Source organism: Cucurbita maxima, unplaced genomic scaffold, assembly GCF_002738345.1.
Source record: "Cucurbita maxima cultivar Rimu unplaced genomic scaffold, Cmax_1.0 Cma_Scf00030, whole genome shotgun sequence".
NCBI lineage: Eukaryota > Viridiplantae > Streptophyta > Magnoliopsida > Cucurbitales > Cucurbitaceae > Cucurbita > Cucurbita maxima.
This window is the reverse complement of record NW_019272046.1, coordinates 936090-1068523: the sequence shown is the minus strand read 5'-3', so window position 1 is coordinate 1068523 and position 132434 is coordinate 936090. Positions and strand designations below refer to the sequence as shown.

The 132434-nt window shown below is 35.6% G+C and overlaps 14 protein-coding genes, 3 long non-coding RNA genes and 2 pseudogenes across 21 annotated transcripts; 11 read left to right on the top strand and 8 right to left on the bottom strand.

Annotated features, from left to right (window-relative positions):
- The first annotated feature begins 445 nt into the window (after positions 1-445).
- Positions 446-10903, top strand: LOC111465904 (protein SCAR2-like). The gene is made up of 9 exons (XM_023110360.1): positions 446-796; positions 3559-3722; positions 4299-4422; positions 4508-4637; positions 5740-5801; positions 5906-9764; positions 9862-9948; positions 10196-10300; positions 10370-10903. The coding sequence occupies exons 1-9, from the start codon at positions 642-644 to the stop codon at positions 10421-10423; spliced, it is 4740 nt and encodes a 1579-aa protein (XP_022966128.1). The 5' UTR covers positions 446-641; the 3' UTR covers positions 10424-10903.
- Positions 10904-12189: 1286 nt separating this feature from the next.
- On the bottom strand, positions 12190-13455 carry LOC111466168 (CASP-like protein 4B1). Its single transcript, XM_023110748.1, has 3 exons — positions 13154-13455; positions 12512-12647; positions 12190-12405 (listed from the first exon to the last, which is right to left on the bottom strand). Exons 1-3 carry the CDS (start codon positions 13453-13455, stop codon positions 12202-12204), a joined length of 642 nt encoding a protein of 213 aa, XP_022966516.1. The 3' UTR covers positions 12190-12201.
- Positions 13456-16842: 3387 nt separating this feature from the next.
- LOC111465988 lies at positions 16843-19153 on the top strand. Its single transcript, XM_023110509.1, has one exon. It carries the CDS (start codon positions 17254-17256, stop codon positions 18796-18798), a length of 1545 nt encoding a protein of 514 aa, XP_022966277.1. The 5' UTR covers positions 16843-17253; the 3' UTR covers positions 18799-19153.
- A 1285-nt stretch (positions 19154-20438) lies between these two features.
- Positions 20439-21580, top strand: LOC111466167 (probable protein phosphatase 2C 73). Its single transcript, XM_023110747.1, has 3 exons — positions 20439-20663; positions 20750-21082; positions 21185-21580. The coding sequence occupies exons 1-3, from the start codon at positions 20439-20441 to the stop codon at positions 21578-21580; spliced, it is 954 nt and encodes a 317-aa protein (XP_022966515.1).
- Positions 21581-21832: 252 nt separating this feature from the next.
- On the bottom strand, positions 21833-23024 carry LOC111466147. Its single transcript, XR_002714324.1, has 3 exons — positions 22877-23024; positions 22484-22744; positions 21833-22352 (listed from the first exon to the last, which is right to left on the bottom strand). It is a non-coding gene; the product is annotated as an uncharacterized LOC111466147 (long non-coding RNA).
- LOC111466128 (macrophage migration inhibitory factor homolog) lies at positions 22767-41023 on the top strand. 2 transcript variants are annotated; one of them, XM_023110721.1, is made up of 5 exons: positions 22767-22788; positions 38594-38746; positions 40285-40485; positions 40580-40640; positions 40810-41023. In XM_023110721.1, exons 2-4 carry the CDS (start codon positions 38636-38638, stop codon positions 40631-40633), a joined length of 366 nt encoding a protein of 121 aa, XP_022966489.1. In that variant the 5' UTR covers positions 22767-22788; positions 38594-38635; the 3' UTR covers positions 40634-40640; positions 40810-41023. The 2 variants fall into 2 exon arrangements, with proteins under 2 accessions (XP_022966489.1, XP_022966490.1); XM_023110722.1 differs by lacking the exon at positions 40580-40640.
- Positions 24518-26340, bottom strand: LOC111466016 (patellin-6-like). Its single transcript, XM_023110559.1, has 4 exons — positions 25484-26340; positions 25260-25384; positions 25036-25177; positions 24518-24967 (listed from the first exon to the last, which is right to left on the bottom strand). Exons 1-4 carry the CDS (start codon positions 26240-26242, stop codon positions 24707-24709), a joined length of 1287 nt encoding a protein of 428 aa, XP_022966327.1. The 5' UTR covers positions 26243-26340; the 3' UTR covers positions 24518-24706.
- LOC111466131 lies at positions 34978-35459 on the top strand (annotated as a pseudogene).
- Positions 38753-39333, top strand: LOC111466151. The gene is made up of 2 exons (XR_002714330.1): positions 38753-38904; positions 39199-39333. It is a non-coding gene; the product is annotated as an uncharacterized LOC111466151 (long non-coding RNA).
- Positions 41024-42027: 1004 nt separating the features above from the next.
- Positions 42028-43364, top strand: LOC111466113 (late embryogenesis abundant protein 46). Its single transcript, XM_023110699.1, has 2 exons — positions 42028-42154; positions 42713-43364. Exons 1-2 carry the CDS (start codon positions 42047-42049, stop codon positions 43115-43117), a joined length of 513 nt encoding a protein of 170 aa, XP_022966467.1. The 5' UTR covers positions 42028-42046; the 3' UTR covers positions 43118-43364.
- Positions 43365-51220: 7856 nt separating this feature from the next.
- Positions 51221-54119, bottom strand: LOC111466036 (myb family transcription factor PHL5-like). Its single transcript, XM_023110596.1, has 7 exons — positions 53235-54119; positions 52950-53148; positions 52791-52867; positions 52652-52691; positions 52377-52431; positions 52215-52284; positions 51221-51718 (listed from the first exon to the last, which is right to left on the bottom strand). Exons 1-7 carry the CDS (start codon positions 53763-53765, stop codon positions 51524-51526), a joined length of 1167 nt encoding a protein of 388 aa, XP_022966364.1. The 5' UTR covers positions 53766-54119; the 3' UTR covers positions 51221-51523.
- Positions 54120-55331: 1212 nt separating this feature from the next.
- LOC111466117 lies at positions 55332-60973 on the bottom strand. Its single transcript, XM_023110704.1, has 7 exons — positions 60700-60973; positions 58971-59072; positions 58831-58881; positions 58663-58714; positions 58495-58553; positions 55959-56004; positions 55332-55643 (listed from the first exon to the last, which is right to left on the bottom strand). The coding sequence occupies exons 1-7, from the start codon at positions 60736-60738 to the stop codon at positions 55534-55536; spliced, it is 459 nt and encodes a 152-aa protein (XP_022966472.1). The 5' UTR covers positions 60739-60973; the 3' UTR covers positions 55332-55533.
- A 1893-nt stretch (positions 60974-62866) lies between these two features.
- On the top strand, positions 62867-67005 carry LOC111465960 (F-box protein At5g39450). 3 transcript variants are annotated; one of them, XM_023110468.1, is made up of 3 exons: positions 62867-63117; positions 63356-65484; positions 66643-67005. In XM_023110468.1, the coding sequence occupies exons 2-3, from the start codon at positions 63623-63625 to the stop codon at positions 66656-66658; spliced, it is 1878 nt and encodes a 625-aa protein (XP_022966236.1). In that variant the 5' UTR covers positions 62867-63117; positions 63356-63622; the 3' UTR covers positions 66659-67005. The 3 variants fall into 3 exon arrangements, with proteins under 3 accessions (XP_022966236.1, XP_022966238.1, XP_022966237.1); XM_023110470.1 differs by having other exon boundaries at positions 63323-65484; XM_023110469.1 differs by having other exon boundaries at positions 62867-63122.
- A 1257-nt stretch (positions 67006-68262) lies between these two features.
- LOC111465932 (cell division control protein 48 homolog C-like) lies at positions 68263-73458 on the top strand. The gene is made up of 10 exons (XM_023110408.1): positions 68263-69258; positions 69560-70176; positions 70270-70422; positions 70570-70686; positions 71173-71277; positions 71704-71769; positions 71880-71944; positions 72020-72221; positions 72914-73051; positions 73133-73458. The coding sequence occupies exons 1-10, from the start codon at positions 68352-68354 to the stop codon at positions 73178-73180; spliced, it is 2418 nt and encodes an 805-aa protein (XP_022966176.1). The 5' UTR covers positions 68263-68351; the 3' UTR covers positions 73181-73458.
- A 3641-nt stretch (positions 73459-77099) lies between these two features.
- Positions 77100-80909, top strand: LOC111466166 (annotated as a pseudogene).
- A 916-nt stretch (positions 80910-81825) lies between these two features.
- Positions 81826-84622, bottom strand: LOC111465965 (transcription termination factor MTEF18, mitochondrial-like). 2 transcript variants are annotated; one of them, XM_023110478.1, is made up of 2 exons: positions 82360-84622; positions 81826-82287 (listed from the first exon to the last, which is right to left on the bottom strand). In XM_023110478.1, exon 1 carries the CDS (start codon positions 84362-84364, stop codon positions 82592-82594), a length of 1773 nt encoding a protein of 590 aa, XP_022966246.1. In that variant the 5' UTR covers positions 84365-84622; the 3' UTR covers positions 81826-82287; positions 82360-82591. The 2 variants fall into 2 exon arrangements, with proteins under 2 accessions (XP_022966246.1, XP_022966247.1); XM_023110479.1 differs by having other exon boundaries at positions 82394-84622.
- Positions 84623-86844: 2222 nt separating this feature from the next.
- LOC111466068 (zinc finger CCCH domain-containing protein 31-like) lies at positions 86845-92211 on the top strand. The gene is made up of 3 exons (XM_023110640.1): positions 86845-87120; positions 89984-90041; positions 91284-92211. Exons 1-3 carry the CDS (start codon positions 87051-87053, stop codon positions 92038-92040), a joined length of 885 nt encoding a protein of 294 aa, XP_022966408.1. The 5' UTR covers positions 86845-87050; the 3' UTR covers positions 92041-92211.
- A 373-nt stretch (positions 92212-92584) lies between these two features.
- On the bottom strand, positions 92585-100743 carry LOC111465972 (TBCC domain-containing protein 1-like). The gene is made up of 9 exons (XM_023110487.1): positions 100176-100743; positions 99093-99233; positions 97719-98090; positions 96623-96727; positions 95499-95639; positions 95211-95414; positions 94350-94442; positions 94123-94234; positions 92585-92935 (listed from the first exon to the last, which is right to left on the bottom strand). Exons 1-9 carry the CDS (start codon positions 100671-100673, stop codon positions 92892-92894), a joined length of 1710 nt encoding a protein of 569 aa, XP_022966255.1. The 5' UTR covers positions 100674-100743; the 3' UTR covers positions 92585-92891.
- Positions 100744-123001: 22258 nt separating this feature from the next.
- LOC111466152 lies at positions 123002-123519 on the bottom strand. The gene is made up of 2 exons (XR_002714331.1): positions 123275-123519; positions 123002-123048 (listed from the first exon to the last, which is right to left on the bottom strand). It is a non-coding gene; the product is annotated as an uncharacterized LOC111466152 (long non-coding RNA).
- Between the last annotated feature and the right edge of the window lie 8915 nt (positions 123520-132434).

The following is a 132434-nucleotide window of genomic DNA, read 5'->3' as shown; positions in this document are numbered from 1 at the left end:
CTGGCTTTGATACTATTTGTAACAAGCCAAGCTCAACGCTAGCATATGTTATCCGTTTTGACTCGTTATATGTCGCCATCAGTCTCATGATTTTAAAACGCGTCTACAAAGTAGATGTTTCCCGTCCCGTAAATATATATTTTTTGCAATTTTGATAACTAAAAAGAAAAAATATATATTTTTTTATAAGTAAAAAATAAGTATCATATTGACTTTCCGTTAGTAATTAATGGAAATTGGACGGAGAGATTAAAAAAGAAAGCTTAGGAGACAGAAGAGCTAAAATGCAAATGAAGCGAACTTGAAGGACCAAAGTGTAAAATTCTAAAAAATATATTATAATAATTAATAAAATATATTTAAGTGTAAAAATGATGCATATAATTGAGAAGAGAGCTGAGTTGGAACATTAAATATACTCTTTTCAAACGGTGGCCAAACAACCGTATATTAATTCATCCCTTCACATCTTTAATCGATTCCCAAATTAACTCACCTCTCTCTCTCTCTCTCTTTCTCTCTCTTCGGTGCTTTTCCGGTGAGAAATGTAGTGGCGAGCACCATCTGAGCCCGGCGGTGAATTTCAGAATCAGTTGGATTGCAGTGTCGAGCTCGGGGACGAGTACGAGGAGGAAGAAGAAATGCCGCTGAGTAGGTACCAAATTAGGAACGAGTACGGCTTGGCGGATCCTGAGCTGTACAAGGCCGCCGATAAAGATGATCCCGAAGCTCTTCTTGAAGGAGTTGCCATGGCTGGCCTCGTTGGAGTCTTGCGCCAACTCGGTGACCTTGCCGAGTGAGATTTTCTTTCTTTTCTTTTTGGTTTTCTTTTACTACTACTGTTTTTCTTTTCTTTTTTAGTGGATTGTTCTGATTCTTCTCAATTGTGGATGTTTGATAATGAATGCGTGTTTCTTCTTGGAATTGGGGATGGTTTGTGAGTTGAATGATTGGAATGAGCGTTGAATTGAGAGGTTTGTGTTGAATCAGAGTTTTAGGAGTAAATTGTAGAATCAGTTGACCTTGCCTTAATTAGGTTTTGGATTTAAATTAATGTGATGATGAAATGCTGAACGCGAGAGATTTTTGGTTTGTTTCTAGAATTATCGGCTTGAATTCTCCTTCTTTCAATCCATTTGCTCTTTCTGATAATTTAGTTTCCAAGTTATGTTCTTAAGACTATTTGATAACGACTAGCAACTCGTATACGACTTGATTAATAGCTGATTAACTACTCGATAATTCCTAAAACTTTATACTAATCTTTGGTTTGCCGTTTGCATATGGGTAAAATATCTGCATAGATTCTAATCTTTACCTTCTCAAATTTTCTGTAGTTTTAATTGTAATTTTGTAATGTTGATTAACTTCAGCAGCTGAGCTTCTTAATATTTCTGTTGAGGAGTCTGAAAAATAATTGGCAAAGTTAATAAGCTTGACTTAACCAGCGATTTTAGGATAAAGACTTTAGGAGATCAAAGATTTATAATTAGAAAGACTGAGTAGTTATTGATTTGAAAGTTTAGGAGATTGATTATGAAATCTCCACTATAAATACTCAGAAGAGGTAGGTTATTTACTCCAAAAAAATTAACAAAGCATAAGTGCTTAAGGTTCCTCTATTCAAAAGTTCTTTCCCATGCTTAAGGTTCCTCTATTCAAAAGCTCTTTCCCCTCAAGTTGTTCTTCAGATTCAGTTATTTGTTTCGACATATTTCGATTGTGGGCAATTTCCAACATTTGGTATCAGAGCTCGGATGTCGAAACAAATATTGTCACTACACGAAGTTGTTGGAGGAGATGTGACAATGATAAGGAGCGGAAGGGAGGGGAGTGTAACGCTCTAGTACCCTTTACTCACGAGAGTAATTATGGAGCATGGTTGATAAAGATGTGTGTTAACTTACAAGCTAGGGCGTATGGGACGCCGTCGAGCATGTTATATATGTTTGAACAAGAGCTTAAAGAGTCTAAACTTCATGAAGTGCTCACAAGAACAAGAAGTGTATATAAGAAACGATGGGGTTGAAACACTCATCGTTGGCGTGTACGTTGACCTGATCGTCACTGACACAAGTGTGGAAGGCGTCAAAGAGTTCAAGCAGCAAATGATGAAAGAATTTGAGATGAATGATCTCGGGTTACTCACGTACTACCTCGGTATGGAAGTGGACCTAAGGAAAGATTGCATCACCCTAAAGCAATCGGCCTATGCTAAAAAGTTGTTACAGCAATTTAAGATGGCAGAATGCAACCCGACCAAGTATCCTATGGAAGCAAAGTTACAACTCGGGAAAGATGCTGAAGGAAGCTTGGTGAATCCGCTGAGTTTAGGCGTCATCGGAAGTCTAAGGTGCTTGACTTATACTTGTCCGGACCTTTCATACGCTGTTGGAATAATGAGTGGCTACATGGAAAAGGCCACTATGATGCATCATCAAGCAGTTAAGCACATTCTCCACTATGTGAAGGAAACCACGAGCTATATGTTGAAGTATCAAAGAGGACGAGGTCTTGAAGAACTAGTCGGTTTTACTGATAGTGATTTAGCTGGAGACATTGATGATAGAAAAACACTGCACAAATGATGTTTTATCTCAATGAAAATTTGATCTCTTGGCAATCTAAGAAGCAGCGAATTGTGACATTATCTTCCTGTGAGGCCGAGTTCATGGCAGCAACTGCAGCATCGTGCCAAGCATTATGGCTAAGAAATTTGTTGAGCGAAGTGACTAGAAATGAACTAAAGCCAGTATCTCTACATCGATAACAAATCCGCGATTGCACTGATGAAGAATCCAATATTTCACGGATGCAACAAACACATTGACACTCACTTCCACTTCATCAGTGAGTGTAATGAGAAGAGACAAATCCTTGTGGAGTTCGTATGCACTAGAGAGCAACGTATAGATATTCTAACCGAGACCCTAGCAAGGGTTAAATATGTAGAGATGCGGAAATTGCTGGGAGTAAAAAATCTCGAACAAAGTCAAGCTTACGGAGTAGAATGTGAGTTAATAAGCTTGACTTAGCAAAAGAAATTATTAACCTAGAGTGATTTTAGGATAAAGATCTAGTAGCTATTAATTTGAAAGTTTAGGAGATCAATTAGGAAAATTTAGTAGGTATTGATTTGAAAGTTTAGGAGATCGATTAAGAAAGATTTGGAAGTTTAGGAGATCGATTAGGAAGATTTAGTAGGTATTGATTTGAAAGTTTAGGAGATTGATTATGCAATCTCTCCTATAAATACTTATGAGATGTATTTTTATTTAAAATAAATAAATAAATAAATAAAAAAAATAAATAAAAAAGCATAACTGGTTAAGGTTTCTGTATTCCCCTCAAGTTGTTCTTCCTTTTCATTATTTGTTTCGACATATTTCGATCCTTGACAATTTCCAACAGGGACATGGAAAGATTGTGACAAATTGAAAGGATTTGTTTCAAATATTTTACTAGCGCTCTAGGTCTCTTTTTCACCTCTATAGTAATTAAAGAGATTTCCCCCCTTGAGATATGCCTTCATCTTTGTTTCTGTTTATTTGATAAAAGGTTTGCTGCTGAGGTATTCCATGACTTACATGAAGAGGTCATTTCTACGGCAGCACGAGGCCATGGTCTTATGATTCGTGTGCAGCAACTTGAGGCAGAAGTTCCTTCAATTGAGAAAGCATTTCTGTCCCAAACAAATCATACATCTTTCTTCACTAGTGCAGGTTAGTCTACCGTTTGTAATGTTATACTTTTACCAACAATCATGTCAATGTTGTAAATTTCGTTCTATATTTTCTATTATTTTAAAGAATGTGATGTAGGGACTTGGAAATTATTCCTCTGATTTCAAACTACTGCTACAAACAAACAAACTCATGCTCACAGTCACTGCATCACTTCATGCAAAGATTTTCTGAAAATGAGATATTGATTTATCACAGTTTGGTAGGAAGGTTGGAGTGATTATTGCAAGATCTAATTAACCTTTGTACTTAATGTTGGCTTTTTATGCATAGAAGGTTGCATGCATCTAGGCATGTTGAATGTGATTATTTATCCTATCGAATCTTTGTCATATTCAACCATTTTGATCTCACATTGGAATGACTCAAATTCTATTGTTTTTTTAGATAAGGGCTAGTATCATTAGATGAAACCATCCAACAAAATCTATTTTATGCTTATCTTGTTTGTTTGAAATGACTTCAATTCATCTAAAATGAAATGAAGTTTGTATTTTGAGGGTTCTAACATCTTAAGGATAAACTCTTAAATCACAATCATGAATTATATTGCAGGACTTGACTGGCATCCTAATTTCCAGTCTGCACAAAGTCTTGTTGCTCGTGGAGACTTGCCTCGGTTTGTCATGGATTCATATGAAGAATGCAGGGGCCCCCCACGTTTATTTCTTTTAGACAAGTATGTTAAACTTTTGTATAAATGTAAAAGAAATATGCCTCCAGGATTTAAAAATAAATTCTTTGACTGCCTGCCTTTGGAATAGGTTTGATGTTGCAGGGGCTGGGGCATGTTTGAAGCGATACACTGACCCGTCAGTATTTAAAGTGGAATCCACGGCTTCTGAGAGATCAAATATTGTGCCTCAAAGGGAGAAGAAAATTCGTAAAGTGAAGGTATATTCAATATTGTAGTTAATTTAATGCAGCTCATCCATTGTCTCTCTCTTTCTCTTGCTCTTACTAATTTGATTGGTTGGGCACCTTTTTTTAGGCTAATTTATTTGTTTATCTATTTGGTGACTGATGGTTTATTTAACAGATCAGTATAGTCAACACGATACATTGTAATTTTGACAAATTATCCACGATTCATTATTTTGTATCTGTCTTCTCTAAAGATTGCTTTAATTGAATAATTATTAGTCACCTACAGAATATTTTCAATGAAAACTAAATTTGCATCAGGGAGGCTTATGTTTTTGCCTCTGCATGTGCAAGTTGCTTATGTTGGATCTCTTAGAGAAGTCATGAAGTGTGAGTTAATAAGCTTAACTTAGCAAAAGAAGTTATTAACCTAGAGCGATTTTAGGATAAAGATTTAGTAGTTATTAATTTGAAAGTTTAGGAGAACAATTAGGAAGATTTAGTAGTTATTGCTTTGAAAGTTTAGGAGATCGATTAGAAAGATTTAGTAGTTATTGATTTGAAATTTTAGGAGATTGATTAGGAAGATTTATTAGTTATTGATTTGAAAGTTTAGGAGATTGATTATGCAATCTCCATTATAAATACTCATATTGATTTGAAATTTTAGGAGATTGATTAGGAAGATTTATTAGTTATTGATTTGAAAGTTTAGGAGATTGATTATGCAATCTCCATTATAAATACTCATGAAATGTACATTATTTACACAAAAACAAAAAAGAGAATTAATAAAGCATACACAAAAACAAAAAAGAGAATTAATAAAGCATACGTGTTTAAGGTTCCTCCGTTCAAAAGCTTTCTCCCCTCAAGTTGTTCTTTCGCTTCAGTTATTTGTTTCGACATATTTCGATCGTGGACAATTTCCAACATGAAGTTTATTTACCCATAACATTAATGGGGTTCTTAAATTCTTAGAGAAAATATGTTCATTTGGGCTCATCTTACCTATCAATTCTTGGACTGTCATTTATAGATGGTACATACACCCTTCCTGCTTAGTGAAACTTATCCATGCATGACAGTAATCTTTTTAGTTTTAAAATATGGCTGCTTTGCCTCCTAGCAGAAGAAAGGACCACGCTGGAGGAATGGAGGAACGCCAGAAATTGGACCAACATCCCATGCCAAGTAGGGTGTCTAATTCTTTGTTTCTTCTGGAAATTTTATCAACTTGTTCAACTACATATGCTCACTTATAGATATTTGATTCCTAACGTCAAATCTTTCCATAGACTACATCAGTTGTTTTTGGAGGAGCGCATTGAAAGCTGTTTTAATGATCCTTCACGACTTGTAAAATTGAAGAAAAGGCAATTTAATGGATGGATTGACTCCAAAAATGGCAAAAGCTACATGGAGAAACTTTTGGAGACTCCTTCTCCAGAGCATAAGATGATTTATGAAGCATCTGTTGCTGCACCAACCTTGCATTCAATTTCAGATAATACCAATGAACTGGGGCTTAGAATACTTGATATCACTACGGTGAGTCCTGCAAGCAAGTCTCCCGGAAGAGTAAATACATGCTCATCATGTATAGCCCAAGAAGAAGAATTGAAAAGACCAATCAACGGTGATGTTTCTGGTGAGGAGATTTTGAAGATGCCTGAATCAACTGCAGATGTTGAGATTGAGACAACTCCCAATCTTCAAATGGTGGTGGTCGAAAACCATTTAGAATATGGAGAAGGAAAAATAGGGAGCAGTATAGATGGGTATCGTTCTGATGAGATAATCAGTGAAGTAGACAATTATGTAGATGCTCTTGCTACTATGGAGTCAGAAATGGAGACAGATAATGAACCTAGATCTAAAAATGTTAACCTTGAAAAACGGAGAAGTGAATCTGATGCAAATGCCGAACACCTAGAAACCCGAGCTCAAGTATCTGATTCACGATCCTTGATAAACTCATCAAGATCAGATGATGGTAACAGTTCATTCAAGAGAGAGAAATCCAGTTTTTCATGCTCTGATACAGTAAGTAGTTTGGCCGATAACACTCAGTATGATTCTGAAGGAACAGCTAAAGCATTACCTTCAATTTCTAAAGCATGTATGGTGGATGTTAAAAATATGCCATCTAATCGGGATTATACCTCTCATCCTTATGAAAGCAATGCTGATGAACTTGGAGTGCTTGATAACACCAGTGTTGATGAGAGAATCTCAAAATCTGAAGAAGTACTTGATGATTCATGTTGGGATCCAATTCCTCCTCAACCGCTGATAGACTCAGAATCGTGCCCATCTCCATCCTTATTGGTGGAACCAAAGTTGTATAAAAAATCATCTACCAACCTTTTTGATGTTGATTCACAGACATCAAGTACGGAGACCGACCTAGGTTGTCATAAAGATAATCACCTTGATGTTTCCTCTGAGACTGTTAGTCGTGCTAACAACACAATGCTATCTGAAGATTATCATATCCGAGACAGGGAGGGCGTAGAAGAAGAGGCCACATCTGAAAATTCATTGCATCTTTCAAATGTCTTGGGGGAAGCTGTTGAGATTGAACCGGTAGGAAAGGTCAAGGATACAATGCTGCAAAAAGAATACCAGGATGATAGAGCTATTGACAAGCAAGCCTTGCCAGAAATTGGATCGTCTCCTAGGTCTTTATTGCCCTCTGAGACTTTATATGTTTCTTCTACAAATGATTCTTCAGATGACAAATATAATGATGTTGTCCTGAAAGGCGATGATACCGTAGTGGTAGCTGAAGGAAAATATGATAACTTACCAGCAGATTTATCGCAGGATGACAACATTGAAGTAGCTGAAGCAAAACATGAAGACTTACAAACACGGGATTTGAAGGGTCAAGTGGAAAATTTAGCAGATGATGTTCTTCAAGTTGAACATGGTTTGACAGAAACTGATGTAACATATTCTGTGAGAGACGCAAATAGCCTAGATGTAACAAGGGCAGCTGATGATACCTCGGATGAACCGCAACTTCATTATCCAAATGATACAGTCCATGAGATGCATTTGGACGCACGAGGTTTTGTGACTGAAACAGTTCGTTCAGAAGGTGTAACTTTGCCTACCAGTTCTGTTTCCTCCCATTATGAACTTTCTTCGCCAGGTGATCTGGATCATGAGGATTCCATTGAGTATAGTAACTTTGCAACTGGAAACGTTCAATCAGAGGAGTTGGTCAATTCGGTTAACTGTAGTGACGTTGTGACTGAAAAGGTTCTAGCAGATGCGGTGGTTAATACTGTAAACTGTGGCGACGCTGCTGAAATGGTACGAGAACATGAGGTGATTGACTCTGTAAATTGTAGTGATTTTGTTACTGAAAAGGATCGAGCAAAGGAGGTGGTCGATTTTGTTAACTGTAGTGACATTACAACTGAAAAGATTCGAGCAGATGAGGTGGTTGATTCTGTAAACTGTAGTGATGTTGCTACTGTTTGTGTTCAAGGGGATGGTGTGGTTTTGTCTACTTCAACTGTAGCTAAGACTGCTACTATAACTGAAGTCACACCCAAGAATTTAAATCATTTCAACCATGAAGAAAATGCAAGCATAGATAAACTTCCATCCGGAACATTTCAAGCAGATGAATTTGCGACTGTTAATGATGTGAATGAAGTTGTTAGCACGTCCTCGAATGGTCGTATATCTGTATCAGAGTATGTGAAGAATGATTTACCAGAAAATCATCCTGGCTTAGAGAATCCATCTGCAAATCAACTTGAATTTAAAGATGCTTCAGATTGTTCTTTGGGATCATTAACTGGAAAGAAAGTAAATCCCTTAGAAGATGAATTGGTTTCTGGCTATCCAGGTTCAGGGATGAATGATGGCATTCATAATTTACCCGTGCCTACGCAAACCCGATGCACTTCAGTTATTAATGATCGTTCTTCTGGCCAAAACTCTTTGGAACTACAAAATTTGGAATCAGAATCCAATTCTTTCCATCAGGATGATCTTAAAGAGGGCAATGAATTTACATCACCAGATTTGCAAGCTAGACACAAGGAAACGGAACTTGTACAGGCAGATGTTGATGTTTCCAATTCTTCACACCTTGAACAACGATCTTCAGGTCAATTAGATGAAGAAAAACTAGAACTGGTAAAGTCTTCAAATCCTGTCCAACTGGTACAGCCTAAATGCAAACCTAATGAAGCAACAAATCAAGCTGCACATTCTTTATCAGAGTTATATATACAACATCCTATTAGCGATTGCGATACGACTGATTCTACAATCGATACAATACCGCCTGTCTTACCTAGCTACGTCCTGCTGCCTGTGGTACCTCAAGTCGATTTGAACGAGATGCCACCACTGCCCCCTCTACCTCCAATGCAGTGGAGGTTAGGGAAGCTTCAACAAGCTTTTTCTGCCCCACCTACAACTGAGGATCCATTTCAGTTGATATTATCATCAAAAGCTGAAGAGATGGGTACATGTTTAGGATCGTCAAGTGCAGCAACTTTACAACCCGATAGCCCTTTTCATGATAATAAGCTCACACATGAATCTGGTCATGTGGTACATACCGCAACACAACCTTCTCCATTCTCATTGCCCATGAGTAGGCAAGAAAACCTTGAATATAGTTCTGCCACCATGGTGAAACAGTGTAATAATCCGTTTTTATCATTACCGCCAATGTCCACGGAAATTACAGAGCATGATTCTCTCAAGTCTGATGGAGAAAAAGTACAGTCTGATTTGAAACTGCCTTCGGTAGGACAAACAAATGACGATTTAAATTGTAAAAGCGATGGTGGATCTTCAAATGGGCAGTCAGTCCGACCGTTTTGTTACTCAGCATCAGAAACCGGATTAAGGCCTGATATATCTCATTATTTATCACAGGATTTTGAAGGGGAACAAAGAAACTCCCATGCTATGATGGCGCCGATGTCATTCGTGAAGAACGAACAATCTCAGCACGATTTGCCAACTACAGAGGAAGAGCTAGCTTCATCTTCTAATACACCTCTTATGCCATCAGCCTCTGGGGTCGATATGCCGAATGGAAATCGACGTATTTCTAGTAAGCTACTTCGTCCACGAAGCCCTCTTATTGATGCTGTTGCTGCCCACGATAAAAGCAAGGTTCGATAATATTTCATTACGTATTTTGCGAACTTTTTTGGTGATGATGAGCTTGCTTGTAAAATACTTAGAATTAACTATCTTAACCAATTTGCAGTTGAGAAAAGTTTCTGATCGGATACTTCCTGAAATTGGACCCAAGGTTGATGAAAGAGATTCACTGCTAGCACAGATTCGAACGAAGGTTGAAGCTGAACTTTTCTCTTGTTAACTTTGGCTTGTATTACTAGTACTGATGTGAAATCCCACGTCAGTTGGGGAGGAGAACGAAACATCCTTTATAAAGGTGTGGAAACCTCTCCCTAACAGACACATTTTAAGAATCTTGAGGGGAAGCCCGAAAGGAAAAGCTCAAAGAGGACAATATTTGTTAGTGGTGGACTTGGGCTATTATGACTTAGCTAACAAAATATTCTGATTGTACTTTTCAGTCCTTCAGCTTGAAGCCCGCAGCCGTAACAAGACCGAGCGTGCAGGGTCCGAAAACCAATTTGAGGATGTCTGCTATTTTGGAGAAAGCAAACGCAATTCGCCAGGTATCTCTTTACCCCCGACCCCAACCGTCTCTCTCTTTAAAATAGAACTTATTTGGAATTATTAAACAGGCATTGGCTGGAAGTGATGAAGACGATAGTGATAGTTGGAGTGATTCTGAATAAACTTAAGCTTCAATCCATAAATACTCCATCGCTGCTCTACCATGAACTGGGTTGAGATTTCTCTCATCAATGGTAATTTCAGTAGTTTAGTGTTCATCTTCTCTAAGCTTCATGCATGTAAAGCAGCCGTCACATGTCCTCACATGTTCATCGACAAAGCATTACACAACCCACCGCACGAACGGTATACGATGACGAGAATGAGATACGATACAAGGTAGGATCAACAAGAGCTGGACCAAGCAGTTTTTCATGGTATTTAGTAAAATCTTGGCAAATGTAAATGGTGTTGGAATGGCTTAGATTTTGGTTATGTTACATACTTTTTGTAGTAGAGCGTCTCATGCATATTTCTTTTCTGTCTCACCTTATACTTGTGTTGTGGCCCCATATATTATAATGGCCCTCCTTTCTTAGTACGGTGAAATTCTTTGGTTCTGGGACATTTATACCAGTATATATATATTAATGTTATACAGACATGGTTTTTTTTTTTTTTTTTTTAGCATGGTGACTCAAGTTACTCTCTCGAACTAGATAAACTGTCATGTAAAGCTAAGCTAACACAACATTATTCAACGTGAAAAGAAACTACCTAGAAGTAAACGTTGTCTCATGGCCTCCACAATAGAAGTCGTCGTCCAATTAGTGGTTCCTTGCTTTTATCTGAAGATGTTAGGAAAAGAATGAGTGTTTAAAATTACTCAGAAGTAACCTCTTAGCTAGAATCGAAAAATACAAATACATGTAACATATATTATGATAGTAGAGGCTTATGATTGTCTTTAGAGTTGAATGCGTAGTACTTCTCTTTACATTACAAGATATTTACTATATAATAACTTTTGATAACAGCATTTTAAAAAATATGCTAGAAATATGTAATAGAAAAAAGAGTAGAAGTCGAAAATATTTGGTATGAAAGGCGGAAGAGTTTTATTTAAAAGAGAGAAAAAAAAAGGAAAAAAATGTGGAATGGTTCATGTACTTGCACATAGACCAATTAGGTGTGTTCATTAACATTCACCCTAGACCTGCCTATGAGCTAGTGCACGCTCACACTGTCAAAAGGGGAGGAAAGGAAGGAACACCAATAATATTATGGATGTACGTGCATAATACATAATTGGAGAAGTAATTCATGACTACAGGAGCATATAACATGCATGAGGTTTTGTAATTTAAACCATAAGCTTAGTGATATGATGCACGCTAGTGTTTTTATATATTTCATGACTCTATTCTTTCACAAGCGTACATTCATAATCATGGTATTTCCATCATATGGTATAAACATTTATAGCTCATGGTGTCTCGAATAACTATACATAATTGTATTGATGGTGTCTTGTATGGCATACACATGTTCATATCGATAGTACCTCGTATAACGTTTACATATTCATACAAAATCATAACTGATCAGACATATAGGAACACATTATATAAATCATAAACAATGATTCAATTCAATAACACATAAATTTAATTCACATGCTACAGGTTATCCATCCATCAAATAATCCAATTTTTTCTACTATTATTACATTCATAAACTAATTGAATAATAAAGTTCATAAAAAAAACTTCTTTTTTATTCTAAAAGATACACAAAGAAATTACGAGAAAAGCAACCACAACTTTTGAAAACAAAAAACTACAATGAAAAACATCATCAAACAATGTCTAAATAAATACAATCGAAGATCGAACGAAAACGAACAAATACTCAACGGAACAAGAAAATTTAGAGTATGGTTGATGAAACGATACAAAAATCAAATGAAAAAGTGAGCAAAGAGTTGATATCCAGAAATAAGAACAGATAGAGCTAATGTGAAGAAGGCCAAGAAAGCCATGCTAATGGAAGCTGAGGCCATGTCTACAAACTTCATCAACATGGAGTTGTTAGAATTGTGTCTAGCATAGTTCGTCCTTGGAACTGCCGCTGATGCCGCCGATATCAACAGATATGCCAAAATCTGTCACCACCACCAACATAAAAACAATACCCATTTGAACTCGTTTGGTTGATTCATGTGCACGTTAAAATGAGGTATTTAACGATTTAAAACCGTGATCAAATACCTGATCGCCGATAAAGTCAATAATAACAAATACGGGTCGAGAAAATGTAGGTTTTCTATTAACAAGTTGGATAACTTCTCGAATTCCTTGGTAGACCGAATATACGCTTGAGATTATCGCAATTGCCAGCAAATAGCTGCCATTTAGTGAGAATCAAGATCAACTAGTCAGTTAACTATATATTTATTTTTTTTTAAATATCCTTGATATTTCAATTTGTGGTTGATACCTAAATTTTTTTTAACCAATTAAAAAATACTCCTAAACTTGTTTAAAAAGTTTAAAAATACGCTTATCATTAGTAATATGAACGGAATCGTATGTACCACATTTTTAAAATACTCATGACTTTTAAAAGTAGCATCAATACTCTTAAATTATTAGAAATATTTACAAGTTCTTACGGTTAGTATACGGATATAAACGGTTTATCAACGCTCCATCATCTTTATTTGATATATTCTATCTTATTAGCTTCAATTTACAACTCAACCATTCTTCCGTTCTCGTATTTTTTCTCTCTTTTAATACCCTATTAATTCAAGGGATGGTTCATTACTAGATTGTGTGTTCTAATATCTTTTTAAATTATTGTTCGACCCAAAAACTTGATAGAAATAAAAGTATCCACACGATCGATACCTGTATTCTTCATAGTCTTCAAAATTAAGACCTCTTCCATGTCTGTTGGAGGCCATGAGAACAAAAGCGAGAAACGAAAATATAAAACATAGCCATCTCAAAACCAAATAGCTTTTCTTCAACGTGTCTTCTCTCTTCTTCCTCTTTATAATTGCAGCGGTTTCGACTCCAATTGTTGATGTACTCTTCTTTTCGACGTCGGGAGACGTACTCTTCTTTTCAACGTCAGGAGGAGGAGGAGGAGGAGTTGAGGAGATCGTTTCAAGAATTTCGGTGAATGATTTTTCATTAGGGTTTGACATTGTTTACAAGAGAACGGAAAGTGTCCGAACACTACGATATACTTAAAAAAGACACCAAACCTACAAACATATATAATGTCTAGTGAGTGGTACTAAGTAATCAAGAGACAAAGAAAGTCAACGAGGAATTTGAAGTCAACGGGAGAGGGAATCACGATGAGAAAGAGCAACAACTGTTTGACAGCTAATCCTTAATTTGGTCAACTCAAATTCGTGGCATCCAAATCACTTAGGTCAACAAATTGTTGGGCCCAAAGTTTCGAGCTAGCCATGTAAAGGCCCAGCCCAAGGTCAATGCAAAGGCCCATTTCAGAAAAATCAAAATTCTAAAATATTATTGATTTAATCTCTAGAATTTGATCCTTGTGTGTATTTAATTATTATTTTTAAAAAATCAATTATATTTAAAAAATAATTGTATATATTTAGTATTTTTTAAAAAAAAATTGATTTCTCGACTTTGATGGTCGAATCTTCCACAATGACACTGTATTTTCGATTGTCTCTATTCGCAGTCCAAAAAGTTGTCTTTGTCAACACAACATTAGAGTCGTCCTTTTCATTCTATGTTAACTCCGACCTCGGGTAGGCTTTTTGGCCATTTCGAATTGTTTGTTGAGATAGACAAAGTCAAAAAAAGTCCGGGACAAGTAAAGCCCTGCGAAGCAGTAGGGGACACTAAGCCTCGAGGCAAGTGGAACTTGTATGAACGAGTCAAATGCTTCTTCTATTTTTTTTCGCATGACTTTATGTTGCGAGTGTCTCGGTTCACCACGGTCAATAGAACTTGAAGAACTGGTCTCCATAAAATAAAAATAGTCTCTACTATACATATTACTTTTTAGAATTTTATCAAACCATAGAGACTTAATCTAATTTTCTCAGATTTTTGTATGACTTAAGCTCGGGTATGCTAATCCAACTTTGTATCATTCGTCCCATACCTGACTTATAATCAAAATCATAGCGAATTCGTAGGTTAAATTACACAAAATATCCCTAAACTTTGGGTAAATTTCAATTATATCGCTCTCCCTTGAAAAGTTTTATTTTAATTCTTTAACTTTGACTCGTTACGTATTGTCGTTAACCTCACGATTTTAAAATGCATTGGTAGGGAGAGGTTTTCACACCTTTACAAGGAATGTTTTGTTCCTGTCTCCAACCGATGTGGGATCTCACATCATCTTATTCTCAAATTGCCCTCATTCAGATGTGGTTCCAATTCATTTATATACTCTTATTTTGTTTAGATATCCCGAGAGAGAGCCGGGAATGATGGGGTGATAGGCTTTGGTCCATTTGGGAGAGGAAATGAGTATCATGAGTGGCAAGGGAGGGCCGTTTTTTGGTTATGGTTTGAGACAAAAGCACTCTAAATTCTCTTATCAAATCATTTCAACATTTATGGGGATTGAGCTGTGGCTTCTTCTAACGGCTTCAATGTTTTTTTTTGGGAAATGAAAAATTTTTAACTTTTTTAAAAAATTAGAAAGGTATTTTTGAAACAATATTGAAAGTTCGAGAGTATCTTAAATTTTATTACAAAAATTAGAAGGGTAGTTTTGGAACACTATTGAAAGTTCGAGAGTATTTTAAATTTTTTTAAAAAAATTAGAAGGATATTTTTGGAACACTATTTAGAATCGAAGAGTATTTTTGAAATAAATGACTATCCTTTACATCTAAAACGGATGATAAGGATGTTTTTAAAATTTTAAAAGTATTATTAAAAATTTTAAAATTTTATAGATACTTTTATTAATTTAGCCTTAAAAACTTAGTATTCGTTTAAAATACCTTTAAAATTTTAATAATATTATTAAACTTTAAAATGGCTATTTAAAAATAACTATTTATATTTTTCTTATTTGGTGTACTTTCATAATAACAATAATAATAATAATAATAATAATAATAAATAAATAAATAATAATAACAAATAATAATAATAATAAATACAATTATTGGAGGTTATACCAAGAATTTTGTAAAAGTAAGGGCAAATATGTAATTTAATTCATGGATGACATTAGCAAAGAAATTATTATACTATTTTATTGGTTGGGGTAAGCTAGTTATTTAAGATAGGGACTAAAAAGGAATTCAATTTTAATTAATGGGACAAATAAATGCCTAACTAATCAATACCTAAACTTTATTTGGAGTTATTAATTTCATCTTTTTTATGATTTAAATCCTAACGACTCTAATATTTATTTCATTTTAGGTCATCAACTTTTTAATTATTTTGTTTTAAGTCCTTCGATTATTTGCAAAAAAAACGCCCATTTTAGCCTTTACACTTATTTAACTTTTAACAATAATTTTTTGTAATACCCGAGTAAATGAGAGGTATATGAATGAACAAAAACCACGTGAAAGTTACTACCTATATAAGCAATATAACAGCCCAAGCACACCGCTAGTAGATATTGGATGCTTTAGTCGTTATGTATCGTTGTCAGCCTCAGTTTTAAAATGTGTCTGCTAGGAAGAGGGTTCCACGTCCTTAAAAGGTCTGCTAGGAAGAGGTTTTCACACCCTTATAAGAGATGTTTCGTTCCCCTCTCTATAATCCCCTTGGGGGCTCAGTATTCTCGCTGGCACACCTCCTAGTGTCTGGCTCTGATACCATTTGTAACAGCTCAAGCCTACCACTAACAAATATTGTCTACTTTAGCCCGTTACGTATCGTCGTTAGCCTCATGATTTTAAAATGCAACTACTACGGAGAGGTTTTCACACCCTTATAAGGAATGTTTTGTTCTTTTCTCCAACCGATGTGAGATCTCACAAACAAGGCGCACCTTTCTTTTTGGTGGCTCAATCACAAGAACTCCGAAGTTAAGTGTCTTGCTTGGAGCACTTTTACATTGGGTAGCCTCCTAGAAAATTTTCGAGGAATCATGTTATAGGGATAGTCTTCACTCTTAGAAGCAAGAAGTAGTAACGTGACCCTACTGTAGGGGAATGTTGGGACCATCAATGTTGAATTTGGATTATGAATCCTGATTTGAATCGTGGGTATGGAGCAGTAACCAGAAAAGAAGAATCTAAAACCCTAAAAATTTCGAGAACAATGTAAGTCGAGTTTCTTAGGCTTGGCTTTGCAGGGATGTATGAAAGAACGAGGCATCTACGATGCCGAGACCCAATTGTGCTTGCTGCCTATCTACCTGGCATAGATCATGCTTAGAAATTCAACCGTGTAGGTAGGTGTTGCAGCTCGGGCTCGAGAAATTTAGGGACTAATACGTCGCCCTTGAACCCTAATTTGTAATGATTTTAGGGCTAAATCTTTTTAAATTATAATCTAACATTTTTATAATTGGAAGTTTGAAATTTGGAATTTTGCATTATTAAAAGACAAAGGCATCTTCACTTTCGTGTTCCATTCTCATTCCATCAGCTTCCTATCCGTATGGTGGCCGGCTGAACCGGTTGCTCACTTCCCTTTTATCTCCACCGTCGACTCTCTGATTCCATTTTCATCTCCACTTTCCCACAGCAAAGAGAAGAATCAGTGTATCATCAGCACACCCTCTTTCTTGCTGTAATTCCTTCAAATTTCTTCCCGCCGGCCATGATTTCCCCTTTCGCCCATTTCTTCTTCCTCCATTTTTCAATCGCCGCCGCCGCCGGAGCTTCAGCCAGAGCCCTTATTGGAGCTAACCACACCTCCTCCCGATTCTGCTCACGCTAAACCTTCAATTTCATTCCGACTTCCTTATCTTCTCCAATCCTTTTGTTTTCATGTTCTGTTTATTCTGTACAGGAAGAGATTAAAGCAGATTTATGGGATCAATGTCCGGGAACTTCGCCTCTCTTAGGTTCCTTCTGGTTCGAGTGCTTCTGTTCTCTATTCTTGTGATTCTTGGTCGATTCGCCTATGTTGTGACCATTGCAGGAGAATCCTGTAGCATCGGTGACTTCTGTTTCTTCTCTTTGCCGGAAAATTTCAATTTCATGATCGCTGGCGGCGGCCGAACCGGAAGTTCCGCTTTGTTAACGGACAACGCAGATCCTCTCGTCATTGGATCTTCTCGTGCGGATCTGTATACGAGTGAAGATTGGATCAAGACCGTCCAGTTTTACTCCTCCGTTTTCCAAGATCTGATTACCGAGGGCTACGTATCGGCAAATTCGAAATCCTTGTGCATTGATACCCTAACAGGAGCGGACGTGTCGGCGTTAAAGGAGATCGGGGTTTCGGACTCGATCGGGATTTTCAAGAAGGCGTTGAAGCCTCTTGTGATTAAGGGCGAGGCTCATCGGATTCCGTTCGAGGATAAGACCTTCGACTTAGTGTTCTCCGGCGGTGGCCGATTGGATATTTCGCGTCGGGCGTATGATTTTGCTTCGGAGATTGCTCGGATACTGAAACCCGAAGGGTTTGCGGTGGTCCATGTGAGTTCTAAAGATACGTATAGTTTCAATTCATTCGTTGATTTATTCAATTGCTGCAAGATAGTTAGATCAAAAGATATAGATGTTCTTCTTCCATCAATGCCTTTAATTCGTGAATATGTATTGAAAAAAGAGAACAAGATTCTTGAAAAGGGATTAGTGGATGCAGATTCTTACAAGAGGAATTGCTCTGTTCCTGGGTTTAAGCTATCTCTGGTTCGAAATGCTGAGCCTCTGATTCTAGAGGAGCCATTGAAGCCATGGTTAACCTTAAAGAGAAATATACAGAACATTAAGTATTTGCCTTCCATGGCTGAAATAAGCTTCAAACATAGGTATGTCTATGTGGATGTTGGAGCTAGAAGCTATGGCTCCAGTATTGGGAGTTGGTTCAAGAAGCAATATCCAAAGCAGAACAAAACCTTTGAAGTTTATGCCATTGAAGCTGATCAAACATTTCATGAACAGTATAGTTCAAAGAAAGGGGTGACATTGTTGCCTTATGCTGCTTGGGTAAGGAATGAGACATTATCCTTTGAGATCAACAAAGACCCAGGTAAGGAAAAGGAAGAGAAGGGGACCAGAGGTATGGGCAGGATTCAACCCGTCCGATCTTTGGGTCGTTTTGATGGAGAGGTTAATCAGATTCAAGGGTTTGATTTCGCCAACTGGTTGAAGAACACAGTATCAGATAAGGATTTCGTGGTGTTGAAGATGGACGTGGAAGGAACCGAGTTCGAATTGATTCCAAAACTCTTCGAGACGGGAGCGATCTGTTTGATAGATGAGATGTTTCTTGAGTGCCATTACAATAGATGGCAGAGGTGTTGCCCAGGGCAAAGGAGTACAAAGTATGAGAAAACATATTCTCAATGCATAGAGTTGGTTTCTTCTCTCAGACAAAGTGGAGTTCTGGTTCATCAATGGTGGTAACAACAAACACAATACATTCTTTCTTTTTGAATAACATTCTTTTGAAACCATATCTCATTAACATGATTATTTCCTAGAATCACATTGTTTAAGCTCTGCAAATCTAAAAGTTGTGCTGATTTTACGCATCTCCCTGTTGGTGTATAAACATTCTGTGTGTTCTATGAAACTGAAAATCACGTCTTCTTCTTCTTCTTCAGCTGTAGCCATTGAAATGGAGCTTGTTTGAAACAGGATACGTTTCATAGATTATAGAATTGTTTTAATTTTGAGTTGGAAAGTCTGGCTGAGTCTGAATGCTTGGATTAGTCCAATTCCAGCCAGGAATGATGATATCTCAAGTGCTTGGCCTGCATCTGTTGCCCATTATCTATTTTATATTTCGAATGAAAAATTGGTTGTTTGGATATTTTTTTGACTTATCAACTGATAAAACTAACATTACAACAGGTAAGTATTGTTAAAGATAAAGCAGGAATTGAAGTTTGAAGGGAAACAAAGAAGGCGAGGTTACCCGATGCTAACTAAACTTAAGACTAAGTAGCAGACGCAAAATCAGCACTCGATCGACCTAATTCAGAATAAAGAGAAAGTTCAGGAGCAAACTACTCAATCGTTCATAGACCTAGGTCACGTCCTTAAACTTTATGCAAAAATGAACCCGTTAACATTTTTAATTTCATAAACTCATAGGATATAAAATTAATAATTTAGAAGACTATTTGATTTTTTTTTTTTTTTTTTAATTTCATAAACTTAGTTTTTGTTTTTTGTTTTTTTGTTATTTTTTACTACAGAAAAGGTTGCATATTTGGTATCAGGAAAGTCTAATTGTAACAACTTGATTTTTAAAATGCTTTCATTAAGTGATGTTTCTACACTTTTGTAAAGAATGATTCATTTTCATCCGCAACCGATGTAGAATCTCACAAATAATAGTGACTAAGTTAAAGGAATCCACCGTTGCAGTAGAAAGTATAATTTTCATGAGGAATATTGTCCCGACTTATAGACTTGAACCTAAGTGGTCTATCATGGAAAAATTGTTACGGCTTATAAACTTGAAGTATGACCAAGGAGTTTGTGTGAAACTAATTACAAGTCAAAACGGACTTAAAAATCATAATTACCAAACTGTCACGCTAAAAATACCTATTAATTACCGCTAAACTAAGACCTTTTAATTCCTGTGGTAGTGGTGGGATGATAATGAGAAACACCATAATTTAAAATAATCCCATTATAACGAAGGAACCCATAATATTATTTAAGCAACCATTAACCTTAAACTTGAACAATTAAACATAGATAATCAAGTTAATAAGGTCAAGAATTGGAAGAAGAGCGAACCCACTAAACACAAATGTCAACAAGACACCATCATCCATGATTTTCTAAATATAATTCTGTTGGTGAATTTCATTCCACATTCTTATCTTAACAACAGTTTCCACTTCATTATCTCTCTATCTCCTCTCCTCTCCTCTCTGTTTCTGCTCCCTTTGGGTTCAGATTCAGAGAACCCTCCGATCTTTCCATGCTCTAATACAGATTCTTCCCCAGAAAATTTGTGGGTATTTGATCTCTTCTGGTGGCTCAAATTCCTTTTTGAGATTCCCCTGGTGGAGGGTGTCTCAGAAATGGGAGCCTGCTGCACAAAAGATTCAATCAATGGAGTAGGAGGAGGAGAGAATATGACCCATGATAAGGATGAGAGGGATTCCAACCGAGGAGATGATGGAGCAGAGATTCGTCGGGGTGACGACGGAGCCATCGTTCGACTCCATGGATCCTCTGCGTTCATATCAATGTATTCTCAACGAGGAAGAAAAGGAATCAATCAAGATGCAATGACGGTTTGGGAGGTAAAGCAAAATTTTGGAATGATCTTGTTTGGGATATGATTTTTGTGTTGAATTTATTCAAAGAGAGTTGAATCAGAAACTTACAGGATTTCTCAGGGGAGAAAGGTTTGGTGTTTTCTGGAGTTTTTGATGGCCATGGTCCGTTTGGTCATAGGGTTGCTCGCCATGCACGAGACATGCTGCCCTCCAATCTCTCCAAGGCTATCAAAAAGCAGCAGCGGCCATCACATGTCCAAAATGGGGTTTCTAAAGCTTCTGTTCAACCAAACAACAATGAAGGAAATCAACGAAATCCATTGGTTTCAAGATGGGAAGCTGCTTTTGAAGAAGCTTACTCAGATTTTGATCGAGACCTCGGCTTTGATTCATCCATTGATTGTTTCTGCAGTGGAACAACAGCCATGTCCATTATCAAACAGGTGATTACTTCAAAACTTTCCCGGAAAATAACATCCTCTGTCTCAAATTTTCTAGGAAAATGAAAAGCCATTCTTCATTATCTTGACCTTTTTGATCATCAGGGAGAGCATTTGGTGGTTGCAAATGTGGGCGACTCCCGGGCGGTTCTATGCACCAGAGGAGACAACCATCAACATATTCCCATCCAATTAACAGCTGACCAGAAACCAAATGTTCCAAGTGGGTATTGTTTATGCAATAAGAACTCTATCTTATCAAATTTGAGACAAATTTTTGAGATAAGACAAATGATGGCAAATAATTCATTCAGAAGATCACAAAGGAATGAACAATATAGCAAATTTTTATGTTGTTATCCAAGCTATTTGAATCTGCTGTTAGGAATCATGGACCTCTACAATGGTATAATATTGTCTACTTTGAGCTCTCATGACTTTGCTTTTGGTTTTACCAAGAAACTTCATACCAAGATATATTCCTTACTTATAAACCTATGATCATTTCCTTAACTAGCTCCCAAAAATTTTCAACCATCCTTCCCTTGAAGGGAGTACACCATAGAATCTCCCCTGAGGTCTATGGAGCCCTCGAATAGCCTCCTCTTAATCGAGGCTCGACTGCTCTCTGGAGCCCTCGAATAGCCTCCTCTTAATCGAGGCTCGACTGCTCTCTAGAGCCCTCGAACAAAGTACACCTTTTTTGTTCTGACACTTGAGGATTCTATTGACATTGCTAAGTTAAGGGCATGGTTCTGATACCATGTTAGAAACTATGAACCTCTACAATAGTATGATATTGTCTACTTTGAACATAAGCTCTCATGGCTGTGCGCTTTTTGGTGAGATATATTCCTTAATTAGCCAATGCAGGACTTTCTCTCAACAATCCTCAACATCTACAAACTTTTAGTTGAAGATATAACTTGATAACCAATTGAATTATACTCGATCCATTGGGCATCAATCAATTTCTTTTTGGTTCTAATGAAGTGTGAAAACTTGAAACTATGATCTTTTGATTAGGAGTTATAATGTGTAGCTCAACTCTTTTGGTATCTATCAATTAATCTTGAGTACTATGTTTTGAATGTGAAACAGGCGAAGCAGAAAGAATAAAGAAATGCCAGGGGAGAATCACAGCAGATAAAGAAGAACCAGATATTTACAGAGTATGGGTACCAGATGCAGATTATCCTGGCCTCGCCATGTCAAGATCCTTTGGAGATTTTTGCCTCAAGGATTACGGCCTCATCCCAACCCCTGAAGTCGCCTACAGAAAACTCACAAGAAAAGACGAGTTCATCGTTCTAGCAACAGACGGAGTGAGTCAAAATTTAAAGACAAAATCAAAAGAAACCTATTCGCCATTGTTAAAGATAACGCTAATTTTTCAACTCTTACCACGAACTCGCAGATCTGGGATGTACTGACGAACAAGCAAGTAATCAACATAGTTGCTTCAGCCAAGAACCGATCCATGGCGGCGAAATTAGTAGTGAAACTAGCAGCCCGAGAATGGAAACGCAGATTTATAGGGTTGACGATCGATGACTGTACAGTGATTTGCTTGTTCTTCAAGAATCCACCATTGCTGAGCAAATCAATGACGAACGTAGGGCGGCGGAGCATGAGAAGCCATCCGGAACTTTCATTTTCAAGAAGCTGTAGATCCATGGGGATCGACAGAAAAATAGGAGAAGAAGAAGGTGAATCAGTGAATAGAGAATCAAAGGAAGATCGGAAGGGTGTAAAAGGATTAAACAGATCGAATTCAGTGATGGGGATTTCACGAACCACTAGGAGTTTGAGCCACAATCACAAAGCGCCCAAGTTTTTTCATGAAGTTGAAGCTCGCGAAAGCGGCCCTGCAATGGCTTAGGGCGAGAAGAAGAACTAAGGATCTCATGTTCTTTTGTTGGTTTGTTTGTTTCAATTTTTTTTTTTAGAAAAATGTTGGTAAATACCTTTAATATCATTCTTTTTATATATTTTAAATGTCATAATATAAGGACAAATAATTTAAGAGTTTTTGAGCGGTATGGAACCGATTACTTTGATGACCAAGATCCAAAGTTTAAACTCGTTTCTAAACTATGATTTGAATCACTCAAATCACTCCACAAGAGAATTTGATTAATATCACTTGAATCACTTACGTATCATGCAAGCTATAAACACAAGAATTTGTAGATTAGAAACTTAGCTCTAACTGATGTACGGGGTTATCATATAACCTTAACTTCGGTATTAAATACTAGTTTAAATATGATAAATAAATATTTTAATTATAATTAAATAATGCATAAATGAAATGTGCTTATTAGACTAGTTTCATAAATTCAATCTTTGTAAATTAAAGTACACTTAATGCAACTTTGCATAAAATATGAGTAAGGTCTCTAAGTTCTTTTAAAATTTTCTTTGACGAGCTGGGTCATAGGTTTATATCGTCCATTTATTACTCTTTTTATTTTTTATTTTTATTTTTTTTGTAATCTATTTGATCTTATTTAATTATGTAAATAATTATAAATAAAGAACTTTCACCGTTTTAGCAAATATTCTCAATTATTATCTAACTCAATCCTACTCTACTAAAAATATTTAACATTTAGTAAACTATATTCGAGTTGCATAGCTCACCAACCCCACCAACCGAATTAACCCCACCAACTCGAAATTCGGGTTAGTCCAAAAGATATCTCCAATTTAATCAATATACCTCCCTACCTTTTGGTGAATGGTTCGAATTTAGACATTTATGTGTTTTACTTTTATCTTTTTGATAAAATTTATAATTTTTTTCCTCATTTAAATTCCTTAGCCTAAGAAATTTCAACCCCAGTCCTTTGGTGTGGGTGGATTCAAACTTCCCACAGCCGAAGGCATTCTACCCAGTAACGCGGATACTTTGGATCCCGCTTGAACGAAACGGAAGATATTGTCGATAAATAGAAGCACGTCTTGTTCATTAACATCTCGGAAATATTCCGCCATAGTTAGGGCAATTAAACCAACTCTCATACGAGCTCCCGGCCGTTCATTCATCTAAACGTAGACTAGAGCCAGGACCCAAATTATCAATAGGAGAGTCGCTCCGCCAACTGGAACACTTAGAAGAGCTCTCGTGTTAACCATAAAATATTCGACCCGAGATCCGGTCGTCAGGTGTAGAGAAACTAAACTCTCTCCCGCTCTCTGTTCTCTCTGCATCTCTCTCTCTCTCTCTCTCTCTCTCTCCCCTTCAAACAGAACGCCCATTTCTAGACGCTTTCCATTCTGACACTTACAAAAGCACTTCCCCACGCACCCCACCGCTATCGTCCCCACTGCCATATACCCTTTTTCTTTTCACCATCATTTGCTTCTTTCAAGAACAAACGAAACCCAACCATTTCTGTACAAAAACAACAACAAATCTGCAACAACTCCACATATGAAGAACAACCTTTCCCTTTTACTCATATATTAACAAACAACTAAACTTCACCTCAGTTCCCAGTTCTCAAAATCAGCACAAAACCCAACTAATAATTATAATTAACTCATTCATTTCAATCTCACCTAAAACAAAAACCCAATTCAGAGATAAACCATTACAGAATCAAATTACCCTTTCGCTGTTTAGATGGCTGTTGATTTCCGGACTACGTAACGGTAGGCGGCGACCTTTTTCCTCCGGGAGGCGGTGTTGTCGACGGAGATCACCATCTTTCCGGGTTCTTTTGTGGTGAATGAGTTGTGAATTGCTTCTTCATTGGCTGAAATTCTCCTTGGCTTCTCCACGGCGATGGTGTAGCTGCCGTCGGCGATTGGGATGAACTCGGCGCTGTATTCTAATTCCCAGCCTCCAACGACGATGTCCCACGTGATTGTGGCGCCTCCCTGTTGAATTTGAGTTTTAAGGGGTGAAATGGAAAGGGGGTTTTGAGTGATTATGATGGGAAACAAACCTCAATCCCTTCTATTTGAATGTTCACTTTCTCTCCTCCTTTCACGGCGAACTCCGACGCCGGTTTTGGGGGTCCATTTTGGAAGTCGCTTGGGCGATTCAGGCCGCCGTATTGCACCGGAACGTCCTCCGGTCTGATGAACCTGTTTCGAAAATTGAAACGAAACCCATTTTTTATTGCAAGAATTGGAAGAACATAGGAGAGAATTTGATGAACGGACTAACTTGTAGAGGGTTTCGGCAACGTTGCCTTCTTTAGCGATGACGAATTTGCTCTTGGTTCGTTGAGTTAAAAAGGGGCTAAACATTGAGTACAAAATACTGAAGTACCAAGGCACATTGATGAAAATCTAAACGCCCAGATCAACAAAATGGGGAAAAATCGGTTCAGATTTCTAATCATAACTCAAGAATCCAAATGGGTCAGAGAAATCAAGAGCTAAAAGTACCTTACGAGCAACCAATTCAGGGTAATTGTCTTGAAACAGCGAGAGAATCGAATTGGACGCTACTCGCAGCTCTCGTTTGGGCATGTTCTTAAGATCAGTGACTTGAATCAACGAATTAATCCCACCAGGCTTGAAATCGAGGAGATTAATCCCTCGTTCCAAAACCTGAACTCTCCATTTAAGAAATTTCTTAAGCTTTTCATCATCGCCGAAGATCTTTTCGTATATTTCCTTGTCCTTGAAAACCCCATAAGCGTTGTAACAAACGGGGTGTCCTTCTCTATCGTAGCCCTGCATATACGCGACGACCCCTTCAAGCTCCTTAAACCCTAGGTCTTCATCGAGAATACCGTCGGCGCCAAATTCCGATCGCCATTGGAGGGATTTCTGGAGCATGGTAAGTGAATCGGGGACTTTGAAGTCTCTGGCACGGAGGAACTTGAGGAGAATAACGTCGGCGCGTTCGTCGTCGGATAAGAGGGGAATGCCCCACATGGAGGGAGAATCGGTGGTGGTGGTAATGGTTGTGGCGGCGGAGAGGTTGTTTTTTAGGTCTTGGAGGGCTTTTCGTTCGGAGGATTTGAGATGGGAAATGAAATATGTGTCTTCTTTGAAGGAGGGAGAGCGGAGAGTGGCGACCTCCATTAGAGAAGAGACGAAGCTTTTCTTTGATGGAAATGGGGGTTTGGGAGTGGAAATGGGGGAGGCTGCTGCTGCCGCTGCTGGTGGTGGTGGCGGCGGAGGTTGTTCGGATTCCATGGCGGCGGTGGTTGAAGGAGAGCCAGAGATGGTGGGGCTGCTGGGTTTGGTTCAGTGTAGAGAATTGGGAAGAAGAAGAAGAGGGAGGCAAATGGGAGAGAGATTTTGGTTTGAAGTTTGAAAATGGAGAAGGTTAAAAATGGAGGAGGAGGCGGGAGAAAGAATAAAATCACGCGCCTGTGACATATATCCTGTGACTGTAAGATTCCTTTTGAAAATGAATGAACGTTTAGGGCTAGCTTCTTAGCCGCTGACTCCAAGCCGACCTGTGAGCCTCGACCTTGTACGGAAGGGATATGTTTATATATTTTTTTAATTAATTTATATTTAATATTCTATGAATGTTAAAAGAATTTTAAATTTAAAAAATTTTAAAATTTCACTCTAACCCCTTACTTAATTTATTTGTAGTCTCATAATTTTAAAATATAATTTGTTAGTGAGACGTTTTTACACTCTTATAAAAAAATATTTTATTCTTCTCTTCAATCGATGTGAGATCTCACAATCCACTTTTTCAGATCCAAGTGTCCTCGTCGACCTTTGTTCCCCTCTCCAATCAATACGTGATTTCACAATTCACTCCCTTCGAGGCACCGATGTGAGATCTCATATCTATCATTTTAGTTATTAATTTGAGTAGAATAAAATCAAGTTATTTATTTTTATTTTATCTAATTTCATAATTTTTTTATTATTTATTTTTAAACAAGATTAAAATCCATTGTGAATTTAATTTAATATTTGAAAATAAACAAATACATGATTTATTTATTAATATTTTACTTTTATTAAAAATAAAAATGTAAATGATTAATTTTTATACATCAACAAATACGAGAATAATGTTATTATCACATTTAGCTTACAATATTTACTCAATTTTCATATTTTTTTTAATGAAATAATTAAAATCTATTTCAAATTTGAATATTTTCTATATTTTAATCTAGTAAATAATGAAATTCATTAATCGATTTATATATATATATTTTTTTTAATTTCTACTTTTATGAATTGATTTGATTTAGAGCGTAGAGGTAGGAGAGGGGCGATCGGCGATAATAATTGAAGCGGCGAGAAGAAAATTTAGTGGACTGGGCCACGGCCCACGGGTTTGAAAATTTTTCTGTGGGACCCACCATCTCCCAACAAACAAACTACCTATATATACATATATATATATATATATATATATAGGATTTGTGGATCCCCAAGCTCGACCTAATTTAGTTCTCGATTAAAAAATTTGAGATTCAAATAGTCTTATTCATTTAAATTAATAAACAAAGTTACCGATCACATTCTAGCGGTAGAAGGAAGAGGGTGAAAGGTCGAGCTCGAACTAGGAAGAGGGTGGAAGGCTGCCTAGGCTCGACCAATCAAGAATGTTCGACAAATATGCATCTACCTTTGTTCAAATAGAAAAGCAAATCATGGTAGCATATATCAAATAGGAATTAAAATAGAAAACGAGATCTTAAGGTCTACGTAAAAATTTTCTAGGAAGCATACGAGTGAGAGTAAAACATATTAAAAACACCCGTGTTGGTTTGTGGATAGTTTTCGCTCTTAAAAGCACGTGAAGAAAAATAGATAATATGATCATGGTACAGGATATGAATCAAATTAAAATCAAGATAATTAACCGACTATAACATGCTTTCATTAATGATCGGGCCACTTTTAGGACCAAAGTTGGAAACATTATGTTTATATATATATAAATTAAATGGGCAAGTCACGGGGTGAACGAAGCGTCTTTATAAGAATGTAGAAATCTCTCCTTAACAAACTAATTCAAGTAACAATTAAGTATACAAATTTTAATTTATAATAATTTACTCGCTTTACTTCTTATCATAAAAATTTGGATGAAATTATAATTGTTATAATATAAAGTTTGGTGTAACATGTTACATTGGTATTCGGAAAAAGGTTAAAATTGTAAAAATTTACATTTCCAAAAAGTATTTATTTTTTTATTAAATTATTTCTTTTGCTTTTTTTGGTTTGAATAAAAATCTTTTCTTTTGACTTTACTTCATTAGTTTTCCACTTTAATCATCACACATTTAAAAAAGTGTTTTATTTTAATTTGTTTATTTGATATATTATGAAAAAAAAAAAAAGTTTATTTAAATATATTTGTCTAAATAAAAATAAAAATATTTTTTTTTTTTAATTTTCTAAAAAAATTTATGTCATTTATTTACAATTGAGACCACTAAATTAATGTTCTTTTTTTAATTATTAAAAAAAATTCAACTATCCATAATACATATTATATTAATAACTAAAATCTTATAAAATTCAAATATTAAACATTTATTGTCACAACATATAACTAACATCGGTTACAAATGTTAAATATTCTTAATATATGTAAAAGTAGGGTAGGGTAGGTTCGGGTTGAGTTGGGTTGTGACCCTATCTTCAGGTTGGTCTGGTTGACTCCACAAACGGAATCAATTTTTTTAGTTTTAAAAAAATTCAACTCAATCTTAATCGGAAAAAAAACTTGTCCAACCCAACATTTATGATTTGGGTTTAAGTAATAGTCTAGCTTGATCGAGTTATAGGATCATATAACTCGATCAACGTCTAGTATAAACGTACTTTGAACAAAATTTGATAGTCTCTGAAGTGAGGTTTTCTTATTGATGATAGTGACAATATTTATGATAGATGACCCTTATGGATTGGGTCACACGTGCTATAATGACAAGTACAATGGGAAGAAAGGTTGTAAGGCGAAGTGAATCCGAAAAGACTGCCTCAGCCCGAATTGTTCTCTACAACTCGAGAACATGAAGTTGGAATCGCTAGTAATTACTGATGAGCATGTTGTGGTGAATATGTATCCGGGCCTTGTATACACCGCCAGTCATACAATAAAAGATAAAAGTGGGTTAATCTCAATAGGTAACCTTAAAAAAGACATTTAAAGTATCAAACAAACAAAGATGATCACAACCAAACGTTAGTTGTTTCTTGCTTTTTGACGAGCTGAAATGAAGGCTCATGTCCTCCCTTTTCTATCAAATTAAAAATTATTTACTAGAGAGAATGGCTTGACCACCCACACACATATTGATATGTCGTTCTCGCTTTAACTTATCTGTCGTGTAACGGCCCAGATCCACCGCTAACGACATTGTTCTTTTTGGGCTTCCCCTTAAGGTTTTAAAATACGTATGCTAGAAGAAGGTTTCCACAGCCTTATAAATGGTGGTTTGTTCTCCTCCCCACCAATGTGAGACATCACAATCCACCCCTCTTCGGGGTCAGCGTTCTCGTGGCACTCGTTCCTTTCTCCAATCGATGTGGGACCGCTACTAAAATTCACCCCCTTTGGGGCCTAGTGTCCTTACTGACACACCTCTCGTGTCTATCCCCCTTCGGGGAATAGTGAGAAGGCTGGCACATCGTCCGGTGTCTGGCTCTGATACCATTTGTAACGACCCAGGCCCACCGCTAGCAGATATTGTCCTCTTTGGGCTTTAAAACCTATATGTTAGGGGAAGGTTTCCATACCCTTATAAATGATGTTTTGTTCTCCTCCCAACCAATGTAGGACATTACAAATACGTCAGAAATATCATGATTATGTATGTTAGCCTCGTAGAGAATATATGTCATGATCACATGGAAGTATTATATGCATCATCCAATGTAACCATGATTTTTATGCAGAATCTCATGCATGTTGTATGTCCATAGACCATGGATTAAATATTCTCATATGTCAGTATAAATGTGTATTGACTGAACTAGAGGCTCACTTTAAAACCGCTACTACATACATGACCTAACATTTATTTAATTTTTTTTTGGAGTTTTTAAGACCGTTGATAGAGAATTAAATCAAATTATCCAACTATTTCGTTCGGGATCACGAATATCACAAAAAATACTATGCATTCAAATCCACTCACGAATGATACTTGAACCCTAAACACAAAATCATTATTGTATGTGCTTGAATTTCCGGCAATGGGGTCACTTATTGAATAGTTCATCATATTATTATTATACACTTTCGAGGCCATGGAACAAAGCCATAAATAGAGGGTATCATTTTGGATGTCGGGTCATACTAAGGTGAGGTCGACTTGTTCTCAACTCCTTATTGGCTAAATCCTCGTTGTTAGACACTTCTCTCGCTACGGAGAGCCACGTGGCCGTAAACAAACCGAGAACATTAAATATAAAAAATTCAAGGGGTGGCCCTTGTTCTTGAGATGACATGAGACAGCCAAAGAAGTGATAATAAATGTTGGAGGTCAGCCCTAGATTTTAGGACAAATTTGAATGAGTTCCCTCAGGTTGAAGCAATTATTTGTTGACCATGACTTACACAGTCTAATCTAATGTGTGTCTAAAAGGACATCTGCACATACTTACATTTTCATTAATTTTGTTCAAAGTTGTGTGAATTCGACCTCGTTTGAATGAAGAAAAGTTGGAGTTCTTATAGTGTCGGGTGAATTGATGATGAATTATTTAATGTATCTGATTCAAATGTGATGGTCACTTAAATATTGTTAGGTATCTGATTCAAAACGAGGAAAAATTCTCAACTCTCGTGAATTCCCTGCAAGGATAGAGACGGAGGAGGTGTCCCGACCCTGTAGACATAAATAAATGAAAATTTTAGTAAATATGATAATTGAAATAGGAGGTAGGGACGGGGACACGGAAGACATTCTCACCCTCTAGACAAATCCCCAGTCTAATCCGAGCAAAAATAAATGAGAATTTTTGTAGAAATATAATTGAAATAGGAGGCAAGGATGGGACGGGGAAGAGAGTCCTTTCCTTGTGGACATAATTCCCGCTCCAATCCGTATAAAAATAAATAAAAATTTTAGTGAAAATGATAATTGAAATAGGAGGCTGAGATGTGGAGATGTGGACGGGAAACATTCCTGCCTTGTAAACATAATCTCTCCATTTCGATCCTTGCAAAAAGAAATAAAAAATTTCGTGAAAATGATAATTAAAATAGGAGGTAAATATGGGGACGGAAAAAACGAGTCATCTCGAGTAAAGACAAAAATCATATTCTCCATTCCCGACCGTGCCGTTGTACGTCTTCATCTCCTACAACCTTTGGAGGAACATCAATGAGCAGAGTCGTCTTGTTCGTAAGGCTCCAATGCACATTTCTCCACACTTCTGAGCTTGCAGCCGCCTTTAATGGCGTTCTGTCTTAATCACCATTCTATTTCTTCATGAATTTGGACTGTTCCCTCCTTTACCCAATATTGTTCGATTAAGAGATTATAAGTTTGAAAATTCGATAAACAAAAAAGTAATTTATTAATATTGAATCGGAAATAAAAAAATTTTAAAATTTTGGTTGACTTTCACGAGGTAGAAGTAAAAAACCGAACAATTATTCCATTTCTAGAGATATATATGATATACATCCCGTTCTCTGCCATTCAGACATCGAGATTGAGTTGTCGGTGTTGAGATTTATGCCCTAAAGCCTCGTAATTAATTATTTAGTTTTTAACAATAATTTTTATTATTTTATTTGTAATTTAATTGTTATTTATTATATGAAAATCCAAGGTTATTAATATAATTTTGAACAATATGTGGTTGACATACAAGAGAATCGTGTTCAAGTAATAACCTAAAGAGTCTATAGTATATGGATAAGGTTGGGTGTCTTATCCTGGTAACACTGTTGATAAGACCCACTTTGTAATCGTTGCAAATGATTTGATCCAAATCGTTCATGTGGAGACATGTAAGCGGGGTATCTATACAATGAGTTTGTATAAGAATGAACCAATAAATATTTAATCTCTTTTTGTAAATCCGTTAATTGAGAAGATTAATATTTCACATGATGATCATATGCGACTCGATCTTAATCTTGAATGAGTTATGAACTCCAGCTTGTGAGAGCTTGTTCTTTAATTTACATGGGAGAGAATGACTTTTTAGCCGATTCAATATGCCTACCATTTTGGGGACTTGAGTTGGGAAAATAATATCATGGGATGAAATTCATAACTTTCCATATAATGAAAGTAGATGAGTTGTTCTCTTAAGTACTGATTTCGGGATTTGAACCATGAGGCTCCACCCTTTCATTGGCCCGAGATGGACTTGGTTTATGATTGAATCATAAACAAATTGCTCATTAGACAATCAGTGGTATAAGGTGAAATATGTAATTACAGGGGTAAAATGGACTTTTGATCCAACTATAATTATGAACAACTCATGAAGGATCGACTTGCTTGTAATGATTATATTAATGGACATAACCTGTCCTACAGTGCATAAGAGTGCAACTCTAGGTCTATAGTGGAGTAACTTATAGTTAATGAACGAAAATTGATTAATTAAAGAGTTTAATTAATTAATTTTGTATGGTTGGAGCTTATAATCTAGAGGTCTATAAGATTCCCTATTTAAAGGAAAATTTGGAGGGTTCAAATTCATATTTAATATATTAAATATATTAAATATATAGGAGAAAATAAATTTAATTTGAAATTAGATATATCAAATGTATTAAATAAATAGAGAAAAATATATTAATGGAAGGATTCAAATTAATATTTAATATATTAGATATATTAAAGAAAAAATATATTTATTGTATTTCATATAATTAAATATTAAATCAATTAATATATTTTGATACATTAAATAAAAATATATTTGAAATAATAGCAAAATATGATTTGTATAAGATATAATATTCTAATATATTACCTATGCAAATATATTATTTGACAAATATTCTCCGAGAATCCCTATAAATAGAACTTTTAGGTTGAGCCAAAAACACGTCAATCTCTCCCACTTTCTTTAGAAAATGAAATTAATCTCTAGGTAATTCTCGAAACTATTTCTTCTTCTTCAATCCCTTTGAAATTTTCTTTCAAGAGGCTCCCACAAGCTTTGGCCTTGTGTTCGAGTCATAGCAAGGAAGATCTTGTGGAATGTTGAAGAACTTCTGCATGGTTGGAATACTTCGAATAGTCTTGCAAGTTAGGGTTTCTACAGAGTTAGAGTTCTTACTCTTCTATTTATTGCTTTGTTTTAATTCTTAATAAATTTCAAAACGATTCCCAATGCTTCCGCTACGTGGATGAAGAGTTCATTCCCTTGAAGTGAAGTTTTTATAGTGTTTGAAGAGAGAAAAGAGAGTTCAGTGTTTATAACATTAAAACCTTAAAGAACGGAAGTAAGGTTTCTTCACAAAGTTGAAAGCAAGCTCAAAGAAAATAATATCTGGTATAAGTGGGCTTCTATATTACATCTTCAAAGACTAGTCGTAGCTGTCGGGATTGCACCTCTTAAGAGTTTAAGATATTAAAGCTTGTCAATCGTTATCACCAATTCAAGCGGGTTCTGATATTTGATATAATTTGCATTGAATAATTTTTTTGTCTCGTATATCTTGAATGTCTATTTTGGCAGTTATAAAGGCCCGTAATGCTCTAGAAATGGTAAATTGTTGAATATCACAACATGCATTTCTTGAAATCCCTCTCGGGTTGTTATTCTTTTCAAGTTTTGCTTTAAGTTTGAAGTTTAATTGATTTATTGGATTAGTCTCGAACAAGCTAATTTTGGAGAGATCCGTTTTAAGATCTAAGAGTGATCATCATAGATTCAAAATCATTTATTACGCTAACTTTATTTGTGAAAGTTTACAAATATCGTACAAAAATCTCTAACTTGGTAAATCCAACACTGTTAGCTGTGATCCCCGTTCTTCATCCCCATCCGTTTCTCTCTTTTTAAAGAAAAATAAAAAATAAAAAAATTATTTTATTATTATTATTATTATTATTATGTTACAATTATATATACATATATTTATTTTATTAGGTTAAATTTAATAATTATTATTTATTTTACCACCCTTCTAAAAATAATTTTTAACTACATTTTTTAATATATATTTTTAAATTAGGTAACTAATATTTTACTTATATTAAAAACTAAATTTAAATAAATTAACCAAACGTTCCAAAAAAAAAAAAAAAAAATTAAAGTTAGATGGGAATGGATTTATTAAATTCATAAATGTCTTTTATATTTTTAAAATTTTCAATAATATTCCAATAATATTCGTAAATGATATTAAGGCTATGTTTAAAATTTTATGGTAAAATTATTTTTTAGAATTGTTTTTTTTAAAGTTGGTATTTTTAAGATTTTTGAAAGTTTACTAATATTTCTTTTAGACAAACTATAAAATTTAGAAGTATTTTTATTAAATTAATATTTAATGAACCATAATTGAGTTGAACCAATTTAAACGAGTTACCTTGTGGCATATACGTGCGTCATAACGTAGTGAGCATCTTAGAAGGATAGAACTAGACATCACGGGTGTGTCGGTATTGCACCTCAGTTGGATGTTAGATTATGCACTTGCTATCTGAAACATACATCGTAAATGGTTTAGTATGGACACGGAAGTGTCTAATGCTCGAGAGAATCCAGATCGATGAATGTTCAGAATGTCCCGATGAGATGATGGGCACAAAAGTAAATTCCGAACGAATATGTCCAAACAAAATATACAAAATGTCCTTTCAATGAATTGTAGCATCGAAAACGTGAATTTACAATTTAACAAACAAACAAACAAACAAAAAAAAAAAAAAAAAAAAAAAAAAAAAAAAAAAAAAAAAAAAAAACCCACTTTCTCAATTGATTATCATTTTCAAATTAAACCTTCCTCCGCCATGCCTTGCCTTTACATCACTACCAATGTCAACTTGGCCGGATCGACACCGCAGCCATCTTCGCCGCCGCCGCCACCACCGCCGTCTCCACCATTATCGGCAAACCCGAAAACGTAAATCTTGTAATATTTTAAGATAAATCAGGAAAAAGAAATTAGAATATTTATTTATTATTATTTGGGCAGTTTGTGATGGTGTTGCTAAAAGGGTCGGTGGCGATATCGTTTGGGGGCAGCGGAGAACCGGCGGCGTTCGCGGAGGTAGTGTCGATGGGAGGAATAAACTCCGGCGTGAAGAAGAAGCTAATCTACTCCATTGGAAGCATTTTAAATGAAAAGCTTTCGGTTCCGCCGGCGAGATTCTTTCTTAAAGTCCACGACACGACGGCCGGCCGCCCCGTTTCATCAAAACTATGACTCTCCGGCTCGACGGAGGCCCATCCATGGCGGCTGCCTTCTTTACCGCTTCCCAATTTCGTTGTTTCTTAAATGGTCTCATTTTCTGTGTCTGTTCACAGATAATTTAATAATTTAAATAATCCTTTTACATTTTTTGATTTAGAAAAATAATAATCAATCAATAACTTTATATTATATTATCGTATAAATTAGGCACAGTGGAGGAAGAGTTGTTTCTCGTAAAATTCTTCATTTATTTTTTAATCGATAATTTTCATTTTATAATATATTTTCTATTAAAAAAATGTTAAACGACATAATATTCGGTATAGTTTTTTAAAAATTTAAATTCAATATTATAGTAAAGTTTTAAAAATAATAATTAATATGTATTATAATATATTATTTGCAACCAAGTCTTTAATATTTTATTTATTATCTTTCAATATATGGAATTTATATAAAGTTTAATACATTAAATTCTGTAGCGGTCCAATTTAAATCATAAAAATTAGACTAATTTATGGTTGAATTAAAATTTTAAAAACTAAAAAATTATGTTCGATTAGGGTTTACTTTAGAATAATAATATTTAATATTTGTAATTTAAGTCATAGGTCATAAGTAGGTTGCGACTGGTAAATATTTGAAATTTGAATTATACTATAGATAAATATATTTTTTAAAGATAATTAAAAAACAACCTAACTCGAAAATAGAGGATTGGATTATGAATTTTGGGTTACTCGGGTCACCGATTAAACCAATCTAAAATTTAGAGTAGGTCGAAAAGATTTTGATAATTATATTTAAAGAAAATAAAGTTACAAATATATATTTGATTATTTTTAAAAGTTTCTTTTGTAGTAATAATAACATTGTAGAAAATAAATAAAGTAATTTAGCCTAATATTAGTTGTCTCTAGACATGTCCGAAAAATTTGTCTTTATTTTTTACTTGAACAACTCGAGTTTTGATTAGTTTTTATCGTATCCAAGATTTTCTGAAATCTTGATATGTTTATCTAGAGGGAATCCTCCATAGGATTCGTGAGGAAACCTAGCAGTAATTCTGGTCCGAAGACAGAGATATAAGAGTCATTCCAAGAACGGTAAGGATGCTAACGGATCTTCTGTTGGCGCTTATAACTTGGTCTTTCATGGGGTTTAAATTTCAAGGAAAATAGTAAGATGTAGATGGAACTATGATCTAAAACTTTGCTGAAGAGAACGATTTGATCGGAGCTAAAATCTAAAGATATGAAAAATTGAAAACGGAAAGAAATATGATCGAAAATCGTTATTCATTTGTTCAGGAGAGAGAAATGGCTCCAACGAGTGGTATTGTGCGCACCACCCGGTGGAGGACACACGATAGGCATCTAGTGGAGCCAAGCGTCAAACACTGCGTGGAGCATCGCGACTCCACTCGATTTGTGACATGCAACCTCTAGGTTTGATCCGACCCGCAAACCCACGTACCTACCTGCGACCTGCCGGCTCAACCAACCCACCGTCTAACCTAAGTGAATTGAACTAGTTGACTGAGAATCAAACTGACTCAAACTAGAGTGTCTGACCCGCGACTGCAGATAAACGACTCGCACGTGGGACTTGCGACTAGCCTCCTTCCCAGCACGTGTAAGTCTGATTCTAGCCCGTTCGTTTTCTATTTGCCTCATTTTCATCCTGATTTCAATTCTAACCATTTTTTTAAACGTGAAATAGGACCTAATTGAAGAAAATCAATATTCTTGGGCACCCTAATTGTATAGAAACGCTAAACGAATGACACGCATCAACCAAGTAAGTGGTTTCACTATCGAATAGGTTAGACAACTTGTTTAATGTATAACGACACATGCCTAATAGCCCATACATGTATCATTTATGCTTTGTATTTATAATGTATAACGTATGATGATAATGTAATGATGTATGATGTATGATGCATGATGCATGACGAATAAAGATGTGAGTGAGTTACATAATGATGTCATACATATTGTTGTGATGATGTCACCCCTTCCAAAAATTTGGTTGTTTCTTAAATGGTCTCACTTGCATGTTGACAGATAGAAAGAGCTTTTTATTTATTTATTTTTAATTAATTAATTTAATAATAGTTTGATTTTAAGTTTTCTCATGGAAAATAATAATCAATTAATAATTTTTTTTAATAATTTTTGTGTTATATTATCGTGTAATAAAGCGGTAAATTGTTACATTTATCAAATTATTGAAATTAAAAAAATAATTAAGATGTATTATAATATATTATTTGTAACCAAGTCTTTAATATTCCATTTATTATCTTTCTTATATGGAATTTATAAAGAGTTTAATACATTAAATTCTACTTAACCTACCATTTAAATCATAAAAATTAGGCTAATTTTAGTAATTGAGTTAAATTTTAAAAAATAAAAAATTACATTTTTTTATTGGATCCCTATAAATAAGATTACAACCCAACTCAACCGTATCTTACTTTATCTTGGAATAAAAATATGTCCTGACCGTAAATGTTATTGATCTTCATAATATTGAATTGTAACTCTATTTTTAGGTTGATTGGTTTGACCTGATAAAAAAATGGCAACCCATATACGCACCTAAATTTTCGATTTCCCAAAAATTCAATCAAACCTTAACCTTTTCACAATTATAATGTACTGGGCTCTTCCCGTGCTTCTCAAGGAGCTACTTGTGACTTAGCATGGGAGGAGACAAAAATGTCTACTCGAAACCAGTCGATTTCTGAGCCATTCGTTCTCCCCTCTCAGGTTTAAAAGAAGGCACCAATTGCTTGGACGAAGGTTTTTGAATAAAAGTGTGCAGTAGGGAAAAAAATTTGTGAAGATCGATTTGACTTAACCCAATTTAACCTTTATAATTGGGTTAGGTCGCCCAAATTAGTCAGATTATTGAGTCACTAACACAACTTTTTAATTTTTAAAAATTTGGGTACGATGATGAAAATCTTTTAATTAAAAATTTTTAGGATGTGGATCGAATATGGTACATCTTGAAATTTTCCGGGTTAGGCCCATATAGAAATGAACGTGGCCCAATTGATTGTACGAAATTATGGCCCATAACAGAAAGCTTCACGTTTGGGCCCAATGATGAATGGAGGCCCAAAGAGTCTTCGAGTAGCAGAGATAAAAGATGGAAAATGAGGGCAAATGATTCTGCAGATAAGAATCTTGGATCAGAAGAAGAAGAAGAAGAAGAAGAAGAAGAAGAAGAAGAAGAAGATGCCTTGCCTCAACGTTTCTACGAATGTCAACCTGGAAGGTATCGATACCTCCTCTGTTCTCTCTGAGGCTTCATCCACCGTTGCCAAGATCATCGGCAAGCCAGAGGCCGTAGGGTTCTAATTCTCATATCTCTTCAGATAATGTCTTTGTTGTTATCGTGTTGTCGTTAGCTTTGCGATCGGTTCTTTTCCTTGATTTCTTTATTGTTGCTTAATTTCTCTGATTTCAGATTGTTCATTTCTCTGTGCTGAATGCATGTGTACTGAGTAAGGCTGATTGATTTATTTACTTATTGGCTTAGCCTTTACTTTTCTGTTTGATGCCGATCGATGAAGTTTTTATCAACTTGTTGATTTCACTGGCATTTTAGATTGGTCATGGAATGGAATGAGGCATTTTGATTTTTTTGGTTTTAAGATGGTGCTTTTAGTGTTTCGCAATATTTTGTATGATGGATCTTAGAATGTTGCTATTACTTATAGTGTGATCTATAGCTTTGCAGTTCAATGTTGATCTTATTGAATCATGCAGCTTATCAAATCGGTTATTTATCTTTTTAGTTGCATAACTCCTGCATGACGCTGATAATGAAACCTTACTGACGCAAATCCTGGTCTGACTAGTTCAAGCACATTGAGATAACAATGGAAGAATACAAAGAAGACCAGCAAGCCAATTATACCCAAAAAAAAAAATAATAATAAATATATATATATATATATATATATATATATATATATATATATATATATATATATATTAGCCTTCAAAGGACGCAGACTGAACTGAGAAAGGGCAATAATCTACTAAGATAGGAGCGAATGAACAATTGCAATAATCGTTAGATACAAACATCCAAAGTGAGACATTAAACCTAGTTTTGGATCAAATCCCCTACCTGAATCTCTCTGTCGGATCCTGTTATTTTCTTTGTAGCTAGATACCCCGTAAAAGCAGCCCTCCAAAGGGTGCTCCCCTCCTTCCTAAAGGGTGAATGGACCAGCACCTCCCTCCATAATATGACAATAGTCTCCGTTATGAGCCAAGCTGATCCCTAAAATCCTCAATTCCAAATTAGACTATAAAATTAGCATTGCCACAACAGATGACCTAGGTCCTTAGATGTCTAGTTGCAGGGGATATGGCACTGTGGTCTTGGGGCAAAGGATGTAGGTCTTCGAACCCAATCCAGAGTATTAACACCCTATGAAGCACCTGCCAAGTAAAGACTTTGATGTTTGCCTTGTATAACAAGGAGAGGAGAAAGGAGGGAAGCGAGGGCTGCAGAAACAAGCAACCTTATCTTAAATCCATTGGAGTTTGATTTCCTTGTCTTAAGAAACACCATTTCTTTTTAGTCTCTGAATCGAGGAATGAAATAGTGTTTTTTCCCCCTTTGATTGCAGTGAAGGTCTCAGCTTTTTCTGTGACGGTAAATTTTAAGTTAGTACATTAGAGTACTTTCCTCTCTTTATTCATCCCAGACATTGTATTCTTAGCCAATTCAGCCTGTTATTAAGTTCTGCGTGAGTCTGGTTATGAGATTCATTGCCGATGTTTACGGAAATTGTGTGCTTATTTGCCAATAGATTGGATTTTGTCAAGTTCTTACCTATGTGTTAACTTGATCATCTTGCTGGAAGCAGTATGTGATGGTTGTGCTGAAGGGATCAGTACCCATGTCATTTGGTGGTAGCGAGCAGCCAGCAGCATATGGCGAGTTGGTGTCCATCGGGGGTCTGAATCCTGATGTCAACAAAAAACTGAGTGCTGCAGTTTCTGCAATTCTTGAGACAAAGTTATCTGTGCCCAAGTCGAGATTCTTCCTCAAATTTTACGACACCAAGGCAAGCTATTCCAACTTTTTAAGCTGTCCAAAAATTGGATGGGTTATTTGCATGCATGTAGTCACTTCTCATTGCATTTCTTATTTTTGTTTAGGCCCATCAGAGTCAAGAATATGCACAGTGTTTACATGCTTTACACCAGAACTAGAGATCATGTAACTATTATCTTTTTCTATTTGAAACAAATAAGCCCAACTCCTATTGGTTTTTTAGCAGGCATTTGTATCACTCATAGACACTATTTTCACGGTGGCTTCGTCTAATGTCTTATGCTAAAACCCGGGAATTGTCCTGATATTTGCCTCTTTCTATTGGCTGCTGCAGGGGTCGAACTTCGGATGGAATGGCTCCACTTTCTAAATGTCTACTATGAGCTGCATCTGTAGTATGTCTTAGAACTTCTCAACTTTTATGTGCCGAGACATATGAGAACTTGGTATTGCAAACACTTCGTACTTTATCGACTATTATCTGGATTGACTTGTGGTTATGAATCATGATCATGGGAAGATTTTAATGCATACAGCTCTTGCTATGATCTTGTTGGTGGGCTTGCTAGGAATACCGCCAGATTATTCATTGATATCTTGTTTAAGGGTGATAAGTTGAAGTGTTTGTTTTGTAAGCACTTGAAAAAGTTTCGTCCTGCAGGTGAATTATGCTTCCATTGACATTTTTATATGTTAATGGGGTTCAACATCGATATTTTCACGATATTTAGATCTCGACCTTTTTGTCGATATTTGAGTAGGTACAGGGGTAACTAATGTGCATGTTATTTCATTTCAATGCATGAGCCGAAGTTACTTCATTATCATTGAAATATAGGACCCACAAACATTGTGTTATGAACTTTCCAAACATTGATTTGAGACGAGTTTGGTCCAATTTTGGTTAAAATCTCAGGATGAACTCTGAGTTTCTTCTTCCAAATCTTATACTCCTGAAACTGAAACAAGGAACAAATTGTTCGAGGTTTCGTCAAAGCATTGTAACAAACTCTTCAAGAGAAAAACTTTATGCTGAGGACTTTTTAAACCTTGAACGAAAACTAGTTGATCCAATTTTGGTCCGAATGTCGTGAACAAGGGAGTTCGAGATGATATAAATAGAGACAAGTTTGGTCTGATATATCGTCGTACTTTGCTCCAAACATCCTCAAGATCTTGGTCGAGGATAGATTTCTACCTCTCTAAAGCTTATAATTAGGCCTGATTTCAAAACCTCTAAGAAAGACAAGTTTGGAGCAAATTTGTGCACACATTTACTAAAATGATAACTCATATCTACACCGACATCAATACTTTAATAAATGTTTGAGACAAACAAAAGAATCCAATGGTAGGCAAAGACAGGTACGCTTCTTAAACCTTCCAAAACTGCCTCATCACATCCCTCAAATCCTGACACGTAGCACCACGTGTCACACAGTAACCCAACAGCCTCCATTCCACTGCCACGTGTAATCCCAATACCACGTGTCACTTCCATACTTCACATAAGAATTCATTATAAGATACGAGATTGAGCAGCTTTGAACATTCAGAGAAGAACTTCAAAAATGCAATCAGGAAAGAACGCAATGGAATCCATGAAGGAATCGGCCGCCAATGTTGCAGCCTCCGCGAAGGCTGGCATGGATAAGACCAAAGCCACCGTGCAAGAGAAGGTTTATTTTGATCTTCTCCCTTCTAAATTTTATCTATTTATCTTTACATCTACTAGGAATATTTTCTCTATGGGTAAGAGGTATTTTACGAGAGATTATATTCAACGTGGACAACATTTTTGATTGTGGAGAGTCGTTATTCATGTTTAGATCCATGTTTCATGCCTTATACCCGTATCAATAGAATCTTCAAGTGTTGAATAAAGTAATTGCTAGCCTCAAAGGTATAGCTAAAAGTGACTCGTGTCGAACAAATTGTCTATTTTTTTCGAGGGCTCCAAGAAAACGAGTCGAGCCTTGATTAAAGAAGGTTGTTTGAGGGCTACGTGGGAGGTTTTATGTGTATTTGAATTTATAAGGGAGAAATGTTTTGTTGGTACGAAGTCTTTTGGGAAACTTCAAATAAGCTCAAATGAACTATATCCATGAAAATGAACCATATCTATTGGGCTAAAAGTACACAATATCCATACTGCCTCAAAAGAGTCGTATTTCCAATCTTTTTTTTTTAAATAGATAAAACTTATTGAATAATGCATTTTTTTACTGATTATATAGATGGAGAAGGTGACGGCGCGTGACCCTTTAGCCAAAGAGATCGCAGAAGAGAAGAAACAGGCGAAAATCCACGAGGCAGAGCTCCACAAACAGGAGGCGCGTCAACACAACGCCGCCATGAAACAGGCTACTACCGCGACGGCCACTCACGGGATGCACCCGACAACTCATGGGACGGCAACGTACTCAACCACCGGAGCTCAGGGCTACACCACCGGGACCCAGCAGATGTCAGCCGTGCCTGGACACGGAACTGGGCAACCGACCGACCGAGTAACGGAGGGTGTCGTGGGGACACATCCGATCGGACACCAGACTGGCACTGGGAGGACAACGACAGCCCACAACCCCAATGTCGGCGGCGGCGATGCAACTCGTTACAGCACCGGCGGCGGGTATAGTTAAGATGGAAGTTTGTTGGGTTTAATACAATAATAAGTGGGCTTCGTGTTGTTTTAAGGTTGAAGTCCAATGAGTTTGTGTTTGGTTTTAGGGTTTTTATGTTTTGTATGGTTGTTTATGGTTTGGATTGTTTTGTGTTGTTTTGTTTGTAATTTGTATGGTTTTATGGTGTCCACTCTTTTAAGTGATTTATAGAGAGATGAATAAACTTAATATGTATGCAATTAGGGTATGGTTTGGATGTTTGGTTGATTCTTCCTATAATCATTTGAGCTTGGTTGACTCAATTTGAGCAATTTTCTTTTCTTGAGCAAGCCCGAAAGCATTGTGGATTTTATTGTGGGCGTTTCGACACTTTTGACACTCCTTATTAAGGGAAAGGATAGTCCCTATCGGGGGTGTATCGACTTTCTTAGTGAGACAATGTATTTACTCGATACTTTTCTCGAGAGACAATGTCCTTATTAAGTGTATCGGTAGGTACCGAGACGATGTCTTTATTAAGGGCGTCACCAGGTAGACAATATCCTTATTAAGGGTTAAGGGTATTTTGACATTTCTTACTAAGGGAGATGATGCCCTTATAAACGGCATCTCGAGTTTATATAATAAGAGAGACGTTGTCCTTATCATAGAGTTTCGAGGTAGACAATGATCTTATTAAGGGCGTCTCAACACTCCTTACAAAGGGAGACAATGTTGTCTTTATCAAGGGCGTCTCGAGGTAAAAAATGATCTAATTAAGGGCATCTCAACCCTCCTTACTAAGGGAGACGACGTGTCCTTACCAAGGGTGTCTTGAGGTAAGCAATGTCCTTATTAAGAGCATCTCGACACTCCTTACTAAGGGAGACGATGCCCTTATTAAGGGCATTTCGACACTTTCTTTAGTAAGAGAGACAATGCCCTTATTAAGGGCGTCTCGACACTCTCCTTAGTAAGGGGGACGATGTCCTTATTAAAGACGAGACGAGATAGGGTAACAAAGAAGCTTATTCTTTGGTTCTACGATTCGACTTGGTTCCATTGTTTTTACAAGTTATAGCGGGGTACCTGACTCCACTATTCGACTTGGTTTCAAATAGCTCGTATCATCCACTTCTTTGCTTTGCCTCAAGTAACCTCAACTATTACCCTTTAAATCATTAAAAAAGAGAGTAAAAGATAAAAAAGACATATTCCAATCTTATTGAGAAAGATTTGTTGTTGTATTATTTTCTAACCTTAGAATAGGGGAGGTCTCTTTATTCTTTTCAATCCTAAATAAACCCATTTTATTAATAAAGGAACATAGAAGAACAAAATAAAGAATGGTTATGGTTTAAATTTGGCCTTTTTCTGGTAGGTTGAATATGAGAGAGATACATGAATGAATCGACCCCACATTTGATAGATCATATAAACTTAAACGATAAATAGTTTGTTGCACAATCATAAGAGCTAAAAATTTAAGTACGGTTGATTTGAAATTATATGACACCCGAGTAAAGGAGGGTACCTGAATGAACTAATGCAATATTCGAATGAGAGCAATTTTGAGTATAGGATGGATAAGAAAAACTTAAAAGAATTGAAAGTTACTATCTATACCAATAAGATGTGTGCATCTTTCTTTTCGGTGATTCAATCCGGAGTAAGTAATGTGGGTCTTTGTTTTTTGTGTGCCGCTATAAAGTTGGTGTCTTGAACAACACGAATAAATTTCACAATTTAATTTGAAAAAATGACTTAAATAACCCTTTTCCATGATCATTCCCTAAATTTGGCCATGTGGGACTCCCTTCGCCTATGGAGCCCTCGAACAGCCTCTCCTTAATCGAGGCTCAACTCCTTCTTTAGAGTTCTCAAACAAAGTACACTCTTTATTTGACACTTGAGTCACTTTTGACTACACTTTCGAGGCTCAAACTTAACTTCTTTGTTCGGCTTTGACATAACTAAGTTAAGGGCATGACTCGATACCATGTTAGGAATCACGACTCTCCACAATGGTATGATATTGTCGACTTTGAGCATAAACTCTCATCACTTTGTTTTGGGCTTCCCCAAAAGGCTTCATACCAACCAAGATTGTGTTCCTTAGTTATAAATCCATGATCATTCCCTAAATTAACCAATGGGACTCCTTCCCAACAATCCTCTAATAGTTTCAAGTCTTTTGATTAAATAAATTAAGCCATAGAGCATAGAGACATATATGCATTAATAAGCACATTGAACTATTCATGTCGTTGAGAGCCCTCACAACCTCAACGATCATCCTACAACTCGTCTCGTCTATATTAGGATCCGAAGGTATATCCAAATTCAACTTTGAGCTCTTGCTCTGCACACCTGCTGACATCTTTTGAAGCACGAGTATGATAAAAGTTATATTGTTATGCTGAGCCGCCATGAACGTTTGATAACTTCATTGAACTTTCTCTTGTCTAGAGGAGGAGTTTTTCGAGTTGGAGTGTAACAATCTAGGTTCACCTCTAACAAATATTGTCCGCGTTGGACTTTCCCTTCTAAGCGTCCCCTTAAGGTTTTAAAACATGTCTGCTAGTGGGAGAGGTTTCCACACCCATATAAGAGATGCTTCGTTTCCCTCTCTAACTGATGTGAGATTTCACAATCCACCTTGAGATCAAAACATGGGTGTTGCTTATGAGAAAAAATGTCGTCACCGCCACTAAGGCCCATGGCTTGCCCCCGTCTTTAGAACTGAGTTCTTGGTATATTGTCGAGATGCATTCATCAGGATAGAGACATCATGTGTGGGTCTATGAATAGATATTCATTGCAGAGGTTCGTGATTCCTAATGAACTAACGTGTATTTGCTCAAGTTGGCATAGAATCCTGAACAGTCAAACTGTTACTCGTCAGATACAACAAATGGATGTCACCAGTGATGTGTGTTGTAGTCACGTCGCTGGGAATGAGTGAGTATCAATGACTCATTGAGAACCAAACTCGATATGATTCATTGAAATGTGTGTATGCTATGCAAGAAAACCCTTTTTGAAATGAAGTTTTGTTTAGTGAAAGCACACTCTCAACCGATATTAATACAGAAAATTTGAAGTGTCGAAACTCGAAAGACTAGTGATAAGAATTCAAATTGAAAGATAAAATCTCTCGAGTAACATATATAGTCGGCCTTTACATTAAAGCACACTTGAAGATTCAAATAAATATGTATATCTAAGGCTAATGTTGTCGCAGCACCTGTAGTAGGACATAAGACTAATTGTAATACCCGCAAACCAATTTATAATGTCTCCGCAATGCTAGCAAGGATTTTCTTCGACTAATGATATCTCGATCTTGAAGCCTTCAGAGTATCTATTTTATATGCGCCTCGAGATCTATGAAAAATTTGCTACTAATATATCGTGCCCAATTTTAACTGTAATCTTATATGAATAGTAGATTCAATAAACTCACTTAGAAATTGGGATAAGAACCATGTTCATGTCTAATACCTAAGCTTTGTCTTTTCAATTGTCTGTTTCTTTACCACTTGCTAGAGATATACACGTCTCGGGATAGGAACTGGAAATCTTCTTCGTCCTCATCCCTGCCACCTATTTTTTTTCCATTTCTGTGCAATTTTTCATTTATTTTTACGGGATTATAGAAGAGATTCTTCATAGGTAATTTTTACCGATTTATTAATCTTTTAAAAAATAATTATTTTAAAGTTTTCATTTTTTTCGATATAATCTTTATTAAAAATTTGTACAAAATTCTAATATAAAAATTTAAATTTTAATATTACAACTTCTTTACTAAATTAAAAAATCTTATTTTAAATATTATCATCCTACCCTCACAATTAACTAATTCATTTTTTTAATATAACCAAAATGCATGTACGTGTTGACAATATATTTATATTTAAGTGGGGTGGAGAATTTGGCGGAAACATAGATGGGGAATATAATTCCGTCTCGGGCCCCAATTACTTGACGACCCGTCTAAATGAGAAATCCTCTCTCTGTTCGAGACAATTCTCCACGAAACCCTAGTCCCTGTTAGACGAACACGACTCTCCACAATGGTATGATATTGTCCACTTTGAGCATAAGCTCTCATGGCTTTGCTTTGGGCTTCCCCAAAAGGCCTCATTCCAATGGAGAGTGTATTCTTAGATTATAAACCCTCAATTAACCGATGTGGGACTTTCATTATCCAATAGTCCCGTGGGTAAAACGGACACATCTTAGTCACTTCCTTAAATTAATACAAATCTATATCACTCACATATGAAATTTTGTAGCTATCTTTAATATCTCGAATATTAAAACGATTTCTTTTTTAGTAATTTGAAACATATATATTCAAAAAAAGTTGTCTTATCTAAACTTTTTTTTAATCTAGTTTATAAAATGATACATTGTTTAAGAACACGATCCAAGAAAATGATCCGAGGCGGCCAAAATGATGTAAACAATCTAGAGAAGAACCTAGATCCTTACTAAATTCGTCTCATTTTCTTTATAATTTTCCAATTTGGTTCTTCAATGTTCCAAAGCTCTACTATAATTAAATATTCAAGTATTATTCTTAATTATTCATCTAATTCTTAGCTTGCTATCAAATTTTGTTAAACAAATAGATCGGGAAAGGCTATACTCCGACATATGGTCGACGCATTGGAAATACCTATTGATAGTAAATGGGCTCTAAACGAACAAGAATAATGTCTTCAAGATGTGTATTAATGATGTGAAGATCCATTGCAATCCCATAGGTTGATTGCAATCCTTCCTCCGAACACTTTACCAATCTCTCACTTTTGATATCACATCAACTACTTGATACTTTGCTATTCCGAGCCGTTCCGTAACAAACCATACCGTGTAGGGTGGAGTCCTCTCTCATTGAAGAAGGAGATGATGGGCTCTTACTCAACTTCTAAAGATGTTCAAACATCCGCTATTAGTGATATAATTTCTACTCTGATAAGCAACATGTGATCAGTAAACCGGTAAGAGGTAGTAGAATCGGCTCTATCAAGGAAGAGAGAGCTCTTATCTTTTGCTCGATTGACCTTTTTGAAGTTAATACCAAAGGCGTCATCTTGTAATTCATGATTTACTTTGAGCCTAAGCTCTCATGGCTTTACGTCATAAAGTATGTAGGTCGTGAATTTATGGAATTACTATATCATCATTCTACCCTTTTTTTTTTTTCCGTTGGATCTCATGCATGTTATGTGTACATTGATCATGAATTACTACTTCAACTATGTTGTACGATGAATACTTATTTATAATTTGGATTCTATTTCTTTTCGTGGGTTGTTTGCATGAGAGTGCGCAAGCCCATATGCAGGGTTTACGAAAAATGATATCCATCCAAACCCACTTGAGAATGGAATTAGTTTAAAAAGCTATATACACGATTTAGGTCGTGCGTAGAGAAGTATGCATCCATACCCACTCGAGAGTGAAAGTAGTTTCTCAGCCCTAATAGTAAGGTCTAACGGGGTATTTTTAAACACTAATCTTATTATTAATCATTTTTTAGATAAAGGTAAGAGACTCAGCCTTCTCTCGTGAAGGCCAGGAAATGAAGTTCTAGATACTTTATTTTATACACCATAGTAATGCTTTCATGTTCGTTTTTAAATTCTACTTAGAAAGTTACTAAAGTATGATCATTACGTTGATACAATTTCATAATACGTTTGTTTTTAGTTTCTTTCACATATATTCAACGAACATAAAGATTATTTACATTGTGTGGCTTCCCGCCAATTTTTTTTAATCTAACACGGAATGAATATTAAAATCTCGAGCTCTTTAATTTTTGTCTTTTTCACCTGCGAAATCTTTGATGTTTTATCAATTTGGTGTCGAATCCTTCAAATTTTAAAATATGAATTTTCAATAGAAAGTTCAAAAAATTTGATCAATCCAACCTAATTTTCGTACGATTTTAGTTGGGTGGAGCGGGTCGAGTCCGTATCGCCGCGGAGCACCGCGTCCGGATCTGATCTATTTACTCGGCAATTCATCCGGTGACTTCACGATCGCCAAAGAAGCCTCAAGAAGCATCAAACATTTCCGATGAGATCCATGGAGCAATTCTTAGATAGCAAGCACTAGCTCCCAGTGCGACTTCATAAAAAGCAAGAAAAGATAAGATCGAAGACAATGAAATGCACGTAGTGGTGATTATAGCAGTTCCTTCTGATCCTAGAAAACGTCCGAAAAAACCAGCTAGGTTTAAATAAATGAAAAGTTTATAAGTTTGTTCATGAATTCCTCAAAAACTAGATTGAGTTAAACGGAAATAATCCAAATTTATTATTAATTTTAAAACAATATATATTTTTTTTTGCTTACTATAAAATTATATATACATATATTTATTTTATATTTATTTATTTATTTATATAATTTTTTTAAAACAATTTTTAACCGCGAGTTTTTCAAAATATAAATTCAAACTTAAATTAATTTTTTAAAATATATTCGAGTGGATGGTAAATCTTAATTAAATATTTAAAAATAATAATTAATATTTTACTTTTATTAAAAATAAAAAATTTATGACCCGATTTGATAACAATAACAATTGGATTTAAACCGAGCTCATGAACATCCCTAATTTTAAATTCATTGACTAATTATAAATAATGTTTGAGTTTATCCATATTTTTCAAGTTAATGAATAGGTTATATTTTAAGGACTTTTTCAATTCTTATAACCATGAAATTATTATAAAATTATCAAAACTTAAAAAAAAGAAAAAAAAAACTCGAGGTCAGATCAACTTCGAGATCAAAACAACAAGAATCAAAAACTGGTGAGAAAATACTATGGACCAGTCGAAGTTATTCACAAGATCAGAAAGGCGTCGTATAGGATCCATTTGCTTCCATGGGTGCAGACTAGCCCTGTTGTCCACGTCAGTAATATGAAACGCTACTCTTCCGAAGTAAAAGACGTCAAGCACAAAGAGGTGACACGACCTCGCACAAAGAAGAAGAATCACGAAGCAAAAGATGTAGGAGAAACTTTGACGAAGGAGACGCCAAGAGCCAACGAACCAAGAAACATTCCAAATTAATGATACGTTAATACTTTAATTAGTTAATATTCATTAAATCGGAATCTATACCAAATTAGAAAAGCCAAAGAGGTAAAGGTCAAGAATCTTTGCCACTCATAATGCTTCTAAAAAGTGTTTGTTGGGTTGGAACTCTTATCCCTTTGGGACAAATTTAAATAAAAATAATAATTAAAATTGTTGATAAGAGATAGATGGCAAAGATTTGGTTATAATAATATCAAATTCCCAAGAACATAGCATAACACCTCTTCTAAAAATGCATATTCTATTTGGAATTTTGGGTTCTATATCACTTTGTTTGTTTCTTTTGATCCATATATTTGCTAGCTGTATGTTGCCGTTTTGTTGTTCTTGGCTCTTCGATTCTTCAAAAGACCAAGTGTTGCCTATTCATTTGACTCCGTGCAAAATGTAAACGATTTTAACTCAAACCCACCCACCGCTAGCAGATATTGTCCTCTTTGTGTGCTTTCTCTCTATGGAGAGGTTTCCATATCCTTGTAAAGAATGTTTCGTTCTCTTCTTCAACAATGTGAGATCTTACAATCCACCCTCATTCGTCGTTCTCTTCTCCAACAATGTGAGATCTTACAATCCACCCTCATTCGGGACTCAACGTCCACACTGACATTTGTTTCTCTCTCCAATAGATGTGGGATCTCACAAGAAACCTTTAAAATTAGTTTGTTGTCTATTTTGAAAAAGGTTAAGTATTAGAAATATCTAGTGAGTGCATTTAGAGTTGAAAAATGTGTCTATTTTGAAAAAGGTTAAGTATTAGAAATATCTAGTGAGTGCATTTAGAGTTGAAAAATGAAACCATGATAGATTTTCAGACCTGTCTTTCGTAAACACAGGAGTCGTGTCATCATTGTCCTCTTCCAAATCACTCTCTTTTAAATATGTTCTCGACTCCAACCTACTCATTGTCCAGAGTCATCGACTTGGTTTCGGCGTCACAATTAACTTATTCTATAGCTAATTTGTACATAGTCAACTTTTAAAATCTTAGACAACATTAAAAGAAGAGAAGAAATTTCAAGCATGAAATAGGGGGAAGGACATCATATATGATAAACATCATTTCTGTTGGTACAATACTTTTCACAACTTGGAACTGACAATTAACATAAACAAAAACCATTGCTGGTTTCTTGAATTCAACTTCTCAAAAGCTTTCTATATCCCACAGGACTCTGTAATTTCTTTACCCTTTTATGTTCTGGTTTCAACAGGACTCGATCTGCAGTGTTTCATCGTATGATGTTCGAAGGAAGAAGATGGTGAACCCAAAATGAGTGGTTATATACTGGAAGTGTTGGTGGCTGGTTCTTAGGAGCTAACTTATCTTCGATGGGAACTGAGCGTTTTGGATGCTTTCGGGTGTCGGGAACGACGGGTTGTCGAGATTTCCTGACAAGTTGTTGAAGCCATTGGTTCTGAAGAAGCATTTGTTTGTTTCCTGTTGTTGGTCAAACATCATCTTGAGCTGCTTCCCTTGTTCTTCAATTTGCAGCTGTAGCTTCCTCTGAATCTGTAAGAACAACAAAATAAGGCACACAGAAAATTTACAGCCAGGAATTCTTGTTTTCGTGTGTCGTGTCGATTTCAAAGCGAATTCAAATTTCGATCAAATTATTAACTAAAAAATTCTTAATCTAAATTGAAAGTTATGAATCATTAGACAATAATCGAAGATTTAAAGACCTAAGACAAGGTCTATAGTTCAAAGCTTATCATTTAAAAGTTTAGAGACTAAACTTGTAATTCATCCATTTTATTTGATTCTTTCAACATGCACTCGCCGGAGGTACAAATGTATATATTACCTCGAGTTGATCATGGAACACAAAATTGAAAGTTTCGAATCATCAGACAATAATAAAGAATTTAAAGACCTAAGACAATGTCTATAGTTCATAGGTTATTAGACATGAATTTAAAAGTTTAGAGACTAAACTTGTAAATTTAGCCATTTTATTTGAATCTTTCAACGTGCACTCCGAAGGAGGAAAAAAAGTGTATATTACCTCGAGTTGATCATGAAGACGCCTCTGAACATCAAGCTGCAGTTGGAGAGCATCTTTAATTTGCAAGGCACTGTTACACAACATCATTCACTTCCATTAGCACTTGCCAACATACATTTCAACATCTTAATATAATTTCCATATGGGTTACAAGAAGCTAACGTTTTCATATCCAGTTGGGCAACTTCAATCATGCTGTTCCTTCTATCAGATTTCCCTGCATTTCAAAACATTATTGTTGAAATGATCTTCATTCAAAAACTGGCTACATTTTTTTTAAGAAAAACTAAAATTTGGCTTCTTCTGGACATGCCAACAACACAAAATGGGAGTTTTTCCAGGAAAGAATTCATTGTTGATGAGTCCAGATTCAAAGCTTCAAGAACAAACAGAACAGGGTATTGAAATTAATGGTTTTTCACTATGGAAATCTATACTTTCTGCAGATTCTGGCATGTATTTTGCTATCCGATATTTCTACAAAGCAAAAATATGAACACAGAAATCAGTACTTATGGGGCAAAAACCAAGTTCAAATCATTCAAAACTGTTCTACAGATTTCTTCATTTTAGTACCTGCAAATGGCTCTTCACATGGAATATGGTCAATCCCTCTGAATCCATCAGCTTCAAAATTGCTTTTGGCGTTGCCTCTGTAACACTAACAACAAATCAGCTCTGAAAATGACAATTCAAGAAAGCTCCATGAAAATCAGCTTTAATGTAGTTGCTTACTCTCAGCACCACCAAGACGATTAACGCAGTCAACAAATTTCTCATGGAGATCTTGCGTCCATCTGATTCTTGTTTTGGTGGTGAATCCATTTCCATTGAAGGAAGAAGAAGAGCTTCCAGAGCCCATAGAAGCTCCCAAGCAGGAGAATCTTGGAGAGATCTTCTCTTGTGAAGAACAGAAACTTGGATTATAACATTCCTGAATTATCAAACAAGAGAAATAGATTCATAAAAGATGACAGAGAATGAAAAATTATCATCAGATGGAGAGTAGAAATTGCGTACTCCTTGGTCTTTGAAAGGAACTGAATAGTGCTTCTCAACTGAGTGAGAACAATCATCAAACAACTTGTGATCACTGGAAAAACTCTTCGGAAAGCCATCGAATCTCCTCTTACAGAGTTGAGATTTCACAACCGATTGCAAGGTGTTTCTGAATTCAGAATCTGCGCCACTCTTCTCCGTCAAGTCGAGAGAGAGATTCTCGCCGGAGGATTGAAAAATGGCTGAAATCGAATCGGAAGGCCGATCGAAAGACGACGAACCAGTCCGAAACTCAATCGGAGGTATCCCCATGCATTGCTCCGTCGCGAAGAACGCCGAAGCAGGAGATTCGAACAGATTGATGATAGTCGAACTCGATTTAGACGAACCAAAATCTTGCTGTTCTAACGATTCAACCTCGTCCATGGCTGGTAACGGAACACAAGTTCCCATCCTCCATGGCTGCTGTGCCCTGAAATTCTGAAAACAATCAGCAACCATTCCATGGTTTTGTCGAATTTCTTGCATCGAATCGATTCCGTAATCGTTCATTTACAAGATTTCCGATGAAACAACCTCAAAATCGCCGTTTCTGCTCAACAATCCGGGCTTCCAAACAGAGAATCAAGAGGGGGAAAAAAGGAGATACAGATAAAGAGCATAAATAACATCAACGCATGGCATATAATTCCTTATTCGCGAAGACTTGATGCGTAAGATATGATGAATAACAGCGAATGGGAACAGAGACTATTCGAGGAATTTGGGATGGGAGCGAAGAAGGAGGAATCAATAAATCCGCACAAACAAAAACGAAAGAGAGCTAGAACACAGAATTGAAGAACAAATTGGAATGAATCGTCGCTTAGATACGGAAGCTATTTTCATGTTGCTTCATACCACTTTCATGGAAATTTGTAATAAAAAATAGTCTTCGCTTCTTTTTTTTTTTTTTTTTTTTTTTTTTTTTTTTTTTTTTTTTTTTTTTTTTTTTTTTTTTTTTTTTTGTCAACCCCATTTAAATTATTATTCTTATTTTTTTAAAATATGAGTAATTTAGAAAGACTTTGTTTGCATTTAATATGGTTTTTTTTTTCTACCAATTTTTTTTAATCTCTCAAATATATAAACTTGTTTGGTTCTTAGTTGGAGTTTGAACTAAATTTTACTTTGATTTAATTTTGGAAACATGATAGGAAATGTTATGTATATAATTTGGAGGACTTCGATTATAATTTTATATTTAACGATAAGAGTTTGAAGAAGGCAGAATCTCGAGCTAGGGATACTTGAGTTTTAAGTATGACCTAATAAGAGGCTGTTTTGTATTGGGAGAATGAGGAGACAACTCGTGATCTTCGTAATGGGATTTGGGTAAAAGCGAAGAAGCATGTTTGAAGAAGATATAATCTCGAGCTAGGAATACCTGAGTTTTGGTATGACCTAATAAAAAACTATTCTGTACTCAGAGAGTTGGGAGACAACGGATGATGATCTTCATAATGGGGTTTGAGTAAAATCAAAGAAGCATATTTGAAGAAGACAGGATCTCGAGCTAGGGACACTTGAGTTTTAAATATGACCTAGTAAGGGACTATTTTGTATCAAGAGAATAAGGAGACAACTCATGATTTTCATAATGGGGTTTGAGTAAAATCGAAGTATCATATTTGAAGAAGACAGAATCTATAAAAATATATTTTGTATCGGGAGAGTGAGGAAACAACTCATAACTAAACTACTTGGTCGGAATTGTGTCAATTCACTAATAGCTAAACTCAAAGAGATGTTTTTAAGTAACGTCTCTGTTGATTAGTGCTAAAAAAGTCAGAAAGTTAAAAATGCTATTTGATATCTAATATACTTGAAATATTTTACCTAAAATGAACATTGATTAACATGATATAATGCTAAAATGATACATGTAACGACCGAGTCCCACCGATAACAAATATTGTCCTCTTTAAGCTTTCCCTTCTGAGCTTCCCTTCAATGTTTTAAAACGAGTCAGATAGGGAGAGGTTTTCATACGCTTATAAACAATATTTCATTTCCCTCTCCAACCGAAATGGAATATCACAATACTCTTGTGCTTTATCTCAAATTAATATAAGGATATACCGAACTTCATATATCGTTGATATACCTGAAGTTTCATCTCTTATAAAATAAGTGTTTGTCTTCTATATACTTTAATGGTTGATATACGAACGACATATCACTAATATACATACTTTGATATGATATTGATATATTCTAGAAGGGTAAGATTGAAAAGACATGGCTGAATGATACGATGAAGAAAAAAGTTGATATTGAATTACATGGTAGAAGATGATCTTGAATCGTGAGTCTTGTCATCTTTTGAAGGAGACATGGCTGAATGATAAGATGATGAAAAAAGTTGGGCCAAAGCTGGAACAGCACCACCTGTAAAGCATTCATTTAATATCAACTCAACTTTTGTACCTAAAACCATCTTTCACAGACCCGTTTGACGACTAAATTTGGACATGTGAAAGTTCGTTCGATGCGTTCGATGCTCGAAGTACAAAGATAAATATGGTATTTTAACCCAATTTCAGTGCAGTAGTTGATACTCAAAATGTCTAACAAAATGGCATTGCATATCATTGCTACTCATCCTAACCAGGTAAAGCAATTGTGTTTGCTTTTCTATCAAGCATTTTTGCAGAAAGAAGAACAGAACAGCTCCAGTTATTAAACAAGGATAAAAGAACTAACCTGCCATTCCTGCACAAGCTGAAGAAAACACAATCACAGGAGGAGCCTGCAAGTGAGACAAAATTTGCAGTAATCATTAACTCTAATGAGGTATAATGTTTCCACTCAAGGAGAACTAGAACATTAGATTTTCGTCTTAAGACCCATTCATCACTGTTTAATTTTCTCGAGCAAAATTGGTTTTGTCGTTAGCTATCTAGTGAGAGCATTATTCTATATCAAATATCAAGTTGCAATGGATTGACTCTTTCTAGAACTGTAACAGCCAAAGCCCACCACGAATAGATATTGCCTGTTTTGGCCCTACCGTCAACCTCACGAATTTAAAACGCATCCGCTAGGGAGGGGTTTCCACACCCTTACAAGGAATGCTTCGTTACCCTCTCCAACCAATGTGAGATCTCACAGTACCATTTAGAAGTGTGAGTCTACTGCATCTGGAAAGAAATATTCTTCGAATTGGCTTTCTTTCCTAGATGGCTTTGGAGAGTTTTCAAAGATCGTGAACTCGTTAGGCGAAAAAACATAGCTGGCAAATATGTGTATGGGACGATGCAAGAGAGTTCGAAGGTTTCTTTGAACATCATGTATTTTCCTCCTAGATGAAAAGTGACAATCATGTTCAGGATAAAAAAAATGCTTCCTAAGAGGCAACCCAATGATAGAGAAATATGAACATTCTATTTAAAACACTCCTCCAAGAATAGGCTTCACATCACAACAGCTAATGGAAAAATGCAAGAACAACACTGATCACTGAAAGTTTTGTCGTTTATCTTGATCTAAAATAACCAGAGCAATGCGCACATTCCTTCATGAATCTTAATAGAGTTTGTTAGATGTTTTTCTAGCTTGGCTAAGGAGCCATTAGGACATCAGGAAACTAATTAACAAGGGAAGGGTCAGGAAGGCCATGGATCCACACCAAAGACCCTCCTTTTCACCAAGAACATTTTTGTGAGATCCCACACCGGCTGAAGAGGGGAATGAAACATTTCTTATAAGGGTATGGAAACTTCTCCCTAGTGGACGCATTTTAAAACCTTGAGGGGAAGCTCGAAAAAGAAAGCCCAAAGAGGCCAATATTTGCTAGCGGTGGGCTTGGGCTGTTACAAATGATATCAGAGTCAAACACCAAGCAGTGTGCCAGCAAGAACGTTGGGCCTCCAGAGGGAGGTGGATTGTGAAATCTCACATCAATTGAAGAGGGGAACGAAGCATTCCTCATAAAAGTATAGAAACCTCTCCCTAGTGGACGCGTTTCAAAACCGTGAAGGGAAGCCCAGAAGGAAAAACTCAAAGAGGACAATATCGGTAGCCCGACTTGGACTATTACAATCTTCCAGCTTTAAATATATAGACCAAGCCCTTCAATGATGTCCATCAATCTCTCATCAAAACCAAGCCAAAGCAACTCCCATCAAAAGGAATGATCACGCAACTCCCTTTTCTAACTATAATTAGACCTCCATGTTTTGGGCCACTTTTGGTCCTTTCTTTCTTTAGTGCGTGTAAACTTGATCGGTGGCCTATCAAAATTTTGCAAAACCATCCGGAACAATTGTATTCGACAAAGATTTCACTCAAGAACCTAACAATGTTGTAGTCTCTGGTGACCACCATGGTTGTAGAAGCAGTTACACGTTCCCTTTAGATGCTTTTAAGGTATTTATTTTCCACAGCAGATATTGTCTGATATTGTCTGTTTTAGCCCATTACGTATTGCCGTCAGCCTCACAATTTTAAAACGCGTCTACTAGGGAGAGGTTTCACACCCTTGTAAAAAATGTTTCGTTCCCTCTCCAACCAATATGAGATCTCACAATCCACCCCCATTGAGGGCCCAACGTCCTCGCTGACACAGCACCCGGTGCCTGGCTCTGATACCATTTTTGTAACAGCCCAAGCCCACTGCTAGCAGATATTGTCTTTTTTGGGCTTTCCCTTCTAGGCTTCCCCCTCAAGGTTTTTTACACGTCTACTAGGGAGAGGTTTCACACCCTTGTAAGAAATGTTTCATTCCCTCTCCAACCAATATGAGATCTCACAATCTACCCCCCTTGAGGGCCCAGCGTCCTAGATGACACAGCGCCCAGATATTTGGCTCTGATACCATTGTGACAGCTTAAGCCCACCGCTAGCAGATATTGTCCTTTTTGGACTTTCCCTTCTAGGCTTCCCCTCAAGTTTTTAACACGTCTACTAGGGAGAGGTTTCACACCCTTATAAGAAATGTTTCGTTCCCCTCTCCAACTGACGTGGGATCACACAAATAGGTTTATGCTAATGGACAACAAAAGTATAAGATTTTTGGTGAATAGCATGATTGACAATCTTAATTTTCAGAATGTGTTCCTAAGACCTTTCAGAAATTTGGAAGAAACCTCAGCAATGTTGCTATTAGCTAATATTGTACAAACTACGAAATCTTCTATCACATCAAAAGAAAGACTAGAAATCAAAGAATCAGAAATCCCTGGAAACAGATTTTGGAACAGTTCATAATTATAACAAGGGAAAGCAATAAGGCACTTACACCAATAAGAAAGTGCAACCACATAGGCCCTTTCACTGATCTCTGGACAACCGGCATCACTGCAATGGCATTAAAAAAATATGAGCTATCACTTGATACAAGAAAACGACGAACATAACAACTCGTATTGTATTTGTTGGAATTGTCGAAAGGCGAGGGGTATATTACCATGATTAAATCCATAAAAAGCACTGGCAGTACCACCAACAGCAGAGCCAATCTAAGAGATGTACAAAACATTCCAACAGGAAAGCAAACAAGATTACGACAAAGTTACAATTTTCTAAATGATAGAAAACGATGAGTTCGTGGTGATGTTTGAAAAAAGAATAATACCATAGAGAAACTATCCCTAATAAGAGGAGGAATTGTCCAAGCACTGGTTTCCTGCAATATGCATACAGAAATACAGATTAAAGCGAGACTCGTGTGCAGTTCAAGAAAATATAAGTAAATTTAGAATGAAGGCACAAGACCATATCCTTCGAGAGAGGACCCGCACAGTGTTGACATCTTATATTACTCTTATTAATGAGGTTGCTATCGCCTTTTCCTTGTTGCTTGCTTTCACTATCTCCCTGATAACACAGTTATTCCATATTATAAATTATGAGAAAGAAGTTAACCTGAGCTTATCTCATTTAGTTAAGGTATTATGTATCTATTCAGGAAATTGAAAATAACGAAGTATAGTCAAGGTCAAATTCTTACTTCTCATCTACTATGCATTAATTTTCATTCCAGTTTTATATTCATCAATAATTAATGGCTCAATGTTACTTCACTAATCCACCTATCTACATTCTTTTCTCCCCAACACTAGATTTCTTTTATAGAACAACAGTTAAAAGCATCTTTGCTTCTATATATGAAGTTGTAAGTTTGAATCTCCATTTTCACATGTAATGTAATACTCTAAAAGAAAACTTGAAAATTGAATTACTTTTATTTGGCAATGATCATAGTATGTAACAGCCCAAGCCCACCGTTAGTAGATATTATCCGCTTTGGCCCGTTACGTATCGCCGTTAGCCTCACAGTTTTAAAACGCGTCTGCTAGGGAGAGGTTTCACACCCTTATAAAGAATTCTTTGTTCCCCTCTCCAACTAATGTGGGATCTCACAATCTACCCCCCTTCGAGGCCTAGTGTCATCGCTGGCACGCCGCCCGATGTCTAGCTCTGATACCATTTGGTAATAGCCCAAGCTCACCGCTAGCAGATATTTTCTGCTTTTGCTCGTTACGTATCGCCGTCGGCCTCATGGTTTTAAAAAGCGTCTGTTAGGGAGAGGTTTCCACACCCTTATAAAGAACGTTTCATTCCTCTCTCCAACCGATGTGAGATCTCGTATAGTATCTCTCCACAATATTATGTTTAACATCTAACATCGGAAAGAACGAGTACAAATTTTTTAAGACTTTCAACACCTTATTTGGCTTCATAATCACACACTCTCTCTATCTCATTTGCCCACCATTTATACCTAAGGGCTCAACATTAATCTCTAATGTTCCAACACATAGCTCTTCACCTCCCAACACATTGGCCCTTAATTATTTATACCAAGTGTAACGGCCCAAGCCCACCGCTAGCAGATATTGTCCTCTTTGAGCTTTTTCTTCAGACTTCCCCTCAAGGTTTTTAAAACGCGTCTACTAAGAAGAGGTTTCCACACCTTATAAAGAATGTTTCGTTCTCCTCCCCAACCGATATGGAATCCCACAATTCAAACCTTTCCAAATTAGCCCTTGCCCTTTTCTACCAAAAACCATGACATTTAGCTCAATACCTCACTCACAACGCACTGACCCTTGACCATTTATACTCAAAACCCTAATACTCACCCTTATAGATTCAAACATGTCAATCCCCAATCCTGTTTACCAGGCGCCCTACTACCTACCTTAACAAGTCTTACTTCCTTAGCCTTTAATACATTAACAACACTATCACAGTTTTCTCGTAAACAGAAATGAAGCATGAGCGTACATGGCATGAACTTTTACAAACATTCGAAGCACCATGCTTTTAACTCAATCTCACAAATCTTTAGCATGCTAACGCATCAAGTCTATATTCAAATTAGTATAAGGGGTCAATAAATCATATAAAAACATATCACAAACATGATATTCCAAGATTAAAACTCATTAATAATAGTTTAATAACGAATCTTTACCACCTGAATCGCTTAGATTCTTACCAAAAACATTGCCACCAACTTGGGATCTTGGTGGTTCATGACACAAGGGGAGCTAGCGCACCAGGTAGTCACTGTAGGTCTCAATCACCGCATAAAGGTCTTGCAGTTACAGATCTTGCCGATGCAGCGAAGTCGCAACCCAGAAGTTGTCGTCGTGAGTGTGTCACCGTCGAGCGGTGCTGGCTGCCGCGGGCGGTGTCGCGAGGGAGATATATAGCCGCCGCAAGGTGTCGCTCAATATTTCTAGAAGCGTATTAAAAAAATATATTAAAATAGAAATAAGACTTTTTCTGGTTTTAGTTTTTTATTTATTTTATTTGAAGATAATGCAAATTGCAATATATACATACATACATATACATACATATATATATATATATATATATTTTTTTTTAATTTTTTTTTTTAATAATAACACCAGTATAAATAAAATATCATTGAGAATTATAATTAAATTGATCTAAAAAATTCTAAAAATTCTGTTAAACTCAATATAGCATTATAGTTATTATAGGGATGAAATAATTATTACCAATTTTAAAATATATCCATCAACTTTTTTTTTTTAAATATTGTTTTAAAATTTTTGTAGATATTTTTATATAATCCAGCTTGGAATGATTTAATACAATTTTTAAAATTATTAAAGTGTAAATTTGCAACACTAGTTCTAAGTTACTGTGATGTTTATCGATATTTTAAAATGCAATTTTATAAAATTGAAATTGTAACAAAAAAGTCAACGGGTCGAGTTTGACCCATTTGTCGACCTGCTACATAACTTAGTTTTGGTCAAAATATTTGTTGTCACATGTCGTAATATATGGATGGCTAAAATAACTGGAAGTGAGTATGATGCACGTTATGATCATGAGATTATATATTAGAACTGTGATGTTTTATGATGCATGTATGTATGTAAACCATGTCATGATACGATGACGAGATACTAGTCAAATGATCGATATTGATTATATGCTATCAATAAGAGTAACAATAATATTTTTATGAAGAAAATGGTTAAAACGATTACATCATGAGTTATACTGCACATCGTTATCAGATAAAAACTTCATGCATATGTATGTTCACGAGAAATATTTTTTAGAAAACTTGATGTATGGTCATGAGGGAGAGTAGCGATATGGCTTCTCGGTATTTTCACGCGATATGGTCACAACTATAATTTTGAAAACTTGGCTATACTACCATGAGGGAGAGTGACAATATGTACTGTGAGATCCTACCTCAGTTGTAGAGAAGAATGAAGTATTCCTTATCAGGGTGTGGAAATCTCTCCCTAATAGACACGTTTTAAAACCTTAAGAGAAAGCTCAAAGAGGACAATATTTATTAACGTGGGTTTGGGCTGTTACATATGGTATCAAAGCGGGACACCGAGTAATGTGTCAGTGTGAGGACGTTGGCCCCCAAGGTGGTGGATTGTAAGATCCCACATCGGTTAGAGAGGGAACGAAACATTCCTTGTATGGGTGTGAAAATCTCTTCCTAATAGACGCAAAAGATAGATTGTGAAATCCCACATCGGTTGGAGAGGATAACAAACCATTGAGTGTGAAAATATGTCTGTGGTAGACATATTTTAAAACCTTTTTGGCTCTATATTTAGAGCATCTTTTAGGCACCCTTCGATGTTTTTGTGGCGATATAAGGGGAAATGACGAAATGACCCCTTATACTTTAGTGACTACATGGTTATAATTTGACGGTATGACTAATAGATGAGAGTTACGAACGGAAAGTCTCAACAAATAACATTCTTATCTGTGTTTGCATTTTTTCAACTACAATCGTAAGATCACTTACTCATATTTTATAGTAATCCACAATTTTTAAGAATAAAAGCAAACAAGATTGTCAGTGGCATTAGTCGTAAAGCCATAGGATTCGATTATGTTTAGCTATCATCGGTTCTTCTCTCCATTATATACTTTTTTTTTTTTTTTTTTTTTTTTTTTTTTTTTTTGGCTAAAGAATGTGTTTATTAACGGTTGTAAGTGTCGTTTTTTTCGAGATCTAGAATCAAATGTTTGAATGATATAATGTCGCCTGTAAAAAAATCATTTTGAAAATTATCTTTACCTTTTTCGAACAAAGGTCATATCATGCACATAGTAGGTCGAAGTGAGCTCAATATGGGGTTTAGAATCATTAGACTACCAGCAGTCAAATGGATTTGGACTTTTCTTCCTCTCTTTAGCTCTACTTATCTCTGTCTCTCTCTCAATTTTATGCCGTTCTTCCAGCACTTCTCCTTCAATTTTGGTTGCTAGATGATGCAATTCACGAAATCGCAAAGCACGACCGTTGAAATCGCCGATCCCAAGCTTAGAGACTTGAATTCCATGTTTTTCCTCCTTCGGTGTGCCCTCTTCGACCACTATACATGCAAATCAGGTTAGGTTTGTACTGATTCTTTTCATTTTGTTTCCGATTATTTCTTCACCAAATGAACTGGGTGTGATTAATTGCGAATCAGCGATAAACCCCATCTTCGTTTTGGGAATTTAGGGCAAATCAGTTGGGTTTTTTTTTCTTTTTTTTCTTTGGATGTTTGTTCGAACATTTTTGGATTTTGTGTTTCATTTCTGTACGGATTCAGGAAATTGAGATGTCGTAAGTTAATATTGTACAGTTTGAAGATTGGGCTGATCTGTTCGTTGGTTTTGATTTGCGAAAGAACATCATCTTGATAGAGAAACGAACCGGCTTCAGCATTCGTTGGCTACTATCAATTTGCTCAATTTGTGGTGTTTTCTGCTGGACTTAGAATTCTCTGTTTATTTTGAACTGTGTGCCTGTGTTGTAACGATCATCGTTTTGATAGAGAAGCAGGGCGGCTTCAGAATTTTCTCAATTTTTGCTACTACGCATTTGTGGTTTAAAGTTTGATAGAGTTCATATGTCGACTGAAGTTTGTGGATCGAGCTTGCTCCTTTCTCTGCCAGATGATGTACTTTCTACCGTGTCGTGGTCCCTTTCTCCAAGGGACTTGTGTAATTTAAGCCTATGCTGTCGGGATCTGCATGATTCAGTAGCATCTGAAAAGATCTGGCTCACGCAATGTGAGATGGTTGGAATTTTGTCTGCCAAAGACCTTATGGATTGGCGAACAGGTATGGCGTCCTATAAGGCGCTTTGCCGATTTCTCAGCAGCATTGAGCCGTTGATGGGAATATGGGTTCATCAGAATCCAGAGCTTGGTAATGTAGTCTATGTGATGCCAGGTTTTGTTTCGGTTGTTGGTTGTCGAATTATCCCTCAAGAACTTGGTCCATTAGGCATTGAAGATGGGCCAATTCTTTGGGCACCCGTTTTTGAAATCCTGGGTGATGCTGATGGCACCCCATCGTTTTTTCTACATGGAAAGAAGGAGGGAATTGACTATTTTTATCCGGGTTTGGTGAAGGCTGTTGACAAGAGTTGCAATGTGCTTCTTCTCGAGGTTGAGACTAAATCGCATAAGAATGGGTATAATAATTTGTCGCATAGTAAGAGCTTCGTCAACCATTCAGATCAGGAGGCTAGAAAGGTTTGTAAGTCTAACAGTGACCTTTCTAGATCCCGGAAGGTTTTTGGAGAGCCTGAGGCGAAAGTGTCATTTGACCAGTTGGCTTTTTGTGATAGAAGACAGTTGCTTGAAACCGTAATGAATCAAGTTCGTGTCAAGGTGTCCAGTCGAGTTGCTGGGCCACTATTTCCCAGGTTAAGAGATGAAGTGAACTTCGAGGAAGATATGGCGGTGTTGTCAGAAAGGAGATCAGTACTTATGCAGCATTGTAAAGTTGGTGGAAGTCAATTGTCTGGGACAGGTAGTTCTGAACTGTTACCAGATCCTACTCAGTTGGAACTAAGTAAGCTCAAAAAGTCTGTTGATGGTTCAAGTAGTCTTCAAAAGTCAATTAATAGGGACGATGATCAGGTAAAATGTGGGAAGAAGAAAACTCTTGGCAGGTATTTGAGGCAAAGCCTAAATCAAATACTGGAAAAGTCTGGCTTTATCAATGATAGCAAGGGAATGTTGAAAAATAACTGTTCATGTAGTGTGATGAATAAATATGTGAAACTTGAAGAGTTTCTTCAATCGAGCGATACAATTGGGTTGGCATTGCATGCATCAACCAAGAAGCTATCTTCTTACCGGGGATGGCCTAATATGCATGAGAATCGGTTTGCACTGTATAAATTGCCAATGCGAGTGCCAACTGCTGAGCAAGAGTATGCTGGTTTATGGGGAGGGACATTCGGCTGGCCCCCGGGGAAGCCTACAGAAGACAAGCCTGGAAAAGCCCTTTTCTTCCTTTTGCTTTCGTATGAGAAATCCCAGGGACAAGTGTTTCTCATTGCGACAAAAATATTGGAAGGCACTCACTATGTTTTACATCCTAATGGTTCTGCAATGTTCAGAGTGAATATTAATGAACCTTCGGCAGATCCGTTTCCTTGGGAGTCCGATGGGGATCTATTTCCTGTGAATATTCAGCATACATTTTCGGGAGAGGGGATTGCCAATGGGTATGGCTTTAGATACCCTGGTTCGAAGCCCGGTTCTCTCTATGTATTTCAGAATGGTCAACTGGCCTTCATTTGGAAGGAGTCTAAATCTGTCCTAACCTTGCAGAGATTGAACTTACAAGAGCTTCTGAAAAAAGGTGAAAGAGTACCTCCTCTACAACCAACTGACAACTTCTCCTATCTAACCAAGTCATACTCGAATGTCTTCAATGGCTTCCCGAACACTTCGACTAGTTTCTCCTTGCCAAGGTTTGCATTGTTATGGCTTCATTTAATTTGTTTCATTCTTTCCATCTGCAACCCAGTTACCCTACTAATAGCCTGATGTTATAAACATTTTTTTTTTACATTTTAACTGCATGTAGTTCATAGGGTCAAAAACTTGCTTCTCTGTTCTCCAGATTTTCGTATCAGCCACTTGTTAAACTGGTAGTTGATAAAGTTGAGTAAGCTGAAACCAATTGCTGGGTTAGTTCGACAAATATGAAGGAAATTGAAGTTTCAGGACAAACATGTTCTAGTTCAGTTTTGTGCTGGTGTTGCTGTTACGGCCGGCCCAAGTCCACCACTAGCAGATATTACCCTCTTTGGACTTTACCTTTTGGGCTTCCCCTCAAGGTTTTTAAAATGTGTCTACTAGGGAGATGTTTCCATATACTTGTAAATGGTGTTTCGTTCTCATTCCCAACCGATGTGAGATCTCATAATCTACCCCACCTTTGAGGCCCAACGTCCTCGCTGGCACCCGTTCCCATCTTCAATCAATGTGGGACCCCCCAATCCACTCCCCTTCGAGGACTAGCGTCCTTGCTGGCACACTGCCTCGTGTCCACCCCCCTTCAGGGCTCAACCTCCTCGCTGGCACATCGCCTGGTGTCTGGCTCTGACCATTTGTAACGGCTCAAGTCTACCGCTAGTAGATATTGTCCTCTTTGGGCCTTCCCTTTCTGGCTTCTCCTCAAGGTTTTTAAAATGCATCTGATAGAGAGAGGTTTCCATACCGTTATAAAGGGTGTTTCGTTTTCCTCCCCAACCGTTGTGGGATCTCAAAGCCGCATATCAAAGTTTTACCTTGGACATGAATAGGAAAATGTCAAGTTAATATGTCAGAATATACTTGATGCGATGCTAGCAAATGTCTTGTTATATTATGACTCCTGTTTGCTTCCGATATTTCTTTCGAACTCAAGTACAATAGTTGCTCTATTGGTTCAACTGCACAGCCAGACGAGCTCAACCAAATTTTATGTCAATTGCGTTCTGAATCTTTACATAGGAGAGGGCATGGAGGATGATCTCTTATATATCCTGCTGTCTGAATAGTGCATCATTGTTGATTGTTGAAACTCTTGCCGTATCAATTATACATTTGTTGTAAAACTAAAGCCTCTTGTTTGTATTGCACAGAGAAACGTGTTCATAGAAAATTCATGGGGTAAAACATTTGTAGAAGAATATTTTTATGGTTGTTGCAAATGAAGGTTCGAGCTCCATATTCGTTGCATCGGGAGCGGTTCACGATGCTTACAACTTCAGAGATCCTTCAACTCAGGGGAGGAGGTATTTTATTGTACTACTATTACTATGCCAATTTTACAGAACTTTGATTCTGAAATCTTGCTTGTGGTATCTTATTTCTGGTTAAAACAAGAAAAAGAAAAATATTGTGTATTCATATATGGATTGCTATGCTTTTTTTCTTCTTCTTATACTTGGGAAAAGGCAGATGCATTGAATCCAAATAAAGTTTTACATATCCATTTTTCCTTTTAAAACTTTTTTGATTCTCTTTGACCTGCCTTTGTTTAGAGAGAAAGAGAGAGAGTCAGAGGTCTGTTCAATGATCAAGTTTGAAATGCATCACTGTCAATTGTGCTGTTCTTAGATGCTGAAATCTTTCTTTAAATTTTTACTTGATGAGTTTTATAGAGGTGTGCTAATAACCGATAAAACTAAGGAACTGATTCTAACTGGGTCGTTCTGTTCGATTATTTTCGACCATTCTGTTTCTTTTCATGGTTAATTTTTTTTCTTAAAGCGGTTCGGTTTGGTTCACGGTTGAATAGATAATAACTAAAAAGTATTTAGAAGCCCCATCCCACCTTTAAAAGTTAAAATGTGACAATTCACTCGGGTATAAAATGAAAATCAACCCCAATATGCTAAAAACTCGTCTTCCACAGATGTTTGAAGCGTATTAGGGTTGATTTTCATTTTATACGTGAGTGAATTGTTATAAATATAACACCGGACTTTTATACGTAACATAAGTGAGTTGTGTGCTTTAGTTTTGATATGTATAGATATATTTATACTTATACATAAAAGTGAGGCAACTCGAGGATGAAGAGTGAGAATGTAATCCCTGTGCTTGCTTCGTTTAGCTAACGAGAAGATATCTATTCCAACTTAACCTTTATGAAATCTAGTCTCATTAAGCGGTGAACTAGATTCTAGGCTAAGTTGAATTTTAATAGTTTCATTATTGTTTGTCACATTACCATTCATATTCTCTTATTCTCTAAATTCTTCTCAACCTCTCGAGAGATTGATACTTGGAATACTTCAACGAATTATTTAAAGGTGAAAGAGTCTATTCATATCGTTACCCGATGACCGGCTTCTCCATCCCGCTCGTCGCTCGTCACTATCATATCACAACTTTGCTGTTACTTTAAAATCATTTAAAAAATGGTTAAGATTTAAAACTCAACAAAATACTATTTTATTGAGGATATATATGCAAATATTTATATGATTAATAGAAAAAAGAACGTGTAATCTTTGTTTAATGAGACATCATAACGGAATCAAAAAGTCGTACCTAACAATTTAGAAAACGAAAGAAATTATATATCTAACGTAGTCTTTGTTCAATGAGACATCATAACGGAATCAAAAAGCCGTACAAGTGCATGCATATCTAACAATTTAGAAAACGAAAGAATTTATATCATTCTCTCACTTAAAATGATAATCACCTAATAAAAATTAAATTAAATCACCTAATTATACTAACATCGCCGCCGCTCGTGGTTTACAGGCACCTCCCCAATCCCGTCGTTCTTACGGTTTTGGTTAAAACCTCTCTTCCACAACCAAGCGAAGCCGCGGAGATGGCGGGTGGCAGGTCGCCGTCCGTTGTGAACCGTGGTTTCCTTCTTCAACGAATTAAGTCTTGCCGCCACAAGTGTCCCACCGTCGACGACATGGTCGACCATCTCCAGTCCACTTACAGGGACTACCGAGGACTCAAGAAGTCACCTTTCACTTCAATCGTCCAACAAACCCTCGTTTCGCAGCTCAAAAAGAATCCTAAATCCACTCCTTCTACTTCTACGCCCAGCAAAATCAAACGCCAATTTCAAGATTCTGAAGACGAAGATGCCGATTGCAGTACCATTGAAAAGAAGCGGTACAAGAGAGTTGACCTCGGCGAACAGAGGTTGCAGAATGAATTGCCTTCGTCTTCGACTTCTTCTGATTCTGGTAATAGTGGCGATGGAGCGGTGGCGACGTCGGAGGATGCTATATATGGGGAAAAAGTAGAGCCAGCGTTCGAATTGATGAAGTCGATGCTCCAAACATCTTATGCGGAGTCGAATAAGTCGAAGAATGAGCATTTGGAGAAGAGTGTAGAGCTGGAAGTTGCCGTAGATAACAAGGTTGCTGAAAAAATTGGTGTGGAGAATGAAGGGAATGCAAGCAAGGGGATATTGAGAAAGGAGGGGCAGGGTTCTCATGGTGGGGCCGAAACGGAAACAGGGGAAGGGAAGGAGGAAGGGCCTAGGTTTAAGGATTTGGGAGGGATGAAGAGAGTGCTAGAGGAATTGAAGATGGAGGTGATTGTTCCGCTCTACCATCCGCAGCTGCCGATGTGGTTGGGCGTTCGGCCGATGGCCGGAATTTTACTTCATGGTCCCCCTGGTTGTGGGAAGACTAAATTGGCTCATGCCATAGCCAATGAAACTGGTGTGCCTTTCTATAAGATTTCGGCTCCCGAGATTGTTTCGGGCGTATCAGGTACATGTTCATATTGTAGAATACTCGAAACCGTGTGTTGAGTGGTAAAACCGTATGGCTATATAGAAATAAGGATTTGAATTTTGGTTATGAGATTGTATATGTATGCTTGCAATAGCAATATGTCATGCTATGGTTACTGTTAGAGTTGGCTGAGCTTCTCGTATGGTATTATCAATATAATAGTTGTTGGTGAATTGCTAGAATTGAAATCTATACCTCTTTTCCTATTTTTCAATGCTCCTAGGAAGAAGCTATTCTTATATTCGATTATTTCGAAACTTTCGTGTGGAACTTTTAGGTGCGTCTGAAGAAAATATCCGAGAGCTATTTTCGAAAGCCTATAGAACAGCACCATCAATTGTTTTTATTGACGAAATTGATGCAATTGCATCGAAGAGAGAAAATCTACAAAGGGAGATGGAGAGAAGGATTGTAACACAATTAATGACTTGCATGGATGGGTTCCACAAGCTTGTAGATTCTACTGATGCAAGTTCAAAGAAAGATAGTTCCAATGATAGACCAGGTTATGTTCTTGTAATTGGTGCAACCAATAGGCCAGATGCTGTTGATCCTGCATTAAGGAGGCCTGGTCGTTTTGATCGTGAGATCGTATTAGGTGTTCCAGATGAAAATGCGAGGGCTGAAATTCTCTCTGTTCTAACCAGCACCTTGAGACTCAAAGGTTCTTTCAATCTTCTGAAAATAGCTAGGGCAACTCCAGGTTTCGTTGGCGCTGATTTGACAGCATTGGCCAATAAGGCTGGTAATCTTGCCATGAAGAGAATAATTGATCAAAGAAAATTTGAGTTGTCTACTGATTTTGTTGATAAGGAACATATAGAAGATTGGTGGAAGCAACCTTGGTTGCCTGAAGAGATGGAAAAATTGGCTATAACTATGACCGACTTTGAGGTGATTAAATAGCATGCATTTTTATTAATTTTTTCAGATGAATGATATTGGCTAGTTTTGTTATTTACTCTTCTTTCTTGTGATATTCTAAAGGAAGCAATTCAAATGATACAACCTTCACTGAAAAGAGAAGGGTTTTCTGCAATTCCCAGTGTGAAGTGGGAAGATGTTGGAGGCTTAGAACAACTAAGAGCAGAGTTCGATCGCTATGTAGTTAGGCGTATAAAATATCCAGATGATTATGAGGTATCACTTTGGTTTAGGTTTTTCAAGCTTCATGTTCATTAGTTTTGTAAGCTTCATGGTTGAGAATTTCCATGGCTTGTTCTTACAGCATTTTATCATTTTTTTTTAAACCCAAATTCAATTTCTCTTAATTGTTCTTGATTCTAGGGCTTTGGTGTGGATCTAGAGACTGGATTTTTGTTATATGGTCCTCCAGGCTGTGGTAAAACACTAATTGCTAAAGCTGTTGCAAATGAGGCTGGAGCCAATTTCATTCACATTAAGGTTCGGTATTTAAGTGACTTAAAGCTTAAAAGTAGCTTATCCTATAGCATATGATTGGAAAAATCATAGGTTTTATGAAACCTTGTTATGGCTTGGATCTGAGCCAATTTCACTCACATTAAGGTTCGGTATTTAAGTGACTTAAAGCTTAAAAAGTAGCTTATCCTATAACATATTATTGGAAAAATCGTACGGTTTTATGCAACCGTGTGCTATGGCTCGAATCCGAGCCAATTCCATTCACATTAAGGCTCAGTCTTTAAGTGACCCAAAGCTTAAAAAGTAGCTTATCCTATAACATATGATCAGGAAAAGTCGTACGGTTTTATTAAACTGTGTGCTATGGCCCGAATCTGAGTCAATTTCATTCACATTAAGGTTTGGTATTTAAGTGGCTTAAAGCTTAAAAAGTAGCTTGTACTATAACATATTTTTCGATAATTTCATTGCTTTTTTTAAATTACCCTGGATTTATTTGTTGCACAGGGGCCTGAGTTACTAAATAAATATGTTGGAGAAAGTGAACTTGCAGTTCGGACACTATTTAGTCGGGCAAGGACGTGCTCGCCCTGCATTCTTTTCTTTGATGAAGTATGTGACTCGTGCATTACTATTCGCTAGTTATTGTTTTGGATGAATGATGATCATTTTTGTATTTATAACATGAGAGTTTGTACAAGGATTATATAATCTATGGTAGTAATTACTTTAGTTCATACTTCATTTTCAGCTATTCTTTTCTCTTCAAAGAAGGGAAAACAAAAAGATTTTATCAAATGCAAAGCATCAAGTACAAAATAGGTAACAAATAATAAACATCATAAACCGTGGGGATCATAAGTTTTTCTCGACTCGACACTGTGAAATTTACAAAAGCAACCCCAAAACATAGAAGCTCATAAACAGATTATCTCCAGGATCATTCTCTTTCTCTTGAATGGAGATGAATGAGTGGCTGGTTGATAGAAGAAGGTTGATTTGATATTATATGTACATTTTGTTTTGAATTGTTTGTAGGTGGATGCTTTAACAACAAAACGCGGTAAAGAAGGAGGATGGGTCGTGGAGCGACTATTGAACCAGGTTCGATAAAGTGCCATGAAATGAGTTGATTTTCTTGCGCTGTACCCTTTCTTTCCTTGTCATTTTTATTGATCACTGAGGTTAAATGGATCGACTTTTCATTTCTGCAGTTACTCATAGAGTTGGATGGAGCGGAACAACGACGCGGTGTCTTTGTTATTGGTGCTACAAATAGGTAGATCTTGTTTTTTTATATGCTTTCAAGTTCGTCGTTGTAATCTTGATACTCATAATAAGTTTATTCTGATAGACCTGAAGTCATGGATCCTGCTGTACTGCGACCAGGTAGATTTGGCAAACTTCTTTATGTTCCTCTTCCTGGTCCAACTGAGCGAGGGTTAGTCTTAAAAGCTCTTGGAAGGAAGAAGCCTATTGATATCAGTGTAGATCTACTAGCGGTGGGACAAATGGAGGCTTGTGAAAATTTCAGTGGTGCTGATCTTTCTGCATTGGTTAGTTTTCTATCTTCTTGTGTCTGCAATATTTATATAATGGAATGCCTTATAGTTTCTTCTTGTAACTGCCCAAGCGCACCGCTAGTAGATATTGTCTGTCTTGGTCTGTTATGTGTCGCCGTTAGTCTCACGGTTTTAAAACGCATCTACTAGGGACAGGTTTCCACACCCTTATAAGGAATGTTTTGTTCCCCTCACCCACCAACGTGGGATCTCACAATCCACCCCCTTGGGGGCCCAACGTTCTCGCTAACACACCCTCCAGTGTCTGGCTCTGATATCATTTGTAACAACCCAAGCCCACTGCTAATAGATACTGTCCGCTTTGGCATGTTATATATCACCGTCAGTCTCATGGTTTTAAAATGCATTTACTAGGAGAGGTTTTCACAATCTGTTTCGTTCCTCTCTCTAAACAACGTGGGATCTCACAGCTTCTTTGGAACTTTGACAATTCGTTTATACTAAACACCATCCTCATTGACACATGGATAGCTAATTAATCACGTACTCAATCTATTTATTAGTGGTTTCTAATGGTAGCAACTAGTGAGGTTTTATGAGACCCACAAGGACGAAATTCTTATTTTCAAACCATAGGAAACAAATTTTAGCTTCAAACCATGGGACCTAATTTATAATTGAATCGTTTTTCTATGGTCAAGCTCATGTGATTTTTATCATGACAGATGAACGAAGCTGCAATGGCTGCCTTGGAAGAAAAATTGACATCAGTCAGGAATAATATGGAATCAGCATCATGTACCATCAAGATGACCCATTTTGAGAGTGGGCTAACTAAGATTTCTCCTTCTGTGTCAGAAAAGGTCTTATTTACTTATCATTTTCAAAACAAAATACTGTGTTGTATCAGTTTCTGACTGTCTTTTTTTCTCTTTTTGTAACAGCAAAAACATTTTTACGAGATTTTGTCTAAGAGCTTAAAACCCGCTTAATGGATACGAGATAGTCAATTCTCAACAGTATACGAAATCATAACAGGTGCAGTTGCTTGCTGGCAAGTTTCTATCCCTGAAGAGTTCTAAATTTCCAGTTTATTTAGGACTGAATGTCCCAAAATTTTGTTTAATACCATTGAAATTTTGAGCGGAGGCGTAGTTGAGGTTATAATGGTGATTTATGTATGTTCTTACAAGGAAAAAAGGACACTTTTTGTTGTAGGAATTTGAAATGAATGGAAATGTTCCTTGAAGTAGTATTTTCGTTAGTTAAATTTGACACAGCTGATTGAGGAAACTAAATGGTTGCTTGTTGTTACAATAATTATCTATATACATATATTTGATATCGAACTCTCATCGAATATCGAAGCGTTCAAAGTCTTCTTCGTTGTTCTTTTTAAAATGTAGAGGTATAATTAAAACCTACCCAATATTTATTTGGTATTTGTATAATTCTCACCTGTAAGGTTCGTCCATCGAAGGTGAGTCAGGGCCTAAGATTAAGCTGAAAGGCATGGTAGATGGACAACAGGTGTGCAAGGTACCCCTAGCCAATGTTTGTGTACCAGGTGCTACGACACTGAAGTAACCCATGCTATAATGCAACTCGACCTTGAGATAATCATTATGCGACAAGTCCAATTATTAGAGCTAAAATACTACAAAAAGCAATAAATTATCACCTCTGAGCTAAGACGTCTACCCATTGTGAAGAGTTGAATATTTTCAAGCACTAAAAATCAAGATTCATTCCCATATGTGGTGCGTTATATACTCATTACAATCTAGTTTGTATTCTTTGTATTCTTGTCTATCTAAACATGTTTCACAAATATGCTAACACACTTGTGTGTGGAACTCGAGTTATACTCTTTATAATCTAGATAACTTATTCGAAGGTAGGTTTCTATTGTCATTACATCAGGTTTTTCCTCTCCCTAGCCAATGAAGGTGTGACCATAGCTTGACCTTTTTCTGTTGCCCTCGATTTCAAGGTTCACTAGTCTACCTTGACAGTTCCACAACCTTATCCTGGTAACCATGCTTGTCCATTCCTAAGGATGACTTAGGACGTGGTCACATAATTCTAATACCACATGTTGCTACTTGACTTAGGACCTCCCCTTTGAAATCCAAAGCAAATTGGCATCTCTTTGGCTATCCTTCACCTCCTAACGACATAACTGCACTTTGCGCTCTTAGAAATCCATAAACTTAGAACTTAGTCTTTGAAGACTCCAACCAAAAACCATGCAACCATGAATTCCATAGCTTCTCGTAAAGTTGATGAATCTTATTTCTCAAAATGTTAAACTTTTTCTACACTCCCTTGGAGTAATGGTTTATTTGAGAGATCTTCTAATTCCTCTAGTAGTCGCCATTATCTGGGTGAAGTCTACTGTCTGAGCCTACCACATGATCGGTATGGAGACATACTTGACATCTAAAGTTATAGTTACGCGAGGCTGGGTCAAAGGCACCTAATCTTGTATTGGGCCTTAAGGTATCTCGTACCCAAATCCATGGGTTGAACGTCACGCACTTTGCAGCTGTTGGATCGGTATGACAACCCTAGAGGGGGGGGGGGGGGNCGGCACTCACTTTCCAACGACAAGTGAGCTGAGCCAATTTGTACTTGCGTCGCCTACGGCCAAGCGACGTATGATCGAGCCTCTAGCCTCGGTTTTAAAAGAAGGTTTTGGAAAACGAGGGTAGAGAGAGATTTTAGAAAGAGAGATTTTTGAAAGAGACGTTATATAAGCAAGTAAGAGAGAGATAACAACGGCTTAGCATATATAACCTTGGGTAGGGGGATATGACTTTACTCCACTCCTCAAGCGCCTCTTGGAAATTTGAATAAAAAACTTTCTCGACTCTTTCCACGGATCAGAGCCAAACCGCTATACCGCTCTTTTTACAAGTTCAAGAGCAAACTCAATCCTTTCCACGGTGTAGGATCAAACCGATACAAGTATTTGAGTTTGATAATAACACACCACAACTCTCTCAAAGAGTAAATTTACAATTTGGGACACTCACAACTGTTTCCTCACAGTACGATAATAATCCTTCTCAAGAATAAGATGAAGAGAAATAAACTTGTAAGCTTGGAGAGAGCAACAAACAATGGAGACTTTGAACAAATGAATATTGGAGAATTTATGGAAGTTGTGTGTAAGATGTGGGGAAGTTGATGAGTTTATATAGAGAAGAAAAGTGGCAAAATGTAGGAATAAATATTGACCATTGGATTGTGTGGAGAAGGATTGAAGGTGGAGATTAAAAAGGTAAATAAATAAGAAATTTTTCTAAATTTATTTATTTAAAAATTTTAATATAATAATGAAAATTCAAAATTTATTATAAATATAATAATATATTAATAATAAAAGTGATGTCACTAACTACCAAAATTTTAAAATATAATAATATAATAATATAATATAGTAATAATAAAAATCGATGGGAGTAACGATTAGATTCAAATTTATATTTTGTAAAAATAATTTTATTTAGAAATATAATAATAAGAAAAACTCCACCATTTGTTATTCTTTCAACCTTATAAATGTCTTTGATATATTTTGATTTGTCTTTGATTTTGCTGCCACATCATCACGTCGGGTATGTTGTCTCGAATCTAATTTCTTCGTTTTAGCTCTGATTTGAGTAATTGGAAAGTCGTTGTAATCGTTATTCCCGACCTTATATTGTGGACAGTTCAAAATACTTAAAAGTAATTAATAATTAAAAGTAGGTTTGTTATCATCAAAACATTAATCAATTAATTAAAGTGAGATCAAGGGCCAAAAAGCCAACAGCAGCGTCAGCTCTTTGTCTTCAACTTAGTCGGTCTGCTATCACATGACCCCTCTCGAGCTCCTAATCGTCTACTCAAATCAAACATTCTCTCATAGGGTTAACGTTAACTTCTTAATGTCTTAGGGTGTTATCATATCTACCACGAAACCCAGAACATAAAACAAGTTCATAGAGGTCTTACAACATATCATATACTACTAAACAGGGTTAGATGACATACTTGGTCGCGTCGAGACATGTCGTCAAGTTGAGTCATAGAGGTGTATGACTCTCGGGCCCTAAAACCTAACTGCTTTAATACCAATTTATCAACCCAATTTTGAAAGTAGACTTTATAAAGCTTAATTTTTTAAAAAAGGTACCATTGACGGTTTTTCTTGGATTGAGTTACTTAACAGCTGAAATCTACGGTAAGTAGATGTTATTTGTTTCGGTGTCTTACCTATCACTCAATCTCAAAATTTTAAAACGCATCTGTTAGGGATAGGTTTCTACACTCTTATAAAAAATGTTTCTTTTTGCTCTCCGTGAGATCACATAGTTACGATCAACATGGAATGTTAAAGTTTATTGAATTTGAAACGTTTTTCAATAAGAAATTAGTCCAAAAAAGTTTTATGACCCAATCAAGAAAAACAATTAACTATGAAAGCTATGAAAATCAACCCATTGAAATTAACATTGAAGAACAAAACACCTATTTTAATGCAATATTTCATAAGTATCCATTCTTAATTGAAAGCTATTAATGTTCGTAGAGTTGCATTTTAACTGTTACCAATTTGAAGTATATATAAACTGTGTTCCTTCCATTTGTTTTCATCACTCTTAGCTTTTCTTGTTCGGTTTCAAGGTCGGGAAATCCTTTTCTTGTTCGGTTAATCTTAAAGTTTCGAGACTCGAAACTAGGTAACACCATTTCCATATTTCTATCTTCTTCCCCTTAAATGAATTGTAGAACTCAATTATCTCGACCGGTGGAGACAACCCATCAAAAATTTGATGAAGATCTTTTGATATATTTATGATTTATCAACAAAATTCCTCATTTTATCTCATTTCAATTGTTGAACAGGTGTTCGATTCAAAAATGGGATACCGAATCCTTTTAATTTCGGTTCTTGCTTTCATCCCAACCATTTTGGGTCATAATGCTGTAACGGGTAGAATTGTGGTCAACGAAACCACACCAATAGCAGAAACATATGAGAATTTCGTTTGCTTAACTTTGGACATTTGGCCTCACGATGAATGTCGTTGGCCCAAGCTTTGTGTTTGGGACGGTCATGCATCTATGCTCAATGAAAACCGATGAAATAAAAAAAAAAATTAAGAAAAAGAATACAACTAGTATTTTATTAATAGATTCTTTCTTTTTTTTTTTTTTTTTTTGTTTCAAGATTTAACTCTTCCATCCTTAACAAAGCAGTTCAAGGTTTGAGTATTTGCAGTGTATTATAGCATACTGTTTCTTGGTAAATATCTGCCCTAATTTTCGCACTATCAATAGCTTTCAAGTCGGTAAGGATTAGAGTAGGAGGTACTTTGCAAGACAAATTGATTTATAACGTTGGGGCCGGTTTCAAGGGAACCTGTCATCCATTTCAAGCAGTTGAAGGTTCGTTATTTGACTTCTCAGTGGGATGTTTGTACATGGAAAGGTGGGACGATTTGAACAACTTTTTCAACAATACAGGGTATGCTCTCTTTCGTTTATGTTTTTCTTGCTTCTTTTTTTTTTTTGTTTCGAATACTAAAATTTCTTGTCGTCTTGTAACCAACAGGGCGATTGTGACTTTTGGCTTAAACGCTCTCTTGGGTAAGTACAAGACAAAAGGAATTCAATGGGAAGGAAAATGGAATTATAGCAATGTCGAGGCTCTTATTAAATATACCGTAAAGAAGAAGTATCAAATAAATTCATGGGAGTTTGGTAAGCTAAATAATACTCGGAGTCGATTATCCTGCGTTGATTTAATGACTATAATTCATGCTCACTGAGACATACGTCATTGCTACTACATAGGCAATGAATTAGCTGGAGTTAATAGTATTGGTGCAAGTGTTACTGCAGCACAATACGCAGAAGACCTTATCAAGCTTTGAGAAATCATAGATCGTTTGTACGATAACTCCCAACAAAAACCTTTGATTGTAGCTCCTGGTGCATTCTTTGATGAGAAATGGTACGATGAATTTGTTAGAAGAACTGGACTAGAAGTTGTCAATGTTCTCACTCATCATATATATAACATTGGTGCAGGTTCGACTACTGTTCTTGCTACCATTCTCATTATATATATATCTAAATTGTAGCATGAGTATTGAGAAAGTATATTTGGTTTGTAGGTGACAACCCCAAATTGATATACAGATTAATTAATTCTACGTATCTTTCTCAAGTATCAAACACATTTAAACAACTCGAGAATGTAATTCAAAAGAACGCTCCTTGGATTGCTGCTTGGGTTGGAGAAGCCGATGGAGCGTATCAGGGTGGCCGTCCTCATATTTCTGATAAATTTATCAATAGTTTTTAGTAATCAAATCTATTTCAATTTTTTTCCCACGTGATTGGAGACAATACTCGAGTACTTACAGAATGAATTGAATGCATTAGGTATCTGGATCAGCTCGGGATGGCTTCTTTGTACAATACGAAAGTATATTGTAGGAATACTTTGATTGGTGGGTTCTATGCCGTCCTCAAATCCTCAACTTTACTTCCTACACCGGATTACTATGGGTAACCATATCTCTTCTTCTTATATATTTTAATAATCATATTTATACAAATCTCACTTAGTTTCGTTTTTTTATATCATTAGTGCACTTTTGTTCCACCGACTTATGGGACCGAAAGTTCTCAAAATTGACAATAATGTCTCTTCTGACCTTCGTAGCTATGCTCATTGTTCGAGAGGAAGGGTAAGAAGTCCATTTTATATTTAAATAACTAAAATTTTATTTGTGATCCTAATTTGTCATTGTCTTGTAGTCCGGTGTGACATTGCTTTTCATCAATTTGAGCACTACAACTCACTTTATAATCGACATTAAAAACCCCGTAAACATGAGTTTGCATAAAAGGAATTCTCGAACAAAGGGTTCTCATTCAAAGCATAGACGAAAGAAAACAGCTTCAAGAGAGGAATATCATTTAACTCCAAAAGTGGTCTAGTTAGAAGCTCTATCGTACTTTTAAATGCCAAATCTTATATCTGTCTACCGTCATAGTAACTCTTCTATACATATTGCTAGGTGGTCCATTACTTTCATTGTCATTCACGACTTACAAGTGATTCTGTTGCGGCTTGTTTCATTTAAATCCATTCCTTTTGTGCTCATAGAGTTATGTAATGTCAAAATAATAATAGTAAAATAAATTATGAAATGGATTTTGTATTTATTCAATAAATTTTTATGCTTTGTTTTCGATTAAGTTTTGAGAATTTCAAGCATAATTTAAAGGATATGGTACTCAATATATCTATAAATATCAATGGTTAAATCTTCTTGTGTGATAGTTGAGTGAAGGAAAGGTAAATGAATGTGGGTTCTCTAGGTTAAATCTTCAAAGTATAGTATTTCTCTACTTACAATCCACGAACATGCATGTGGGTTCTCTAGGCGAGCTTTTCAATACACATTCTAGACCTATTCTAGACCTAACTATGGGCTACCACATGCTCCCGCTATTGAATCTAGAGAGTACACGTAACAAACTTAATTAGAACGTTCCATAGATGACGAGCTAACCTCCCATGGATGACGAGCAGGCTAGTAAACGTCATAATGTTTCCACTAAAGAGAGTTTTACATGGTAGCACCTCAATGCAAGACACTGGTAACCACTACATAGGCTAATAACGAACTTGCAAAATGAATCTATTTATCATAAAGAGATTCTTGTTCTTGATCCTGCTTCACCTTAGTTGTCATTTGAACAAAAGTTATGTCGTGGGGATATGGGGATAGTACTTCTCTTCTACCGATAGAGGTAGGAATTTATCGAACCCGCACTCCTTCGTATACGTTAGGGCTCCATTGATGAGAAGGGGTTGGGGAAAGCTTGAACCCACTACTTTGTTGTTAGTCGAGGCAAAAGAGTGCTCACGAGCTCTACCGCTATAAAGGGGTGTTAACGTGACATCTACTGCGTTTACATGTTATAAGTTTCTCATTGCTTTCATGTATTTTCTAACGATCTATAAAACCCATCCATCGTGATTAAAATTGCATCAGATAAAAATAGTATATGGAAAATATGACATTGAGTCAATTGAATTGAAGAGATAATAATCGACAGAAGTACAAAATGTTGAGTTTCTTTCCCTCTTTTCTTAACAAAAAGGCAAATTATTTCGGATCGGACTCGGGGAAGACCATCTAACGGGTCCTTTGGGCTTGCAACTTCGAACGGCGGATTCGGGCATGGGTGGCATTGCTTTCGTTCCCGTAGGAAGTAAAAGAGTGTTGAAATCATTAGAGGTTGGAGGCTTATCCATGGGGGGTTGAGGTGGTGAGTCCTTAGTATCCAAATCAAGAATGTGTCTTGACGTTGCGATGATCGTCGAGGGAGAAGAGATGGCAATGAGAAGGAAGAAGATGATGGTAAGGAAAGCACCACCTCGTGGACCCATTGATCCAAACAAGTTTAATAGTTGGCAACAAATGGATGGATTGTTGAGTCCAGTTCTCGTGTTTATATATAAATTTGTTTTCTATTTTTGTGCATTTTCTTCCTTAAAAATTTCAACCAATTCTCTCCATTTATTTTTGTTGGGGAGATTTTAACGAGTGGAGATTTGAACGAGCATTGATTTTCATTTTTTTAATAGGGTGGGACATGGATCTCGATCTGCCTCCACGGGAAGAAGTAGAAGTTACCGTTGATTGAGGAGGCGAACCCGATATGGATGTGTACGGGGAAAGGGATCCAATAATATTTAGTAATATGAACGCGTCGGTCTAGACTTTATAATTTTTTTTTGGACATTTTGTATGGTTTATATTAGTATCTTGATTCCTAGTCCTTGTTTTGTAAATATTTACCGTGTTTTTATATTTACTTAATTTAAATCGATGATACTTTCAAATATGGTACTAATAGTTTCATCTATATAATAACAATAATTATATGAAAACTTTTAAAAGTTTAGAATTGTTTTTAAAAGATTTTTGAAAGTTTAAGAGTATCTTTAAAACGGCAGCGTATTATTAACCATTTTTATCTAAAACAGCCAGATTCACGATGAAACAACATATAAGTAAATTTTACGAGATAGTTACCCATATATTAAACAGAAAAACTAGCAATTTTACCTCTTAGATATACGAGAGAGAGAACCTACATGATATTTTGAATCTATATCCACCCGTTATCAGAGATATGCAGATCTCGAGACGTAAATTCTACTCCGAAGATTTTTCAACCTCAGTGGCTAAAATAAATAGATATGAATCAGCACGGCATAGAAACAAACGGTACTAGTAATGCAAACAAAGAAATTCTACTTCTACCAACAGTAAGGGTTTAAAGGTCAGCCATTTCTCTGTCTCATATTTAGTTATATGGATCACAAGCTATAATAGTATATTCCGAAAACTCCAATTTTTTCTTAGGTTGGATAAACAGAACCGTCACAAAGTTGCTCTGTCGTGTTAAAGAGAAGAGAAGAGAGACGCTCTAACACGATAGAGCGTGTTTGCGGAAATTTACACATGTATTTAGAAATGGTTCATCTTAAACACAAGCTAGTCACTAGATACCGATATGTCTGATACTACGATCAATATGTAACAACAGAAATAACGACCATAAATACTAATGATTTGGTCATAGAATTCGCTGAAAACTCCAAATTCTTCTTATGTTAAATAAACTGAACAGTCACAAAGTTGCAAATGAAGAGAGAAGATAGATCCTCTAACACGACCTAGCGTGTTTGCGGAAATTTAGACATGTATTTAGAAATGGTTCACCTCAAACACAAGCTAGGCACTGGATACCAATAGGTCCAATACTATGATCGATATGTAACAACAGAAAAATGACCATAAATACTAATGATTTGATCATAGAATTGATTGTTGATAGAATGAGAGATATAAATGCTTTGCCACAAAAGCGTACAAGGTATACCTTTAAAGGATTTCTGAACGAGTTAAGAATGTCTCGAATTGCTTGATTGGTAAGTCTTGTGTTAAAAGAAGCTGGAATCCCGAGTAACGACAAAACAATGTCGTGTTACAAAACCCCAAGAGACCACCAAAATCTGCAAATGTTAACCTACTTTAGTATAACTTACTAAAGAAGGCAACAAACAGTTGAGTATATGTTAACTTACTTTGTGAAAATGATACAGTTCTTCAAAGTTCAACCTCGTTTCTCTGATCATGGATAAGTAGCTCGAGTAAAATGGATTATATCAAACTTTTCCATGATAAAAGTACAAATTTTGCTCATCCTTACAGAACATTAGCCCTCAATTCCATGAATTGTGGAAAGAACTGTAGTAAAACAGCTATGAAGCAATTGGTTATCAATTGGTACAAAGAATATGTTCAAATAATATTACTCTACTGAGCAGGAGAAGCCAAAGAATCTGAATATATTTCTCTCTTCAAATTCTCCCAAACTTCCATGCCTTTGGGATGATGATTCACATACTGTTTTAGGAATGTATTTTCCGAACATGCGACAATAGTTCTCAATGCTAACGTTGGGTCGGCTGCTCCTTGTTCCTTAAGCCAACTATACATTGACAACCTAAGAGTGACCCTCTGAGCGGAATACGAAAGATATGAAGAGAAATTTACTAGAGATGAAACAGGATACCCAAAAGTATTCACAAGGAAATCAATCTTTATTTCTATTATGTCCTTTGATTGGTTAAGGATTTGCGGAGAAACTTTAATCATTCTGTAAACATCCTTCTCCTCGATGCCAGCTTCCACAATACAATCGAACCGCTCTTGGAGCTCTTCTCCCTTCCCTCGAAACACCTTGAACGCTTTTTTCATCTTACTGGAGTTTTCTTTTAGTCCTAATTTCAACAAGAACTGAGTTTTCTGTTGCTTTGATCTTACATCTTCCCCATTGTCTGGAAGTGGCAGAACTCTTGTCCTAAGCTTCCAGTTCTTCAATTCTTCTGGATTCTCTAAGATAAATTGACAAAGCCGTTTCTTTCCGACATTCAAGATAGAGAGCAAGCTGTTAGTCTTTTTCAGAGTACACGATCCTAATAACAAGGGATGAGAGCGGAAAAGGTATCCTATCTGTTGCACACACATGTCGATTTCATTGAAGAACAAAAGGCATCGCCTTATATTTGAAACGAACTTACCAACTCGCATTTGAGGGAATTGCAGGAACACAGAATATATCTGCATCATCGGGGATCCCATTTTTAGTAACAATCCAATTAAGGAAAGTGATTTACTTCCTGAATCCTCAAATAGAAAATCTGGATGTAATCTGATTAAATCAGCCAACTTCTCATCACTGCAACCCATGTGTTTAAACCAGAAAAGAAGCCCAAGAATTTGCTTCCAGTAATAGGAATTACCATCCAATAGTTGTTCTTCAACCCAGCTTGGTTCAAATCCAATGTTCTTCAATTTGTCTAATACCTTGACAAACCCATTATTAACACCCCCAACCAATAGATAGGGGTTACAAACAACAAATTTGACAACAGTAGCTTGGTCAAGACCGAGCTCTTCATACGCTTTTAACTTCGATAGCAAAACACCGTAGTCGTACCGAAATATCTGAGTTGCCTCCTTATAAATCTTCCCTATCTTACTTCGTTCAATACCATAGTTACACAACACATGACAGTTCTCAAGCAACAAATCATCATCACTCAAGAACATCACCTCTCGCGGAAGAAATTCATTATACTCTGCAGGTTGCAACCCCACACTCTCAAAGAAAGGTTCGAATTCATTAATAGGATGGTACCGCAAAAACCGAGTAATCGACCGTCCAATCTTGCCCTCATTTTCAACTCTTCCCAGAAGTTTTGCAAGAAAGATCGGCGAATTTTTACTCATATTCTCAGCATCCATAAACTGAATCCCTCTAGTAGAATGCAAATACTCCAACAAAGCATCCTGAGCCTCCTTTCTAATGGCTCGAGAAATCCGATGCCCGTTTCCACTACCCGTAGTCGAATTTCCACATTCTCCCGATTGGGGAGCCTTTTTAGTTCGATAAAATCTAGGGTTCGAGAAAACAGGGGAAAATCCAATTCGCCAATACAATACTCGAACTAAGTTGAACTTGTTATCAGCAATAATCGAAGAAGCAACCAAGGAAAATGTTTTGAACTTTTGCAAGTAGGACATGACAGAATACACAATGTACGCAGTTCAATATCATTACATATATCAAAACTGAAATTTCAAAAGGTACCTCTTCCAACTGTTGGATTGAAAAGTCCGATGGTTTCAGAGAAATTTGAAGTAGAGAGCTTCTCTGAAATTTTGTTTGCTAATAATGATTAGCCTGAAGGAGTCGATTGAGAGTCCGAGATGATTTGAGAAGGGCGGCTGTGCAACCATTTCAAATTTAGGGCTTCGAATCATTTTGATTTTGTAGCGAGAACAATCAGCCAATGGAAAGAAACACGCTGATACATACATACATACATACATATATATATGCACACACAAATCAATAGTTCACGAGTTGCTCCTAATTTGATTGAGGTCAAAAGTCTATTTTATCCCTTCACGAGTTGCTCGTAATTTTAGTTAAGTCAAAAGTCCATTTTACCCCTTATATTTGTTCACGGTCACTAATTATCTAATTAATAGTTCGTTTATGATCTAATTTCCTTCTCGGGCCAATAAGAAGGTGAGATTCAATTATTCAAGTCCCAAAATCAACCCTAAACCCTATACAAGAAAAAGTGAATTCTAGCTCATGAAATTACGTTTCCAGCCCCATATTTTGTCAAGCTTTTCAGAATAGTAGACTTATTGAATTGACTACAAAAGTCATTTTCACTCGTACAAATGAAAAGATAAATCCTCGTAAGTAGCAGTTTTTAACTCACTCAGGGTTAATATCGAGTCGTTTATAATCATCGTGTTATTAGTCTGCTCATTTAACGAATTTATAAAGAGATTAACTTTTTTCGTGATATAGTCTTAAACAAACTCATGGTATATGATAACCTCACTCGCATGTCTCTACATGAACAATTGGATTAAATCATTTGTAACAATTACAAAATGAGTTATAAAGAGTGTATCATTGTAACACACTCGATCTTATTCATATACTATAGACTCTTTTGGTTATATTCTTAAACATGATCCTCTCGTATGTCAACCACATGTTGTTCAAAATTACATTAATAGCCTTGAATTACAAATAAAAATAATTCTAAATATTCATTGGACATATCTCGATAATACTTATAGACTCTAGAATGACAAGCAAGTGAAAAGGAATACTAACCGTCGACTTTTTCCCATTAAATTTAACCCTTTGTCTCTCGTTTTACTTTGAAGATCTATATTACTCTGTGAGTTGAACTGCATCGAGAGGATCTACGAGTTCATATAAGATGGAGTACATAGACTCTATCTCGATATTAATGACTTTGACCTATTTATTTTTGTCGTCGTTCTTCGTTACTACTTTGAGGGTAACAAAGCAACTCACATCCCAATCATGTAAAATTGATAGAATAAGAAAAAGAGTAGAGATTAGAGAGTTCTCGAGATTTGTTCTGTTCTTCAACGTAAGTTCCCTTCCTTTGAGATCTCACATCCACCTTCTTGCCTTAATCTATTATTTTTTGTCTTCTCTTCCTTCTGATGTCAACCACAACTAATTTAGGGTTCTTCTTATTCCTTTCAGGTTTCACAGCAACCGAATCAATATCAGGGTCAGCAATTTGTTTCCAAATTTGCCAGTAGGGTTGTTTCTAGATTCTGAATCGAGGGTCCCCCTATATCTGGAGCGAACTCCAGGCAAATATCAAGCGATCCTCCTTTCATCACAGAGGGGCAGGTGGCTCGAGAATGACGATAGGTCCCTTTTCCCGACAACAGATCAAGACAAAAGGTAGAAGGAGCTCTCGATTCCACAAGCAAGATTGATCATGTCAAGCTTGAATGATTCTAAACATGCAATCCAAACTACATATAATTGCAAAAAAACTTAGCAATTAACTAGAAGAAACCATAAATTCGAGTCTCTTTTACAAATACAACATACATGACTTTATGTAGTCTCAAAAGGAAACTCTTGACATTACACGACGCTTACCTCCCTTCACCACCCCATGGAGATGGTCCTACAGGGTTCATAACTACTCCTCTTACTACAGGACGCTTACCTAAACTTTTATGGTTTACCCTAGCATTCCCCACTTGTATGACTGCTGCTGAGCAATTTTTGGATATCAAACGAACCTCCCCAAAAGGTAATTTTAACGTGGCCGATTTCCCTTCTTTTGCAATCAGTTTCGCTACAGCACCTGCGGCTCTAGCTAATTGTCCCCCTCCCCAAGTGTGATTCGATGTGACCGTAATTAACCACCATGTAAATGTAACCTAAAATAAATAACAAATTCTAAAATGAAATTATGATCCACCCAAAATTTATGAGAATGCTCGATTCTTATTCATGTGACATGAACTGAAACATGTTTTGATAATTTTAACAGCATTTTCTTCGCATTTTTTTTTGTTGAAGTTTATATTACATGATTGATGTATTGGTTCATATTACAGATCGAACCGAACCAAATTCATGGCCCCAAAAAANAAAAAAAAAAAAAAAACCTTAGGGTTATTTTGTAGGACAACACCAAATATTCCTTCACCACCAGAAGTATAACCCTTGGCTTCTAGGGTTAGGGTTTTCACTTCTTCTTCTTCTTCTACTTCACCTTTTTCCCTTTTCAATTTCTTTTCTCCATTTCCCGCTTCTCTTTCTAATTACTGCAACTGCTGTTCCACTTCGTTGCTTTATTTTTCGATTTAATTTCTGGATCTCGATCTCTGTTTCTCTTCAATGGACATGCGTAAGCGGAGGCCTGAGCCTGCCTTCAATTCTAATGGTACCTTCAAGAAGCATAAGCAAGGTTCGTTTTTTTTTTCTTTTTTTTTTTTCTCTCTCTTTTTTCCGGGTTATTATACTTTTTTTTGAAGTGGATGTTCGATGCTCTGCCTCTTTCCTTTGTACAACTAGTTTGAATCTTCGTCTGGTTGCTTATGAGAGGGAGGAATTGAAGGGGAAATTTTGTGCTTAGTCAGTGTTTTATTTTATTCAATGTAGATGGAGTGGAAGGAATTTCACTTTCCTGATTTAATTCGTTTCTTTTCTGAAGCTAGAAATGTCGCTTTTGCTGTCTTTGTTGTTTTTCTTTGGATTTTTGAGTTGATTCAGAAGAGTTAGTGGCTATGTGTTCGAGACCCCTGATCTGATGGCTGGAATACTCTTTTAATAACTGCAATCTGCTCTTTGAAGATGGTTAGATTTGAATTCAAGTGAAATTGGAAAGGGGGTAATTGGAGGGCTTGTAGAACGGTGGCTGTTGGTGGTGAGATTTGGGACCATGTGAGGGGCTTGGTTTCCATTGTCATCCTTACAAAGTGTCCAGAATTGTATTATTATGGCTAGCTGTAGAGCCCTTTTCTTGATCTCCTGAACGGGCTTGGGATGATCATCATCCATCTTCTTGTCTGTTTCATCTTGTGCCATATGAAATGAACAATCTTTTTTTTTTTTTTTTTAATAAAAAAAATCGAAAACAATATCCTTAGTCTAAAGCTACAGAAGTTCACGAAAAAGAAACCAAATGGAATTAATGAAGTATTGCTGGAATTATGTGAGACATGCCCCCAAGGGAAAACTTTAATTTGGGTAATTGGAAGAAAATATCCTCAATTGTTCCAAAATTAATCTTTTTATGCTCATCTTTTCTGGTGATTAGGTAGTTCTACAATGCATGTTCTTCAATGGGAATCAAGCAACCAATGAAGCCATTTAATTTTAGATCATTCTCTCTCTGTCTTTTTTAAATGTTCCTGAATTCTGGAAGAATGCCAGTTTATCTTTCTTTTTGTGCTTTGAAGGATTAGTTCCTCTGATTGTGCCCCCATGGAAGTTTTCAAGTCTGAGATCAACTCAAGGAATTTGGCCATCTAGCTGACATCTTGATGGGAACTAATTATACTGAAGTTAACTGAACCCTTTTGGACTATTCACAGCTTTTTTAGTTTATAACCTTCAACTCTCTCAATAACATTGTTTTAGAATTCTTTGCTTTAGATACTCGTGAAGGGGTAAGCACAAGTAACTATGTCGAGATTTAGCTGCACAGCCTAACGTTGAGTAGCTTGACCATACTGTGGTTCTCCATCACTTCTAATTTAAGCTATGCTGATGTGGTTAATTGTTACTGCATAAACCCACCACTAGCAGATATTGTCCTCTTTGGACTTTCCTTTCAAGGTTTTAAAATGCGTTTGTTAGGGAGAGGTTTCCACACCCTTATAAAGAATGCTTTGTTCCCCTCTCCAATCGATGTGGGATCTCACAATCCACCCTTTTTGGGGCCAGCGTCCTTGCTGGCACACCGCCAGGTGTCTGGCTATGATACCATTTGTAATAGCCCAAATCCACTACCAGCAGATATTGTCCACTTTGGGCTTTCCCTTCCAGACTTCCCCTCAAGGTTTTAAAACGCGTCTGCTAGGGAGAGATTTCCACACCCTTGTAAAGAATGTTTCATTTCCCTCTCCAACCGATGTGGGATCTCACATTAACAACATTTAGGTCCAAAACTAACTAATCTGTCTCAGTAATGACAGCTATTTTATTTAGATTTCCCCTTTTTGGGCAAGAAATGGTAATGACATTAACGTAATTGTAAGTTGCTATCAGCGGTTTGATCTCTCTCCACTTTTAATACCTCTTAATAAACCTTTACTGAATTATCCAGTAGTTTGTTGAGAATGTTGATGATAAACAAAGAATTAGAAAGGGAAACCCTTGCCGAACACCTCTTGATGCAACTATTCTCCTCCTTGGACTAGAATCTAGAATTGCTAATGTAGCCTTGAATCCAATTTCTCCATTAATTGTGAATTTGAAATCGTCGTAAAAAATGTCCAATCAATTTAACTCCTGTAGTTTTATTTTATGTTCTGCTGAAATTCATATTCTCTATTTTGGGCTTTTAAGTTCAGTGATACGTTATTTTATCCTTTATTCTTGAGTTCAACATTCAAGCCTTTTATTATGAAATAGCACGTAGTTTTTAAAGCTCTGGGCTTGTTGTAACTTAGAAATACCGGTTGCCATTCATCAAGGTCGATCGTCAGTTACTTTGTCATTCGGTGACTAGCTCCTCAGCCTTCCGGCATATTTGAGTGGTATACACTTTTTTGGAATATGAGCTGAATATCTGTTTGAAGAATTATGACTTAAATAACAATTCCTCAATATCTTGAGTTTATTTAACAATTCCTCAATATCTTGAGTTTATTTACTGCGTTTTTCTTTCTTTAAGCAGTGAGTGATGGAAACAATTATTTTTTTTTATATTAATATATCTATGTGCAAGGTACACATTAGATCATAAGAAAAGTTAAAATTGTTCTGGCAATAGGTTTATTGTATCCTTAGGTCATTTATCAGGGCTATAATGAAGGCTTGGAGGCTCAAATATTATCCTTCCATTGATGAGATTCGGTTCTAGGAAGGGGTTTATTTTTAAATTACTTTTTTGGGTCTTGGGATTTCATCACGATTCAACAAGAAACTGTTGAAGTGACCAAATTCATATATTAAGAAATTACTCTACAGTAACAGAAAGCTACAAACTATTTAGTAATATTTTAGTTGCCTAAATAATTCTAGTGTGAAGATATATTGAAGTATTAGAGTAAAAAATCTTAACAATTTGTAACTGAGAAAGAATAATTAATGTTTTGCAACAGAACTGGAGCCCTTATCAACTGTAGGGAGCAAATCGAAGCCATGCACCAAGTTTTTCAGGTTCACATCTTACCTACCTAAATAAATATTTGAACTGCATATTATCTCTCCTAATGATTTAAACCTCCTGTAAGAATTTAATTGATCGTGAATTACAAAATAAAGGCGAGTAATTGCGCTTCTGAAAACTGGGAATACAGGTATAAATTATTACTCTAAGCCTTCAACGAAGTAAATAATTGATTTAAAAACTGAACATATTATGAGTTTAGAAGTTTAGAAATTTAAACTTTGCTCAATTGCTACCGAACTCAGAGTCTCTCTCTCTGTTATTTTGCACTGCACATGACAAACAATCGCATTCTCATTGGTTAAAACTTAGTTAGTTTGATCCATTTTATGATCTGAGTTCAATTTGGCTACGTTGTATCCTATTGATGTTGAGTCATTCTATGGATCACGTAGATGTCAATTTCTTGTCTTGGTATTTGTTTGTTGGCAATTCATTTCCTTCAATCCTTCGATTCTCCTCTATAAATTATTGTAACCATGCATCTTTATACTTCTAAAAAGGTGATCAACCACAACTTTATCTTGTCTCAGAAAGTTATTTTGTAATTGTTCGTGACGATATTTTAAGTGCCTAAAGGTTTGAATTCTTTGATGGGTTAGTTCACTTGTTTGGCAGGGTAAATTTTCTACAGAATAGAAAAGGGGAGAAAATAGAAATTGTATTTTATTGTTTTTATGTTTTGTTACTGTTTGTATGATCATTAGTCATCGTATGAGATATCTTAATTAAATATGTCCTATAATTAAATTACCTCAAGAGAAGAAATGAATGAAAATACAAAAACGAATATATTTCTCTGAAACATTTTTTAAATGAAAAAGAAGAGAGCGGTTTTATATTATTGATTTAGAGAACAATTTCTATAATAGTTTTGTAGAATATTCACCTGAAAGGGCCCTTGGGGGAGATTGATTGGAGAGGGGATTGATATATTTGCAAGTTCGTTCTTGTGGGGCTGCTGTTTTTATAGTTTCCTTCTTTGTTTTGTCTTTTTTTCTTGAAAAGAAAGCTAATTTTCAAAGTAACCCAAATATCTAATAGATTTTCAATTTTGATTGACAATTTCCCTTATTTGTATGCTGTATGTACTGTCTACAGAATAGTCTGTGTTTAGATTTATGATTTTCCGAGGAAGGACTGTATTTGTTCTTGTTTTGCTTGTGTTTTGCTCGTGTTTTGTGTCTTGGTTTGGTTGATCTTATAGGTGTGTTTATCTTCCTGGATTTCAGTACTGCTGGGTGTCCGTTTGGTGAAAGCTGCCATTTCTTGCATCACGTTCCTGGTGGTTATAATGTTGTGGCTCAAATGATGAATCTCCCACCTGTTGGTTCTCACCCGTCCAGAAATATGGCTGCCCCGCCTTTGGTCACCAACGGCGGGTCCTCTGCTCCGTCCCAAGTCAAAACTCGCATGTGCAATAAGTACAACACTGCCGAAGGCTGCAAGTTTGGCGATAAATGCAACTTTGCTCATGGAGAGTGGGAACTTGGGAGGCCTCCATCTCACGATAATCCCCATTCTATGGGAGGACATATGGTTGGTCGAATGGGTGGCCGAATGGACCTGCCACAACCAGGTCCTGCTGCAAGCTTTGGTGCTTCAGCTACAGCGAAAATCAGTATAGATGCCTCCCTTGCAGGAGCAATCATCGGCAAGGGTGGGATTAACTCGAAACAGATTTGTCGCCAAACGGGTGCCAAACTCTCCATCAGGGACCACGAATCAGACACAAATCTCAGAAACATAGAACTGGAGGGTACTTTTGAGCAAATTAACGAAGCAAGTGCAATGGTGAGAGAGCTTATTATCACAGTATCGATGGCAGGACCCGGCAAAGCCCCCGGCGCGATGGGAGGAGGTCCTGCTCCTTCAGGTAGCAACTATAAAACAAAGATGTGTGATAATTTTGCAAAAGGTTCTTGTACTTTTGGTGAGAGATGCCATTTTGCACACGGGGCGGCCGAGTTACGCAAGTCTGGAGTATGATCATGTGCCTGATTTTGTGTAGTTTTAATTAAAAGAAAGTTTTTGTTTCAAAGCATGTGATCAACACGAGTGCGATATTGAAGTCGGGTAGGGTTCTTGTTCTTTATGTTGTAGCTTTATGAGCATCTCTTGTTATTCCTTGATTAGAAGATAACTGAAGATAATTAAGTTCTCGAGTTTTTTATCCAAGAGTTTTTTTTTTTTTTGTTAAGTCTTGAAACACAACTACATCTTTCATAAGCACTCAGCATCTTGTCACTTCGTCTAAACACTTGGTTGAATGAATTAATTTATGCATATGATGAAGGGAATGATACATTATCACGCAAGAAATATTAAGAATCAAGCTAAGGAATTAGAAAGAGAGAACAAACACTACCTTACATTCGAGAGCTAAATGCTTTCTACATTAAATTTTTGGTTCCATCAAAACCCACAATTACAACTCAAAATTTCATTGGATTTTGAGAGGGGAAAAAACTGACATGGAAGGAGAACTCGATCATTCCACAAAACAAAACTCAACTGTTAGCTTTAAAAATCAACAAGGCCCTGAAGGAAGCATGGGATAAATAAAAATATTACAGAGACATTATTCGTTTCTTTTCCGCCACAAGAATTACAATGAGATTAGCTAATACTCTTTTTTTGTTTTCCTTTTCTGATTCTACCGCCACGTGCAGAGGGTTACCTCTCAGCTACTCATAGCAAGTAGAGTACCAAAACGGAATTGGCGAAAACTACTAGTTGACAATTGAATTAAGAAACAAGAAAAAAAAAAAAAAAAATGCTTTTCCTGCTTTACCATCATATTTGACTGTAAGACCCACCACCTTTTTGGTCTTAATTAATCATTCACCTTGCAAGCAGTAAAGCTGACGAATGTTTCCTGAAGCTGCAACCAAAATAATCCATTTAAACATCATGTTGAACTAACAAACATGCAAAACACATTACAGGTTAAGGAGAGAAGTCTGATTCGTATCTAAATTTATACAAAAGAACCTTGGATTTGATAAACGTCTGTAGTGCTAGTAAGCTAAGCTATACAAGAAACCTTGGATTCGATAAGATCTGTTTGATACTGAGTTCCAACTAAAAGGGAAATGGAAACTACGCTTTTGTACATGGCACCACGGACCATCAAAGCTAGAAGAAATGAAGATATTACTGATTCTAGAGGACCACAAGGAGCAAAGTCATTGCGGGTAACATGCCAAAGAAGGATCAATGCATGTGAATGTCCCAACCGTAGGGGTATCCCCCCTTGCTTGGAAGAATGAAATTCAGGACCCATATAGAGAAATGTTGGTCAATTAAATTGTTCAATCTAGACAAAGGTATTTTTCTAGCTTAGTTGGTGAAAGACAAGGTTGGGAACTGGAGATTTGGAATGGTTCATCATTGGATGATTTGTGACTATTCCAGACTAGTTTTCAATTACTATCATTAATTGGGCAAAGGTCAATTGAATATTTGAGACTTCATTTCAAAGGAGGGTGTGTGGGCACATCCTTCAAATGCCAACGCTATGTAACATGCCCAACACCTTCCACACGTTCGAGATACATTTTTGCTTTTATGAAATATGTGAATTCAAAATAAAAAATACAAAAGGTAAATCCACTAAAAAAACATTAAAAAAAAAAAAAAAAAACACAATTGCAGTGGGTGAGCATGAACAAAACGAGGGTGGTGGTGTAGTGGTTGTTGCTTCTTCGTGAATTGCAGAAGCTGAAAAATAGTTAGGGTTTTTAGTTTTGTATGTTTTTAAAGTTTATATTTGTTTAAAAGTTAAAATTAGATAGCTTTAAACTTGGGCTCAAAATAAATGGCTTGGGCTTTTCTCTTTTGTTAAAAATTTATCCCAACGTGCAAACACATGTATCCTTCACGTGTCCAACATGTACAAACACTCCCTGAAACTGGCTATTCATCATTTTATACCTATGAACATTCAAGCCAACTTAGGCATTGATCAGTAGTCATTCTTTGCGGTAAAAAAGAAGTCAAATGGACCATTATCAATCATGTCTTTGATGTATTGATAGAGTACGTGCAAAGAAAAGAGAAGATCGTTACCATATAGCCAGTCTTTGAAGTATACATGAAGTGCAGATGACAATTCTCGTTTGCGGTTCTCTTCAAGTGGGGTTTCTCTCAGTATTTGATTTACTTCTTCTAAAGTCTTTTGCTGAGAGTAAAAAAAAAACATATAATCAGTCCATTACATGAGGTAATTGAAACCAACAAACATGCACATGCCAACGCAAGCTTAAATCTAATCAACAAGATTTGTTGGGACATACATTCCTCTCGAGAGATGCAGAATAGGCTTCTGGTAATGGGAATGGATTGCAGTGAGTAGATCCAAGAAATTCACCAGAAACCCAGTTCGGAATCTGCAATAGATGACAGAGCACCACAAAACAAAATGTAAACAATCTTTTCCATCCATACAAAATAGTGCAGAAATCCACGTGCCAGAAATGAAATTAAAATCCGTAAACTAGGCAATACAAATTTGAATCTCAACTTACTAACTCTAGTGGCTGCGTCATAAGGTGAAAACAAAATCTTTGTATTCTGGCTGTTTTTTAATGATAGGAAACACATGATTTAATAAATCAAAAGAGAGAGGAAATACAAAAAAGGAGATGAGATATCCACAATCAGCCAAGGGGACAACAAAAAGGACTCCCAATTGGTATATATTTGCATCAAACAATAAATTACAAAAGTCAACATGATGAAGTGAGCACCAAAAATTGATCCTAAAAATCCTAAAGACAAGAGCCACTTCATTGAAGCATGCCATGTTTCTTTCATACCAAAATATCCATAAAAGAGCCATCACTTAATTATATCCAATCAATTGATAAACAGTACTTTTAGAGGATGAGAGGAACACTAGTGTTGTCTAGTCTCCTCTCTTTAGACACCAGTAATGAAGTTGTTTTACAATTATTTTGTAGGTCATTTTTTACATGATTGGAATCCCTTTCTTTAGTACGGTCCTTTTTGTGGATTTGATTTTTTATGGATGCTCATGTATTTTCTTTCCATTTCTTTTTTAATGTAAGTTTGGTTCTCTATATATATATATACACAAGACAATTCCAATTAACGATTGCATAAAAAATTAAAAAAATACTTGCAGAAAAGCCTACCAAAAAATTTGTGAACTGGTCAGGATCCAGACACGTAGCAGACTCAGTTTGTACATCAGAGACACCTGCAGGATGAGATAATGAATCATGTGGATCTACCACTCCAAGGGCAAGTGGTTCATCCCATCTGTTCAAAGCTGCTTCAAGGCCAACTTCACTCATGTGGTCTCCCAATTGAGGGTAAAATGTATTATATGGTGCCACCTGCAATGGGATTTCAACTTTCCAATTTAATGATAATTTAAAACAATCCTAATTTCTAATGAACAAGATTAAATAACAACTCGCCTGCAACTTATGATTATCACCAACTATCAGCGGTCGTTGATTTACCCCCAAAAAGAACAAACACTCTCGACAGTTTGCAATGCAGACTCTTTTCGAAACTGTAACTAAATGAACTCGCTCACAATGTTCAACTCTTACAGCCTGAAAAAGGAACATAACATATTTAAGAGAGACTGGGTTTTTTTAATATAAGGGAAACAATTTTATTAATAAATGAAATAAAATAGTGTAAACTACAACACAAGGTTGGATTTTTTTTTTTTTGTCGTGGTTCATGGGAGATCAACAATACAAAATAGTGCCGAAAGATCCCGTCATGGAAATGTGAACCAAAAGATAACATAAAAATGATGGATAATACTATTTTGAACACTTCAAATCCCGATCCTCTCATAAAATATCCCATCCACATTCCTTAATCTTTTAATTACTCTTCCAAGTGTGCATCATTATGTCCTTTATGATTAATAGCAACTAAAGGTTTCCTTGATGATAGAAAGATGAAAAGTAGCCTTATCAAGTTTGGTCGACTGATAGAGGGGTATATCTTGTTAGTCGAACAAGATCAAGAGTTCAATAGTGATCAACATCAAAGTATATCCCATAATGAAATCCATGGTTGTGCTCTATCTGGATGTGGCATTGGCCTTGATAAGATAAAGCTCTCGTTACAAGACAAAGGTAAACAGACGACTGACTACTCAAGAGGACACTCAAGTGGTACTTTGATCAAAGGGAGGATTGTAAAGAGCGCAAATAAAAGCTCACATTAACTAGACAAATGAGAGGTTCATGGAATATAAGTGAATATAATTACACCTTTTGAGTGAAACCAAAAACAAAATGACAAGGGATTACGCACAAAGTGAACAATATCATACGATTGTAGAGAAAAAGTAAGTTCCCTTCTTTGCACAGAAGTTATGTCAAATTCACCCTAAATAGAAGCTAAATGTCATACGCACACTACTCAGCAAGAACATAAGCAAATTCAAACCAACAAAATATATTTGGTTCCTGTTCCATTAATGAAAACAATGTATAGCTCTCCACCTAAAATATTGCATACACAATCAATAAACAGCAGCCATTAGCAAAATGCAATTATTATTGTTAATTATTACCTTTCCAACCGCTCCAAGAACAATGGTAGTATCAGAACACCCGTATATTGTAGCATATCTCAGAGGTGCTAATATGTAAATGACAGATTCGTGACAGTTGAGCACCTGCAGCCACAAATAAAATATTAAAACATAATGTCCAATTTCACATAGCACTTAACAATTAAGAAGAAGCATAACTCTATTAAATCAAACTTAAGAAATAATGTCCAATTTCACAAAGCACTTGACAGATAAGAAGATGCACAACTCTACTGGATCAAACTGAACTTCAAACTCAAATAGGCAGGACCAAATGAAGTCAAACAATCATTCTCAATCATGTGTAAAACAAATAAAGATGATCGTCATATTACTTCAAATCAACAAAGATAGAGACTAGCTCATTTAGGTAAGCTACAAATTAGTCACAAGAACTTGTGAAGAAACCCCAAGGGTGTTTGATGTTTTTTATATATATTTGAGGATGTCCAGGCCCCCTTGCGCACAATTTTACTGATCTCACAAGAAAAACATCGACCCCACCATATTGTGTTACTAAAAAAACCTCATAGAATATTAAATCATAAGTGACCACTTTGGTTTAAACTCATACCCTTTAAGCCATTTATTATTCTCATGACTCTAATTGACCATTGGGATAACCCCATGGTAGTTGGGTTTTTTATGACCATAAAGAAATAGATGAAAGAAAAAGCACTTAACATATAGCTAAAACTTACAACTGATATCAAATCCGGGGACAACTCCTAGGTAAAAACAAAATATTAACATGACCAACTTCAAGATCTTTTCCTTCTACTCTATCTTTCATTGCCTCCATGAGGTTAGGGTCAGAAATAAATTTTCCTTCAATCATTTCCAACATCATAAATACCTTGATTTCAATTAAATGTAAATTGGGCAAATTTTGGCCAGATTCTGAATTCACTTGTTGAACAAATCATAATCCATACGCTCAAAAGCAAAAGACACAACAGATCCAGGATCAATACTTAAGAAAAATAAAATGATAACCTTGCAATGCAGAAACTAAGCTTCTCTGAAGAATCACAGCAGATTATTACTATACAGTAGCAACAAAATGATGACAAACCTTCACAGAAGAACCTTTGAGATCAGACGCTTGCTTCACAAGCGAGGACTTAGAAATTCCCTCAATATAACTAGGACCCCTGGTGAAGCTAGTCTTATTGACTGAACTCGTGGATGCATCAGCCATAGCAATATCTGGGTCAGATGGTCCATTTTCTTTAAGAGAAGCTCTCTCAGAAATTTGTTCCAAGGCAGAAGCAATGTTTTGCAGAATCCAGTCCAACACTTGAGCTGCTGGCACAGGAGCGGCAGGCATATCAGGATCTGAGTTAGCAAAAAATGGAGCATGTTGGCTCAGTTGAATTCCATCAGAACCCTTATCACCAAATTGAACCAAAAATCCAAGGTGCTCAAATCTGTCCACAGATAAAACCTACGACATTGCATGCAGTTAGCAAAGACAAGATATTCTGAATCTTGTAAATAAAAGCAGAAGTTCATTATGGTAGATTATTTTCAAGTCAAACCAACCATGATGAACAGAAATTATAAGAACAAAAAAAAAAAAAAAAAAAAAAAAAAAAAAAAAAAAAAAAAAAAAAAAAAAAAAAAAAAAAAAAAATTCACCATGGTACAGATCTTCTAAGATTAATAGTGAGAAAACGACTAGTAAACAAGAATGTATCACAACTGGACAAGCCTGCAAATAGTGAAGCTTATTTGGTATGAATTCTAGTGTATATATCATCGTCTAAATCAGTTGGAATCAGCTATAATGTACTTTAGAACCTATACGAAAGCAAACTGCAAATAATACACAGGAGGACAAGTACAAAAATATTGATAGTCACAGTACAACCAAAAATCCAATTAATACTTAATATAGTTAAGCTTCAGCATAGTTTCAACACCGTATTTCCCCCCAACACCACTTCAGAATTTTGCTGAGAATTGAGAAATCCTAGGATAACCCAACAAAAAATTACAGCAGTCTTTCCGGCTCACAAGTGCGTGAGCTAAGACCAGCAAGTTACTGTATTGATGAGGCCACTCAAGAAGGAGCAGCATATTACATGCATGTCTGCAGAGGGAACAAAAGATTATATTTTTTTATCATAATGCCATAGCAGTAAAAAAAAAAAAACTGCATTGTGAAAGAATTAGATTACCATACTCCTTTCAATTTAGAGACAGCTTACATATTACAATACAGTTCTGTGCTCATTAGAGGAAATTGGATGAAAACCAAGACATAAAGTAAACTACATTGCATGCGAAGGGTTACAACGAATTTTTCATTATCAAACACCAGTGTTTATTTTTCTAATTTCTCCTGCTTCATCATAGTTGATTTCTCCTTTTAAAAAACAACAATGAAAAAACATTAAAAGAAGTAGAAAAAAGCTAAAGAGAGTAGTAGGCAAAAATTACTAACCAAAAGTTCCTCGCCTTCCCCCTCCACAGTCTCTGCCAATAGAGAGAGAATGTTGCTAATGTGCTTTTGTAAATATGATAATTGGTGAGCCTCTTCATCAGCCTGTGATGGCATGAGTCGACGGCTATTGCTGCGCACAAGCTGCAGTGTGATGGAAGAAGAAATTTGAGCTAACTTCAGCAGTAAGCTGATAATAAAGTGATTGATGTAAACATTACTGCCATACAGAAATAAAGAGATAATTCACAACAACGTGCAGGTACGATGAACCTGAATGGTAAAGCATATAAAAGTGAACAATCAACTTCCTCTGTTACTTCCACATCTAAATACCTGCTCGTATGCATAGAAAGAGAGAGAAAGCACTATTTCTACAATGCAGAAGTACTAATGTCAACAAGAAAAACTCTGCAGAACTAAGACAAACAAATGATACTAACAGAGCCCTGTCCAGAGAAACATTAATCAAGAAAACATCAGTGTCATTGTCGAAAAATTAAAGCCCATGGATCATGAAAGCCAAAACAAGGTCTACTTGATGGACCATCAATGGTTGAAAGCAAGCAATGAATTCTTTGTCCAGCCAACTAGTTAAACATAAGACCTACTTCAGAAAAATAAAAGAGAAATTCTAAGCCGACTGAAAAAATGAGGTCCAGTAAGAAAACAATTCTTATCTGTTATTTCCCAAATCATTGTTACTGGCATCAAACAAAACAGGTAATTCATAATTGACAGTCCTACGTACTCCGAGATTATAAAATAGAATGTTCATCCACTAAACTGAAGCTCTTAATTCTCAACACATAACAATTTAGTTTCGCATTATATGGAATTAGTTACCCTCATTCACAAAACTCGGCAATACAAATGCAGAAACTACGAAAAACGAAAGAACAAATCCTCATATTGAATAAACAATTGAACTCTCACCAACGAATTCATCAACATCCATTCAACAATCAGCAGAAAAACACACCAATGAGCAAACCAAAACAAGCCACTTCACCCCCAAGATCCATATAAACACCAAAACCCGAGAGCAGCATAATTAAAGATACCAAAAAAAAAAAAAAAATCGACCTGCAAGGGCGAAAGGGCAGACAAGTAGCCATCGAAAGCAGAAGTAGAAGGCCAGACATCGGCAACAGCAGCAGCATCCTTATGCGATCTCGGGAGCAGCCTCTTGTAGGAATGAATATAAAAGAAGAGGATGAGATCATGAACATCGACGCCAACAGAGTCAATCTCATCAGGGGAAGCATTGAGGAGGGGGTCGGAGGGGGAGTGGAGAACGGAAGCGATGGCGTCGAGGACAAGGCGAGCATGGTCAAGGGAGATCTGCAGGGATTCGGAAATGGCAGCGGAGTTGATACGGTGGGAAGGGGATGAGTGGAGGAGGAGCTTGTCCTTGAGCGGGATTAGGGTTTGGACGGGGTCGGAGAAGACGAGCTTGGGAATGGGGAGGAGGCCATATTCGAAGGGCTCGCGGCGGGGACGGATCAGAGAGATTGGATCATTTGGTGGCATTGTGGTGGAGGAAGAAGAAGGAGAGGGAGGTTGGTCAGTGGGTTCGGCCATGGCGATGGAGAGAGAAGGAGAGAGAGTGAAGCGCACAGAGCTTTGTGGAAATGGCAGATCCTGTGAGAGATGAATAACCCGCCAGAAGAGGGGATGGAATTGCCTGTGGATGGATCTATACTCTGCACACGTGGATTTATTAAATTATAAATTTAGTCCTTCCATTTTTTTTGTCCATTTATTTAATAATTCTACAATAATTTCCATTTTATTTGAATTTTAGATATGATAGAAACTTAAATTTTCAATTAATTTTTATTTGATGAACTTAGTTTTAAAAAAAAAAAATTAATCCAAATAAAGTCACAATCCAACATGAGATCCCAGTTGGTTGAAAAGGGGAACAAAATATTTTTTATAAACGTGTGAAAATCTTTCTCGAGTAAATGCGTTTTAAAATGTGAGACTAACGACGATACGTAACGGGGCAAAACAGACACTATCTGTGCTAGCGGTGAGCTTGAGCTATTAAAAATGGTATCAGAGCCAAACACTCGGCGGTGTGCTAGCGAAGATACTAGGCCCCCAAGGGGAAGATTGTGAGATTCCACATCGGATAGAAAGGGGAACAAAGCATTCCTTACAAGGGTGTGAAACCGTTTTCCGAGTAGACGCGTTTTAAAACTGTGAGGTTAACAACGATACGTAACGAGCCAAAACGGACAATATTTTCTAACGGTGAACTTGGGCTGTTACAGATAGTATCCAAAGCCCGACACTCGGAGGCATGCCAATGAGGATAATCTCACCAACTTGAATAAAAAAAAGTGAAGTTTGGCATTAATTAAACTTCGAAGTTGACTATTGAGTAATTCTACCTAATTTATGTTGATTCAAGTTAGGTTAGGAAAAGTTATGAAAATCCATAGAAAATAAAAGGAAATTAAAGATCTAATCGAAATATAAAGAAATGCTTGTGCATGCAATGAAAGGAGGACACTTGTCAGGCAAACAACGAGACATGTATCGTGCAAGGAGAGTAGGCGAGTGTCGGTGCCTAGCAAGGACACACATCGCTCCTGTAAAGGGTGACCTAATCCGCGATCCATGATCCATGACTCGCCTCTTTTCAAATCGCAACTCACTTTTAGACGAACCGGCCTAGTTTTGGTCATGCCAACGAGAATGTGTCATGTGTCAAATAGAGAGCACAAGTATCTTTCTTATAGGCACGTCTATACTCGAGTGGGAAGCCCTCCAGACACGTGAGTGCCACTTTTTGACCTGGTGGACCTCTATTTGTTAGTTTTTCACTCCTTCCAAGAGCATTTTAAGAAACTTTGGAGCTCCTAGCACATGGAAAAGTTACAAGGCACATGTCATTCATGTAAATAACCACTCGTACTTGTAGGGATTGCTAGGACGTGCTGGCATGCAAGTATTTCTTACCTTAGGTAGTTGAAATATGTATATTTAGGACCTCAAAATGGTATTTTTGGACAAGTATGTTATGAATGTTGGGAAAAATTACTAAAATGCCCATAAAATGAGATTTTGAGTTGCATGCTGGATTTTATGCTTTTTGTCGAGCTAAGAAAGGATTATGCATAATAACTCAAGTAGGGCAATTTAGTCGAGTAAGTTATGTATGATGTGGATAACTACCAAAATGTCTCGAGGTCGAGATTTTGAGATGCATGTTGTTTTATATGCTTCTATTGTGCTAGAATGGAGGGAGGATGATATATTGTGATCTATGCATCGTGCGATTGATGGGTGTTATCTCTCGGTTGAGCTTGTATGTTGTATGTGTTATCTCAAGATGATTGATTGTCTGTTCACCCTATAGAATGTGTTTATATGCATAGAACTAGAGCTAGGACGTTAGAGTTGAGTTGGCTAGACGATGACCTAGGTGAGAACGCCTCTAGTAGACTGAGAACTTTAGGATCGTGAGCAGTGATCAAAGGGTCTAGACCCAAGTGCTTCCAGATTAAGAAAGACTCGAGGAGTCAAAGTAGAGTAGCTTGGAGTCTAAATGTCCATGTTAAGCTACCTAGATTGCTTAAAGTCCATGTGGTTACTTACTTAAATGATGTGTCTTCCCAAACTAGCTTTTTCGCATGTTAGAGGCTCCAAAGTTTTTTAAGTTTCATAATTTGTACTAATTCAAGTCATAATATGGTTAGCATCGAAATTTGAGCAAAAAATAGTCAAGCGGGGATCAACACTAGGAAGAAGTCCAACACGTGTAGCCACACGCGAGTACAGACATGCCTAGGGGAAGGATATGCGTGCCCACATCGTGACACATGGCAGCCTTTGATTCGCACATTCCACTCCAATGGATTGTGATTGATCCTTCACAAGCATGAAATTCTTTTGATTACTCTTGTTGTAGCACGTGGCATGCGAAGCAAGACGCGGGTCACAGGTCGAGTCAGGTAGACAAATCGAGTTGTGGGCTTTAAACAAGGTCATGTGTGGGTTGTCGAGTTGAATACGGATTCAGGTGGAGTTGAATTGCAAGACGCTTGTGGTCATTAGATGTGCGGGACATGCTTCTCCCTTCTTTTTTCAACATGTGGCATCACTGTAGCCGTAGCATTCCTACAATGACCCTCTTACGCTTGTCTTTTGTTTTTAAGAAATCGATCAATTTAAATTTTTTTTTTTTTTTTTTTTTTTGTAACTTTCTCTACATAACTCAAATCAACTCGGTTCCTTCATCAAAGTTGTGGGAATTTCATTCATCTTTACAAATATATTTTTCTCATAATTTATAACCAAACACTGAAAACGTTGACTTTCAATTCAAATTTCCTTCATAAAACTTGAGTGAAATAATTTCAAGAACAACATACTAACAATCCAGAACATAATATTGAATATGGAACTAGCCGACATCTAATTAAGAAAAAGGGGTCAAATGACCATTTTACCCCTCGATCGTCTTTGATCGACCTATTTTCAAATTTTCTCTATTTTATGTTATAATTTTCTTCCGCTCTCGAGATTTTTGGGAGCATTTTTTCTTCTTCTATTCAATCTTGAAATTCATCCTTGAAAACTCTTAATAAAATCTAAGAAATTCAAGTTTCAAACTCTTAATAAAAAAATGAGATCGAAATTGATTTATTAAAAAAAAGTTAAATATTTTAAAAAATGGAAGATGATGGCCGTGTTTCTAATGTGCGTTGGGTTGGTATCTGCACTACAATTCTCCACTGCTGATAGCCCAACCGAAATGGAGGCTAGATTCAAGTCGTTCTTAGGTGACTTGAGCGGCATAGAGGCAAAATTTAAGTCATGTGTTGCCAAAGGCGAGACCAGTGATTCATGTAAACCAAAGTGTAACACAGATTGCGACAAAAAGAAACCAGTGATTCATGTAAACCAAAGATAACATCCTATGGGGAGATAACATCCTGAAACGGTGCATATAAACACCCTATAGGAGATAAACAAGAAAATCGATAAGATATTCCTCTCCTCGCCCGGTGATAGAACCTCGCCCGGTGGGAGAAGATATTCCTTTCATTCTTCCTCTATGGTGTTTACGAAATCTGGTTCTTTTTGAGTTATAGTATGGTTATTTCTCAATTCCATCTCTACTACGGAACCAAAACCAGATATGAGAGTTTCTTCTCATCCATCTAGCTCCTCACTAATGAAACGATGGAAAGCATTTAACATAAAGGATAGCGTTGCAATGATTTTATCGTTAATGGTTATCATAGGGGCAAATTGAATCAAATGAAATAAAGCAAACCTCGTATAACCCAATTGAGACATGGTAGAATAGGCTAAACTTCTATCTTTTTGAGCCAGAGCTATAAATTAGCTCCAAATAGTACTATTATTATACCTATTAGATTCATGATGTAATACCATTTATGTTGAGCAAGAGCTAAAGTAGCTCCAAATAGTACTGTTATTATACCTATTAGATTCATGATGTAAGGTATTTTACCATCGCAGCAGCATGTATATCCACTGTCCAAAATCGAGAGCCATTCAAAATTATCTTGATTCATCCTCGGTTCCGAAATTGCCAAAACATTTATTCATCACAAATCTTATCATAGGGGCATTTTAGTAGTTTTTTACCTTTTACATAACTTACAATCTTCCTCGTGGCCAACATAAAAACGCTTTGTAGACAAATTATCTTCGAAGTTCGTAACATGCAATTTCTTTCACATTAGGCAATCGGCTTAAGTCCAAGGGCTAGATATAGATTCAAGTCAGATTGAACCACAAGGTGTGTGCTCTACCAGCAACTTCTATTCTAGTAAACATTATACCATACATCCAAAAACGCTTTGTAGATAAATTTTTTCCCTAGGTAAATAGAAGATTCAAGAGGCCCCTAATGATCAATATAAATACGAATGAGCCGACTTGATATTTGGGCATTATAACTACAAAGAAGACTTTTCGGATTTTGATTCTTTCGTATCTTCATAGAAAAAATTAAATCATAGCATTAAGAAGTTCGAAACTTTTTAGTACACATATTCGTTACGAACGGTATTTGGGTGTTTCTGTTTGAGCCGTACGAGACGAAATTCTCATATACGGTTCTCAGAGGGGGGTCCCCTTGGTTTCCCTATCTCAATAAAGTGTATGATTGGTTCGAAGAACGTCTTGAAATTCAGGCGATTGCAGATGATATAACTAGCAAATACGTTCCTCCTCACGTCAACATATTTTATTGTTCAGGAGGAATTACGCTTACTTATTTTTTAGTACAAGTAGCTACGGGGTTTGCTATGACTTTCTAGGGATAACAGGCTGATCTTCCCCAAGAGCTCACATCGACCGGAAGGTTTGGCACCTCGATGTCAGCTCTTCGCCACCTGGGGCTGTAGTATGTTCCAAGGGTTGGGCTGTTCGCCCATTAAAGCGGTACGTGAGCTGGGTTCAGAACATCGTGAGACAGTTCGGTCCATATCCGGTGTGGGCATTAGAGCATTGAGAGGACCTTTCCCTAGTACGAGAGGACCGGGAAGGACGCACCTCTGGTGTACCAGTTATCGTGCCCACAGTAAACGCTGGGTAGCCAAGTGCGGAGCGAATAACTGCTGAAAGCATCTAAGTAGTAAGCTCACCCCAAGATGAGTGCTCTCCTATTCCGACTTCCCCAGAGCCTCCGGTAGCACAGCCGAGACAGCGATGGGTCCTCTGCCCCTGCGGGGATGGAGCGACAGAAGTTTTGAGAATATCGTCCATGCAATTTCTTTCACATTAGGCAATCAGGTTGAAGTCTAGGGGCTAGATACATATTCAAGTCAGATTGAACCACAAGGTGTGTGCTCGTTACCACCAATTTCAACGTGGCATCACCACAGTCGAACGTCTTCCACTTTCGAACTTGGTTTTAATCTATCTTTACAAAAGTAATTAAATTACATTATATATTATCTATTGTTAGTATAATATCCAATTTTATAATAAATTTTACATTATAATTATGAATTTAACATAAAAATTAAATAATATTGTAAATAAAAACAAAAAATCAATGGAATTTTATATTGGTTCGTTGATCAAAGAAACCAACAATATTAAAGAAACATTTTATAATAAAAATATAGAAATAGGATAAAAGAATTTAAAAATTCCTTTCACTAGAATTATTTAAATAAATTATAAATCAAATCAATCATTCTCCAGAGCTCTTCCTTCCCTTTCCATTTCATCAGGTTAGATGGATGTTAAACTTATCTGCAAAAATATTAATACACAAAGTAAAAATTTTGACATTAAAAATATATATTAAAGAGACAAAAATATATATATATATATATACCTGAAACTTCCTTTTTTCCGCAATCTGTGTTACACTTTGGTTTACATGAATCACTGGTCTCGCCTTTTGCCACACATTCCTTCTCGCAGGTTGCAACACACGACTTAAATTTTGCCTCCACGCCGCTCAAGTCACCAAAGAACGATTTGAATCTAGCCTCCATTTCGGCTGGGTTATCAGCCGTGGAGAATTGCAGTGCGGATACCAACACAACGGACATTAGAAGCACTGCCATCATCTTCTTAGCCATTTTTTAAAATATTTTTTTACCTTGAAGAAAAATTCTTCCCTTTTTTGTTCCTTTCTTGGTTTCTTAATGAGTGGATGATTGTTTGAAAATAGAGAAAGGTCTCTTTATAGGAATGTTATTTGTTAAATTTAGAACGGGTCTTGATTTGTTTTCTATTTTAAGTGTTTGGTTCTATAATTGGACGAAGAAAAAGTTTTTTTCCATTGTTCTTTTCTTTGTTTGATTTTGATGAAATTATTTATCTTCGAACAATAAATTATTTGATTTTGAACACATTCAATCATAATGAATGAATTGTAATATCTCATATTTTGATGTTGGTTAAGTTTTCTTTTTTTATAGATCAATTTCTATCTAATTTGATTTAGTGGATTGCTATTTTAAATCTTGTTTCAAAAAAATATATTTAAGTGGAGTGAATTTGTAAAATGAGTCCGATCAGGTAAGTAGACGATTTTTCGTTTGAAGCTAAGTCGATCAAAGGCAGCCGAGGGGGTAAAGTGGTCATTTGACCCTTCGTTCCATATTCAGTATTATGGAGGAAGAAGAAAAAAAACGGAAGAAAATGAGAAGAATAGATGAGATTAGGGTTTTGTAGAGGGTAGAGCGAGAAAACTAAAAACAATTTTGCACGAGATTCTTTAGAAAAAATGTTAAATGAATATAGAAAGACCGATATAAGTATGAAGAAAAACGGAGTTGATTCGAATCCAAAGTCGATGTTCTGGCGTGTGTCAAAAATGGTAAAATTTACGATTTTGGACTATATTTGGACTTACTTTTTTTTTTTTTTTTTTTTTTTTTTTTTTTTTTTTTTTTTTTTTTTTTTTTTTTTTTTTTTTTTTTTTTTTTTTTTTTTTTTTGTGTGTTTGGTTATAAATTATGAAAAAAAAAAAATACATTTGTAAAGATGAATTAAAACTCCAAAACGATGAATTAAAATTCCAAAACTTTGATGAATGAAACAAGTTGATTTGAGTTATGTAGAGAAAGTTACAAAAATCCAAAGAAAATAGTAAAGATTAGTAAACTGATCGATATCTTGAAAAGAAATTTCGAGACGAGGAGAGAGGAAGACAAGCATCAGACCGTCATTGGAGGAATGCTACCAGCTACAGTGATGCCACATGTTGAAAATAGGGGAGAAGCGTGTCCCACATCTAATGATGACAATGTCCTGCAGTTCAACCTGACCTAAATCAATTTGACTCGTCGACCCACACGTGACCTTGTTCAACACTCACAACTCAATTCGTCCACCTGACTCAACCCGTTACCCGTGCCTCTCCTGAGTGTGCTACATGTTACTACAAGAATAATCAAAGGAATTTCATGCCTTAAAGATCAAACTCAGTCCTTGAGAGCCAGATGTGTAAATCAAAGGCTGCCACACGTACCACAATGTGGGCGAGTGTACCCTTCCCTCTGGCAAGTCTGTACTTGCGCGTGGCTATGCATGTTAGACTTCTTCCTAGGGTCGACCCCTACTTGAATTTTTTTTTCTCTGATTTCAATGATGACCATATTATGACTTGAATTAGTACCTACTATGGAAATTAATTTTTTTTTGGAAGCTAGCAACTTGAATTAGTACTTACTATGGAAATTTAAAATTTTTTGGAGTCTCCAACATATGGAAAAGCTAGCCTGGAAAGACACGCGTCATTAAATAAATAACCACATGGATCTTACGAACATGCTTATAGAGATTGCTAGGATATGCTAGTAGCATGCATACGTTCTTAGCCTTAGATGGTTAGAAATTGCATGTTTAGGACTTCGGAAAGACATTTTTGGAAGAGTATGTATTGTATGCATGTTATGAAAAATTACCGTTATATCCTTATGATGAGATTTTCGAGAAGCCTGCTCTTTAATGTTTTATGCAAGGCTAGAGATAATATGCTCGACTAGAATACGAGTTGGGCAATATGGACGAGTAAGCTATGTAAAACGTGAGAAATTATCAAAAAGTCTCTATAATAAGATTTGTGATGAGTGCTATTTTAAATGATTTCCGCTCTGTTAGATAGAAGGATGGACTGTTGTGATCTAGGCTCTGGGCGATTTATGGATGTTATCTCTCGGTTGAGCTTGTTTTCTTATTTGTTTACATAAATGTTTTAGTTAATGAGCTTGTTTTCTTGTTTGTTTACATAAATGTTTTAGTTAATGTTTTTAGTGTTTAAGTGATCGATAAGATATCTCCCTAATAAGCTTTCACAAATACATAGATTATGTAAACTTGCTCTATGTGATCGATATGGTAATCTTCCTAACAAACCTTGCACAAGAGAATCAAGTTAAGACTAGGGCACTAGAACCAAAGCAGGTGTGAGTTAACCAGTTAATCTAGCTCAATACACTTTCAAGTAAACCCTATAACCCAAGATCGGCGAGGAAAGCGCTTGAGGAGATATAAAGACTACGATCTCTTAGAGATATTTTGTTCTTACTACATCTTAGAAGAAGAGGAGGAAAAGCAAAAAGAATTGGAAAGCCGAGAGACTTTAGAGGCCTCCCTTCTCTATCGTTGACAAGAGATTTCTCTATGAACAATACGAATCGAAGTTTGAAGAAGGGGAAGGAGAAGGAGTTCTCGACCCGCAACAAATAGAGGAGGATTTATTCAATCACATAGTTTGGGCTTCTAGAATATAACGCCCTTGGGGGTTTCTATTTGATTGTATCGAAAGGCCCAATGAATTGGGATTTCCCTATTGGGCTAGGTCATTTCGGAGCAAGTGGATCATTTCTGATGAAGAGAATGATTCGGAGTTCTTGTAGAGTGGAACCGTGCAATACCAAACACGAGATAGATCTTCCAACGAACAATCGTTAACAAATATATACAGAATCATCATTTTAATAATGGCATAAGAGTCTCTAGAACTCATACCCTAAACTCGAAAGAGGCTAGTTAGGATGGTGTGATCTTACACTTCAATTGAATTACCCTACTGGCAAGTACATAGGTTCTATTCAAAACTCAAACGAGACCATGGATACCAGATGAGAGCCTACTTCATTGGCAACAAGCTCATCATAAATGATGTAAAGACTTTGACGAATTCGAAAAATTCAGATTTGAAAGACATTTGATATTATAACAAAAATGTAGTATGGATCATAATTGGAGAAAAATAGGCTAAATGGGCTATTATATAAAGTAAGCAACAAAATTTTGGAATGCTTTTTGGAAGAAAAAAATATTATAATTTTATTATGATACTATGAAGGACCCCTAATGATTGTCATCTAATAAAACCCCTAATCATGAAATTCAAATTATTAAAAGGGTGAGCTCACCCACGTATACTCAAAAAGATACGGGAGATATACTGTCTAGACACTTCAAAAGGATACGAGAGATATACTGTCTAGATACTTCAAAAGGATACGAGAGATATACTGTCTAGACACTTCAAAAGGATACGAGAGATATACTGTCTAGACACTTCAAATGGATACGAGAGATATACTGTCTAGACACTTCAAAAGGATACGAGAGATGTCTAAACACCCAAAAAATGAAAAACATAGTTTTTCGAGTGATTGATAATATGTAAGGTGTCATCAGAACCTCCACTAGTAGCTCTTCAAGTTGTTTCTCGTTCAATGGTGCCATCACAAGCTCCATTACCCATTCCACCTGATAACTAGTATTATTGAAGTAGGACTAGCTAGTTAAGGTAGTGCATTAAGGCGATTAATCACCCAACCATTCGAAGAAGGGCTTAAAACCATTCGAGTTGACTTAGTGGCGGGCCAGCAGCTTCCTCCGTAGAAACTTCGGAACGAATTTTGTAACGGATATATTTTCTATTCTAACTCCAATATCCAATTCTATAATTAATTTTTTGCATTAGAATTATGAATTCAATATAAAAAAAATTAAATAACTTGGGTGCATAAAAACTATAAATCAATTGAATTTTGTTGGGTAGTTGGATTGAAAAAATAAAGAAATAAACCGAACTATATTAAAGAAACAATTTATAATAAAAAATAAATAAATTACAAAAATGAAACAAATATTATTTAAATAAATCATATTTGATGTTCTCCATCAAATGAATCCTTCTTCATCGCTCACTTTTCATTTTATCCTCTTCGATAATCATTGAGGTATCTTGATCTTAAATTTATCTGCAAAATAAGCACAACAAAAATTAATAATAATGTACAAAATTGAAAATTAAGAATCTCACCTACTTAAATAAAAAAGAAAAATTTGATATGAAATCAAACTTCCACGTCTATTGAGTCAGTCTAATACCAGAATTCGATAATACCAGAATTCGATGAGACAACTATACATTTAAACTAAGGGTTAATAGGTTAGAATAAAGAGTTTACATGTTAAAAAGATTTGTCTAAAAAGATAGAAAAATGTACTTTCAACTTCCTTTTTGCCGCAATCTGCGTCACACTTATGACGACATGCAGCATCCGTGCATTTCTTATGGCAAGCTGCAGAACACGTTTTAAAATTTGCCTCCACAGAGCCAAAGTCGTTAAAGAACGACTTGAATTTTGCCTCCATTTCAGCCGATGATTTGTCAGCGGTGGAGAATTGCAATACCGATACCATCAAAACGCACATAAGAACCACTGCCATCATCTTCTTTGCCATTTTTTTCTTGCCTTGAAGAAAATTCTTCGACTTTTGTGTCTTTATTTATGTTTTTTTTTCTTAATTTGATGGTGGATGATTGTTTGACAATAAAGAAGGCCTTTTTATAAGAATGTTATTTGTTAAATTTAGACCGTGATTTTTCCCTTTCCTAAATAATGGCAAGAATTGGTCTTCGTTTGTTTTCTATTTTTAAGTTTTTTATTCCATAGGTGGACGAACAAAAAGCTTTTCTATAAATATATCATAGAAAAAAAAAAAAAGTTTATTCTTTATATTAAATACAAATTATAAAAGGATGAATCACTAACAAGCAATCTATAACAAACCAGTTACTTTTAGATTAAATTGCTTCATATTTAGCCAATTTTGAACACATCAAGATAATAGAATGAATCATAACACTCCATAGATCAATTTTGACCTAATTTGATTTAGTGGCCTAATAGCTAGAAAAAAAAAAAAAAAGTGAGACTTCATGAAAGTCATTGGAAACTATCTCGGCATTTCCCCCTCCCCCTCATCAACAACAATCCCCTCTAGAGTTCTTAGATCCATAATGCCTCGAGAGAGAGAAGGAACTATAAATCGAGAGTGTTTAGATCTTCTTTCCAGAGATCAATCAGCATGATATAAAGAGGGTGGTGAAGCCCTCGCTTTTGTTGTTGTGTCTAGAAATGATTTTTGGAAGAGGGGTCGGGGTCAAATTTTTTTGTTATTATCTCACAACTATCATTGTGCGTAGGTTTTCACATCGTCTGACCTATAAAAGAAAACCCACCAGAGCAAGTGGAAAATTCTAAAGCACTTTGGACATTGTCGGGTTAGAGTTGGTGGCGAAAGGGAGATGGAGAGAGAGGAGAAAAATATAAGGAAAAAAAAAATAATAATAATAAATATCTTTTAATTCTTATTCTCTTATAGTTTTGAAGCTTACATATATGCTTTCATGTTCATAATTATTTTATAGTGTGAAAATAAGTGTTTAAAGAAAAATCAAGATTTTATGTGAAATTTTGGGCTATAAAGCAAGCAACCAAATTTTGGAAGAAAGAATATTATAATTAGTATGTGTTAAAAGATGCAATTACCAAAATGTCTCTTTCGCGAGATTATGAGATGTATATTGTTTTATATGCTTTTCACTATGCTGGAATGGACGACGATGAAATGTTGTATGTTGGAAGATAAAGTATGTTTAGCTCCAAATGATGATCTATGTCTGGGTGCTTTCAGTAGAACAACGTGCTCTTAGATTAGGAAAGACTCAAGGACTTAAAATAGAGTACCTTAAAATCGACTATCCATGTTAAGTCACCTAGCCACACTAGAAATCTTGGTAAACCTCGTAAACACCCAGAGATAATGATATGTGGAAATCAACCCAAGGAGAGTAAGATTCAGATTACCTTGTTGATCAAATATCTCAAGGCAAGAACATTGTTTGAGATTCGAATCACTCCATAAACAGGATCGATCATGGTAGCTTGAATGATTCTTGTTGAGCAAATATCTCAGGGCAAGAACACTTGATTGAGATTCGAATCACTCCACAAGCAAGATTAATCATGTGGAGATTGAATGATCTACATGCAACCTAAACTACATAGAATTGCAAATAAACTTAGTCATTGGCTAAAGAGAAGCACAAATGTTCTTTTACTATATTTTACAAGTTGACTTACAAATACAACATACATGACTTTATATAGCGTCAAAATGAAACTATTAAATGCATTTCAAGAGTTGTAACCTTCATACTTTATAGCCATAATTAACTATTATGTAATTACAATCTAAAGTAAATAAAAAGTCTTAAAATATATTAATGAAATACAATAACTCTAAATTGAAATCCATAAAAAATTTATACCATGAAACTTCATTCTTCTCCAACGTGGCATGAATTGAAATATCTTTTGATAATTTCAACAATATTTTCTTTACATCTTCATTGAAGTATATTGTATGATGGATGTCTCTTGGTTCATATTAGATAACCAATGTGACGTTTAAAATATGTATCCCGTATTTTCAATGATTGGTAGGAATATCTCCCTACACAAGCATGCACTCCAACCAAGTTAAGATTAGGGCACTCAAGCTAGAGCATTTTAGTCAATATGTTTCTAGTAGATCATGTACCTTAAGATTATGAGCGACCATTAGAGGTTTGGACCTTTGTGCACTAAAAAATGTATTAGCTCCAAGGAGTTGGTCCAGAACGTCTTTGAAACCTAGTAGACGAACTTAAGACCTAATTGATGACCACGACACCTATAGACTGAAAAAGGTAGCTCTCCAAGCCGTTAGCAGTATGTATGACGTCATCAAAACCTCCGTTAGTAGCTCTCTAAGCTATTAGCTATTTTCATAAGTTGGTTAGGGTAGTTCGTCAAGAGCACCACCTAAACTAGTGTGACAGGTAGGGCTTCAACCAAAGATCTCTCACTATGCAACCGTAAGGTTGTAGAACCTTCTAGAACTTCTTCTAGAACTTTTTGAGGTAGGGTAGTAAAAGTAAACCCTTCCCGAACTTTTTGGGCATCAACCCAACCCATCTTTGTAGATAGAGCAAGTTAGCTAAGTTAAATAACAATCAGTTTGTAGAGATAGGCTCGAAACTTTGAGGCACCCAAGATGTTTATATAGTAGTAGAGACTAAACCAAAACTTCCTAGAATTCATAAAGCATGTTACTATTTACTCGGTTAAGGTTGTTATGAGAATTAGGTTAAATATGAAGTATTTTTATAATCACTTTTTAGGTTGCCAATCAAGGTGGGGAACGTATGAGAGTTGTGCAGTCATAGAGGGGATTTATTTCGATTTGTAATTTCTATAATCCTCATGTTCTTATCTTTATTTTAATTTAAAATTTACCGTTTTTTTTAATCTTTTTTATTCACAATCTGAATTTATGGGATATATTTTTGATTGTGACTCTAATATTCAGTTTTATAATTAATTTTAGATTATATGAATCCATTATAAAAAGTTAAATAATTTTGTAAATAAATACTATGAATAATTTGAATTTTGATGGTTTATTGGTTGATAAAAATAATGAAATAAACTCAACAATATTAAAGAAAAAATTTATAATAAAAAATAAATAAATTACAAAAATGAAACAAATATTATTTAAATAAATCATATTTGATGTTCTACATCAAATGAATCCTTCTTCACCCGTCGATTATCATTGGGGTATCTTGATCTTAAATTTATCTGCAAAATAAGTACAAAAAAATTAATAATAATGCACAAATTGAAAATTAAGAATCTCACTCCTCAAACAAAAAAAGAAAGTCAAATTTGATATGAAATGAAACTTCCACGTTTATTACGAATCTATTGAGTCAGTCTAATACGAATCTATTGAGTCAGTCTAATACGAATCTATTGAGTCAGTCTAATACGAATCTATTGAGTCAGTCTAATACGAATCTATTGAGTCAGTCTAATACGAATCCGATGAAGAAACTAACATTTAAACTAAGGGTTAATAGGTTAGAATAAAGAGTTTACATTTTCTTATATAAAATGTTAAAAAGACTTTTGTCTAAAGAGATAGAAAAATGTACTTTCAACTTCCTTTTTGCCGCAATCTGCATCACACTTATTACGACATGCAGCATCAGTGCATTTTTTATGGCAAGCTGCAGAACACGTTTTAAAATTTGCCTCCACAGAGCCAAAGTCATTAAAGAACGACTTGAATTTGGCCTCCATTTCAGCTGATTTGTCAGCCGCGGAGAATTGCAATACAGATACCATCAAAATACACATTAGCACGACCATCATCTTCTTTGCCATTTTTTTTTTTGCCCTTTTTGTGTTTATTTTTTCTTAATTTGTGAGTGGATTTGAAAGTAAAGAAAGTCTTCTTATAGAAGATGTTATTTGTTAAATTTATACCGTGCAAAATTAGGTTCTTACCTTTCCTAAATAATGACAAGAACGGGTCTTAGTTTGTTTTCTATTTTTAAGTTTTATTTCCCGAGGGAGTGAAGAAAAAGATTTTCCATTGTTATTTTATTTATTTTAAGGTATAAATATATCATAGAAAACAAAATGAGATGCAAGTTTATTGTTTATAGTAAATACAAACTATAAAAGAGGTGTTCATCATGAAGCAATAAGCATCATAATTCACTAACAAACAATGGGTTGAATGTTTATCAACTCTAAGAGAAAATCAGGTCACTTTAAGATTAAATTGCTTCATATTCAGCCGATTGTAAACACATCATGATAATAGAACCAATCATAACATCCCATATTTTCATGTGAGATACTTTTGCTTATTTTATAGATCTGACCTAATTTGATTTACGGCTAACAAAATCAAAAGAAAAAAAAATTAAAAGGACAGAAAGAAGAGAGGGAATACAAGAGAAGAAGTTGTAAAGGGTTGATAGATTCGCCTTATGAAACCAGAAGTTTTAATCTGGAGGGATAATATCAACTATTTGACGCTCATTCGATGCATCCACTATGGTTATTTCATATCCTCCTTTTTCTTTTCGTATTATTTTGCTTACTATACTTATTGCTGTAGCATTATACTCTTACTCCTGTCGGGATAAATCTGACTCCTTCCCCTATTCCACCTACGTATATGGGATATTTTAAGAAGTGAACATCTTTCTTAGTCGCGGGTCCGGGAAAGAATAGGAAAGGTGATTTCACTACCCTATCACAAGAATATTCTTTTTAGTGGGACGATAGCAGATTGCCCATCTTTTCTTTAATCTCGAGAGACGGGGGCTAATTCATTGATATTTTCTTTAAAGGGAAGGGTTGGAAGTAAGAATGGAATGAAGTTATTAATATGATTAAGTAAGAATGATACAAATTGGGCATTGAATATCTTTGAACAAAAATTAAGAGATAAAACAGAATATATATATATACAATATGTATATATATTTAGATGTATATTATAACAATGGTAGAGAATTGAATGTGAAATTGATGTCATGAATTCATATAGGCTCGTATGAAGTCTAGCACATGAACCATTGTAAGAGTTAGAGAATTGAATGTGAAATTGATGTCATGGATTCATATAGATTGACTTGGATACAAAGGACAAAATTGAACTTTCATTAAGGATAAATTGGTTCGGTTGAAATACTTGTCTTATGTATGGTTGATCATCGAGCCTATTTCCCTTGGTTACCTATTTCTTTTTTCTTAGTTTAGCCAATTTCTCATGAAAAGTAAAAAGGGGACTATGAGAAATATTTCTAGATTTAACGTCAAACTAAAACCAACCATCGCATTATTATAAACCATCCATCACATTATCCTTTTTTTAGGTTCATTAGGGTTTTTGTTGGTTGGAACTTCCAGTTATCTGTAGGAATTTGATGTTGTATGATGACGTTAAATAATGATAAGACGATGTTATAAGATGAACATTCAATAGCAATAGCAAGTGGAAAATTATTTCATCGTGTTCATAATTATTTCATCGTATGAAAATTAAGTGATTAAAAACAAATAAGAATATTGCGGTAAAGATGCATGTTGTTTTATATGCTTTTCACTATGCTGGAATGGATGATGAAATGTTGTGAGCGATTGATGGATATTATCACTATTTAAGTTTATATGTTATGTTAGGTCCCGTTGATGATCTAAGTCTGAGCGCCGAAGTAGAATGAACATCATGCAAATAATTTGAATTTTATTGGTTTTTTTTTGTTGATAAAAATAATGAAATAAAGTCAACAATATGAAAGAAACACCGAATTAATCATTCTTCAAAGCTCTTGTCTTCATCTCCTTGGTTATCATTGGGGTATTTTGATTTTAAATTTATCTGCAAAATAAACACAACAATTAATAATTATGCACAAAATTGGCAAGAATCTCACCAAAAAGTCAAATTTGATATGAAATCTAACTCTATATTAAGAATTCAATAAGAAACTATACATTTAAATATTTTAAAGAATTAGATGTTAAAAAGATTTGTCTAAAGAGATAGAAAAATGTACTTTCAACTTCCTTTTTGCCGCAATCTGCGTCACACTTATGACGACATGCAGCATCCGTGCATTTCTTATGGCAAGCTGCAGAACACGTTTTAAAATTTGCCTCTACAGAGCCAAAGTCGTTAAAGAACGACTTGAATTTTGCCTCCATTTCAGCCGATGATTTGTCAGCGGTGGAGAATTGCAATACCGATACCATCAAAACGCACATAAGAACCACTGCCATCGTCTTCTTTGCCATTTTTTTCTTGCCTTGAAGAAAATTCTTCGACTTTTTTGTCTTTATTTATGTTTTTTTTTTCTTAATTTGATGGTGGATGATTGTTTGACAATAAAGAAGGCCTTTTTATAAGAATGTTATTTGTTAAATTTAGACGGTGGAAAATTAGGTTTTTCCCTTTCCTAAATAATGGCAAGAATTGGTCTTCGTTTGTTTTCTATTTTTAAGTTTTTTATTCCATAGGTGGACGAACAAAAAGCTTTTCCATTGTTATTTTCTATAAATATATCATAGAAAAAAAAGAGATAGAAAATTTATTGAACAAAGCAATCACTAACAAATCATCTAACTCAAAAACTAAGTTACCTTAAGATTAAATTGTTTCATGTTTATCAATTATGAACCCATCCAGATAATAGAATGAATCATAACACCCCATATTTTCATGTGAAATACCTTTTTTTATTTTATAGATCTCGACCGAATTTGATTTAGTAGTTAGAAAGAAAAAAAAAAGGTGAGATTTCATGATCACTTAAACCACTCGGGGTAAATGATTACTCTCTCCACCTTCTCCTTGTTAGAGGTAGACGACTCTCCACAATGGTATGATATTGTCCACCTTAAGCATAAGCTCTCATGGCTTTGCTTTGGACTTCCCAAAAGGTCTCATACCAATGGAGTTAGTATTCCTCACTTATAAACCCATGATCATTCCCGAAATTAGCCAATGTGGGACTTTCATCATCCAACACTCCTAAATCTCTCACCACAATACTTCCTACAAAATGATATGCAAAAGAAACACAACAGAAAGAAAAAACGGCAGATTTTGGGAAGAGAAAAATTGGAGAAAGAAATAAAGGAAATTTTGATGGTGACATCAGTATAAGCTAATTAGGTGAGTGACCTTATTATCGACTCGGTCGAAAGACTTGTCTTATGTATGACGACACGTGCTCAGTGGCCCTTACATGTGTCATTTATGCTTTATGTTATGTGATGATGTGATGGCGTTAAATGATGATGTGTTGATGTTGTATGATGATGTGATGACGTTAGATAGGATGTGATGATGTTATGAGATGATGTGATGTTGTTATATGATGATGTGATAATGTTATGTGATGACGTGATGACGTTAGATGATGATGTGATGACGTTAGATGATGATGTGATGACGTTAGATAATGATGTGATGATGTTATATGAATAACGTACTTGGTATGCTTGATGCACTTTATGGCAATATGATGAGTATGATGATTGCGTGACGTTTACCTTAATATGATGATGAGTGTCATATTGCATCATGTTGTTAGATCGATATAGGACACAACCCTAAGAGCATGCAAATGATATTAATAAAAATATCCATGAGTATGTGTTACTTAGAGTAACAAAGAGATGAGACTAGAGGGTTGTGTCAGAAGAGACGTTATGATGGATTTGGAGGAACTTCATGCATATTGTATGTTCATAAGCATAGGGCTACTTCTCCTATCAATGATAAGTGCGGACGCACACAATAAGATGATTAGTGCGAATGCGCACAAATGAGGGTGTTCATGAGGCGCATGACACTATGGGGTTTTGTTGATCTCCGGACTTCGCTACAGATTAGCTTGACCAGAGGGTCCAGGGGGTGTGCGTGATGGTGTTAATATAACACATGCGGAAACAATTTGGATCTTAGGCACTCTAAGTACATCAATTATAGTGAATTAGCTAGCATGTTCAAAAGCATTAAAACTCAATGAGTTTGAATACTAACCTTTTGTCGCTTAAGTTTCTTTTTCCTCACGAACCGGTTTCGAACCACCACTAGTGTTTTCTCCACTATTCTCTGGCCTTAGAACGGGATTGTGGAATCCGGTGAGTGACTAAACTTGAGAGATTTAGTATATATGAAGAGAGAGTTTGTGAGAGATTTTTCTCAAGGTTTTTTTTCCAAAAGCCAACCTTCCATGTATCATGATCACTCTATTTATATAGTCATGTTTGCATGTTCATGCAAATTTTAGATCACCAAATTTTGACACTCAAATGTTTGGGATAATGTGGCAAGCATGTATGCTTGAGTTAACCAAATTTTGACACTCAAAATTCCACTAAAATTTGTGGGGTTTATTTATGCAAGTTTGGTTAAACCAAATTTTGACACCTCAAAATTTCAATAACATGATTTTTCCATTAGATGAAGTGAACATTTTAACTTTCTTTCATTTTTATTCAACAATCAATTTAAATTATTAATTTCAAATTAAAGTAATATTAAATGATTAATTAAACTATTTAATTAATATTTAATATTAATTCAAATGCCAATTCCAATTAATTCCGACACATATTTGATTAAGATATTTAAATCTTATTTAAATATCTCAGATTCTCTCTCTTTGTTTAATTCGTAAATAAAACAAAAATGCGGTTAAATATATCGTATATATGTAGTGCATTCTTCCTAATTTGAATTCGAACACTTCGAACTTACTCGTCACATTGTTCTATGGTTTAGTCTGATATGAGCTAGCAGAGAAACCTAATGGACCTATAGATCATGGACTCCAACAATCCAAGATTAACCGGTTAAACTCATTAAGCTTGTTAACCAACATTCGTTAACTACTAGGACATTCCACTATAGCCTAGTAGTTGCACTCCTCTCACTATAGATATATTTCTATCCATTTGATATAACCATGATTAGTAAGTCGATCCTTCACACGTTGTTCATAACTAGAGCTGGATCAATTTACCGTTTTACCCCTAAAGTTACTTCTTGTTCCTTATGTCTCACTGATCCTCTAATGAACAATTGGTTTGTGGTCCAACCAGTAAACTAAATCCCTCTCAGGCCAATGAGAGGGTGGGGCCTCTGTTCAAGACCTAGAATCAGTACTTAAGGGAACTACCTCTCTTCTATCCTAAAAGTGGGTAGGAGTGAATTCTATCTTGCACCCCACATCCCCAGCCATTTACCCAGTCTTACCCTTGAAATGGGAGGAATATTGAGTCAGCGAACTTGAGCCACTCTCACCCCATGCAAATCTAAGGATAATTCTGAATAAACAAAAGTTCATGGTTAGCTTAGGATTAAGATAGAGTAACCTAGGTCATCGAATAAAAAGAAAATCAGTCTCAACAGTAAACAACATTATAAAGTGAGAGTGATTTTCTTCATGGTCCGATCTTATGCAATACTCATTGCATAGGACGCCCCCATTCACATGTCTTCACATGTACAATTTAGTGATCACATTGTTTATATCATATACAAAAGTGGGTCGCATCCATAGTGTCCCCAGAATAAGGTACTTACCCTTATTCTTATACTATAGATCATTTTGACTATATACTTGAACTTGATCAACTCTTATGTCTCTACATATAGTTCAAGTAATCATACTAGCCAGAGTGTTCTTAGTTTATTAGATTTAGATTAATGATCGTAAAGTTCACGTTATTCAATAACAATTTTTATGGAATAAACAACAATAATAACTTTCTTGAAAATAGAATATGTTTTTGTTTACAAACGATGAGTTTTAAGACATAAAACCCAACAGTGCAAGCGCCCTGGGGATTCACACTCGCACATGTGAGTCGTGTGTAGGGAAGTATGACACATCCAATTTGTCCGAGATTTGTCCGAGGAGGCCACCCTTATGATGATTAGAGATAGGTCCCTAAATCATGATTGCATGTGTTTGCATTTGCATGGCCCCCATAGTGGGGCCACTTACTGAGTATTCTTTGAAATACCAAGATCATGTGCCACATCATTTTTCAGGTAAAGGCAAGGCGCACTTGTACGGAGGACGACGGCATAGCGAGAAGAGACTGTGACACGTGCATAGGGTAGACTCATGTTTAAATTTCTAGTTACAATAGGTTGTTTTGTATTTCATTGTTTTAAATTATTTTGTATTTGCTTTTATTTTCTCTAAATTTCAGTATTTCCTATTTAAACACGTAAGACCATGGTTGTGTTTTTCAGAGAAGAAGTTGTTTTAAGCATTTTTCGAAGTTTAAGTTATAAATGATGTTCATGTAAGAGTTATATTTCTCATGAGACGCTAGTAGCGACTCTGGATATGTGGAAATTTAGGATCATTACAACGCATTCTCCCCTCCCCCTCATCAACAACAATCCCCTTTAGAGTTCTTAGATCCACAATGCCTCGGTTTTCTTGTTGTGTCTAGAAATGATTTTTGGAAGATGGGCGAATTTTCTTGTTATTATCTCACAACCATCATCGTGTGTAGGTTTTCACATCGTCTAACCTATAAAAGAAAACCCACAAGAGCAAGTGGAAAATTCTAAAGCACTTGCTATTGTCAGGTTAGAGTTCGTGGCGGAGATGGAAAGAGAAGAGAAAATATAAGGGAAAAAAAAACAAAAATATAATAAATATCTTTTAATTCATATTCTATTATAGTTTCGAGGCTTACATATATGCTTTCATATTCATAATTATTTTATGGTGGGAAAATTAAGTGATTAAAGACAAAGATTTATGTGAAATTTTGCGAAAACTAAGGCACCAAATTTTTGAAGCAAAATGTCTCTTTCGTGAGATTTTGAGATGTATGTTGTTTTATATACTTTTCACTATGCTGAAATGGACGATGAAATGTTGTGATAAGGACGATTGATGGATATTATCACCATTTGAGTTTGTATGTTGGTAGATATATTATGTTTAGCTCCAGTTGATGATCTAAGTTTGGGCGCCTCTAGGAGAATGAGCATCGTTCTCCCAGATTAAGAAAGACTCAAGGACTTAAAATAGAGTACCCTGAAATCCACAATCCATGTTAAGTCACCTAGCCACATTAAAAATCTTGGTAAACCTCGCAAGTACCCAAAGATAACCGAGGTGACGTTTAAGATATGCATCCCGTATTTTCAGCAATCGATAGAAATATCTCCCTAACAAGCATGCATGCACGAACCAAGTTAAGATTAAGGCACTCAACCTAGAGCATTTTAGTCAATATGTTTCTAGTAGATCATGTATCTTAAGATTGTGAGCAGCCATTAGAGGTTTGGACCTTTGTGCACTAGAAAAATGGATTAGCTCCAAGGAGTTGGTACGTCTTTGAAACCTAGAAGACAAACTTAAGAACCTAATTGACGACCACAAAATCTAGAGACTGAAAAAGGTAGCTCTCCACGGTGTTAGTAATATGTATGGTGCCATCAAAACATCTACTAATAGCTCTCTAAGCCATTAGAATTCATAAAAGTATGTTAGTACTTACTAGGTTATATGGATGTGATGATTTTTATAATCACTTTTGGTTGATAAAAATAATGAAATAAACTCAACAATATGAAAGAAACATTTTATAAGGAATAAATAAATATATTACAAAAATGAAATAAATATTATTTAAATAAATTATATTTGATGTTGTACATCAAATTAATTATTCTTCACGGCTCACTTTTCATTTCATCCTCCTCGATTATCAATGGGGTATCTTGATCTTAAATTTATCTGCAAAATAAGTCCAACAAAAATAAAAATTAATAATAATGCACAAAATTAAAAAGTAGGAATCTCACCAACTTAATTAAAAAAGAAAGTGAAATTTGATATGAAATTAAACTTCACACCCTGAAGGTGAAGGTAACGGTAGATATATTAATAGGTTAGAATAAAAAATTAATACATTTTCTGAATGTTAAAATGATTTTTGTCTAAAGAGATTAGAAAAATGTACTTTCAACTTCCTTTTTGCCGCAATCTGCGTCACACTTATTACGACATGCAACATCAGCGCATTTCTTATGGCAGGCTGCAGAACACGACTTAAAATTTGCTTCCACAGAGCCAAAGTCATTAAAGAACGACTTGAATTTTGCCTCCATTTCAGCTGATGATTTGTCAGCAGTAGAGAATTGCAGTACCGATACCATCAAAACACACATTAGAACCACTGTCATCATCTTCTTTGCCATTTTTTTCTTGCCTGAAGAAAATTCTTCAACTTTTTTTTGCTTTTTTATGTTTTTTTTTCTTAATTTGATTGCAGATGATTGTTTGAAAATAAAGAAGGCCTTTTTATAAGGATGTTATTGGTTAAATTTAGACTCAAACTTAGATTTTTACCTTTTGAAAATAATGACAAGAACTGGTCTTTGTTTATTTTCTATTTTTAAGTTTTTTTTTTTGTTCTAAAGGTGGAAGAAAAAGTTTTTCATTGTTATTTTCTTTATTTTAAGGTATAAATATATCATAGAAAACAAAAAGGTATAAATACATCCCGATAATAGGATAAATCATAACACCTATTCTTATATTTTCAGGTTAGATACCTTTTTTTAATTTTATAGATCAATTTCGACCTAATTTAATTTCATGGAGTCATTGGAAACCACTTACGCATTTCCCCCTCCCCTCATCAACAACAATTCGCTTTACAGTTCTTAGATCCACAATGACTCGAAAGAGAGAAGGAACTATAATTTCTGAAGATATTATAGTTCCTTTTTTTTTTTAGGCCAAACAATGCGAAAATCTATACACGATGATGGTTGTGAGATAATAACAAGAAAATTCGACCTCTCTTCCAAACATAATTTATGAAGACAGCAAAAAAAGCGAGAACTTCACCACCGATTGATCTTGAGAAAGATGATCTAAACACTCTCAATGTATAGTTCCTTCTCCCTTTCGAGTCATTGTGGATCTAATAACTCTTAAGGGGATTGTTGTTGATGAGGAGAGGGGAAAATGGGTAGGTGGTTTCCAATAACTCTATCTCACATGAAAATATAAAAATATGAGGTGTTATGATTTATCCTATTATCGTGATGTGTTTATAATCGACTGCAGATGAAGCAATTTAATCTTAAAGTAATGTGGTTGTTAAGCGGATAAACAATAGTGAATTATGACTCTTATTGCTTCATTTTTTAAACTTTCTATCTCATTTTTTTATTTTTTGTTTTCTATGATATATTTATACCTTAAAATAAAGAAAATAACAATGAAAAACTTTTTCTTCCACCTTTAGAACAAAAAAAAACTTAAAAATAGAAAATAAACAAAGACCAGTTCTTGTCATTATTTTCAAAAGGTAAAAATCTAAATTTGAGTCTAAATTTAACAAATAACATCCTTATAAAAAGGCCTTCTTTATTTTCAAACAATCATCTACAATCAAATTAAGAAAAAATTATAAAAAAAGGCAAAAAAAAGTCGAAGAATTTTCTTCAAGGCAAGAAAAAAATGGCAAAGAAGATGATGGCAGTGGTTCTAATGTGTGTTTTGATGGTATCGGTACTGCAATTCTCTACTGCTGACAAATCATCAGCTGAAATGGAGGCAAAATTCAAGTCGTTCTTTAACGACTTTGGCTCTGTGGAAGCAAATTTTAAGTCGTGTTCTGCAGCCTGCCATAAGAAATGCGCTGATGCTGCATGTCGTAATAAGTGTGACGCAGATTGCGGCAAAAAGGAAGTTGAAAGTACATTTTTCTAATCTCTTTAGACAAAAATCATTTTAACATTCAGAAAATGTATTAATTTTTTATTCTAACCTATTAATATATCTACCCGTTACATTCAGGGTTTACCTTAGCGTAATTTCATATCAAATTTCACTTTCTTTTTTAATTAAGTTGGTGAGATTCCTACTTTTTAATTTTGTGCATTATTATTAATTTTTATTTTTGTTGGACTTATTTTGCAGATAAATTTAAGATCAAGATACCCCATTGATAATCGAGGAGGATGAAATGAAAAGTGAGCTGTGAAGAATAATTAATTTGATGTAGAACATCAAATATAATTTATTTAAATAGTATTTATTTCATTTTTGTAATATATTTATTTATTCATTATAAAATGTTTCTTTCATATTGTTGAGTTTATTTCATTATTTTTATCAATCAAAAAAATTCAAACTATTTATAGTTTTTATTTACAAAATTATTATTATTATTATTATTATTTTTTTATTGAATTCATAATTCTAATCTAAAATTAATTATAAATTGGATATTAGCGTTGCAATCACAAGTATATCCCATAAAGGGTCTTGATATGGCATCCAAATGGCTGAATTGAAGTTTTGACCTCGAGAGTTTATTTTAACAAAATTTCAAATAAGATTTCAAATAAGTTAGATCGACTCTTTTTTGTCATAAGTGGTGTTAGGTGTCGATTTTCGAAATTTCAAAATTTAAGTCAGGGAATGAAAGATAAAAATCAAAAGAAAGTAAAAAAAAATGCAGTAATTTTAAATTAAAATAAAGATAAAACAACATCACTCAATACATAAAAATGGACCAACATGTCGCAAAGACCCCTATGACCGCGCAACTCTCATATACTCCCCCACTCAAACGGCAGCCTAACCTCCTCTATGAGGGCACAACTATACTCTCCTCCACCTTGATTGCATACCTAAAAAATGATTATAAAAATCATCACATCCATATAACCTAGTAAGTACTAACATACTTTTATGAATTCTAGGAAGTTCAGGTTTAGTCTCTACTACTGTATAAACATGTTGGATGCCTCAAAGTTTCGAGCATATCACTAATTTGGGTGGTCTGCACAAGCTCTACTTTAGATAGTGAAAGATCAGTATTATGGGTTGATGCTCAAAAAGTTCAGTGTCTATGGTACTAGTATTTGACTTACCTAGCTTGCTATGTATTTGGTTGAAGCCCTACTTCTTAAAGTCACACTAGTTTAGGTGGTGTCACCCATGTGTGCCAACCAACTACTGAGTCAACCGGTGTGGTTTCATTCCCCTATCAAGATGGATTTACGGCCTTGGCACTTCCCTAAGATTGGGCAATTAGTTGCCTTGGCACTACCCTAACCCATTTATGCCTAACTCGACAATATTGGGCCATAGTGCAAAGGATAGTGGAGGTTGTGATGGCCCCGTAAAATAGCTAATGGCTTAGAGAACTACTAACAGCTTGAAGAGCTACCTTTTTAGTCTCTAGGTGTCGTGGTCGTCAATTAGGTTCTTAAGTTCGTCATCTAGGTCTCAAAGACGTTCAAGACCAATTCCTTGGAGCTAATCCATTTTTTGAGTGCACAAAGGTCCAAACCTCTAATGGTCGCTCACGATCTTAAGGTACATGATCTATTAGAAACATATTGACTAAAATGCTCTAGGTTGAGTGCCCTAATCTTAACCTGGTTCGTGCATGCATGCTTGTTATGGAGATATTCCTATCGATCACTAAAAATACGGGATACATATCATAAACGTCACCTCGGTTATCTCTGAGTGCTTACGAGGTTTAACAAGATTTCTAGTGTGGCTAGGTGACTTAACATGGATTGTCGATTTCAGGGTACTCTATTTTAAGTCCTTGAGTCTTTCTTAATATGGGAGAACGATGTTCATTCTACTGGAGGCGCCCAGACATATACCATCATCTGGAGCTAAACGTACTATATCTACCAACATACAAACTCAAAGGGTGATAATATCCATTAATCGGAATATATATCACAATATTTCATCGTCCATTCTAGCATAGTGAAAAGCATATAAAACAACATATGTCTCATAATCTCGCGAAAGAGACATTTTGGTAATTACCCACATCATGCATCTTTACCTAGGTTAATTATAATATTCTTTCTTCCAAAATTTCACATAAATCTTTATTTTTCTTTAAACACTTAATTTTCCGAAGATAAAATAATTATGAACATAGAAGCATATAGGTAAGCCTCAAAACTAAATTAGATATATGCTCAAAACTTTGAGGCACCCAAGATGCTTACCTAGCTGTAGAGGCTAACTTGAACTTCCTAGAATCCAGAGTACAGTATGTGATTACTTACTAAGCTCAGAATGTAATAAGAATTAGGTTGATTGCTCAGTATAATCACCTTTCCTTTTTTTTTTTTTTTCCAAGCTGGGGAGCATATGAGAGTTTCACATTGTCGATCGAGGTGGGGAGAGTATGAGAATTGCATAATCATAGAGGGGTTAGGCTGGCGAGAGGTGGGGAAAGTATGAGAATTGCATAATCATAGAGGGGTTAGGCTGGCGAGAGGTGGGGAAAGTATGAGAATTGCATAATCATAGAGGGGTTAGGCTGCCGATCGAGATGGGGGAGAACATGAGAGTTACACAGTTATAGAGGGGTCTTTCCAGCATGTTAGTTCGTTTTTATGTATTGAGTCTTTTATAATTGTATCCTAATCCCATTTTTACGTATGAATCTTTTGTAATTGTATCTTAAACCCATTTTTCCGTCCCTAATAAATTTGAACAACAATATTTTATAATTGATTTTTAGTTTGTATTTAATTTTGATGTTTTTATATTTTATATTTAATCTTGATGTTTTTATTCTAATTTAAAATTTAAGGCATTTTTTATATTTTAAATTTTTTATATGCTTTTTGTTTTTATCTTTGTATCGTCTAAATTTTGAAATCTCAAAAATCAAGTCTAAAACATAACACCACTTTTGTGACAAAAATTGAAATGACACTAAAAATGACTAAAAATGACTAGAAAAATATTGAAGGCCGTACTTTTTTTTCCCTAAAAAGGACATTTGTGAATTATGTTCATTGAAATAGAAAATTCATCGTCAATTTTAAGGTGTCCTACAACAGTGTCCTACAACAGTCTGACGTCGATTACTAGCCTGATCAGCAAGTTTAAGGGTGTGTGTGAGCTCGCCTGATGGGCTAACGTCCACAGTTTAGACGATGTGTAGCCAGTATACACATTATAAACTCAACCACATCCAAGAAACAATTTATAATAAAAAATAAATAAATTATAAAAATGAAACAAATATTATTTAAATAAATTAGATTCAACCCTATGAAAGAAACAATTTATAATAAAAAATAAATAAATTACAAAAATGAAACAAATATTATTTAAAGAAATTATATTTGATGTACAATGTTAGTACATCAAATTAATCATTCTTCACCGCTCACTTTTCATTTCATCCTCTCGATTATCATTGAGGTATCTTGATCTTAAATTTATCTGCAAAATAAGCCCAACAAAAATTAATATCAATGCATAAAATTAAAAAGTAAGAATCTCATTCAAAGTGTGTCAAATTAATATCAATGCATAAAATTAAAAAGTAAGAATCTCATTCAAAGTGTGTCATGCCTGAATCTAACAGGGGTGGAGGAACTGGATTGGAAAAAAGAGGGATTCTAGTTATAAGATATCTAATGAAACCATCGTTGGAATTGATATCTCATTCAAAGAGAAAGATATCAAATATTTGGAGTTTCTTTTTGTATATTATATGGATGATCAGATCCTCAAGGACCATGATTGGGAATTGTTTGATCGTCTTTCTCTGAGGAAGAGGCAAAACATAATCAACATAATCAACTTGAATTCAGGACAGCTATTCGAAATCTTAGTGAAAGACTAGATTAAAAAAGAAATTCAAATTTGATATGAAATCAAACTTGTGTCTATTGAGTAAGTCTACCAAAATTGGATGAAAAAACTATACATTTAAACTAAGGTTGCAACAACTATTCTATTTGTAGATATATTATATGGTTAGAATAAAAAGTTATACATTTTTTCATGTAGAATGTTAAAAATGATTTTTATTTAAAGAGATAGAAAAATGTACTTTCAACTTCTTTTTTGCCGCAATCTGCGTCACACTTATTACGACATGCAGCATCAGTGCATTTCTTATGGCAAGCTGCAGAACACGTTTTAAAATTTGTCTCCACAGAGCCAAAGTCGTTAAAGAACGACTTGAATTTTGCCTCCATTTCAGCCGATGATTTGTCAGCGGTGGAGAATTGCAATACCGATACCATCAAAACACACATAAGAACCACTGCCATCATCTTCTTTGCCATTTTTTTCTTGCCTTGAAGAAAATGCTTCGACTTTTTTGTCTTTATTTATGTTTTTTTTTTCTTAATTTGACGGTGGATGATTGTTTGACAATAAAGAAGGCCTTTTTATAAGAATGTTATTTGTTAAATTTAGACCGTGATTTTCCCCTTTCCTAAATAATGGCAAGAATTGGTCTTCGTTTGTTTTCTATTTTTAAATTTTTTATTCCATAGGTGGACGAACAAAAAGCTTTTCCATTATTATTTTCTTTATTTTATAGTATAAATATATCATATTGCAACTTTATATGAAGATCATTATTACTCATTCGATTCATATTCCGTCGATTATAAACACATCAAGATAATAATACTCTATATTTTCATGTCGAATAATTTTTCTATTTGTATACATCAAGTTTATCTAATTTGATTTAGTAGATTGCTATTTGAAATCCTGTATAAGAAAAATACATTTAAGTGAACGGAATTAAAATAATTACTCGATCAGGAACGAATTGGTCTAAAAAATCTTCTTATGGAGAGAGTGGAAACATATGCAATTTTGGCCTATGGATTGTTTGATCTTGGATCGGTCAAAGCGGCCCCTTTAAATTGTAAAGTATTCTAGCGGGTCTACCTAGTGTAACACAAGCTACAAAGATCTTTCAAAAAATATCCGATCGAAGTTTAGCGAACTAAGCTGAATTTTGAAGATTTAAAGTCGAGAGAGTCAATTCATTAGCAGCTAGGTTTATGGAGACACCGAGAACCTCACATTTGAAGGAACGAAGCAAAGAGGATTCTCTCAGTTACATAACGGGGACAGAGTGTTCTACTCTAGAAATTGCAATCTTGAGTTGGTTGGGCGATAGTGATTGGGCTGGAAGTCATGAAGATCGGTTCGTATTTGATCTTGGCGACACCCACCCCGAGAAAGAGAAAATATAAGAAAGAAAAACAAACATAAATAAGAATGTAAAAAATTAAAAAAAAAAAATCTCACATTCAAATATTTTTCTCGTTCTATGATCTTAAAATTAGGCTAGGCTTCTTAGACCCTCGTTACCACTTTGGCATACCCACGAATATGTTAGTTATCTTAATATATTTTTTAAGATTTTTCATGTCAACCCAAAACTCGAACCGAATCTATTCGGTTTCAAAAAATTAACTCAACCCAATCCAAAATACTAATTCAACTCAACCCGGCTTTGTTTGGGTTATTTTGTTGTCGGGTACGATGTACACCCCTAATAATTCATCCTTCTTTCTAACGCAGTGGAAAGCACAAAACAATCGTCATCACAAATCTTATCATACGAGAATTTTGGTAATTTTTTAATTCATGCATAACATACTCATACATATTTCTCAACTCGTATTCTAGTCATGATCTTTCTAGTTTTATATAATACATAAAAATAACACTCGACATACGAGAATAACTATAATTTTCAATAACATACAGTACATGCTTATCAAAAGATAATCTTCCAATGTCCTTAACATGTAGTTTCTAACTACCTAACTTAAGGTAAAGAATGCTCGCATGCTAGCACGTCTTAGCAATATTACTAGCTTAAAATCCTTGTGGTTACTTATCGTTGAGGCTTGGGTGTTACATTATGAGGTGCGACCTCTCACTGCTTCCAATTAATTGACCGATCTTGAGATATGTCAAAGGGACAATCGACTATGGTCTTTTGTACAAAATAAGCAAAAATTGCAAACTAGTTGGATATTGTGATGTTGACTATGCATAAGATTACGATACTCGAAGATCAACCACTTGGTATGTGTTTGAGTTTGGTTTATGAACAATTTCTTAGTATACTAAAAGATAACCGACAGTATCATTGTCAACGAGGATTGTACTAGAGAAGCAGACGCAACTTAAGAAAGTACATGATTGAAACTCTTAAATGAGGAGTTGTATTAGCAAATTGACTATCCAACACCTATTCACTGTGACAACCAATCCACGGTCCGCCAAATAGAAAATTCAATGTTTCATGCTAGAACAAAACATGTGGTGCACTAACATTTATTAGAGAAAAAGTCTTAAGAAATAAATCAAGATTTCGTTAATCAAGACAGATGATAAAGTGGCAAATTTGTTTACAAAAGGGCTTAGTACCGAAAAGTACGAGGGTTTCCGTTATCAACTCAACATGGCACGACAAATGTAGACTAGTGTTGAGTAGAGTATTAAAAGATCATCACTAGCCTAACACGGTCAAGTCCAATAATTATACGAACTAACTGACTATAAATTTTTAAAAAAATTATATTAGTTTCTAAAGCAAATTATAATAGTTTAATATGTTCTTGATTGGTGTTAATAAAAGTGTGAGCGTTTTCCACAAACGGGCACTTGATAAATTTGCAATTTAGTTATTTTGTTGAATGTCAACTAATAATTGAAGCTTTTATATTCATTTGACTTTTGATTTAATAAAAAAATATTTGACTCTCCACCCAAATTCTAGAAGTTGACTTAAACATTTTCCTTCATTGGTCCAAATTTTATTATTCTAAAAAAAACTTATGAAGCCCACGTGGCCTATACCAAAAATTTTCATTCTAAAGAAAATGTTTTTTTTTTTTTTTTTTAATTTACCACGTCGGTATAAATAAAAATATTTAATTTTTTGATGGAGTTAAATTAAAAATTAAGAAAAAAAAAATTAAAGAAATTATCACAAATTTTTTATTAGTAATTTTCATTTTCTTTGGAAATGATTTAATTTTAAACGAAAATAAATTTGCTACTATTATTATTTTCTTTTTTCTTTTTTATAAATCATTTATTGATTTTCATCATTAAAAAAAAACATAAAATTATTTAAATTTTAAAAAAGAAAAACATTTATTTTTCTCTATATTTACACAAAATTCATCATTTGTTGTTTTTTTTTTATTATTATTCATAAACAATTAATTTAATTGGTTGACTTTCATTTGGTTGGTTTATATGCTTTTGACTTTTGGATTCTTTTTCAAGAATAGAATAACAAAAATTATGTTTAGGTAAACTTTGATTATAAA

Excerpts from the sequence above, each read along its gene's own strand:
- LOC111466168 (XM_023110748.1), bottom strand. The coding sequence starts at position 13,455 with ATGTCAAACCCTAATGAAAAATCATTCACCGAAATTCTTGAAACGATC. Across the intron at positions 12,648-13,153 it reads GAAGACTATGAAGAATACAG|CTATTTGCTGGCAATTGCGA; the intron begins GTATCGATCGTG and ends ACTAAATGGCAG. Across the intron at positions 12,406-12,511 it reads TTGACTTTATCGGCGATCAG|ATTTTGGCATATCTGTTGAT; the intron begins GTATTTGATCAC and ends TGGTGGTGACAG.
- LOC111466117 (XM_023110704.1), bottom strand. The coding sequence starts at position 60,738 with ATGAACCACCAAGATCCCAAGTTGGTGGCAATGTTTTTG. Across the intron at positions 58,882-58,970 it reads GTCCTCTCTCGAAGGATATG|GAAACCAGTGCTTGGACAAT; the intron begins GTCTTGTGCCTT and ends TGCATATTGCAG. Across the intron at positions 55,644-55,958 it reads AGCTTGTGCAGGAATGGCAG|GTGGTGCTGTTCCAGCTTTG; the intron begins GTTAGTTCTTTT and ends AATGCTTTACAG.
- LOC111465965 (XM_023110478.1), bottom strand. The coding sequence starts at position 84,364 with ATGTCCTACTTGCAAAAGTTCAAAACATTTTCCTTGGTTGCTTCTTCG.
- LOC111465972 (XM_023110487.1), bottom strand. The coding sequence starts at position 100,673 with ATGGCCGAACCCACTGACCAACCTCCCTCTCCTTCTTCTTCCTCCACC. Across the intron at positions 99,234-100,175 it reads CTGCCCTTTCGCCCTTGCAG|CTTGTGCGCAGCAATAGCCG; the intron begins GTCGATTTTTTT and ends ATCACACTGCAG. Across the intron at positions 95,415-95,498 it reads GTGATAATCATAAGTTGCAG|GTGGCACCATATAATACATT; the intron begins GCGAGTTGTTAT and ends ATCCCATTGCAG.
- LOC111466068 (XM_023110640.1), top strand. The coding sequence starts at position 87,051 with ATGGACATGCGTAAGCGGAGGCCTGAGCCTGCCTTCAATTCTAATGGT. Across the intron at positions 87,121-89,983 it reads CTTCAAGAAGCATAAGCAAG|AACTGGAGCCCTTATCAACT; the intron begins GTTCGTTTTTTT and ends GTTTTGCAACAG. Across the intron at positions 90,042-91,283 it reads CCATGCACCAAGTTTTTCAG|TACTGCTGGGTGTCCGTTTG; the intron begins GTTCACATCTTA and ends CCTGGATTTCAG.
- LOC111465904 (XM_023110360.1), top strand. The coding sequence starts at position 642 with ATGCCGCTGAGTAGGTACCAAATTAGGAACGAGTACGGCTTGGCGGAT. Across the intron at positions 3,723-4,298 it reads ATCTTTCTTCACTAGTGCAG|GACTTGACTGGCATCCTAAT; the intron begins GTTAGTCTACCG and ends ATTATATTGCAG. Across the intron at positions 9,765-9,861 it reads CTGCCCACGATAAAAGCAAG|TTGAGAAAAGTTTCTGATCG; the intron begins GTTCGATAATAT and ends ACCAATTTGCAG.
- LOC111466036 (XM_023110596.1), bottom strand. The coding sequence starts at position 53,765 with ATGAACGATTACGGAATCGATTCGATGCAAGAAATTCGACAAAACCAT. Across the intron at positions 52,868-52,949 it reads TCGTCTTGGTGGTGCTGAGA|AGGCAACGCCAAAAGCAATT; the intron begins GTAAGCAACTAC and ends TTAGTGTTACAG. Across the intron at positions 52,285-52,376 it reads GCCCAACTGGATATGAAAAC|TGCCTTGCAAATTAAAGATG; the intron begins GTTAGCTTCTTG and ends GTTGTGTAACAG.
- LOC111465960 (XM_023110468.1), top strand. The coding sequence starts at position 63,623 with ATGTCGACTGAAGTTTGTGGATCGAGCTTGCTCCTTTCTCTGCCAGAT.
- LOC111466016 (XM_023110559.1), bottom strand. The coding sequence starts at position 26,242 with ATGGAATCCGAACAACCTCCGCCGCCACCACCACCAGCAGCGGCAGCA. Across the intron at positions 25,385-25,483 it reads CTGAATTGGTTGCTCGTAAG|ATTTTCATCAATGTGCCTTG; the intron begins GTACTTTTAGCT and ends CTGGGCGTTTAG. Across the intron at positions 25,178-25,259 it reads GTTGCCGAAACCCTCTACAA|GTTCATCAGACCGGAGGACG; the intron begins GTTAGTCCGTTC and ends TTTTCGAAACAG.
- LOC111465932 (XM_023110408.1), top strand. The coding sequence starts at position 68,352 with ATGGCGGGTGGCAGGTCGCCGTCCGTTGTGAACCGTGGTTTCCTTCTT. Across the intron at positions 72,222-72,913 it reads GTGCTGATCTTTCTGCATTG|ATGAACGAAGCTGCAATGGC; the intron begins GTTAGTTTTCTA and ends TTATCATGACAG. Across the intron at positions 73,052-73,132 it reads CTCCTTCTGTGTCAGAAAAG|CAAAAACATTTTTACGAGAT; the intron begins GTCTTATTTACT and ends TTTTTGTAACAG.
- LOC111466113 (XM_023110699.1), top strand. The coding sequence starts at position 42,047 with ATGCAATCAGGAAAGAACGCAATGGAATCCATGAAGGAATCGGCCGCC. Across the intron at positions 42,155-42,712 it reads AAGCCACCGTGCAAGAGAAG|ATGGAGAAGGTGACGGCGCG; the intron begins GTTTATTTTGAT and ends CTGATTATATAG.
- LOC111466128 (XM_023110721.1), top strand. The coding sequence starts at position 38,636 with ATGCCTTGCCTCAACGTTTCTACGAATGTCAACCTGGAAGGTATCGAT. Across the intron at positions 38,747-40,284 it reads TCATCGGCAAGCCAGAGGCC|TATGTGATGGTTGTGCTGAA; the intron begins GTAGGGTTCTAA and ends TGCTGGAAGCAG. Across the intron at positions 40,486-40,579 it reads TCAAATTTTACGACACCAAG|GCCCATCAGAGTCAAGAATA; the intron begins GCAAGCTATTCC and ends ATTTTTGTTTAG.
- LOC111466167 (XM_023110747.1), top strand. The coding sequence starts at position 20,439 with ATGGGAGCCTGCTGCACAAAAGATTCAATCAATGGAGTAGGAGGAGGA. Across the intron at positions 20,664-20,749 it reads ATGCAATGACGGTTTGGGAG|GATTTCTCAGGGGAGAAAGG; the intron begins GTAAAGCAAAAT and ends AGAAACTTACAG. Across the intron at positions 21,083-21,184 it reads CCATGTCCATTATCAAACAG|GGAGAGCATTTGGTGGTTGC; the intron begins GTGATTACTTCA and ends TTTGATCATCAG.
- LOC111465988 (XM_023110509.1), top strand. The coding sequence starts at position 17,254 with ATGGGATCAATGTCCGGGAACTTCGCCTCTCTTAGGTTCCTTCTGGTT.